The 144,179-nt window shown below is 36.4% G+C and overlaps 5 protein-coding genes across 9 annotated transcripts; 4 read left to right on the forward strand and 1 right to left on the reverse strand.

Moving 5' to 3' along the window:
* Positions 1 to 47,074: 47,074 nt before the first annotated feature.
* On the forward strand, positions 47,075 to 50,254 carry LOC111025006 (transcription factor VIP1). Its single transcript, XM_022302850.2, has 4 exons — positions 47,075 to 47,894; positions 48,072 to 48,204; positions 49,353 to 49,437; positions 49,697 to 50,254. The coding sequence occupies exons 1-4, from the start codon at positions 47,323 to 47,325 to the stop codon at positions 49,960 to 49,962; spliced, it is 1,056 nt and encodes a 351-aa protein (XP_022158542.1). The 5' UTR covers positions 47,075 to 47,322; the 3' UTR covers positions 49,963 to 50,254.
* A 3,046-nt stretch (positions 50,255 to 53,300) lies between these two features.
* LOC111025002 (abscisic acid 8'-hydroxylase 3) lies at positions 53,301 to 66,292 on the forward strand. 2 transcript variants are annotated; one of them, XM_022302845.2, is made up of 11 exons: positions 53,301 to 53,321; positions 53,414 to 53,700; positions 59,577 to 59,730; positions 60,598 to 60,916; positions 61,012 to 61,164; positions 61,782 to 62,051; positions 63,305 to 63,388; positions 63,595 to 63,673; positions 64,046 to 64,152; positions 64,242 to 64,360; positions 66,043 to 66,292. In XM_022302845.2, the coding sequence occupies exons 2-11, from the start codon at positions 53,643 to 53,645 to the stop codon at positions 66,134 to 66,136; spliced, it is 1,437 nt and encodes a 478-aa protein (XP_022158537.1). In that variant the 5' UTR covers positions 53,301 to 53,321; positions 53,414 to 53,642; the 3' UTR covers positions 66,137 to 66,292. The 2 variants fall into 2 exon arrangements, with proteins under 2 accessions (XP_022158537.1, XP_087975505.1); XM_088119379.1 differs by lacking the exons at positions 53,301 to 53,321; positions 53,414 to 53,700 and having other exon boundaries at positions 59,591 to 59,730; positions 60,564 to 60,916.
* Positions 66,293 to 88,793: 22,501 nt separating this feature from the next.
* On the forward strand, positions 88,794 to 97,103 carry LOC111024999 (factor of DNA methylation 1). Its single transcript, XM_022302842.2, has 8 exons — positions 88,794 to 88,952; positions 89,477 to 90,374; positions 91,462 to 91,643; positions 91,895 to 91,984; positions 92,121 to 92,408; positions 93,356 to 93,577; positions 95,287 to 95,521; positions 96,727 to 97,103. The coding sequence occupies exons 2-7, from the start codon at positions 89,477 to 89,479 to the stop codon at positions 95,512 to 95,514; spliced, it is 1,908 nt and encodes a 635-aa protein (XP_022158534.1). The 5' UTR covers positions 88,794 to 88,952; the 3' UTR covers positions 95,515 to 95,521; positions 96,727 to 97,103.
* Positions 97,104 to 101,220: 4,117 nt separating this feature from the next.
* LOC111025000 (F-box family protein) lies at positions 101,221 to 108,491 on the forward strand. 4 transcript variants are annotated; one of them, XR_015788922.1, is made up of 3 exons: positions 101,221 to 102,508; positions 105,699 to 105,852; positions 105,969 to 106,299. XR_015788922.1 is itself a non-coding variant. In XM_088119909.1 (2 exons), exon 1 carries the CDS (start codon positions 101,344 to 101,346, stop codon positions 102,463 to 102,465), a length of 1,122 nt encoding a protein of 373 aa, XP_087976035.1. In that variant the 5' UTR covers positions 101,221 to 101,343; the 3' UTR covers positions 102,466 to 102,508; positions 105,699 to 106,299. The 4 variants fall into 4 exon arrangements, 3 of the variants coding, with proteins under 3 accessions (XP_087976035.1, XP_022158536.1, XP_022158535.1); XM_088119909.1 differs by having other exon boundaries at positions 105,699 to 106,299; XM_022302844.2 differs by lacking the exons at positions 105,699 to 105,852; positions 105,969 to 106,299 and adding an exon at positions 108,068 to 108,491 and having other exon boundaries at positions 101,222 to 102,508.
* A 20,144-nt stretch (positions 108,492 to 128,635) lies between these two features.
* Positions 128,636 to 129,624, reverse strand: LOC111021718 (uncharacterized). The gene is made up of 2 exons (XM_022298754.1): positions 129,136 to 129,624; positions 128,636 to 129,046 (listed from the first exon to the last, which is right to left on the reverse strand). Exons 1-2 carry the CDS (start codon positions 129,622 to 129,624, stop codon positions 128,636 to 128,638), a joined length of 900 nt encoding a protein of 299 aa, XP_022154446.1.
* Positions 129,625 to 144,179: the final 14,555 nt, after the last annotated feature.

Below are 144,179 nucleotides of genomic sequence, written 5' to 3' on the forward strand. Positions count from 1 at the left end.
CTACCGACCAGCTACTTCTTGGTTGGTTGTACAACTCTATGACTCCAGAAGTTGCAACACAGGTGATGGGGTACGAAAATGCTTGTGATTTATGGGCTGCCATACAAGAACTCTTTGGAGTACAGTCTCAGGCGGAATAAGATTATCTCCGTCAGGTATTTCAACAAACTCGAAAAGGTTCTCTTAAAATGACTGATTTTTTGCGTGTTATGAAGTCTCATGCAGACAATTTGGGTCAAGCTGGAAGCCCCGTACCCACTCGATCTTTGATTTCTCAAGTTTTGCTGGGATTAGATGAAGAGTATAATCCTGTGGTAGCAACGATCCAAGGAAAACGAGGCATTTCGTGGCCTGAAATGCAAGCCGAATTGTTGGTATTTGAGAAGAGGTTAGAACTTCAGAATTCTCATAAAAATACAGTATCTTTTAACAACTCTGTTTCTGTGAATATGGCTAATAGTAGCAGAAGTGTAAGTGGTGGAAACCAACGTCAAAATCAAAACTCTCAGCCACCATTCAACAACAATCGGGGGGGGGGGGGTGGTCGAAATCGAGGTAGAGGACGGTGGAACAACAACAATAGTCGGCAAATTTGTCAGGTGTGTGGTAAACCTGGACATTCAGCACTAACGTGCTACCATCGATTTGATAAGGAGTACAGGAACAATACACAAAGCCAGGGTAAAAACTTCAATGGCGACTCTAACCAGGGGGTTAACAACAACTCTGGACAAGGTACATCTTATGCCTTCACAGCAACCCAAAATAACAATTCTTTTTTGGCCAATCCAGAAACAGTGATAGACCCGAATTGGTATGTGGATAGTGGTGCTTCAAATCATGTCACCGCCGACTACAATAGTATGGTTCATCCTACTGAATATGGAGGTATGGAAAGAGTTACAATAGGTAATGGCGATAAATTAAAAATATCTCATGTTGGCAAATCCTGTTTAGTTTCTGACGGTGGGTTGGTCATGCTTGAAAATGTGTTGTGCGTACCTAACATAGCTAAAAATCTAGTTAGCGTGTCTAAACTCGCTAAAGACAATAACGTATACCTTGAATTTCATGCTGATTCTTATCTTGTAAAGGATATACGTTCGGGCAAGGTGGTGCTGAAAGGGGCTCTTAAGGATGGACTTTACCGACTCAATACTGTTGGAGTAGTCATTGGGAGTACTTCGACTCCAGTTGACTGTGGCTTGGAGTTGGCTGCTAATAAAACTATTTGTTCTGTGTCTCTTCCCAAATCATTCAGTAGTATAAATGTTGTGGTATCCAAGGACGTTTGGCATCGTCGACTTGGACATCCGTCTTCTCAAGTTTTTAGAAGTTTAATTAAACGTTGTAATCTGCCCTTGAAAGTTCATGATAATGTCAACTTTTGTGAAGCATGCAAATATGGTAAATCTCATGGTCTGCCTTTCCCTCTATCTAGTTCACAAGCTACTGCTCCATTCATGTTAGTGCATACTGATCTATGGGGACCTGCACCTGTTATGTCATCTGATGGGTATAGATACTATGTTCATTTTCTTGATGACTATAGCCGATTTGTATGGTCCTTTGAAGTTAAAGAGTGACACACTTTCAGCATTTAATCATTTTACTACTATGATCAAGACTCAATTTGGCAGCCATATTAAAATGTTACAGTCTAACAATGGAGGAGAATATAAACGAGTCCATCAGTTATGCCATCATTGGGGATACAATCCAGATTTTCGTGCCCGTACACTTCTGCGCAAAATGGTCGAGCTGAGCGTAAACATCGCCATATTGTTGAGACCGGTCTCACTTTACTCGCTCAAGCTTCCATGCCTCTAAGTTTTTGGTTGGAGGCCTTCCTGACATCAACCTTATTAATCAATGGTCTTCCTTCCCCTCTGCTTAATGGTAAGTCTCCAATGGAGTTATTGATACAACGAAGTCTTAACGTCTCCGAGTTGAGAATATTTGGATGTGCATGCTATCCCTTTTTACGCCCTTACCATACTCATAAGTTTCAATTTCGAACTAACAAGTGTGTTTATCTTGGTCCAAGTCCAGCTCATAAGGGTCATAAATGTCTCAGCTTATCAGGAAGAGTCTTCATCTCACGACATGTTCAATTCAATGAAGGTGATTATCCATTTGCTTCCGGATTTGGCCTTTAACAATCCACTGTGTCTGACAATTCTTTATCTCATTCCACCGCTGCTCCAAACCTACACACGTGGTTCGGTAGCCTGCCTACTCTTGAACCTGCTACTCACCCACCATCCAACACCCCTCACCCATGCCCACCAAATTTGCCTATCACCCATAACTCTCAGCCTCCTAGATCCCAGGCCCCAACAACCTCTCCAACCTTACCTCCCCAATCACGACCTAATAATCTAGAATTCCCCATAAACAGTCCTCTAAGCCATGAACCTTTACCAATTGACACATTTCCTATTTCTAGCCCATCCCACCAGCTCCCTAGTACGATTTCAGCTTACCAACATGCGTTCTCCACCCCGTCCAATCCACCATCTTTCCCTCTATCTCCACTACCCACACCTGAAGCATCTGACCTAAATATACCAACCTCGTCCCCTTTACCTTCTCTCTATATTCCTGTACCGGAAACTACCTCAGCGGTTGAAAGCTCTATCGCACCTCAGCCTCCCCCACCATTTCAGTCTATCCACCCTATGATTACAAGAGGGAAAGCTGGAATATTCAAGCCCAAGGTGCTCCTATCCTCCACTCCCACTGATTGGTTGGTAACAGAACCCACAACTGTTAAGGTTGCTCTTGCTACTCCCAGCTGGAAATCAGCGATGGATTTGGAGTATAATGCTTTTATGCAAAATCAGACTTGGACCCTCGTCCCTCCTACTGGTTCAGTCAATGTAGTTGGGTGTAAATGGGTTTTTCACATCAAACGCAATTTTGATGGCTCGATTCAACGCCACAAGGCACAGTTGGTGGCAAAAGGCTTTCATCAAAGTCCCGGTATTGACTTTTCTGAAACCTTCAGTCCTGTGGTCAAAGCCTCCACTATCCGAGTTGTTCTGTCATTAGCTGTATCTCGAGGCTGGAAACTACGACAACTTGACTTCAACAATGCCTTTCTCAACGGCAAGTTAGATGAAGATGTCTATATGTCTCAACCTCCAGGATATGCCGATCCCAGATATCCGAATTATATCTGCAAACTACATAAAGCACTTTATGGCCTCAAACAAGCTCCTCGAGCTTGGAATGTCACTCTCAAATCTGCCTTGCTTTCTTGGGGCTTCACCAACAGTAGATCAGACACATCCTTGTTCATATATCACCGCGGTCCATCCATCATCTTTCTTCTGGTCTATGTCGATGATGTCATTGTCATTGGAAATAATGTTACTCTCATAGACAGTCTTGTTGCCACACTAGATAAAACTTTTGCGTTGAAAGATCTTGGCTTGCTCAGTTATTTTCTTGGCCTCCAGGTCACTCATTTCCCTTCCGGAGTCCTTTTAACTCAGGCAAAATACATAGATGACGTGTTGCGTCGCCTGGATATGGAGGGCTTAAAGCCAGCCCCCTCCCCCACTATCTTAGGCAAACACTTGTCAATTTCTGATGGAGAGCCCATGAGTGATCCCTTTCTATACAGAAGCACTCTTGGTGCCCTTCAATATCTTACCAACACTCGGCCAGACATCGCGTATATTGTTAATCACCTGAGTCAATTTCTCAAACAGCCCACCGACATACATTGGCAAGCTGTGAAGCGGGTGTTACGCTACTTAAGTGGTACAAAACACATGGGCCTCCACATCCAACCAAGTGACACGGTCTCTCTCACAACTTATTCTGATGCAGACTGGGCATCAAACATTGATGATCGCAAATCAATTGCTACTTATTGTGTTTTCTTTGGAAACACTCTTGTCTCGTGGTCGTCAAAGAAACAAACGGCTGTTGCTCGCTCCAGTACTGAGTCCGAATATCGTGCTCTTGCTCATGCTTCCGCTGAAATTATTTGGCTGCAACAACTCCTTGGTGAACTTGGTGTCAACGTTAGTTCTCCGCCCATTATTTGGTGTGACAATATCAGTGCTGGTGCTCTAGCAACTAATCCAGTCTTCCACGCTCGGACCAAGCACATTGAAATAGATGTCCACTTTGTTCGGGATCACATGTTACGCGGTGCTCTTGAAGTTCGTTATGTACCATATGCTGATCAACTAGCCGATTGCCTGACTAAACCACTCACTCACTCTCAGTTCCACCTACTACGATCCAAACTCGGAGTGCTTGACCTACCCGCTCGTTTGCGGGGGGATGTTAACGTAACTTCAGCAAGGAAGTTGAAGCTACACACCACGTCATAGTCAAAACAAGAATATCTATTATTGTGCATTTTTGTTACAATATTTTTGTTAAAGTTTAGATTCTTTTTCTTCTAAACTTAGGATATACTTTTGTATAAATAGAGCCTTTGAGTGCCATCATAATACAGTGAAATATAAACATCATACCTTCTGTGTGAAACTTCCTCTTGTGAAATTCTAACTCTCTTCTTCTGTGGTTTCGTTTGTTTTCTTCAAAGAATACACTCTACCCCATCGAAAATCTCCACCCATATCCCTGTGAAATTTTCCACAAAATTTTGCAGAAATAAGAGTATGAAATTGGGGTAGAGAAGGTGGCGCGAAAGTCGTCCCCACCGCGCTCCAATAACAATCCTATCCTAAACTATGTACAAAGGTACAAATTAAACTCATTATCCAACTCTCCAAACTTCAATTACCTACTAAGTTTGAAAAATATCAAAATGGAAAAGGGGAAAGCTTCAATAAGTTATAATAGTTTTGGATTCAATGACTTGACCAACCATTCAATTTGAAGAAAAGATATCCAATAAAAAAAATAAGGAGATACTTAAAATTCATCAATCCCTAACTTGAATTCACACTACTAGTCAAAAAATAAGCTCTAAACCTTTACATTTCATTTAGACACCATAGATCTTGACTAAGTGTTGAAATCCATTGTCAAATTAACCTAAACTATTTTTATTACTTGAACAACTTCAACTTTTGGATTAAATTGGACAACTTAGAAGAATAATAAACAAATAGTAAACCCACTAAAAAAGCTTTTCCAAAATACTATAGATAGGGTATGTCCCACACATACTTTAAAAATCTTATCTCATAAAACACAATGTTAAAATTTATGTTAAAAACAAACTATTTACACTAACTAAAATTTTTACAATAACCCAGAAAAGATTGCATCAGAAAGCCAAGCTATATGATATTCTATTTAGGAAAATTACCATTGTTAAGAATTACTATGGTTAAGAAAACAAAAGAAATAATAATGAGTGAGTACAGAAAGTAAATTACTATTTTAGGAAAATTACCATCCTTAAGAATTACTATGGCTGTCCTTCAGAGGTGGGGTAGTACTTAACGTATATTCTAGAAAAGAAAAATGAAAAATATTCGACGAGAACATGAGGTCTTGTGGTATCGCCTATTCCATGATGTAATGATTTGAGCCTGGTACTGATTCTAGTATTGGTCAGTCCATACAACAAATCCTGATTATAGGAATATTCCACTGTAGCGTAAGTCATATGACATTGATTCCATAAAATTATTATAACTTTAGATCTGATGTATGTAGATGTGTCTCAATATTTAAAGAACACCAAAAGTTAATTAAGATGGATATGGATCCATTTTAAAATGTCGAAACTTATGCGAAGTATGTAATATGACTCGGGTATGATGATCTTCGTCAATCGAAACACAATAGTGGAAAATCTCTTTTATATCAAGTGAAATATTGGGAAACAAATGACCTGTTTGGTAACATTTTTTTTCTTGATTTATGTGTCCAGTTTTATTGAGAGACTTAAACCTTTGACAACTATTTATTTTTATTGTTTCTTTTAAACATTAAAAAATTGTATGTTTTTTTATTGTTCTCCTTTCTAATCCAAAACATAAATAAAAATATTCTTTTATATTCATTCTTGATTTATAAAATACATAATAAATATTAAAAGTAATAATAACATAAAAAATTTAGATATTTTGATCTACAAATTAATTTTTATATAACATTTTTATTTTTTAAATTTAAAATTTAATGGTTACTTTTTGTTTTCAATAAAAAATATAAAGAACAAAAAAAATATAGTTATCAAATCCAATTATGTTATTTCTTTCATTAAGAAACAAAAAACAGAAAAATCAAACCTTTACCAAACGAGTCTAAAGATGTTATATAAAGCTTTTGACATATTGGGAATCACAACACTAAAGAATCCCTATCATGCTTCCATTTGTCTCGTTATGATTTTATGGGCATCCACTTCGTTTCAAAGGAATGGGAATGAAAAATATAGATATTTTAGAATGGTTCGATGACTATTTCGTTTTTTTTATTTTTTATTTTTGAAAAATAAGTTTGTTTGATAATCGGTTCAAATTTTTATTTTCTATTTTTAAAAATTCTTTTGAAATTAATTAAAAAGAAAAAGTAACTTTTAAAGGAACACTTGCATTAATATGATAAAAATATTTAGTAAAATAAATAAAATAGCAAATGGATTTAGTTTTTTTTTTTCAAATATAGTATTTTTTCGAACAAAAAACGGAGGTTCAATTTTAAAATCACAATTTTATCTGATATACATTTGTAATATATATGCAATATATCTGACCAGTGATATATGCTTCTGATATATCACTGGTATAATAATGATATACCATTGACGATTTACTTCTAATATAATTATGATATCTACTGAAATTCTAACACAACTTACCACTGATATACGTATGATAACCATTGATTTACCACGTCGATACAACATTTATATATCTGTGATATATACTTGATATGTCTCTAATTTACCATTGATGTACAAATGATATACCACTGAAATAACTGTGATATCTAGTGATATAACTTCTTATATATGATTTACCACTAATATAACATTGAGATATATATATATATATATATATATATATATATATATATATAATAGGATTCTAATTTATCATTGATATATCTCTTATATAACCATGATATCTACTAATATAACTATGATACATGTGTGTTGATATAATACTATTATATCCACTATTTTTTCATACGAAAACAATGGTGGAAGAAAATTTTTGAAATATGAAGTTATTGTATAAAAGGTTTATGTGGATCATGTACGTAAAAAAAAAAGAGTTAAAAATCTGATATACTTTATAAATTTAAACAGTTTATATTCCTTATATTTAGTATCTAATTAATATTAATATAGAATAAATAGTAGTGATATAGTAATCAATAATATTAATATATCAACTAACAAATTGTGATAAACTAGAATTTAAACAACTTATATACCTTATATTTACTATATCAGTTGCAAATATATTTTGTATATCATAAATTTGAGGTACATCAGATAGATAGATAGGTATATATATATATATATATATATATAAAAGAGGTATAATACATACATCTAATAATGCATGGTAACATCAATGTTTTTATCTCTATTTTTATTCTATTTTTATCCTGATGCTATGTGCCAAGTGATTCAAATATTCTAATTACATGTACCTTTTTTAAGCATCACAAGTCCCAATTTCTACATGATTTTTTTTTCCTTGAGATGTGATCAAAGTTTAACAAGAATATTCAGCGTTTCATGAAGCTTTTTAAGAGTCTGTTTGATAATATTCACGTTTTTTGTTTGATGTTTCTAATTTTTTTTAGAACTAGAAACAAGAATACATTTGGTAATTATTTATCTTTCTTGTTTCTTGAAAAAAAAAAGAAAAAGAAAAAGAAATAGAAATATGTTTGATAACCATTTCTTGTTTCTATTTTTAGTTTTTTTTAGTATAATAACTCGTGGGGTGAGGAATCAAATTCATGATCATCTTAATTTGAACGGGGATATGTCTTTAACTTAAGTTGACTTATTTTTATTTTTAGTTAAAATTTTTTTTTTGTAGATATCACATATACTCGAAGAATATAATTTATTAAATAAAATATAATTGACAATATAATTTTTTTATATAAAATTATAAATTATTAACTTTAAATAAATAGCAAAGTTTTAAAATATTTTTAATTTGGAAAAAAAATTGTTTAAGAAAATATAACAGCTTTGGATAAAGAATACATTTTCAAATATTTTAAATTTAAAAGATAGAAAATATATATTAAAATTTCGCGTTTTGAGTATCATGAAGATTGAACTTGGAGAGTAGAAGGATTAATAAAATACAGGTCTACACATACGCTACTGAACTAAAGTTTAAATGCATTCATCTAAGCACAAAATATTGTATATAACCTAAAGTCGTTGCTTGACACAGGAAAAAGAAAAGAAAGAACAGAAAAAAAAAAAACCGAAACTACTTTTTATAGTTTTTAAAAGTTAGCATTATACAATTATCGAATCTTGTTCCACCTTGTCAAAACTTTGGTTTAAAATATATTTTGTCAACTTATTAAGCTTGTCTCATCATCTTTTAGGGTGGGATTTGAATTCATGACCTTTCTATTAGATTAGGTGTCAATTACCAAGCTCATGTTGATATCGTTGAATTAATATTTAGGTCAACATTTAAATAATAATTATGTTAACAACAAAGACTTAAAATTTAAATCAAAAGTTTTGGCACATAATTAAATATTTTTTTTAAGTTTAAAACTAATACAACTACCAAAATTTGAGCTAAATTTATAATTTAACCCGAAAATTTCTATACAAATTGTCATTTAATGTCTTAAATTACCCCAGTTAAAAATTAGCCTATCTTAGTTCATTATTTTTTTAGATTTTTTTCTTCTGCCTCCGGGAGGAAATTTGAACTTCTCATTTATTAATATTCAATGTTATGGGTAATAAATCTCTGAATTTAAAAAATATATTTAATAAATTTCTAAACTTTCAATTGTATATTCAGAAGTGTTTAATAGGAGTCTCGATCTAAACTTTTAATTTTTAATAGGTCCTCACCTATTCAACATTCTTTAAAAGTTACAGACTTATTAGACAAAAAATTGAAAAACTAGGGTAAAATGGTGTCTTATAGGTCCATAAATTTTTTAAAATGGGGACATATTAGACATTTTATTTGACAATTTTAAAATTCAAGGATCTATTAGACACAAAATTGAAAATATAGGGACCTGTTAAATACTTTGTTTCTTTCCAATATTTGTGATTGTATGGACTAGCTGCGCATACCTCGACTAATCTCACGAAATCACAACCGTCTGACCATACAACATTTGATTTCCAAGGAAACTCACGATAATAAATCTTAGGTAGGCAACCACTATAGTTTGAACTCATTCCCTCTAAATTCGTGTGAACGTATATTAGATACTTTTTGAAGTTCATATACTCATACATACGCAATCTTAAAAATTCAAGAATGACTAAACTTATAATTTAATGTAATACTAATCAGTTGAGTTATGCACAAATTCCGTTCGTGTTATGTGTACGTGGAATCCAAAAATTAATAAAAATGGACCGATTTTTCCATCATGTATGGTTTCTTTTGGTTGGCTTTTCCATCTAAAGATCTTTGCCATTTGAGTTTTCTGCTGTTGGATTGAACTTCGGTGGGATACATACAAAATCATGATTGGGCCCAATTTCTTTTATGTGCCCATTAATTCAATATTATAATGGAAGATATTTAATCTTATAAAAATTGCTGCTGAAATATAAAAAAACAAAAACAGATATGAAAGTGGAAAGAGTTATATTTTGTTTCAATGGCCACATCCATTGATTAGACACAAACTTTAGATTTTCTGTGCTACAATAATGTTTAGTTGAAAAAATAGGTTGGATTTTAATAAGGGGAAGATTCAAACTTATTATAACTTAAAAAGAACACGGGCTATGTGATACGGTCTCTCCATTCATTTGAGGTGTAAAATTATGCATAATTCACTTAGGAAGATGATACATCCAACGAAACTCAACTTATCAATGTAGATGTAAGAATTTGTTGATGTATGGCTACCTATATATGTGTGTATATTTTTTTGTTGAGTTTTCAACTACTAAAACGATTCCAAAGGTCCTGAGTTCAACATAGTTCGAGTATCAAAAGTGCATATTAAGTGTATCCTAGAATGATCTCTACGTATTTATAGGAATGCGAGCAAAATGTAGTGTGAATCTTGTATATAGAAGGATCAAAGATCAAACCCTAGTCACGTAGAGAGGTAGAGGCGTACCTACTTGTTACACACAATGCATATTATACAAAAGAGGCTGAATATATATTTTACTTCGATCCCTAACATTTTCTATGTTTTTCCCATTTAGTCTCTATTGGTTCAAAAAGTGTAGTTTTCTATGTTTTAACATTTTTCAATTTAGTCCATTACCGTTAGTAAATGTTAAAATTGGATGACGATAAACTTGTGGTTAAGAATCCCGCATTGAAAAGATAAAGGGACCTAAACAAGGTTTACAATATACGTGAGCTACTCATCTTATTGTCAATTGATTTTGAAATAGAATCCTATGAATACTGATATGATTTCATAGCCCAATAAGCTGAGGTGAAATTATATGAATATTAATTCTTATATGACATGATACCGAAGAAAAATGTCAATTATTTCAAATACCTCCTCCAAATCTCAAAGAGTTTGATAAAAATTTCAAGTTTTCTTCTCTTCATCACCTTTTTTCTCCTCTCAATTTATGTCACTCCACCAAGTATCATATCAATACTTTTATCATAAACCAATTTTAACATTTATCGATAATGAGATACTAAATTGAAAAATATTAAAACCGAAAGAAATAAAACACTCAAACATTATGATCCGACACACTGTACTCATCGGCCGCATGTCCTAGGTCCCACTTGGTACACACAGCATGTTTTATTCTTAAAAAAAGAACATGATTATGCATAGACATATGCAATGTCGTAGGCCCCACTTAAAGGTATTCCTCAACAACTTGATCCAAACCAAACCACAACACAAAAAAAAAAAAATTCATAAGAGAATCTTAGAATAATGGGAGCATGTGTCAACCAATAACCTCCAAACAACATCATCACCACCAACTGTATCTATAACCATGATGAATGAGAATAATTACGTACATGCTCCGATAATATGATATTATTAAAAGTTAATTTATTTTGGCTTCGCTCCTAAAATCTGAGGTCTTGTCATCTATCTATATACACGAATCTTTTATCTTTTCCTAGTCGATGCGAGACTTATGTTGGAATTCTTAATAGTCTTCCCCTCAAACAAAATACGACCAATAATTATACATCTGTTCACTTTCGAGCGCATCGAAAATTTACTTTTACCAATCTAATATTAATAACCAACAATATATGACCATGTTTTTTCGAAATCTACTACTTCTTTCGATTCTACTAATATGGCTAAACTTGAGACTTTAATTTGATACTAATTGTGAGGAGAATAGAACCTCCATATTTCCACAATGGCACAATAGTTTGTTGATTACTTTTGGCATAATAAAATGTTGACATCCCAATCATTCAATGAGGGAGGGTAACAAAATTTGGAAACATAGATAATTAAGCTTGGGATGAATAAAGGACTAATAACTCAACCGAGGTAGGGAGGTTCAATTACCATAGATATACCCCTAAAATATGTTTTTAAGTATTTTATCTTTGGCACCGGTGACAAAATACATCGATTGTCAATCCGAGATTCATAAAAAAATCATTTTTCTTAAGTAAGCAAACCTTGACAACTGACTAATCGGTCTTTGAGAGACTGACTTTAAAGTCCGTTCCGTAACATATTTGTTTCTCATTTCCTTTTTTTAATTAAAAAATATAATTACATTTAGTAGCTATTTTTTTGTTCCTCGTTTGTTTCTTTTAATTATTTTTTTAGAAAAGAAACATAAACATGTTTGTCAACCATTTCTTAACTAAAAAAGGTAAGAGTTTTTATATGAAATTAAAATTTTCAAATTAAAGTATTCATATTTTTTATATTATATTTACTTTTTGATTTTTATTATGTATTTTAAAAATAAAATAATATAAAAGAGGTGGAAACTTGATTTTATTGTTTTTAAAATTTCTACATAATTTTCGAAAAGTTTCTTAAAAATAAAAAAAATAGAAATAAGAACGGCTATCAAACGCTTATATTTCTAAAAAATTAAAACGATAAATAAGAAAAAAAAATGAAAACGTTACCAAACTACCATCGATTTTTGGATGGCAACAAATTAATTGTAGAGAGGGGTATAATATGAATTAATGAGTGTGTATACATTGTAAGAGAGAGAACATAGGGTTTGCATTTGAATATTTTATAAAGAGAGAAGAGGAGAGAGTGGGAGAATGAGAATGGAGAATATATGGGTCTTCTTACATGCAAGGGAGAAGAGAAGTGGTGTATTATTATTTGAAGTTTGAAGTTTTGGTGGTTTGATTGATGAGAGGTAGATAATGAAAATAAATATATGAAACTAGGGAGAGGAATTAAAGAGTTGGTACAGTTAACGAACTCTTTTCTCTAACTAAGAGGTTACGAGCTTGAATCTTCCGCCTCACTTATATTAAAAGAAAAAAAAAATTAAAGAGTGAGTAGAAAGGTGATTAGGTATCAAGGTATATCCTCCGAACAACCATCTAACAAACCAACTTTCAACAGTCTCATTTGATAATTATTTGGTTAATCATTTTTTTTAAATTGTTTACAACCACTACTTTCATTTAGTGGCGGATCTAGAAGTTTTGTTTAGGGAGACTTAAGTTGAGAAAGAATTTAAGTTAGACAATTAATCTTCGAAATGTCGACTTCCTTACATTTTGTAAAATTCAAATTAAAAATGATGTAAAATAAAAATAATTGAATATTAAAAATTTGATGATTCATAGGGAAGAAAATGATGATATTGGTACACTATAGGATAGAAAAAGTATTACTGTATGTAATGACAAGGCATAAATTTTCTTTAAAAAAAAGACAAGGTATAAATTGAAAAAAAAAGTTATGGAATTTCGAACAACTATGTGATAAAAAAACTAAAAAAATATATATTTATAAATTGAAAATAGTTTCTTTTAGGTTCTAAATATTAGAGGGGTAGCTATACCATTTTAAAATGTTGGTAAGAATCTTGCTATTAGAAAATTAGAATTTGAAATCCACCAACTTATATTTTCTTCTTCTTTTTTTTTTCTTTAAAGAAAATTGACATATTGATATAAGAAAAAATGTATGGAGAGTTTTTTAAAGGAATATATATATATATATATATATATATATATATATATATATATATTTAGAATTGTATTTATTATTTATATATATTAAGTTTTTCTTTTTTGAAAAATTAACATATTTTTATAAAGAAAATTATATATATACTTTCAAATATTTTGTAAATAGTGATTCTATAATAGTGTCATATTTTTCCATTACTGAAGGATAAAGAATAGAAAAAGAATAAATATAAAATAAAAGAAGTCGACGAAATCTCATAAAAAATAATTTATTTTATAATAATATATATATGTAATATTATAAGTAGAAAGTTTGGCAAAAAAAAAAAAATTTTGTAAAAAAATGCATCCATAGAAAATCGAACACGAGTCACAAGAGTGGATGGTTAAGCCACATTTTTTACTGAGACAACAGAAAAATTTAGAAAACTTAATCTATTTTTAATATACAATACAAAAACAATCAAAGTTGAGGATCGATCCTACTCCCCTCTATGTATTTCTTTATCTTATTATATCAAAATGTAAACGAGGATAAAAATTAAAAACAAAATTGTTATCTTCGAACATAAATCCCCACGCTAAGGATGGCCATGACACTCGACATTATTGATGAAAATCTCGAGCTTCATCATCCCCAAATAAAAATAAAAAAGAATGACATTCCCTTTATGAATCATTCTCTCCCAAAACTTGTGGGCCCCCAAGAGGTGGTCGGCCCATTTTCACCTTTTGTTTGTGCATTGACACGTCCCCTAATGAAAAATATGTGTACTTCTTTCAATCCAGAGGATAAAAAAGAAGTGGTAAAAAATTTGTTCAAATCTTGTACTTTTTGACTATGTCTCAATCTCACTCAAGAATCATTTTATATCCCTTGTTTGTTGTTACTTTTGTGGCTTTGTTTGTTTGTGTGTTGACACGTCCTAAAAAGGGTCCTAATGCAAATGCATAATCTAGACACATCACACTTTAATACCTAATCTTGAATGTTTTTTAGGCACACTCAACGCAACTCTATTCAACTTCTCATTTGTTTGAAATACTTATATTATTTATCACCTTTTACATGTAGTTCAATTAAAATCGTATACTCTAATTGAACTTGATGAGATACAGAATGAATGAGCTGAATTTGTTGCACACTACACTTAATTCAAAAGAGGTAGTAAATATAGTTTTAATTATTTAGCTTTTAATATGTAAAATTTTGAACCATTTATACATTTCAATATGTGTTGTTTTTTTTTTTAACTTCTCAATGAAGTAAATTATTGTTATTTAATGAAAAGATATATTAGTTTATGAAAGTTGTGTGTAAATGTTATGAATATTGTTGAATTCTGTTAGGAAAATGGATTGGAGGTGTATTAAGTGTTGTATGTGTGAAACTTGTTGGTATTAGATTTTGAATTACTGTTGTGATGGTTAGATGGTGTGTCGGAGCTTAGAAAAATATGGATGACTCAATTGTGCAGTGGATGGCTGAAATTACTGATTATTGCATTATTTATTAATTTTTATTTTTTTGCTGGAAAAAGTTTGATACTAGTTTTATAGATATTTTGATATGGTATATACAAGATTTTATTAGTATTATTATTGCTGATTTTTTTTTAAAAAACAATGTCAATTTATAAATGATATCTAATGGTTATCATACATCTGCATTAATATTCAATGTAAAAAATGTCAATTACTAAGTAAACAATGACGGTTATTTTAATGACAGTTAACAACTGAGATTGTTCGAACAAATAATGTTACTAGAAAACCACGATTGTAAAAACCAATATCGTAGACCTACACAATATTGGTTAATTTGATGTTAACTCAGAATCGACATCATTCAGTAATTGACATCATAGGCTACGATGACACGTGAATCAATGTCGGTTGCTGAATCGACATTGTATATATATGGTGATGCCAATTCTGTTGTAGTAGTGTTTTCTCTCTTTCCTTACTTATTTTTATGTCTGATGGCTTTGTGGATTTCAAGAATCTATGGTCCCGACCGTTTATTCGAGGCAGCCTGCTCTTGCTTAAGTGTGTTGAGTGCTGCAGGTGGTGTTCGTGATGCTCTAGCACTTCCTTTGTAGGTGGAGGAGCTGAAGGTGTAAATTCTGATGCTGTCGTTTCAACTTACGACTCTTGAACGCAGGTATGAGTGAGCTGGTTGAGTTTGAAGAAATGGTACTTGATGCTTTTCACTAATTTTGTGAAAAGTTGTTTGCCTTGATTAAAATAGAGATCTAATAACAGATTATATACACATCAGACTAAAGTAACATAATGTAAACAAAGCTAACAAAATCCCAATAAATTGTAACTAATTACAAAAGAACCAGAGTATAACTAATACTGATAACATCCCCCCTCAAACAATAGCCAGTAGAGGCATAAGTTTGGCCTTCAAAGAGAAAGACGAGCAACAGTAAGAGGCTTTGTAAACATGTCAGCAAGTTGAGAACTAGAAGGAACAAAGCGAAGATCAATAGAACCGTCGGGGTGTCGTTTAATACAATAGACCCACTTTTCCCAAAAGGGAGAGGAGTGAGGTCCCAAGTGCCTTGACGAATAAGAGCATTAAACTGCACAATCATAGCTTGCTGCCATATAGGAAATTTAGAAGCAGCTGTGAAAGAGGAAGGCTCTTCAGTTGAAGAAGATGGTGGTGAAGAAGTAATTGCACGAAAGGCCTTTCGTTTAGAAATACCGAATTTGCCACAGGTTTGCATAGGGTGATTATTGCGGACCAAAGGTACTGACGTAGAGGCAATCAGATGTGCAACCGGGGCAGCAGGGCAAGAGGGAGGAGAGCCCAAAATAGAATCAGAAGATTCAACACCATCAGACAATGTGGGCGATAAGGCAATGGGTGTAGTGGACAATATTGGAGAAGAGGAAGATGAGGAGGAAGGTAAAGAGAAGGGCCACCAGAAGATGAAGAGAAGGTAGAGGAAAATACAGAAAGAAGAAAAGGTAAAGATGAATTATAAGGGGAAGGTGAAGGAGAAGGAGAAGTAGAAATTGAGGGAATAGAGAAAGGAAATACGGTTTCATCAAATATGATATGTCGAGAAGTGTAGATTTTATCGTTGCTCAAGTTGTAGTACAATACCCCTTATACCCTAAAGGATAACCAAGAAAGATACACTGAGAAGTTCTTGGTTGGAGTTTATGAGAATTGTAAGACTTGAGTAAAGGATAACAAGCACAGCCGAATATTTTAAGAGAAGAGTAATCTGGAGACTGCTGAAAAAGACATTCAAAAGGTGAAAGATGACTTAAAGATGGAGATGGTAAACTATTTATAAGATATATGGCTGCTGCAAATGCATAAGACCAAAATCGAATAAGAACAGAGGCACAAACATAAGTGATAATGCAACTTGAACTATATGACGGTGTTTACGTTCGGTTGTACCATTTTGTTCCAGGGAATGAGGACATGATTTCTGATGAACAATGCCACAAGAATGAAGATAGGAAGTAAGAGTAGTGTTGACAAACTCACCCCCACCACTAGTACGAAGGATTTTAATTCTAGTAGAGAATTGATTTTGAACCAAAGGTTTAAATCTTTGAAAAACAGTAGTAATATCAGATTTATGAGCAATAGGATAAAGCCATGTAAATTTCATGAAATCATCAACAAAACAGACATAGTATTTGAAGCCATTAATAGAAATTTCAGGGGCAGGACCCCATATATCACTATGCATATATTAGTTCAAGGGGACAAGTAGAAACAGAGGAAGAGCGGGAAAAAGGAAGCTTTGAAATTTTACCACTAAGACAGTGTGCACAAACACAAAAAGGTGCAGTACAAGTAGGTAAATGAAGAGAACGTAAAATAGTATTTAAAGTAACAAGATTAGGGTGACCTAACCGATTATGCCAAAGAGTAGAAGTAGTATTCGAACAACATGAGCAACAAAACAAGAAGGGACTGTGGGTGAAGAATTTTGAGCTGTTGAAGATATCGACTGGAGGCCATTGACACTAGGTCAGTGGAACAAAATTTGGCCCGAAGTTTTGTCCTGAACAAAGAATTGACTAGAATAAAAAACAGTTAGGCAGTTGTTATCAACACAGAGTTGATGAACTAATAGCAAATTTGTAGCAATATTAAGGACTCGAAAAAGATTATTAAGAGAAAAAGAGGAAGAATCTGTATGAAGAAGATCTGATCCAGAATGAGTGACAGAGAATTGTCCAAAATCAGATGTAACGTGTGCATTGCACCCGTAGTTAGCTAGCCAAGTAGTGGAAGAAGAACCGATAGAACCAGGCAGACCAAAATTTGGTGATGAATTAGGGTAAAATGCAACATTCTGAGTAGCAACCATCGCAGCCAATTGGGAAGGAGGGTGACGTCCCTAATAATTGTAGTTCATTCAATTAAAACAGTCTAGGGCAGAGTGACCAAGGCGAAAACAAATTTGACAGGCGTGAGGATCAACAACAGTTTGTGAATGAAGAGGAAATTGTCCAAATGAATTTGATGCACCACGACCTTGATTTTGACTGGGAGAAGCAAAATTCATACGACCTCGACCTTGATTTCGTCCTCTACCAAAACTGGAAGATTTGCCTTCATTAAAATTCAGATTGAAATTTTGTCGCTGTTGCGAAGAGATATGAGACTAAGCAGCGACCATAGCAGTAGGTTGTGTAAGAGAATCATCTCTTTTAGATTGCTTCTCAATAGCAGATTCTTCAGATTTGAGAAGAACGTGAAGTTCTTCAAAATCAACAAGCTGTGAACGAGTCCGCATAGATGTGCGGAATACATTGTGTAGACACCGTATTTGGTCCCGCTCGCTTTTGTTTTTTTTTTTAAATTTATTACTAATTTATTTATTATATTTTTTTTTTTATTTTTTTTATGTTTATTGATTTAGTTTAAAATAACATAATTTACTTTATTATAAAATTTAATGTAAAGTGTTAATTGAATCAAATTAAGTTTTAAAATTAGATTTTATTTGAAAATAATTGGTTTTTTTTAAATTGATTTTAAGATAAAAAAAAAACAGTTCTCCCCTTTGATTTTTTCTTTCATACGTATCCCCTCCCCTTCTTCTCCTCCCTCTTTTTCTCTCTTCTCTTCCCCTTTTTCTTTTTTATCCTTAGTTTTAGGTGTATTTAAGGCAGTGAGGAGGAAAGACAGACTACACAAGTCCTTCTCTTCCTCTTCACCCAGAGAAGAGGAAATACAGAGAAGAATTCACTTCCTTCTTTCTCTCTACCATCACCTTCTCTTCCTCTTCACCCAGGCCGACAACCCCGACGATACACAGACTACACAAGTCCCCGATGATCACAAGTTCAAACAACCTGCACCACAGTAGTCTGGCGCAAAGTTCAACAATCGACGCACGGATCACCGACCACCTGAATCCGACCTCGAGTGCTCCTTCACGGTTTCAGACCCGTGGGCACACCCAGAATTTCCTCAGTGCAGGGTATAGAAAAAGGTTGTTTTAGAAATGATTTGATTTTTTTTATATTTGTTTTAAATAAGCTTGTTTTAAATTTGATATATATATATATTAAAATAAATTTGTCTAAATATGATTTGATAATTTTTAAAATAAGAAATATGATTGGATTATTTTTAAAATAAATTTGTTTTAAATATGATTTGATTATTTAAATTTTAAAAACAAGTAAGAAATATGATTGGATTATTTTTGAAATAAGAAATATGATTTGATTATTTTTGAAATAAATTTGTTTTAAATATGATTTGATTATTTAAATTTTAAAAACAAGTTTGTTTTAAATGTTTTTTTTGTTTTAAGGAAGTTTGTTAGAGGAATTTCAAATCTAAAATAAAATAAATTTATTTTATTATTATTATTATTATTATTATTTTTCATTTTAGTATTATTATTATTTTTTTTTAAACATTTTTTTAAATAAAGATTTGTATAATAAGAATTAATACTAAGTTGTATCATATGGTGTTGGCATAGTGGTAGGTTACTTAGGAGTAATTCACATGTGTTTGATTCGAGTCTTTGCTTGCTTAAATTAATGTTTTTTTATATCATTATTTTACCAAACAACTATTTTAGATAAAATGTTTTTTTAATATAAAAAAAAACTTTCGTTTTTATAAGATTTCAAATCTTAAAACATTTATATAAAATATTAAGTGATATCTTAGGATGTTGGCACATTGGTAAGAAATTTATATATGATTTTCACATCACAAGTTCAAGTCTTGATGGCGAGAAATTGGATCTTTCCAATATTCTCGAGGTGATAATTTGTTTACTCCAAAACCTAATCTCGATAGAGACCCTTCAGATGATGTCGGCCGCTCCGCATAGTAATGACGTTGCGAAGGCAAACCATTGAGTGTATATATTAGGATTTATCAACCACAACAGAGACATTTGGAAGTTTATCTTTAAGTCTTGATTCTTTTGATATAGTCATCAATAGACTCACCAGATTTATTCGAAATAGTTTGAAGATCAGATTTCAGATTCACCACGTTTGTGCGAGAACTTGATGAATAGTGTTTTTCAAGTGTCTCCCACATACTTGCTTCAAGGTGTAGCAACCAACAACATACAACCAGAGGGTTCTTATCAAGACAGATCGTGGTGCCATTGATGAATCCGAATAATTTGTGAGCCTTCAAAATTGCTGTTAGTTGAAATTTCTAGAGAACAAAGTTTGTTGAATCAAGGCGAAGAGAAATTAAATTGCAAATGTTTGAGAGCAAAAAGATCGGGGAAAGCAAATCTTTTTCCGATGAAGCCATGGCGAAGAACAGATGAAGAGCATGCACAGTGACGCATGGAAAAGAGATCACGATTTAATTGCACCGCTCTGATACCATGATGCTTTCCCCTAATTTTGTGAAAAGTTATTTGCCTTGATTAAAATAAACATCTAATAATAGATTATATACACATGAGACTAAAGTAACAGAATATAAATAGAAGCTAACAAAATCCCAATAAATTGTAACTAATTACAAGAGAACCAGAATATAACGAATAATGATAACATCCCCCCAAAACTAGGGGTGCACATCGGTCGGTCGGGTCGATTTTCAGGCCAAAATTCCCACCGGCCGACATAGTGTCGGTTTTCAAAAATCGAAACCGACTGACCGAATAGACGATGCCATCACCGACCGAGTTTCTATCGGTTCGGTCGGTCGGTTTTCGACAAACAGATATTTTTTCTTTTTTTTTTTTCCAATAAATGACGAGAGCTGTGGAGGTGGGGCACTGGGTTGCGATGACATGGGGAGTGGCTGGTCGGCGTTGAGTAGTGGATGACTGGATCGCGACGAAAATCAAGCGGTGGGGGTTGGGTGCAGCGAAAATTGATGATGGAGGGTGGGTGTTGTGATTGATGGTGCTCGACGGCGAGTGGCTGGCGGTAAGATTGGGCTCGACGGCAATATGACTGGCGGTGGAAAGACAGAGGAGAGAAGGAGTGGGAGGGTAGGGGAGATGAGAGTGGGAAGATGAAGGGAAATGAAACCCTAATCTAAAAGTTGAAGGGAGGGAGAAAATCACGTGAATCAATGAGGCATTAAAGAAAAAAATGAAAAAAAGAGAGAAAGACAGGTAAACCAAGGTGTAACTATAGAAAGAAATGAAAGGGTAGGAAGTGAAGAGAGAGACATGATGAGTAATTAATAACAAAAATTCAAAAAAAGAAGGAACATGCTGTAAAAGTTTTTTTTTCATATATCCGTCGGTTAGTCGGTTTGGATAGATTTACAGTAATCGACCGACCGAAAGCTAAACATGAGTAAAACCGACCGAACCATGTCGGTTCGGTCAGTTTCGGTCGGCCGGATCGGTTTGAGGACTATATTTGTGCACCCCTACCTCAAACGATAGCCGACAAAGGCATGAGTTTGGCCTTCAAAAGAGAAAGACAAGAAGCAGTAAGAGGCTTTGTAAACATGTCAGCAAGCTGAGAACTAGAAGGAACAAAGCGAAGATCAATATCTTCTCGAATAACCCGTTCACGAACATAATGAAAATCAATTTCAATATGCTTCGTTCTCCCATGAAAAACAGGGTTTCTAGCAAGCTGAATGACAGATTGGTTGTCACAATATAAAACAGGAGGGGCATAACCAAAAATGCCAAGATCTCGAAGAAGTTGACGAAGCCGAAAAAGTTAGTTGTAGTAGATGTAAGAGCACGATATTCGGCCTCAGTAGAACTACGAGAGACGGTAGACTGCTTCTTAGCACCCCAAGATATCGTATTAGGACCAAGAAAAACAACATAACCGATAGTAGAACGCCTATTAGAAGGATCTTCTGTCCAAGTTGAGTCAGAATAGGAAAATAAAGACAAAGAAGAGTGCCCTCTACAAAAGAATAAGCCAGCAGATATAGTGCCAGATATATACCGAAGAACCCGTTTAGTAGCAACAAGATGAGAATGTCGAGGGGATTGCGTAAACTGTGACAAACAACTAACAGCATATGAGATATTCAGACTTGACGAACACAAAAAAATAATAATGAAATATAGTCTAAGTTGAAAATAATTATTTTGATAGAACAAATAATTATTCTAATAGAACCAAACCTCGAACTCATAACCTCTTGGTTGGAAGTATATGCCAATTACCGCTGAGCTATACTCACTTCGGCAATTAAATCGTATATGTAATTAAATACACCAGTTCAAAGACATAATATTTAGAGACAATCACAATGTATATGCAAATAAATACGCCAGTTGCATAATATAAATACTAAAAAAAAAACTATTCAAATTCTTAATAGTCAAATTTCATACATTAAATTCGTAATAATTACTCAATTCTTTCTCAATCTCTTCAAATTCTACTTTCTTTCACACTTGAGTGGTACAAAAGTCTCTTTACCTCTTCAAATTCTACTTTCTTTCACACTTGAGTGGTACAAAAGTCTCTTTACGAAAACAAGAGGGCAATAGATTTATCCATGCTCCCTTAAATTGGTACTATTCAACATATGCAAACCTAAAAGCTCCCTTTTGGAAAGAAGCTGGAATTTTTGCAGTGGTGAGAGATTTGCATAAATAAGTCTCCAAGTTCATATGGTTTCATTATCATAACGAAATTCTATAAAGAAAATCATGGAACATACTCCTCCAATATGATATTATAGGAGTGTTCCCATGATTTTTTTTTTTAAGAATGCTATAATCAATAAACGTATTGATTATCCATGCTCCATTATATTTGTTTCATCTCGAAGAAGTTAGATGCTAGGATGGAGGGAGACAATAAACGTATTAGCCTCACTTCTTGTATGTAGAAGACCATTGCGAGATATATAGTTCTTTCTGATAGATTGAAATGAGCAATTAACTTTTTGTGGAGGGGTGTCAAATTCGGGATGCATCTCTCATTGTTTTAGAAGGACGAAAAAATGGATGGTAATTGTTTGGGGAAGGGAATACCCTGGACACGTGGAGGACCCCTATTGGTGCTCCAAGATGGCTCATGAGTCATGCCCAGCTCGGATAGCCGAGATGGTCGCCACCAACGCCGACAAATGCCAAGTATGAGGGCTGAGGTGGACCTGGCCCAGGTCTGACCTACCGGGGAGCTCGGTATGGGCCGAGATGAGCAACTGTCTGCGGCGTGATTATCGGGCGTAACCGTCGGTCCCGAGATTACCGGGAGTAACCGACGGTCCCGAGATTACCGAATGTAACAGTCGCTAGATTAGCGGGACCACCACCCATAAGTAGAGGACCTCACTCCCCGATCAGGTACGATGATTTCTGGCTTCGAACTAAACTTGGAATCCGACCTATACTGACTTGATCGTCGGAGTGTTCACCTTTTTGTGCAGGTCCGCCCAAGTGTTCAGGTCGGTCCGGAGGCCGAGTTCGAGCTACAATCAGGAACACACTGTTGTGCACATCCTTGCATAAACATTTGGCGCCGTCTGTGGGGAACGACTGACAATCTAAGTCATCACAATTCCCTTAAACCAACACGCGAGCGAAGATGGTTCAACCAGCGAATTCGACCAATACGACAGATCGAAGGACTCTAGCTGCCAACGATGCCCACCAGAGGGAGGTCGGAGCAGCGGCGGTAGAGGGGCAAGGTCACGACGGCCTAGAAACGGAACCCCTCCGTAGGTCGGCACGGATCACCGCGCCTGCCCTACCGCCTGCGCACCCGAGGACGTCCAAGGCCACCCGTGGCCGAGGTGGGACCTCTAAGAAGGGCGCCCGGGGTCCAGCCCCGGCTCCAACAAGCGAGAACTTTGATGCGCTCCAGAGAGAGATGGAGGCAATGCGAGCACAAATGCGCTCCATGGAGGCAATGTATAACGAAATGGTGCTGGCTGCAGGCGCAGGGTCCCGATCTGAAAATCGAGTGACGCGCATGGACGTACGCGAGCAAGGGGGTTCCCACTTCGGCCCAGCCGACGAACAACGTCCCGAAGACAACGAGAGTGAGGGGTACACTCGCCAGAGGGGAGACCTCCGTGAGCATCTCAACAGAAAGAGAGGCTCGTCTCTCCGAAAAGGGCAGTCACCATCCCGCTCCCACAGGAGCTCCAACCAGCAGGCTGAATCCTCTCACAATCCCGCATGGATAATCACAAGGGAGGAGTTCGACCAGCTGAGGGGGGAGCTCGATGTTCAGGTGGAGGCCTTAAAGGCCAAATGTGAGCAGAAAGACGATTCTCTGAACGATGGCGACTTGGGAGAATCGCCTTTCACCTCGGACGTTTTGGAAGCACCAATCCCTCCGAAGTTCAAAGCTCCTACCGTGAAGCCTTATGACGGGACGAAGGACCCCAAGGACTATGTTGAAGTCTTTGAAGGCCTCATGGACTTCCAAGCGGCATCAGACGCAATCAAATGTCGCGCCTTTCAGATCGCGCTTACTGGCAGCGCGCGATTGTGGTACCGGAGACTGCCAGCCAGGTCGATCTCGACCTACTCTCAGCTGAGAAGGGAGTTGCTCGCCCAGTTCTCTTCTCGGAACTATGACAAAAAGACAGCGACCCATCTCGCCACCATCAGGCAGAAGGAGGGTGAGACGCTGCGGGAGTATGTCACCAGATTCCAGGAGGAGCAGTTGAAGGTTGCACACTGCTCCGATGACTCGGCCATGTGCTATTTCCTCACCGGTCTAGCCGACGAAGCCCTCACGGTGAAACTTGGAGAGGAGGCCCCAGCCACCTTCGCCGAGGTGCTCCAGAAGGCGAAGAAAGTCATCGATGGACAGGAGCTCCTTCGAACCAAAACCGGCCGACCTGAACGAAAGATCGGCCGGGGCAGAAGTGGAAAAGATGAAAGGGCAGATCCCAAGTCCAAGGACAACGGATCCTTCTCCAGCGGCCGACCTGAGTATCGAAGGGCGGAGAACAGACCTACCAGGAGCCGACCTTACGAGCGCTTCACCCCAACCACGATTCCAATTTCCGAGATCCTAACGAACATCGAGGATTCTGGAATGGAAAAACTACTCAAGCGTCCGGAGAAACTTCGGGGAGCCCCGGAGAGGCGCAGCAAGGACAAGTATTGCCGCTTCCATCGGGAGCACGGCCACAACACGTCGGACTGCTGGGAATTGAAGCGCCAAATTGAGGATTTAATTCAAGACGGCTACTTCAAGAAGTTTGTGGGAAAGCCCAGGACCAGCTCAGCAGAGAAAAAGGAAGAGCGAAAGCGTTCAAGGACGCCACCCCAGCGCACCGACCGACCTGCGATCATCAATACCATTTTTGGAGGGCCAAGCGGGGGTCAATCCGAACATAAAAGAAATAAGTTAGCCCGTGCAGCCAGGCGCGAGGTGTGCATCATCAGGGAGCAGGGGCCGACCTGCCCAATCACCTTCGACGGTGCAGACTTGGAGGAGGTCCACCTGCCCCACAATGATACCCTTGTGATTGCTCCCTTGATTGATCATGTGGTGGTCAGGAGAGTGCTGGTAGACGGGGGCGCATCCGCTAACATCCTGTCCTTACCGACCTACCTCGCCTTGGGCTGGACGAGATCGCAATTGAAGAGAAGCCCGACGCCGCTGGTTGGGTTCTCTGGAGAATCGGTCATCCCAGAGGGTTGCATCGACTTGCCGGTCACGCTGGGGCAGGACCAAACTCGGGTCACTCAAATGGCCGAGTTCGTGGTAGTTGACGGTAGATCGGCCTATAACGCCATCTTTGGGAGACCCATCATCCACTCACTTCGGGCCATTCCCTCAACACTTCATCAAGTTTTGAAGTATCCCACCCCCAATGGCGTGGGCACGGTCCGAGGAGAACAGACCGCTTCGAGGGAGTGCTATGCCGCCGCACTCAAAGGCTCATCGGTCTGCGCCCTCGAAACTCTCAGGGATGGGACGCTCGAGTTCGAGGCCAACCTGCCGAGGAGGGAGTCTGCCGCACCCACTGAGGAGCTCGAGCTTGTTCCTCTGCTTAGTCCCGAGAAGCAGGTAAGCATAGGAACCAAGCTGGGGGCCACCGACAGAGAGGAGCTAATCCACTTCCTCAGATCCAACTCGGACGTCTTTGCGTGGTCCCATGAGGACATGCCTGGCATCGACCCGCGAATTATGACGCATCGCCTCAGCATAGATCCATCATTCCGACCTGTGAAACAAAAGAGAAGACCTATAAACAAGGAGAGGGGTGATGTAATTGTTGAGGAAGTTAACAAACTTTTGAAAGCTGAATACATAAGAGAAATTTCGTATCCCGAGTGGCTCTCCAATGTTGTATTAGTTAAAAAATCTAACGGCAAGTGGAGAATGTGCGTAGATTTTACGAACTTAAATAAGGCATGTCCGAAAGATTGCTTCCCACTGCCGATGATTGATCAGCTCGTGGACGCCACAGCCGGGCACGAACTGCTCACCTTCATGGACGCCTACTCTGGGTACAACCAAATCAAGATGCATGTCCCAGATGAAGGTCATACCGCTTTCATAACAGACCAACGTCTGTACTGCTACAAGGTCATGCCCTTCGGGTTAAAGAACGCAGGAGCGACCTACCAGAGAATGGTGAACAAAATGTTCGCAAGGCAGATCGGCCGGAATATGGAAGTGTATGTGGACGACATGCTTGTCAAGAGCAAGCAGTCTAAGTCGCATCTCTCCGACCTGGCCGAAGCCTTCGAGGTTCTGAGGGCATATCAAATGAAGCTCAACCCTGCTAAGTGTGCCTTTGGAGTCTCATCGGGAAAATTCCTTGGCTTCATGGTAAACAACCGGGGAATCGAGGCCAACCCCGAAAAGATTAAAGCCATGATCGAGATGGAGGCACCTAAAACGCTGAAGCAGCATCAGTGCCTCAATGGCAGGATTGCGGCCCTGAACCGGTTTGTTTCGAGGTCGACAGATAAGTGCCTCCCTTTCTTCAAGGTCTTACGAAAGAAAGGGTCGTTTGAATGGACAGCGGAGTGCGAGCAAGCGTTTCAGCAATTGAAGAGCTACCTCTGTTCGGCACCCTTGCTTGCCAAGCCCATGCCGGGGGACAAGCTCCAATTGTACCTAGCAGTGTCTGACAGTGCCGTCAGCTCGGCCCTAATCAGGCAAGAGAAAGCGCGGCAAAACCCGGTCTACTACACAAGCAAGGCTATGACCGAAGCTGAGACTAGATACCCTCAAATGGAGAAGTTAGCTCTCGCTTTGGTCACCTCGGCCCGACGACTTAGACCATACTTCCAAGCCCATACGGTAGTGGTGCTCACTAACTTGCCCCTTAAAAGTATCTTCCACAAGCCAGAAGCTTCCGGACGCCTAATGAAGTGGGCAATAGAGCTAAGTGAGTACGACATCCAGTTCGAACCCAGAACTGCGTTGAAAGGGCAAGCAGCGGCAGATTTCATAGCCGAGCTCACACCACCTTCCGAGCTGAGTGAGTCCGACCTACCTTGGACAGTCTATGTCGACGGATCCTCTAATGAGAAGGGGTGCGGAGCCGGGGTCCTCTTGCTCGGACCAGGGGGTGAACGATTTGAGTATGCCTTGCGGTTCAGCTTCCGGACTTCTAACAACGAGGCTAAGTATGAAGCATTTATCGCCGGCCTGCGAATCGCTCGAGCATTGGGGGCCTCTTGGGTTAAGGTCTTCAGTGACTCCCAGCTGGTTGTGAGCCAGATCAAGGACGAATACCAAGCCAAAGACACCCGAATGGAGAAGTATTTGGGCAAGGTCAGATCATACCTCGCCCAGTTTCGAACTTACGAGGTAAGCCGGATTCCGCGAGCAGAAAATTCTAATGCTGACGCCTTGGCCAAGTTAGCATCGGCGTACGAGACCGACCTCGCCAGGTCGGTCCCCGTCGAGATCCTAGATAATCCCTCGATCTTAGAGCCAGATCTGATGGAGATCGGCGCTCCAGAATCGTCATGGATGGACCCGATCACGGACTTCATTAGGGGCAACTCACCACAGGACCCCAAGGAGCGCAGAAAGTTGGCAAGGCGGGCAGCTCGGTTCGTGGTCCGAGATGGGGCATTGTACCGACGTGGCTTTTCCCTGCCTCTATTGAAATGCCTAACTCCTGAAGAGGGCCTGTACGTCCTCAGAGAGATCCACGAAGAAGTGTGCGACAATCACTTAGGCGCCCGGTCGCTGTCAGCCAAAGTGATCCGGCAAGGATACTATTGGCCGACCCTCAGCCAGGACGCCAAGAAGTTCGTTAGAACTTGCGACAATTGCCAACGCTACGGAACCATAATCCACCAACCTCCCGAGCTGCTCACCCCCATCTCGGCCCCATGGCCATTCGCGCAGTGGGCGGTAGATATCATTGGTCCTTTCCCTTTGGGCAAGGGCCAGACCAAGTTCGTTGTGGTTGCTGTGGATTACTTCACCAAGTGGGCCGAGGCCGAGGCGCTCTCCCACATAACGGAATCCAGGGTCACGTCCTTCGTATGGACGAATATCATATGTCGCTTTGGTATACCGCAGGCCATAGTGACAGACAATGGGAAGCAGTTTGACAACGTCAAGTTCAAAGACTTTTGGAGCAAACTTGGCATAAGTCATCTCAGCTCGTCCCCCGCACATCCGCAAGCAAATGGGCAGGTGGAGGCGGTCAACAAGATCATCAAGCGAGGCATCAAACTTAGACTGGACTCCAAGAAAGGCAGGTGGGCCGAGGAGCTGCCAGAGGTTCTATGGTCGTACCGGACCACCCAACGAGAGTCGACGGGTGAGACCCCGTTCTCCCTGGCCTTCGGCTCCGAAGCTGTAGTCCCGGTTGAGATCGGCATGCCATCTGACAGAGTAGAGCATTATGAGCCTACGACGAATGAGGATGGGCTGCTCCTCAACCTCGACTTGTTGGAAGAAAGAAGAGCAATGGCCCAGCTACGCCAGGCGGAATATCAGGGCAGAATGGCCAGACATTACAATGCCCGCGTTCGAGCTCGGGCCTTTGAGGTCGGACATCTGGTCTTAAGGAGGGTCCAAACGCATGTGGGTGCCCTTGACCCGGCCTGGGAGGGCCCGTTTGAGATCAAGGGCATAGTCCGACCTGGGACGTACATATTGGCCGATCTGAAAGGAGACGTCCTCGCGCACCCGTGGAACGCGGAGCACCTGAAGCGTTATTATCCTTGAAATGACAAAAGAATTTTCAATGCATCTGTAAAGACTGTTCCAAAAGAATTATGATCGGAATAAATGTGATGATTTAATTTCATGCTTCCGAGTTCGACAAGAAATTAAATGGGGGCCACGGACTCCCACGCGATCGCATTCCAGCAGTTGGTTCAAATTCAATCCTTCGAAGTCTAAGGGTACGAGGTGCGATGCCAAAACCACTGACGAACTTAAAATTCAAACCTTCAAGGTAAAGGGGGCGATGTGGAAAGTTCAAAATGATCAAGCCTCCGAACTTGGGGTACGAGGAACGATATGAAGAATAGCTACGGACTTAGGATTTTAGCCTCTTTACCTTTTTAAGTTAAGGGTGAAATGTTAAAAATTCAGAGTTGGTGCAATGTACTGAACATTAAGAGATTCAAACTCAAACTTTCAAATTATGATAATTAAAGGCGCGACCTCAAAAGTAAGAGGTGCGAGGTGACATTAGCTGCAGTTCAAAGGAAAGGCAAAGAAAAGAGGTTGCTAACAACAAAGTAGAAGCAAATGAGAGTCTCTTTATTGAATGAAGAGCAGAGCCAAGGCTTATAGACCTTGCAGCTCTGCCCTGACACTTACAAACAAAAAGAAAAGGGAGGGAGAACAGCGAAAAGCCTCGTGAAGGGTGGTCGCCTAAGAGCCTGCTGGGGGAGCGCCCTCCTGAGTGGAGCCGACCTGGTCCTCTTCGGGATCGGAGTAGTCAGAGTCCAGATCCCTGACATACTGATCCACCAACGCTTGGGGGCCAGGGGTGCCGCCAGGCCCAGACGCCCACTTCTCGGCATGCCTCCTTTTCAGACCGCTGAGATCGATCTGAAGGTCGGGCATGTCGGAAGCAATGCCCTTCATGAGGAACTTGAAGCCCGCGTCAGAAAAGTCTTTGGCAAATCCATCGAAGTCAGGATGTTGCCTAAACGATTCCTCCAGTAGGACTCCATTGCTGAGGCGCTCCTTCGCCGTCTCCAGCTCGGCAGTCGCATGCTCCAGCTCCTTATCCTTCGCTTCAAGCGCCTGGAGCATGTCGTCCTTCTCCTTCAGGAGCTGGAACTTCTCCCTCTCCAAGCCCCTGGTGATAGCGTGGGCAGCTCGGAGTTGGGCCTTGCGCCTGTCCTCCTCCTTCTTCAGCAGCTCGGCCTGAGACTTCACCTCGGCCTTCAAAGTCTCCACCTCAAAGTGAGCCTTCAGCAGCTCATCCTTCATGGTGGAAGAAGCAGCCTCCAAGGCAGCGGAGAACTCCTCTTTCTCCCTCGCTGCCAGAACTTCCCTCCCATCCAGCTCGGCCTTGACAGCCAGAGCCGATTGAAAGGAAGCAACGAACGCGCTGCGAAATGGTACAAGGAAAAAGTTAGATCGAACTACCTGTTGGGCGAAATCAAGCAAAAATGGGGCACTAGTCTTACCTCGGCGGCGTAGTCGATGGTCCTTTGCAGAACAGACCCAGGGTCGCTCACAAATTTGGACGCCCTCCTTAGGCAGCGGTCCAAACTTGCAGTTGAGATGCGGGACACCTAGTCCCTCACCCCGGAACTTGACGGCTCAATTCTGAACCGTGCCGTCACGTCAGACGTCCCGCCCATCCTGGCCGCAGGATCGTCCACCCGATCTGCGAAACTTGCAGGCAAGACCCTGCAAGCTCCGACCTCCGAGGGGGAGATCGCCTTCTTTTTCTTCCTTCTTCGCTTCAGAGGGGCTTCCTCCCTCGCCTCCTCGCCCAAAGGCGGGGCGTCCACCGCCTCGGTCTGGGCGTCCACCGCCTCGGTCTGATCCCTGGGCGCTTCTCCCTCGAGGGACCCCCAGAAGACTCCAGCTCGATCACCGGGGCTGGATCTTCCGAGGCAGGCCCTGCCACGGCAGGGGTGGCAGGTTTCGAACTCTGGGCGGCCTCAAGAGCATGGGCTCGGCCCCTAGACTTGCGCTTCACGCCACTTGCAAATCCGCAAACCATAGCTGCGAAATAAAAACAGGGGTCAACACAAGGTCAGAGGAAAAAGGGGGGAGGCAAGCTCGGCATACCAAGTTCAGAGTTCGGCCTTGAGGATTCAATGGGACGAACTGCAGGGTTGTAATCTAGCAGCCCGGACTCAAGCAGCAGTTCGTCAGTCACCAGGGTTCCGACCTTCCTACCCCTCGAAAAGCGCTCCTTGTAGTATTTCAGCGTATCGAAGGAGGCTTGCGTAAGCTCGGGGACTGGACGGATTGAAACTGCACGAAGACAAAATCCGAGTTAGACCTAAATGACAGAAGAAAATTACGAAAAGTAAGAACTACTCCGTACCTAGGTTCCCAAACCTAGTGGGGACGTCAAAGAAGGAACGACCTGACTCGTCCTTTGCGAGCCATTCCCCGGAAGCGTAGAACCACTTCCTCACCCATCCCTTGATGGAGGTCGGCGCCTTAACTATACCGCCTGCGCCTTTCCTTGCGCACATATAGAACCGACCAGGCTTCTTAGCTATCCTTTTCGCCTTGAAGCACGCGAGGAGCTGGTCTACGTCCAACAGCTCGACCTCCTCACTATCCCGAGCTCGTAGCCAAAAGAGGATGGCTAAAGCGAAAATGACACCCCACCCATTGGGGGCCACTTGAGCCGGAGCCAACCCAGTCCGGAAGAGAAATTCTTGGACAAAAGGGTGAAGGGGAAGTCTGAGGCCGTACTCAAACATTTTGAAGTAGAGAGTGACCCATCCCTCTGGAGGATTGTCAGCTCTCTCCCCCTCCTCCGGAAGCCTGAGGAGGATGTTCTCAGGGATAGCGAACCCCCTACGAAGGGATCCGAGGTAGTGCTCAGGTATCCTAGAAGGGTATTCCAAATCCTGACCTGAAGTGGAGGCGTCACTATCCTCCCCGTCATCGGAGATTCTAAAGTTTTCTATCTCCTCGAGCTCGGACTCTAACCTATGAGCTAAATCGGATCCTAGGTTGCTGCTAATAGAGGACGACATGGCAATTACGTTCGAAAGAGAGGGAAGAGACCGACCTACCAAGGGTTCGAGCTGCCTTCAGATCGAACTCCAAGAATTCAAGGAACGTAAGGTATGATCTGAACGATTGGGGGCATTTATAGCCCGTCAGAAGAATTTCCCCACCGTACACGTGTAATCAACGAGCGGCTAGGATCCTCTCTGAGATCCGAAACGTCGGAATATTTGAATATTCCGACGATAAATCTTCCGCGACGGTTGTATTTTCACACGAATAGGAAGTCGCCACGTGTCCAAAGCAAGTCGAATGAACTTCTCTGCCAGGTCGAGATCGGACCAGACAGAGAGGGGGCCAATGTTTGGGGAAGCGAATACCCTGGACACGTGGAGGACCCCTATTGGTGCTCCAAGATGGCTCATGAGTCATGCCCAGCTCGGATAGCCGAGATGGCCGCCACCAACGCCGACAAATGCCAAGTATGAGGGCCGAGGTGGACCTGGCCCAGGTCTGACCTACCGGGGAGCTCGGTATGGGCCGAGATGAGCAACTGTCTGCGGCGTGATTATCGGGCGTAACCGTCGGTCCCGAGATTACCGGGAGTAACCGACGGTCCCGAGATTACCGAATGTAACCGTCGCTAGATTAGCGGGACCAGCACCCATAAGTAGAGGACCTCACTCCCCGATCAGGTACGATGATTTCTGGCTTCGAACTAAACTTGGAATCCGACCTATACTGACTTGATCGTCGGAGTGTTCACCTTTTTGTGCAGGTCCGCCCAAGTGTTCAGGTCGGTCCGGAGGCCGAATTCGAGCTACAATCAGGAACACACTGTTGTGCACATCCTTGCATAAACAGTAATCATCAAGGGATTGAGACTTCCTTAATTAAATAATGAAAGTCAACGACTTTTATACTATTCAGAAAAGATGGATTTATACTAAAACCCCCGAATCAAGTTGATTTCAACTCCAGGAAGAAGTTAGAACGATTTTACCTTGATGATCAAGATAAAGAGTAGAGAAAATTTGTTTCTAAACTCAAGATTCAAATCACTCCACCAGTTAGATTGATTAGACTACTTGAACGATTCTAGCATGCAATTCTAAAACACAAGAAGTGCGGCTCAATAACTCAAATTTCATTTATCTCATAACTCAAACCTATTTATCTTGCAAGGGAATAAGTTTGACATATAACCTCCAAAACAATCCCTAAGTAACCTAAAGGTAACAAGCCCTAAGTAACCTAAAGATAATTGGAAAGGTTGTACCTCCCTAGTACATCAAAACCATGACATTCGCTAACTCAAAAATAACCTAAATGTGACAAAAGAAAGGTATACAATTGAAAATACAATGAACGTGCTTTAAATCCGAGAATTAAACTCCTCTATCATAAAATCAAGAGTTTGTAATCCTCTGAGAGTAAAGGAAGTAGAGGTTGAACTAGTTTGAAGAACTTTGAAATTTTGTTCATTAAATGAAGTGCTAGTTGCTTGACTTGTCTTGGATGAAGCTAAATGATAAAGAACCCTAGTGCAACTAATTATAAGAACCCTTACAAAATAGAACACTAAAACCCAAAATTCAAGTCGTATCAATTGAAGGAATGACTAGAACGAAGTACCTTGATGATCGATATCAAGAGTAGAGAAAACTTGTTCTTAAAGTAAAGATTTGAACCACTCCACAAGATAGCTTAATCAAGACTACTTGAATGATTCTAGCACGTAAATCTAAAACTCAAGAATTGCTAATGAGATAAGCTATAGGCTTTTGAAGCAAAATGCAATTTTCATTCAATCACCATTCCAATCATGGATCCGGGGTTGATTTATATAAATCATCCAACTTTTCGATTATTATCCATAATAGACCTAGAAGAAAGATTTTAGCTTCACAAAGCCTTAGGCAATGTGACCCGGCCTTCTCCATTCCTCTTTATATTAGTAGTGGATGGTCTTAGTCCCTCCAATCTTTACAAATCAATCATCTACACAATTTACAAATAATACAATCTTGTTCTCATTTTGACCTCAAACCGAGCTCAAAGGCTAAAACATCCCCTAAAAGTTCTTGGAAATTTATTTTACACCAAGGAGATCTTATTTACACAAACATTAATTCATTGTAAAGTAGGAGCTGGAAAATCCACAAGTTTTTGGCAAAATGTTTGGATTTTGGACAACACCACCAATACAAATCTCCTTCCCTTGGTTATTTGCTTTGAGTAACCTAAAAGAAGAATCCATCCATGGGCTTTGGATTCTTCAAATAACTTATGGATTTTAGGCTCTGGCAGGAACTTGGAGGGCTTAAAGAGACAAGTTGCAAAACCTTTTTTTTTTTTTTTGACATACCAAAACATTTTTTTAATGTGTATCATTCTTTAAACAAATATTTATCAATTTTTATTTAATTATAAATATAGCATATTTTAAAAATAATGAAATATAGTATCTTTTAAAAATTTATAAATCATTGATTAGTTTAGATAATAGTAATAAGTGGTAGTTATTGTACTTTAATTTATGATAATTATTGATTAATCTAAATGGATAATTAAACTAAATATTGCATAACAATCATTATAAGAATCACTAACATGTATACTGATTAATATAATCATTTGTTTCCGTGTTTTTGAGCCATGTAGTCAAGGTAAATGTCGGTGTCAATGGAAATGTGGAAGTTTCGATTTTACAAAAATATTGATATCAATAGATATTTATAGAAAATTATAAATAAAAAAAATTATAAAAAATATTTATACCAACAAACACACATTTCACCATTTTTTAATAAATTAAAAATTATTATTATTAATATTTTTGTCTACATTGCAGATATTCTTTCGATTTTGTAGCTATACTATCAAAATGTTTATTCACCCCTTGATGTTAAAGTACAGGCTTAAAATGTCAGACAAAAATTTAATTCATTGATTGTAGCCTGTTATTTTAAAAATATTTTATTCCAATTATACTAGATTTTAGCTCCTCTAATCCAAAAATATTATAGAAATAAAAGAATTGCTACAGGTACAAGTTTGATTGGATTTGGAAAATGACATTTTTTTTTAAATGAAAACAATGAAATTGCTTTATTGTGAAAATGGGGTGGGCCATTTTTTTGCAAACTATAGGCCTCATAGGTCAAATGGGCTAAAACCGAAGAATTGAAAAAGGTTGAGAATAGAAATGCCAAGTGAATAATACTGATTCCTGTATTCTCTAAACTAAACTTTTAGCAAAATGGTTTATGAGAAAATCAGTAAGATTGATCTTAGTGAAGGAAAAAAGAATAGTATGAGGTAGATTAAAGTATTGATGGACGCAGGATGAGGATATAACATGTTCGGTGTCTCGCTCTTGTCTCCTTCGCCTATGAGAAGACCAATCTCTGTCTAACTAGAGGAAACCTTTACACGCATTCGTTATCTTTTGGGTGGCCTACGTCTCATAGAAACAGTCTACCTAAGACTGTCCCTTGGCTTGTAGGTCCTGACACAAGGTTATAATTTTAGCTAGGGTCTTTTTCGTACTCCACCTAAGTTGTATACGGTATGCATAAGACATGTCGAGTTCTATGTGCTAATTTGAAAAATGGTAAGACGCTATTTATATTGAATCCAAATAAGACGATAATCTAATATGTATCGTTAAATTAAAGTTTATGTTTTAAATTATGTTTTATTGGATTGCTGAGGTGAGAGAGGGCTTGACTAGATTAATCTTAATGTGTGAATTATTTTTCACCCTCCACATTAATGATTCGGTGAATAATGATGGTAAATAGTGTTATTTGACTTGGTTCAGATTGGAAACCAAAATAGTGACTTTTCTTTCTAGAATATTACATCGGGAGGGGAGATTCAAATATATATAAATTTTTAAAGAAAGATGAGATGTTTTCTTATCTATTGAAATATGCTAAGTTGGCAAAAACTAGAATGATAAATTAGCATCTTGGTGAAGTTTGTTGAGAAGATGAAAAAGAAAAAATAATTCTTCATTTATCATGTGAATGAAAGAGGAAGAACCAAATATAATGCTATAATCAATCAATCTATGACAAACAATTATTGATAGCCGTCAATGCTAACTATTTTACTCAAATTTCTTGTTTCTGTACTTCTATCGGTGATAATATATGTTGGTAATGCGTCTCTTTGGATAATTTGGGTGGCTTGAAGTTTTAAGGAACATCTTTAAAGATCTTGGATTCAAGTCACATGTAAGATAAGAATTTATATTTATATAAATAATTATAATATTTTCTTTTGGGACGAGGCTATAGAAAAGAAATCCAAAAACAAAGTCATGCAAATTTAAGAAGATGCTTTAAAAAGAAAACTCTAGTAGACACGTAGGGAAATCATGGAAATATATACTGATTTGTTATTTGGTTATTCTTCATATTGTATTATATAAGAAGTTGTATTATCAAATGAAGGTGGATCAATCAAATATTTTATCTACAGATTTTTCCTCCCATATTAGTTCAATATGGTATCAGAGCAGTATTAGATTTTTTTTTTTCAAGTTCTCATTTTTTTCTCTTGCTCATTCTTCCACCATGACTGATCTCTGTATCTCCAACAGTTTCCTTGGAACCTGTTTTGTCGAGTTCATCTTTGGATCTTTCTCAACAAGTGGTTCCTTACTCTATTTCTCTAGTTGCATGGTTTTGGTTACAGAACTTACAGAAGATGATTACGTTTCATGGAGCAGAGCTATGGTGATTGGCCTTTCTATGAACACTAAGCTTGGTTTCATTGACGGCACTCTTCCATGGCCTACTGGTGACTTGCTCCCTACTTGGATTAGGAATAACCTCGTTGTAATTTCATGTATCTTAAATTCTGTTTCCAAGGCAATATCAACAAGTATAATTTTTTTTTTTATTCTGCTAGGGAAATATGGCTTGACCCTTAAGAACGCTTTCAGCATAAGAATGCCCCTCGAATCTTTCAGATTAAGGGTGATTTAGCTACACTTAATCAAAATCAAGATTCTATCAGCATGTATTTCACTAAGATCAAGGCTCTCTGGGAAGAATTGAACTCTTACCGGCTTGCTTGCACTTGTGGTTCTTGCCATCGTGGGGGACTTTGATCCATGGCTGATTTTCTCCAAATTGAATATTTGATAAGTTTTCTCATCGGACTGAACGATTTTTTTTCCCGTGCTCATGCCCAATTGCTGCTTATGGATCCACCTCTCTCAATCGTACATTTTCTCTTATTCTTCAAGAAGAACAATGGTAGACTATAAATGTGCTTCCCTCAACTGGAGGTATTGCACTTGATGTATCCACTTCTCCTGCATTCGTGCGTTCATCCAATAACAATCGAAATTCTCGTAGAGTTCAGGGTCGTGAGCGTTGATGAACCAAAGTGTCTTAGTGCTCAAGGATTTAAAGGAAGATGTTGAGAATCCAATGTCTAAGTTGACAACAAATCGAAGTTGCATTAAATGCACTCTAGTTTCATTTATAGCCAACTCAAGTTGCATTCATGGAAATCAAAGTTGAACTCAAGATGCATTCATGGAAGTCAAAGTTGAACTCAAGTTGCATTCAATGAACTTAAGTACATCTCAAGCTTCATTTATTGCAAGTCATATATCAATTAATGGAACTACACTTCAAACTACTTCAAGTGAAGCTTCATTTACAATTGGGAGGTTACAAAGACTTTGAAGGGTGACCAAGACTTCAATTCTTGGATTTAAACCTATTTTTATTATATTTTCAGTTTTAAACATTTCATTTATGTGTTTTAAGTTACATTTTAGCTAGCGGATGTTATGACCATCATGTAATTGGGAGTTAGAACCTTTCAAATGACTTTAGGTTACTTTTAGGGTTGTTTTGGAGGCTATAAATAGTCTAGCTTGTTTCCTTTGAAATAGAGATTTTGATGATTGAATGAAAGTTGCTATTTTTCTTTAAAAAGCCTAGAGCTTGTTTTTCTTTGCAATTATTGAGTGTTAGATTTGCATGCTAGAATCATTCAAGTAGCCTTGATCAAGCTATTTTGTGGAGTGGTTCGAATCTTGAGTTTAGAAACAAGTTTTCTCTGCTCTTGATATTGATTATCAAGGTAAATCCGTTCTAACTTCTTCCTTGGGTTGACATCATCTCGATTTGGGGGTTTTAGCATTTGTGATCTAGGGGTTTGCATAACCATAAGAGTTCTTAGATCCAATTGGCTATTGTTTTCTTATCAAGCGTTCTCTATGTACTCATTGTGGCATTTAGGGACACACCTTGGATCGTTGTTATAAGCTCCATGGTTACCCACCGGGTTATCGTTATCGCAATGGTCGTACTTCATCTCACCAGAATTCTTCCACGGCCTCCTCCACCGTCAACTCTGTGATGGCCCAACCGTGCAATCATCTCTCAACCGTGCGGATACTCTTATGCAGTGTCATAGTCTCCTAAATATGCTCTACTCTCAGCTTTCTCTCCCTAAGAATGACTCCGGAGCCTCTTCTCATGTTGCATGTACATGCTCCTTATTGCCTAATGGTTCGTCAAATTTTTGGATTGTTGATTTCGGTGCTTCTACACATATATGTTTCTCTCGCGACTACTTTGTCTCTTTACATCCCGTTTGTGCTTCAGTCACTTTACCGGATAAAAAACATATTACTGTTCGCCATATGGGTAGAGTTATCTTGACTCCTTCCTTGTTGATTCATGGCGTTATATATATACCGGGTTTTCAATACAACCTCCTTTTAGTTAGCACGTCTTTAATGGATGATTTTGTAGTTATACAATTTTCTAACAATTGTTGCCTCATTCAGGACAAGTCCACTTTGAAGACGATTCGCAAGGCTAGACTTTTTGATGGACTGTACATGGTTGACACCTCGACAACTCCAATTGACACCTCTTTTTATCGTGTTGTTTACGCAAATTTGACCTCCCGATCTTCTACTGTTTTGTCGCACCATAGCTTGGTCACCCATCTTTTAGTTGTTTAAATTCTTTACGAACTGTTTTGCATTTACCCTTGTTGCAACATGATCATTATGCATATTGTGACATTTGTCCTTTAGCTAAGCAACGACGTTTATCGTTTGTTTCAAATAACAGTTTCTCTCATCATGCTTTTGATCTTATTCATGCGGATGTTTGGGGAACTTTTCTACACCAACTTATGCTGGACATTACTATTGTTTTTTATTGTTGTTGATGATGCTACAAACTATACATGGGTTTTTATGCTTAAAAATAAATAAGATGTTCTGCACGTTGTTCCTCATTGTTTTAAGCTTGTTGAGACTCAATTTGGTAAATGCATCAAGCTATTTCATTCTGATAATGCATCTGAGCTTCAGTTTGATGAGTTTTTTGCTTCTAAAGGTGTTATTCATCAATTTTCATGTGTTAGTCGCCCTCAACAAAACTCTGTTGTTGAACAGAAATATCAACATATATTGAATGTTGTACGGGCTCTTTATTCTCAATCACGAATTCCGCTCCATTTTTGGGTGATTGTATTCTTACTGCAGTGTTTCTTATTAATCGCACTTCGTCACATGTGTTATCTTGGCACACTCCTTTTGAACTACTTCATAAGGCTCTGCCTGATTTTGGACATCTTCATGTTTTTTGTTGTCTCTGTTTTGCTTCTACACTTACTGTCAATCGGTCTAAATTTCAACCCGAGCTATTCCAGTTATTTTTCTTGGGTATCCACCTGGAATGAAAGCATACGGGCTATATGATATTACAAATCAGAAATTTATTATTTCCCGTGATGTTGTATTTCATGAGGATGTTTTCCCCTTTCACAAAGTTACTGAGAAATATGTCATTTCTTATTCGTTTCATGGTTTTTTTTTTACCCAAGGTTCTTCATTGTGGCAGTGATTTGTCCCATATTCCCACTAACTCTAGTGTTGAACAGTTTGATGGACATTTGATGAACATATGGCTTCACCCCTTGTGTATAAAGAACCTGCTCCTGTTACTATTCCGACGCCATCGCTGACCACAGCAATATCCGACCCTCTGGTAGCCGCAACTCCAAATCCGCCAGCAAATGCTATTCCATTGGCCATTGCGGATCAGAACTCGCCGGCACCTACAACTCTAAATCCACCGAAACTGTCGGCCAATGCCGGTCCAGCTCCACCAGCCATAGCAGTACCAGACCCACCAGTCGTCGTAGCGGTACGCAACCCGCCAGCCGCTGCAGCTCCAAATTCACCGGCCCTTCTTGTTCTAGGCCCGCTGGCCATTGTCGCTCCAGATCTCCCGGTCCCCACTATTCCAGATCCGCCAGATGCTGTACAGCGACATGCTATGGCTGATTTATAGCCTATTATTAGAGTTCTACCACCACATAATGAGACTTTGGTACACATTGATACAACTAGCTATACATTCTGATGTTTATTAGGCTATGCTACCTCATGAGTTGTCCACTTCAGCCATCATTATTGCTTCTGACACATCAGATAAAAACTTACTTCTTGCACCCGAACAAGGTCTTTGATTTTCTACACGACCCAAAAGGTCTCCCTCTTATTTGAAGGACTATCATTATAGTCTTCTTTATTCTGCATTTGTGCCTGATACTTCTACTAAATATCATTTACAATAGTTTGTCTTACTCTCGACTTTCTCCTGGTCATCGTGCTATGATTCTTAATGTTTCTGCTAATTTTGAGCCTCAATTTTATCATCAAGCGGTGGGTTTTGAGCATTGGTGTGCTGCTATGGATGCTGAGCTTGCTGCCATATATAGGACAATCGTACTTGAAGTGTGTTTCTCTCCCTTTCGGTAAGCATACTATTGGGTGTAAATGAATTTTTAAAATTAAACATCGTATTGATTGCTCTATTGAGCGCTACAAAGCTCGTTTAGTAGCCAAGGGATACACACAATAGGAAGGTTTTGATTTTTTGGAAACTTTTTCTCAGGTGGCTAAATTGGTTACTGTTAAAACTCTTCTTACTGTCCCAATGTCTAGGGATAGCCTTTACTTCAATTGGACGTGAATAATGCTTTTTTGCATGGAGACTTATTTGAAGAAGTATATATGGACTTGCCTCTCGGATATAAACCTCCTATTTCTGTCATTGGTGATCGGTTGTTATGCAAATTACATAAATCGCTTTATGGCCTCAAGCAAGCTTCTTGCCAATGGTTTTCAAAATTTTCAAAATTTTTACTGACTCTTGATTTTCGACAATCAAAGGCTGATTATTCATTGTTTGTGAAGGGTGATGGGGCTTCGTTTCTTGTTTTACTTGTTTGTGTTTACGATATAATTGTTACTAGGGTGTTTATTTCTGTCATTAATAACCTGAAAGCTCTTCTTCATGCTCGGTTCAAGCTCAAGGATTTTGGTTCTCTGAAATATTTTCTTGTTATTGAACTTGATCAGTCCTCTTCATGCACTTTTCTTTCTCAGCGTCATTACACATTACAGATACTCGAGGACACTGGATTTATTAGTTGCAAGCCTAGTTCTATTCCTATGGATCCTCGCTTGAAGTTGTGTTCCTCTGAAGTTGATTTACTTACTGATCCTTCGATATTTAGTCATCTCATTGGTCGACTTTTGTACCTGACCATTTCTCACCCTGATATCACATTTGTTGTACATCAGCTTAGTCAGTTCATGTCTCGCCCTTGTAAGTCTCATCTTGCAGCTGCTCATAATGTGTTACCTTCTATGAAGACCTTTCCTGGTCAAGGTATATTTCTTTCAGTGGTTTCTTGTTTCTCGTTTTCAAATATGAGCTTTTGCCGAGCTTTTGCTGTGTACATCAACTAAGTCAGTTCATGTCTCACCCTTTTCATCGGGTTTTGTGTTTTTCTTGGCGATTCTTTGGTTTCCTGGAAATTCAAGAAACATAATATTTTTTCTCGCTCGTCTACTGGGGCTAAATATCGAGCTCTTTCAGTTACTGCTTACAAAATTGTTTGGCTAACTAGTCTTCTGCGTGATTTTCATATTTCTTTTGAGCTTCCTACGGTGCTTTCTTGTGATAATCAATCTGCTATTCATCTTGCCTCCAAGTTTTTCACGAGCGTACCAAACATATCGAGTTGGATTGTCATTTTATTCAGTAAAAGATTGTTGTTGGCACCATTAAGCTTCTTCCAGTTCGCTCTAGTCTTCAGCTTGTCGATCCGTTTACGAAGTCGTTGTCTGCCGCTTTTCTTTTTTCCATTAATGTCCAAGATGGGCATTCTGGATATCCATCGTCCATCTTGAGGGGGCGTATTACGAATAGATACTTTTGTTAACAACTTACTTTTCTGTTCCTATATTTTGTTATTCTGTTACTCTAGATTGTTGTGCAGTTATATTAGTTTGTTATTTGGTTATTCTTGATTTTGTATACATAGGAAGTTGTATTGTCAAATGAAGGTGGATCAATCAAATATTTTCTCTACAGATTTTTCCTTTCATATTAGTTCAATAATATATATATTATAATTTGTTGATTTGGGATTATGAGGCAAAAAAGTGTAAATGGATCCATTCTTATATTTATTCTTATCGAAGGACTAATTTACAGAGAAATGCCTTGAGTATGAAGGAAGGAATTATTGGTATGAGGCAAGAACTAATAGTCCCTCCAGATTGGTTTCAAATTAACTCCGACGTGGCGTGTTCACCCGACGTCTGCCTTGGTTGGGTTAGGGATAACTATTTGATCCAGCTCTAATTCCCTCATTTTTTCCTTGGCCAAGTACATTGAGATGGGGTATTCACACCTTCATGTAGAACTTTGTGTCATCCGAAAGGTGCCAGGCTCATTGTGCATTTAGAGATATGAAATCATGTGTTGTTTTCCTATTGTCTTGAGGTGATTCAGCTAGTGCAAGGAGATTTCACTACTCGAAGCGAAGCTTCTCCTTGAATTTCTCATATTATTGAGTTGAAGAAGCATTTTAGTGGATTGAAATTTATCCATATCAACCGTAGCATGATCTGTCAGTAGATACTTCAGCAAAAAAAAAAAAAAAGAAAAAAAAATTATTCATGTTCTATCTCTGAATTGTGGATAGTTGTTTCTCATATCGATTTATAAATAATGTTATTCAAAATCATTCTTCAGATGTAATCTATTATGGTATTATTCATTAATAAAGTCATCTCTATATATATATATTACAATACAAATAAAATCGATCAACCTTACAAAAATCGTTTTTTCCGAAGATAACATTTATAAAATATTAATGTTCAATATTAAATATATTCAGGTCAAATAATATATAGTATTAAGGGTGAGTTCACCAAGCAAGCACGAGCCCAAGTAAGACCCATTTCAAGCTTAGGCTGGAGAAGCTGCAACGACTGCACATTGTTCGGCTAGCGGGCGTGGCCATTGTGCGGCCAACGCTGGGGGCATTGTGTGGCAAGGGCGCCCTTGCGTGGCATTGCGCTTGTGCAACTGCGACATTGAGCAGATGTGTGTGTGCATGCGTTGCGCAGTTTTGGGCTCACACCACGATGCACAATCATTCTTAGAACTACGAGACTGATTATTCATCTTCATGGTCAAATCCTATAAATAGAAAGGATTGTTGATCTTTCAAGATACGTCATTTCCTCTCAAACCACTCTTTACTTCTCTCCTCTTAAGCATATATACTGACTTAAGCATCAGAGTGTGGTAGGCCAGCACTACGCCGGTAACCACTCACCTTCTCTTTTTACAGGTCGCCTTCACCTCAACTTCCAGAGCCAAGATCTCGTGTAGACTATCAACTCTCTCGATCTTCCAAATAACAAGATCTCGTCTTTCCCCTGTTCACAACCCATCAGGTCACAACTTTTTCGAGCCAAGACCCAAAATCTATTTGATCACTCGACAGTCGATCCACTGGTTGTTCGATTCAGTTGACCCAAACTTTCGATCCGACCAAGATCCCCAGAAATTGCATCAACAGTTGGTGCCGTCTGTGAGGACTACAGTCAAAGCATGGTTTTATCATAGGCTCATAGCTATAATATTTCTAGTCATAGACCCACATGACAGTCTTACCATTCAGGAGGACTGCTCAAATCCAAAACGAAGTCAACGTCCTAGCCCTTCTAAAAAACTAGAGGGGAGCTGATCCATCATTCCTCATCAAACCTGTGATGTTAGAGGAGAGCGTGAAAATCTCACTACAACCACAAAACATACCCATGCCTCGTATGAGAAATTAATTATGGGAGGGAATGATCAAATATAGAGTCATCCTAAGGTTGCTCCACCATACGAGATCCCACCTCCACGATACCACACTAAGAGCAAGAGACATGACGGCCAAACCCATCTACAGGCAAACGTGCGTGAGTCAAGTAGTAATGATATGTAAGACTTTCTCAACTATAAGAAGAACGTCAATGCGAATTTAGGCATAACAAATCTATGTGATCTCTTAAATGACCAATGTCAAGCGTAAAACTTAGCATTTGATGTCAAAACGGCAACATCACCGACACTACCCAATAATCCCTTGGTGTGCCTCGAAGGAAACGAGAGAGTACCCACTATATAAGAATCCCTTAGCAAGTCAAGTCCTCTCTTTGTCAATAATATTATGAATGTGGAGATACCTGCCAAACTCAAACGACATACCATGTAACAATATGACAACATTAAAGATCTCTAAGATCATGTTGATACATTCATAGATGGATCCATAGGGGGCCCTAGATGAAATCAAGTGTCAAACGTTCTGCTTAACACTCACATGACTTGTCAATGCCTGGTGCCGACAACTTAAGAGACATTCAACCACCTCATTTGAGGAATTGACTCGAGCTTCTCCTAACCAATTCATCGTTTGCAAGAATAATAGATGACTGTCACTCACTTATTGACACTCCATCAGGGAATAGATGAAAGTCTTCACGACTACATAAAACGCTTCATTAACGAAGCTTTAAAGTAGACAGAAGCTCAAATGGTACAACCTTTACAACTATATATCATGGTAAGGTTCCAGGACGATGAATTATTTGTGGTCACTCGAGAAGAAAACTCTAGTCAACTTTGATGAGTTCATCTCTCAAGCACAGATAACAACTCTTCTTGAGGTCTTCCCTTGAGGATGCATTGAAATGTACGGTCTTCCTTCGAGGATGTGCTGAAATCTTCTTGAGGTATTCTCTTGAGGATGCGTTGAAATCTTTTTGAGTTCTTAATTAGAATATGCACTGAACTTTTCTTAACGTCGACTGGGCGGCCACGATCGAGGAGTTATCTCTACCTTAAAAACTACCTCGGCCGTGAGAACTATCTCAGTCTCAAGAAATCGCCTAAGCCTTGAGTGTCACCTCAGCCTCGAGCACTATATCGGCCTTGAGAAATCACCTCGGCCTCGAGTGTTACCTTGACCTCAAGCAATATTTCGACCTTGAGAACTATCTTGGCCTCAAGAAATAACTATCTCGGCTTTGAGAACTATCTCGGCCTCAAGTATCACTTGGGCTTTGAGCATTACCTCAACCTCGGGAACTACCTCGACTTTGCAAATCATACGTAACGCAGGGAACATAAACTCTGTTCTTAAAGGACAAAGATTAACGGTAGTTAGATACTAATCGGTCTAGACAAAAATGCTATTTTCGAAGTTGGGCTACTCTTCGCCTCATGTAAATGATGTGGTGATTCACCCAACTCGAAAGGGGGGGCCATTGTTTAAGGTGAATTTACCAAGCAAGCACGAGCCCGAGTAAGACTCATTTCGGGCTGGGGCCAAAGAAAAAGTGCAAAGACTGCACGATTGCTCGTTTCTTGATTTTGTACTCGCACCACAATGCACAATCATCCCTAAAACTACAAGATGCTTAATCATCTTCATGGTCAAATCCTATAAATAAAAAGGACTCTTGACTTTTTAAGGTACGTCATTTTCTCTCAAACCACTATTTACTTCTCTCCTCTTAAGCTCATATATTGACTTAAGTATCAGATTATAGTAGACTGGCACCAAAACCAACATCCACTCACCTTCTTTTTTTGCAAGTCGCCTTTGCCTCAACTTCATGGTCATATAAAGTTGACTTCAGGTCGCCTTCGCCTTTGCTTAATCATCTTCATGGTCAAATCCTATAAATAAAAAGGACTCTTGACTTTTTAAGGTACGCCATTTTCTCTCAAACCACTATTTACTTCTCTCCTCTTAAGCTCATATATTGACTTAAGTATCAGATTATGGTAGACTGGCACCACGCCAACAGAGCCAAGACCTCGTGTAGACTATCAACTCTCTCTGTCTTAAAAACAATAAGATTCTCGCCCTTCTCCTATTCACAACTCATCGGGTCACAATCTTTACTAGCCAAGACCCAAACTTTGTTTAATCACTCGACGGTCGATCCACTTGGTCATTTGGTTCAGTTGACCCAAATTTCCAGTTGGATCAGGATCACAAAAATTGCACCAACACAGAGAATAGTTTTGAGAAAAAATGCCATCTCAATCCATAAATTTCAAGATCATATACTTTTACCAAAATGGAAATAACTTTTTTTTAGGTTTTTTGTGATGACATGACAAAATTTTATAATTAAAAACAACATATTTTCTTTCTCTCCTCTCTCTCACCTTCGTGACGTGACGCTGCTTGCTAAATTATGATAATGTCAACCTTGTTAACAACTAGAATCCAAATTATTGAAATTTAAGGTTAAAAGTTCGTGCTTTTGAGTCTTTCTTCTTTTCATTTTTTTTATTTCAACAAACTTAAAGAGTCGAGATAAATTTGAATTTAAAAGGAATGAGTTTAAACTAGGCTAACCACATAGTTGATTTAATATGAGTTTTTTGGCAATCAAATGTTGTAGAATCAAGTAGTAGCTAGTCTCGTGAAATTAGTCGAATGGTGTGTAGGCTAGTTCGGACACTCATGGATATAAAAAAAAAGTAAAAAACAAACATAATTGTGAGAGATAAAAATTTAATTCATAAAAGATAATAAATGCCTTGTCTGGTGACCTATACTATAAAAAATTAATAACAATGAAACAGATGAATTTGTATAAAATTGTCAATTTGAATATAGTTCGGAAATAAAAAAGAAGTTGAATTCTCACTCGAGTTGTTGAAGTAAAAACACATATATTTGGCCAAAATTGAGAAACTATAATGTGAAATGCAAGCAAGGACTAGGTACACTTGACGCACAAAAAAATCGATTTTCTCAACCAAAAGAAAATCGCCACTTACCAATTTCAATTTCCCACACATTTTTTGTTTGTTTGTTGATTTTATTGCAACATCGATCTTCACAAATTTACGATCAGTTCAATTTTCTCTTCAAGAACACAACCAATCAAAAACAGGAACATAATTAATTTAATTTCTAATTTCTCTTAATTTCTCTAGATTATAAAATTGAAGTGTAGAAGTAAAATGAAGAAAGAGATCAGATTTCGCTGTTGATAAACTGTTGATCGTTGCAACTCCCACCGCCACCACCGCCGCGGCTATCACAAATTCACAGCAAACGTAGAAACCAGATGCTGATGGAGATACCCAAATTCTCGGCGAGGAAGCCACCGCAAGCGGCGGCGATGGATATCGACCAGATGCCGGAAAATCCCCACCGCGGTTCCCACCACCGCCGCTCCCACTCCGACAGTTCCTTCCGCTTCCCAAACCTCGACGACCTTCTCTTCTTCGACCCCTCGGAGCTTGACCTTTCGATTCTCTCCTCCCCTTCTCCTCCCCGAGCCGGCGGCGCTCCCATGGCCGTCGATTCCTCCAATCCCAAGGCCTCCGATGACGCCGTTCGCCCCAAGCCGGAGCCGGTTGTCTCCGGACCCTTTGGCGGTCACTTGCGGAGCTTGTCCATGGACTCCGATTTCTTCAAGAATCTGGACCTCGGCGGCGATTGCGGGGAGATCGATTCCTTGGGGAGGAAAACTCCGGTGAGTGAACAGCGGCCAGTTCGTCATCGACATAGCCTTTCCATGGATGGGTCTTCGTCGTCGTTTGAAGCCGATTCAACCCTAATTGACGGAGTGAAGAAGGCGATGGACCCGGAGAGACTTGCAGAGCTAGCCCTAATTGACCCCAAAAGAGCTAAAAGGTCATCATCACTCACTTTCTTTTTCTATCTTCAATTGAATTGGATCTTACACATTGTTGTTGAATTCGAGGTCGTTTTAGATGATAGAAGAAACTTCTGCACTGGAATTTTGAGTCTAATGAACTGAATTTGAAACTGATGAACTGAATCTTGGGTGGGATGGATTTGGATTTCTAGGATTCTTGCGAATAGACAATCGGCGGCTCGTTCTAAAGAGAGGAAGATACGGTACACGAACGAGCTGGAGAGGAAGGTTCAGACTCTGCAGTCTGAAGCAACCACTCTGTCGGCGCAGGTGACGATTCTACAGGTATGAATTGAATTCTGTTTCGCTCTTCAGTGGATTGGAAGTGTTGTAGGCCAAAAATGTAAGTTGCTTGTGTTCTTCTGAAACCCATTTGGCTTACAGATGTTCAGAAACCATATCAGTATTGCTGCTGAAGTTGAATAGAATCTAGATTTCTTGAAGAAAAATCTCAGGTTAGAAGCAGAAATTGAACAATAGCTCATTCTATAAGCAGAGTATTTCCCTCTGATCTGGTGTATGTTGAATCTCTAGTAAAGTAGAAGAAAAGGGACTACAAAATACTATAAAGTTGAGACGTCGTCTTGAATTCCCAGAGAGTCATGAGGTTGGATCATGTAAAATCATCTCTAGACTTGAAGGCCTAAGTTGATGCTTGATAGAGTATTGTATTCTAGTCTTCTATATATCTATAGCACTCCCTTCGCTTGTAGGTTTTCAAAATTAGATAGGTTTTTTTTTTTTGAGAAGTAGGTTCAAATCGACAACTTATTAGGGGATGGAACTCCTACCTTATACATGTTGAACTTCTTCCAAATCTGACAAGTTAGGTTAAAGTATATTTAATTTCTTATGTATATTCGTAACACTTTTGGAAAAGAAATGACATTCGTAGGATTGAAACACAATCTCTTGATTTGATGTTATAAGAATCCACATAAAGCTCACAGAAACAGAAAATAATTCTGGTTTCTTCACTTAATTATCAATCTCAGTTCTACGTGTTGGATCAATGGCGTCCATCATGTGGAATTCTCGTCTTAATATGGCTGCATTCTACATTTTTAGAACTTGAAATCATGATATCTTCTCTTCTTAATTGGAGATTTGGGTTTTACCTTATATGCTATATTGTTGTCTGAAAAACCTGTCCATTCTTACATGTTCTGTTTCCCTTTGCTGTTCAATTTATCTGAGTTTAGAATGTGATGGTTCCACTATAAACTCCAATTGTTCAATCTTTTAAACCGCCCACTTTCCGATGATTCATTGATACCGTCAACCAAGATGACTCTGTTTTTGCCTTGTACTGTGGTATCCTGGCCATTTTAAACTCTTTAAACCCTGGATTTTCATTTATGTAAGAGGTTTGACGTTAAATTTTGATCCAAGTGTATGTACCAATTCTTATATGAGAATTTCATGTCATGCAGAGAGATACAACTGGATTAACCGTCGAAAATAAGGAACTAAAACTTCGTTTACAGGCTATGGAGCAGCAAGCACAGCTTCGGGACGGTATGCATGTTGCAAGTTCCTTTCGATTCAACTTTCACTTCTCTAAATCCACTTCATGGCATAAAACAAGTATATAAATTAACGAAAACACACAAAACAAGCAAAAGAAAGAAGGAAAATGTTTATGTTTTAGAGTTTACCCTTCTCTCTGGGATGTGTTGTTTGTTAGATCTTTCTTTGTTCTCTCTTTTCCTTTAGTTAAAGGGAAGGTTCATTCACATACACAAGGATTCATATGAGTATTTTCTGTGATCCACAGCTCTGAGCGAAGCTCTGAAGGAAGAAGTTCAACGGCTTAGAATAGCAGCAGGACAGGTCCCATCGATAAATGGAAATCCGTTCAATCGACCTCCTCAGTATTCATCATCCCGACCTCCTTTACACCATTTTAGTAGTGCCCATGCACAGCAGGGACAACAGCAGCCACAGCCCATCTTGGCCACAAACCAGCAGCAATCAGATCCCAAATGGACGTCCTCGTCCCAGCTTCTCGGTCGTAATCCCGATGGCCAACCAAAACCTTAGAAGATGTATGTACACATAATATTATCTATCAAAAGAGGATAATGATTTCACAATCATTTTCTTGTACATTATTCATATATATCTTATATATGCATGAGAAGCCTTGTTCGTCATCTGTCGCCGTTACGAATGTTGCTGTTGTATCATTAGAATCGCTTGGAGGTATAATTGGATGATCACTGTAATTGTCCTTGAATAGATGATCGTAGCATCTTCATATGATTGTACACAGCTAGATCTGTGCCCCTTTCTTCTTGGCAGTGTATTTGAATGTAATATTGATGTTCCTGCTGTTGCTTGTTTTCTGTGTGAAGAATGGAATTCTTTTTATTTTGTTTATAGCTTTACTACTTGAAAATAGGGGTCTTGATTAGCAAGTATTTCGTTGGAATACAGTAACAAGGTTTTGATTTTGTAAATATATTAATTTTTAAAAAAAATTGTGTTATTTAGACACTTCTATGTAATTGTCTTTTTGCCTTTCTATATCACTCATTTACGCTTCATCCGTAATCTAGATTGATAAATGTTTCAAGGTCATTTTAGTCTTTTTCTCTGGGTGAGTTTTGGTTTAGCTTTTTTTCTCCTTTCTTTTTAACAAGATCATATTATCAAGGATAAAGCTATTTATTTTTGCAAGTCAACAAAATTTGTTTAAACAAAATCTAAAATTTGTTTATTTGTTTATTTTTCTGATTTTTCCTTAAATATCCATGCACATTCATATTTTTTCAATGACATCAGCCTTGCTTACAACCCTTCTACCTTCTATAAAGATGTTTTTGAAAAGGAATGTTTTATATTACGGTAATATTAGGGAATAGAAGTGTTTTGCCCTTGATGTACGTTTAGGAATTCGAACCTATGATCTTTTATTCGGAGGAGTTTAGAGAACAAAAATTAGAAGTAGTTATCATTATAGGGTAAAGTCGAGATGCCACATATCACAAGTCCCGTCTACCTAGGCAGACTGGGTCAAAGAGGAATTACAAAAGATTGAGCGCACCAACTTAGGAGTCGAACGGACTTGAGCATCCTGTACAAAGGACAGCCAACGGTAGGGTATTGATATATTGTACTCAAACTACGATATGCCTTAGAGGATCACCCAGGACACCACTACGTCTCCACTCGCAGTAAGAGGAGGGAAAAGACCTAGATGTGGCATGTCACCCTCTTTTCTTCGTCCCTCACTTTGAAGCTCACCTGCTTTTTCTCTCTATAGAAGGAAGAGAGCAGCCTTACTCAAGGTAAGTCATTTTTCCTACACAGACTCTTTAAGAGAATTCTACACAGTTAATATTAGTGTCATTCTATTCTATTTACTTCATACTCATCTGCACCCAACTTGAGTTTATTACAGTGCATTCAGTAGAGCACCACATTAGTGCTAGATTTCTGTGAACGGGTAACCAAGAGCTCAAAGATGAAGGCGTTCTTGGCACTGGCTTAACACCTACGTGGGGCTTGTCCAGAAATCTGTTGGGTTTTTGCAAAATATTACAATTGAAGTTTATTCCACACCTAAAAGATACAAGAAGGGCGTGTGCTCCAAATGCTAGAAGTTGTCCCACATCGGAAAAGTACAAGGAGGGAGTATGCTTCAAGTGTTATCAAATGAGCCCATAGGCTTGAGTTTTAATCATCCGAATTGAAATACTTTAAGTCGGTATTTGCTTTGAGAGAGTGTTTGTGTAATTGGGGTTGGGGAGAGAAATTTGTGTAATTGTAATAATTTTTCACATAGTAGATTTCCTTTTGTGGACCATGATTTTTTCTCTAGTTTGGAGTTTTCCACGTTTACTCTTGTGTTTTCTTTATTTTTGTTATTTCTTTTTATTTCTTAGTTATTTTATACGTATTTCGTAGAAATAAAGGTTTTTTTCCCATAAAGTGCTATCAGAGCTTTAGGTTTAGTTTCTAGAATTTCTAAGTATGCTCTGTGGTTTCAGCATTGTCTGAACTTTCACATCAGAAAATATTTCTTAAAACAAGCTACAGTTCAGATTTCTTAAAACGAGCTACGGTTCTGTGAATAGTGTTGGTTCTTCACTATTTACAGATTCACTATGAGTATGAATATGTCATTCTTTATGAGTCCAGTGAAAATTGACGTGGAGAATTTTGAAGGAATGATCAATTTTGGCTTGTGGCAAGTGCAAGTCAAAGATATGCTGATAAATTTGAGTTACACAAGGCATTGAAAGGAATACCAAGCAAATGTGGTTTTGAAAAGTTAAACCATGATGGTGGTCAAGTGGAGTCCAACAATGGATCCGGCTGAGGTTCTAAGAAATCTAGCATTAGTAATGAAGATTGGGAGAAATGGATTTGAGGGCTGCAAGCACGATACGAAAAAGTTTTGCTAAGAATATTCTTGCAAATGTGCGTGGAATTTCGATAGCCAAAGAGTTTTCGGAGAAGCTTGAAGCGAGGGAATCCGAAATCGACTGTACCTAAAGGAGCAGTTTCACATGCTGCAAATGGAGGAAGGTACCAAAACTTCAAATTATCTGAGTAATCTCTTTGAATTTTGCTGAGGCTTCTAGTAAACTGTTTTCAGAGGAAAGAAAGCTAAAGAGTGAAGGACGTACTTAACATGAAGATTCAACATTGGTAGCTAGCAATTGGAAGAATAAGAAAGATTCATGCAAAAGAAAGCTTGTTGCTGAAGATACAGACAACCTGGTATATGAAGAAAAATTGTCCTAACAGAGTAGATTCGTCAAATGGCTCTAGGCTGGATGCTGACAGTGTTTCTCTTGTTAGAGAAGATGATGATCTCTTCCTTTGAAAAGAGATAGAAATCATCCTCATGGTATGTTCGCTTTACTATGATAGAAGATGTGATGTTAGCGTTGCCACAGGTTTACACATGGTCATTGGCTTGGGCGGTTATGCAAGGTGTGTGTGATGGAAGTCATGTCAATGGCTGAAGAACTTCTAAGTGAGCCAAGTAGGTGGAAGTTGCACGATAAGTTGCAAGAAGATTATCGACATGAGAAAAAAATAAAGTAAAGGCAAAGGCACACAAACGATGCTACTGCTTCTCATTAGGGAACAAGATAAATATATAGTACATTAAGTAAAGAGAAATAAAGAAGAGAAAAACCCTAGGGTACAGCCAACGATAGAGGCCCAAAAACCATATGCCCAAAGAGGGAAAAGGGCTCAGAAGCCTATTGAAGAGGAATAAGACAATACACATAAAAAGAGACTTTTACACGGGACTTTTCTTTTATTTTCCAACTCCTCCCCTCAAACTACAGGAGACTGGCAGTACCCCAAGTTTGCTGCGCATGGTGTTGAAACTTGCTTCAGAAAGGTTCTTCGTCAGGCCATCAGCTACCTGTTCGTCGGTAGGAACATATCTAATTTCAAGTTACTTGTCAATTACCTTGTCTCTGATAAAATGTAGATCAATTTCTACATGTTTACTTCTTGAATGAAGATCAGGGTTTGCTGCCAAGGAAAGGGCACTTGTGTTATCGCACCAAATTATTGGAGTTTTTTCAATAGGGACATTGATTTCCTTCAATAAGGACTGAATCCAACTCAATTCTGTTGCTGCATGTGCCAAGGCCCTATATTTGGCTTCTGTGCTAGAACGGGCAATAACTCTCTGTTTTCTAGAGGCCCACGACACTAAAGAGCTTCCAAGGAACACAAGATAAGCAGAAATGAGGCGTCTATCATCCAGATTACACGCTCAATCGACATCAGAAAAGGCTGTAATTTGTAAGTTGTTTGATGCCTTTAGGTGTAATCCATAGTTTTTTGTTACTTGTAAGTATCTTATAACTCTCTTTACTGCCTTCCAGTGTGTATATGTTGGATTCTGCATGAATTGACTTAATTTGTTTGTTATGAAGGCAATTTCTAGTCTGGTATAAGCTAGGTATAGAAGTCCTCCAACGGAACTTCTATAAATGGTGGGATTTTCCAATGGTTGTCCTTCATACATAGATAGAGGTCTACCAGTTACTCCTGGTGTTCCACAAGGTTTAATGTGGTTTAGGTTCAATTGATCAAGTAGATCAGTTATGTATTTGGCTTGGGTTAGGTACATACCATCTCCATTTCTATAAGTCTCAATACCAAGGAAGTAGTCAAGTTCTCCAAGATCTTTCAAGGCATATATGGCGTTTAGCTCACGAATAAATCTCTGAATCAAGTGTTTGCAATTCCCAATAATCAAAATATCATCAACATAAATTAAGGTAAATAGAACTTGGTTACCTTGATGATAGTAAAAAAGAGAGCTGTCTGATTTAGAATTTTTGAATCCCCATCTAGCCAACGTTTGCTTCAAACTTTCATACCACGCACGTGGGGCTTGCTTCAAGTCATACAAGGCTTTATTGAGTTTACATATGTGGTTTGGCCACCTTTGATATATAAAACCCTCAAGTTGTAGCATGTAAACATCTTCTTCTAACTTTCCATTTTGGAACGCGTTAAATACCCAGTTGCCTTACTCCCCAACCTCTTGCCAATGCTATGGTCAAGACTATTCTAATTGTAGGTGTTTTAACAACCGGACTGAAAGTTTCATTGAAGTCAAGTCTAGGATGTTGATGAAACCCCTTTGCCACTAACCTTGCTTTAAATCTTTGAATGGTTCCATCCTGCTTGTACTTAGTCTTGAAGATCCACTTGTTTCCAACTAAGTTGTAGCTTTTGGAGAAGGGAACAAGAGTCCATGTATTATTTCTCATTAGAGCTCCTATTTCTTTGCTCATGGCATTTTTCCAACTTTGAGATTGAAGTGCCTCTACTATTGACCTTGGTTCCAACCCTACCATTTCAACCATATCTCTCTGTTTGGCAGCTACAAAAGTACGCAACTTGAGTTTAAAAATCCCACTTTTCGATCTAGTCTGCATAGGGTGTGAAGGGCCTTCCACTATTCCCGTGTTTTCTTCAATTTCAGCTGGATTGTCTCTGGTCATATCAGATGTTGGGACATTTTCTGCCAAGGTCCATGTTTCAGACTCATTTTGATCATTAGTAGCTTCAGGGAATAGTTCTGCCTCAGGGGAAACTAGAGTAGTTGAAGGTGAGGTTAATGGAGAGAGAATTGGAGGATCATTTGTGATTGTAGAAGTGTGTTGGTGTGAGGAGTTATTATTTGTGGCAGAAAGATCATTAGGTGTATTCAACCAAGTCACAATGGTCTCATAGGATTGTTGGATAGAGGGTGAAGTGGTTAGGAATCCAAGTTTAAAAGGAAACTCATCTGCATTAAAAAAGACACTCCTCGAAATGTAAATGCGACCACTTGAGTTTAGACATTTGTACCATTTGTGAGCTTCACTATAGCCTAGGAACACACATTTGGTGGAATGAAATTGGAACTTGTGCTTTTGTTATGGTCTGAGACACAGGAAGCATGAACAACCAAAGACTTTTAGGAATTTGTAGTTAGGATTTTTGCAAAAAGCTACTTCCCAGGGTGAGGCATAGTTTAGGACAGAAGTTGGAAGGCGGTTAATAATATAAGTGGTTGTGACAAAAGCATCCCACCAATATTTCAAGGGCATTAAGGCTTGAGCTAGGAGGGATAAGCCCATTTCTACTATGTGTCGATGTTTTCTCTCCACTATTCCGTTTTGTTCACTCGTGTGCAGGCAAGGATGACAGAACTCTATACCTTTTGCTTTTAGAAGAGGGACAAACGGTCTAAACTCTCCTCCCCAATCACTTTGAATGATTTTAATTCTTTTGTCAAATCGGTTTTCCACAAGACTTTGATATTGAATGAAGGTGGTAAAAGCCTCAGATTCTCTTTTGAGAGGAAAAATGTGGGTGAGTCTTGTGAAGTTATCAACAAAGCTAATGTAGTAGTTGTAACCTAAGGTAGAGGAAATTGGTGAAGGACCCCAAAGGTCATAGTGAACAAGCTCAAATGGTGCATTAGTTCGAGAATTGGAAGGTTTAAAGGGCTGAGAATGAGACTTTCCAAATTGGCAAGCATCACAAAACATAGGATTTTCATTGACTGTGGGTTTTTCATTACAAACTTTGAGAACTTGGCTCAACACCCTATCCGACGAGTGACCTAAACGTTAATGCCAAATTCTTTGGACTCTAGACTCTTTTTTAATGTTAAAGACAGATGAAGTAGACAAATGACTAGACTCTAGGTAGACTTGGGGGACAGAATTTGAAAAAGAGGCTTCGAAGACACGAGCTCTTGACTCTTGGCTTGCCTTAGGTAGATCTAGTTGAAGTTGGTAAAGACCATCTCTAAGTTTCCCTTGAAGCACCACCATCCCTGTTGCCTTGTCCTTCACAAAACAATAGTTTGAGTCAAAAACTACCACAAAACTATTATCAATAGTCAACCTTCATATGCTCAACAAATTTCTTTTAATACTAGAGACATGCAGAATATTTTTTAGGTTCACAGAGGTGCCCTTAGTATCATAAGTGTTGTGACCCACATTAGTAATTAAGAGTTTGGAACCATTACCAAGAGTAATTGACTCATCACCCTGATAGTCAGATTGCACCTTCAAGTTGCTCAGGTCAGGTGTTACATGGTTTGATGCTCCACTATCAGCTAGCCAACTAGGATCTGCAACAACTTCTGAGGTGGCAATATATGCAGTGTTATGTCCACTGCTTACTTGGTTTGGGGAGACAACTCCTTTTCGAACCTGTGATAGCAAACCGTAGCTGAATGACCATATTTACCGCACACTTGATAAGTGGGCTTAGAACCATTGTTTTTGTAGTAGTTAGTTCTTCCTTCATTTCCTCTTGCTCTTCCATTCCCTCTGTTTCCACCTTGACCTCTTCCTTGGTTGTTGGTTTTGTTATTACCTTGAGAGGAGGAATACCCTTGTCAATTGAAGGTGAGGTTGGCAACAAGGTTAGAGGTACCTTCAGTGATTTGGTTGATAGTATTCAAATGAATCAAGGTGCTTTCGAAAGTAATAAGAGTGGCATGAAGCTCCTGCCAATTCATTTCTTCCTTGTTGATTTGGCAGATTATAGGTAAATACTCAACATCTAGACCAGATAAGACATATGAGACGAGATCATCGATCCCAACGATCCCAACAGGAGCTCCAGCGATAGCAAGGTTATCTGCAGTTTGTTTCATCAATGTGAGATATTCACTCATCTTTAAGGATCTTTTTCTAGTGTTTTGTAGAGATGCCTTCAACTGCTGTTTTCTAGCTCGGTTTGTAGAGCCATAACGATCTTCCAAAGCTTTCCAAACTTTTCTAGATATAGAGAGATCAATGATTTCAGAGGCTATGGTTGGAGTCATAGATCCATACAGCCAACCTAGGAGTGCTTGGTCCATTATTGTCCATACTTCGTAGGCAGGATTCACAGCAAGTTCAGATGATCCTGCTTCTTGTGTTTGAAGTGCTAGGTGTTCAGCTGGTTGTGCCTTGGTTCCAAGGACATATCCGTCAAGCTTTTTTCCTCTCAATATTGCTAGGACCATCTTTTTTCATAGCAAGTAATTTTTCTCATCCAGTTTCACCGTGAGAACCGTGGAGAGAGGATTCCCAAAAGGATGGATTGATGTGGGGTTGACTGCACTCGTCACGATTGCATTTTCTCCCCCTGTTACAATGGTGTTAACATTCATACCCACCTAAATAAGGATGAGTTGGTACGCAAGTTGGGATAAGTCTCTGCTCTGATAACAAGAAAAAAATAGGGTAAAGGCAAAGGCACACAAACGATGCTACTGCTTCTCATTAGGGAACAAGATAAATATACAGTACATTGAGTGAAGAGAAATAAATAAGAGAAAAACCCTAGGGTGCAGCCAATGATAGAGGCCCAAAAACCATAGGCCCAAAGAGGGAAAATGGCTCAGAAGCCTATTGAAGAGGAATGAGACAATACACATTAAAAGAGACTTTTACACAGGGGACTTTTGTTTTATTTTCCAACTACATGTAACGAGGAAGAAAAATCTTGGAATGCGACATTCCAAGTGGTCTGCCTTTATGGTTGAATAGGTTATAGTTCTCTGAATTGAGAATTATGATTGCTGGTGAAGACAACGAGTGCAATAGAAGCTGTGAATTCTTCAATATCTTGCCATTATGAAATTTGTTGAGTTTTGGCAAAATATTAGAATTGAAGTTTGTCCCACATCGAAAGATATAAAGGAGAGACTGTGCTCCAAGTGCTAGAAATTGTCCCACATCGGAAAAAGTACAAGGAGTGAGTGTGTTCCAAGTGCTATAAAAGGAGTTCTATTTACATTGAGAGAGTGTTTTGTGTAATTACGGCCGAGGAGATAAATTTGTGTGATTGTAATGAACAAAATGTTACAAAATACAGTTCTACACTTCTAAATTAAAAAATAAAAACAAAAAACAAAAAACAAGAAAGAAAAATGTTACCAAAGAGACCATAACTAACTAAATCATCTTATAATTAGCAAGTCAATGAGTCACATGAACACATAATGTTTTCCCCAACACTAAATTGACCTTATATATTTCTTTTTCTGATCTTGTTCCCTAGGGATATGCAGTATTACCTAAACAAAATCGAAAATAAACAATATATATATATATATATATATAGGAGTTGGTGAGGATCTATCTTACGCGGATCACGATTCAAATTTAAGAGAAATAAAAAGAGAGAGGGAAAAAAAATTAATAAAAATAATGAGTTGTAGTCAACATAAAAATAAAAATAAGTGTAGTTACAAAATACATCCAAATTCTCGACTAAATCCAAACCCCAACCACTTTGGCATCTACTTCAATAATGGGTTAAGATTCTTCAACCGGCAGCCCCCCAATAAAATCAAAACAATTGAATACAAAAAATTCCTCAAAAAAATAAAATAAACCAACAAAGTTTTTTTCAAACTTATTCTTCCATCTTTTAAAATTCTCAAATTTATCTCTAATGTATTAACAATTCTCAACAAAGTGCTTCGCCTCTAAAAAACAATTTGTTAATAAATTATTATTTTATTAACATAATTAGACTTATCAAAAAAAACATTCCACTAATATATTTCTTTAATACAACATGTAGGGTAGGGAATCGGATTCATAACCTCTCGGTTAGAAGTATATACCAATTACCGTTGAACTGCTCGTTTTGACAACTAATATGTTCAGTTACTTAAATATGTTAATAAAATAATAATATAAAGTCTTATCTAACCACTCATTATTAACAAATTTTAATATGTTAACCTTCACTAGCGGTTTAATTGGTCCAAAGGAACTAAGGTAGAGTGAGAGGGAATGAGATCAAAATTTCATGGCCACCTACACTACGAACTAATTTCTATGTATTTGTCAGATTAGTAGAAGTACTCATAAGCACCGATATAGAAAAAACAAATTTTAATATATTGTTTGTGAGAGGAGCTGTGAGATAAGTACAAGTTAATTGGCGTCAGTTGCAAAGTTTATAGTACCAATGAGGTGTATTTTACAAAGCCACCATCTCTTCAGCTTTAAAATGGTAACAAAACAAAACTATATCCATTATGTTATGAACCCACAAACTCAAAAATTAGTAGAGAGAGATTCAGCTGCATTATTAATTAATGGATCTAAGTTTTGTAGTGATATTATTGGTTATTGTGTTGCTGTTTTTGCTATCAGCTTTGTTGGTTTTGCGTTCATGGGGTTCGCCAAAGGGCATGGAGGAGATTCCTGGGAATTTGGGGTGGCCTCTTGTGGGGGAAAGTTTCTCTTTTTTATCTGATTTTAGTAGCACTGCTGGTATTTGTAGCTTCATGATCAACAGGCAGAAGAGGTACTACTCAAACTTAATTTTCCTTTATAAAAGCGTCGAGAATATTTAGCGGACAATTTTGACATGTTTCAATTTATCGAGCAATAATTCAGATGTTTTTGATTAAACGTCGGAAGGAATGCAATATATATATACCGATGTTTTCTACAAAACGTCGACAATCATGACTGCTCCCAATGTTTTTACAAGAACGTGGAGAAAAGTGATCATTTTCCAACTTTTTAATATAAACGTTGGGAAAAGAATACTTTTCCCGACATTTTTGGCTTATCTTTAGAGCTTTAGAAAAAAAGTTCTCCTTTTGATACTTATATTACTTTTTTGGGATCTGCTACTCAACGTGTTGTTTTGTTACAGCTTTGCCTAGCACTTTCATCGAAAGCTTATACCTATAGACTTTGAAGTCAATTGTCGATGTTTTTGTAAAAAAGTCAGGAATATTTAGCGGGTAATTTTGGCATGGTTAAATTTATCGATATAAAAACGTCGGAAGAAATTGAATATTTACCAATATTTTCTACGAAACGTCGTCAAAGATAGACTTTTTGGCGACGTATTTGTAAAAACGTTGGCATTGCTTATAATTTTCCCAATGGTTTTTTTTTTGTCGAAGAAAATTCCGACGACTTTTAAACTTCGGAAAAACAATAAATTCTTATAATGGCAACTAGTGTATGCTGCCACACATCTATTGAACTAGATGCGTATCCAATAAGGTTTGGAATGTCGAAAAAGTGTTTGTAGTTCTTAGCCAAACATCAGACTGATTTGTTATCATAGTTTCTCTACAATTTACTGAAGTGCTTGTAATTGAAGTACTTTTATATATTAAGTACTTATTCTGGAAGCACTTCCCGACTCGGGTAGATTTGGAAAGGTTTTCAAGACTAGCGTGTTGGGGAGACTAACTGTGTTCATGACGGGGAGCGATGCCGCGAAGGTTTTACTGACGGGGAAGGACGGCATGGTGAGCTTGAACCTGTTCTACACCGGGAAGCAGGTCCTCGGCCAGAGCAGCTTGCTTCAGACCAACGGCGAAGCCCACAAGCGGCTGCGTAGGCTGATCGGAGAACCGCTCTCGATCGACGGGTTGAGGAAATACTTTCAGTTCATCAACAATTTGGCCATTGAAACTCTAGATGAATGGTCAGGGAGAAGTGTTTTTGTTCTTGAAGAAGCTTCCACAGTTGAGTTCCCTCACCTTCAAAATGATCACATCAGAATTTGGATATGATATGTGACATGATATTTGACAATAATTAGTTGTTTTGGTTTTTGTAGTTCACTCTCAAAGTAATTGGCAACATGATTATGAGCTTGGAGCCTAAAGGAGAAGAGCAAGAGAAGTTTAGAGACAATTTCAAGATAATCTCTTCTTGTTTTGCATCTTTGCCTCTTAATATCCCCGGGACCGCTTTCTACCGCGGTATGAAGGTAATAATAACATCGAGTTTTCAGTAAAAAATTAATACTAAACTCAAAAGCTTAAAGTCGATAGGATTACGATCAAGTATAGTTAGTCTCTTACTGCTCAAGCAAATATAGAATGCCTATCCCAAGCTTCCGCTATTTCTATACGTATTTTTTCCTCTCTGTTGTGCTTTTCTCTCGCGTTTGCCTCTTTTTTTGTGATTTTCTTTTGTCTTTTCTTGTGTATTATTCGAAATAGTCAATTCTGTGTTTTTCCATATCCCATTTCATCCGTCTAGAGGTATCAAAAGGAAATAACATTTCATCTCACTAACCTAGGTTTGAAACAAGTAACTTAATAAGTGACTATCAATATTAATAGAAGAGAAAATGACATTACAAACTCGAAAATTTACCTTCTCATTCAGAAGCTTAAAGTTGATAGGCTATGGTATATATATTTAAATTTTTATAGGTGCACTCGGTTTGAATATTCTTTGACATAAGCATTTTTTCTAGTGAATACTAACTACTAATATTAAAATATATATTATCTGAGTTTTGAATTTAGAACCTTCAACTCTGATATATCATATTAAATTCGTCAATAAATCTAGCGTATACACTTGAACTATGTTCAGGCACGGGAACGGATGTTCGAGATGTTAGATTCGATCATTGCGAAGCGACGAAGCGGAGAAATTTGCAGACAGGACTTCTTGGATTCACTAATAATAAAACACAAGAAAGCAGGAGCAGACAGTATCAGTGATGAAGAAAAACTGACAGATGCACAATTGAAGGACAATATTCTAACTCTGCTGATTGCTGGCCATGATACTACAACTGCAGCTCTCACTTGGCTCCTCAAATTTCTTGGGGAAAATCCTCATGTTTTGGAACAACTCAGGGTAAAAACCTTCTCCTCTTCGCTTTTGTCGCACGCTTTGGATCAAGCCATTGCTACTTGGCCTCATTTGATAACGATTTCTTATATTTCTAAACGTTATGTTTCACTTTGTTCAGAAACACATTTGAATGTTTGGTCAGACTTTAAAAACAAAAGCAAGGTTTTTTGGAAACGAAGAATTAGTTTCCAAAAACTTGGAATAATACACCTTAATTTTCAAAAACAGAAACCAAAATCAAAATGATTATCAAATGGAATTTGCTTTTTTTTCTTTTTTTTTTAAGTTAAGCTATTGAAAGGGTGTCTACTTCCGTTTTCTTTGTTCATATTTTGTTCTTCAGAATACTTTTTTAAATTTTAACCTATTTTTAAAAACAAAAAACACATTTGAAAATTACCTCTTTTACTTCTTAGAATTTGTCATAATTTTCAAATAAATTTAGAAGTAGATTTGAAAATAAGGAAAATTTTAAAGAGATTTTGTATTTAATAGGTCCTTGAAGTTCAAAAAGTATTTAATAAGATCATTAAACTTTTAATTTTGTGTCTCATTAATATGCTCATATTTGAAGTTTTAAAAAATTCATGAACTTTTTTAGACATAAAATTGAACAATCACGATCTCATAGGACACAAATTGTGTTTAATAAGTCCATGTATTTTACAAAATACCAAATATAATAGAAATCTATCAAACACAAAATTGAAAGTTCGAAACCTAGTACAAACTTTTACCCTCTGTTTGGCGTCAAGAAATTGATGAAATGATTTTAAATTCCGTGATTTGAAATCCGAGAAATGATTTTAAATTTTTTTATCTTGTTTGCGGAACAAGAATAATTTGAAACAAATTAAATTAGATTTCTTTGTTTGGAGGTTAACCGGGAATGAAAAGAAAATAATTTTTTTTACTAATACTTAGAAAGTCTATCAAATCCTGGAAAATCCGACCATTTTGATCTCGAAATTTTTTTAAGAAAAAATAGGATTTGAAATCGGATTCAAAATCATGTACTACAAAACAGTGGAATTCATTTTAAATCCGTCATGATTTTAAATTCCTTCAAAATTCGAGGTACCAAACAGAGCATTATGCTTTATAGATTTAAATGTTGAAAGACTAAACTTAATAATTTAACAAAATTTTAAAAATAGAAAAAAAAAATTGAACAAATAATCAAATAATCAAATGGGTCCTTTTCCATTCTTATTCTCAGCTTAGGGGAAAAAGTGATTGATTTTGTGAACTTGTAGATTGAACACCAAGAAATTCAAGCAAGGAGAAGGGGAGAAAATCTCACATGGGGTGATGTAAACAATTTGCCTTACACTGCCAAAGTATGTATCAAATTAATTGGATGGTGAATATATATGAATTTCTTTTTCTTATTATTTTCTGGGATTGGGATTCGTTGACTAGACTAAGCAACACTATGTCATCCTGGAAAAAAAAAAATAACATATATCTTTCAACAATAAAAATAGCTGATAATTAATATAAATTAAATGAGATGTTTGGGGGTTTGTAAATGAATTAAGTTTAGGTGATCAGTGAAACTCTGAGGAGAGCAACAATTCTACCATGGAATTCAAGAAGAGCTGCTCAAGATTTTGAAATTGGAGGTACATATGTCTCTCCCCATTCAAAACCAACATAGTTTTTAGACTTTCATCTATTTAAATTCTTGTATTTTAAAAAAATTTCAATTACGATATTGATCATTGAATTGTGGTTTTACAAGATCCATATAAATACCCTAACTAAATTATGATGTATTACGTCAATTAGATAAACATTAGTTGATTTCGCATGATATGATAGACAAAATGACACAGAGGAAAAAAGTAGAGACAATCTATTTAAAACAAGCGTGTGTTTAGCACCGTCAAAATTCAAACCTATAGACCTAATTGAAACTTTTCAAAGTCCAGATACTAAATTTCTTGTTTCCTCTATGCAATATTCTAATAATTAGGGTTTATGATGTGTTGAAGGGTACAAGATCAAGAAAGGGTGGTCAGTGAACTTGGATGTTGTTTCAATTCACCATGATGCTGCAGTTTTTCCTGAACCCAACAAATTTGATCCATCAAGATTTGAGGCATGTTATCAAAATGGAAGAACTGTTGAGAGTTATATGCTGAATTCATAAACTTGAATTAGTTTCATTATTGTTATTGAACTCTTCAGGCACCCTTGAAGCCCTTCAGCTTTCTTGGGTTTGGCAGTGGTCCAAGAATGTGTCCTGGAATCAACTTGGCAAAGCTCGAGATTTCGGTGTTCATCCATCACCTCGTTTGCAAATACAGGTGAGGTTTGCATGTATAGTTCAGTAAATTACAAGTTTAATCCCTCAACTTTCAGAGTAGGATCTAACGTTCTTCAAGTATAATATAGGTGTCTGAACATTCAATTTTGTGTCTAATAAGTTTATTTTAAAGTGTCTAATAGGTCTGTGAACTTTCGATTTTGTGTCGAATAGTAGGGGTGTTCACGAGTTGGGTTGGGTCGGGTTCAAGGGGTTTTTTGGACCAACCCGAAAATTCGGGTTGGACAGGTAGGAGAACCGATGAAACCGATTATACTAGCCAACCTAACCCAACCCAACCCTATATTTTTCGGGTTGGGTCTTCGAGTTACTTTACTTTCTATTTTCCTTTTCAAACAAGGGTTGGGATGGGATGAGTAACGGACGGTTGTAGACATAAGGGAATGACGGCATCGGCAGCAAGAGGCGAACGGTGACGAGAGACGAACGGCGGCGAATAAAGGTGAACGAAAGCGAACGGCGATGAACATAAGCGAACTACGACAAACAAAGACAAATAGAGGCGAACATATGCCAATGGCGGCGAAAAAATGCGAACGGTGAGAACGGTGGGGAACGATGGCGAACGATGGCTTAAGATGGTGAGATTGAGAAATATAGGATGAGATTGAGAGAGATGAGATGAGATCGAGAGGGAGATTGAGAGAGGTGTGATGTGATTGAGAGGGTTAGAGAAATGAGAGGCGGCTACAACCCCTAATCCTAAAAGCATAAGATATATATATATATATATATATATATATATATATATATATATATCGGTTCAGGTTAAATCAATTTTTTCCCTCTTAACCCGAGAACTGAACCGAACCGGTTGGTTCTTTAAAATTAGAACACAATCCGAACCGAGCATATACTTAACCCAACCCAACCCTCACGGTTCGGGTTGGGTTCTTTGGGTTACCGGGTTTTTTGAACACGCCTATCGAATAAATCTCTGATCTATTTCCCATTTTTGGGACCTATTTGGCATTTCTTAAAATATACGGTCTTTTTTTACTCAAAATTGAAATGTCGGGGTCTAATTGAACACAAAATTCAATTGTGTCTTATCGGTTATTCGTGAATTTTATGGAATGTCGAATAGATTATAAAATTAAAAGTTTACATATTTATTGAATATTTTAAAATCTAAGGACCTAACCATAAAATTTTTTTGACCTATTAAACACTTTTAAAGTTTAACAACTTGTTATATATAACTAAAGAAAGTTCAATGACCAAACTTGTAATTTAATCATAATTATTATTCTTAATAACGCAATTTGACATTTTTCTTCTAGAAAAGGATATGTTGTACGTATCAGTCTACTTTTATCTGATCCGATTGGTTACATCAAATCACGATAAATTAGCTAACATTTATCTAATAAAACAGGACATGTGTCATTTTTGTTAAGAAAATGGTCATGTCAATCATTTGGTTAACAATATCAACGATAAAGACAAAATGTCAACTAGAGCGTAGCTCAGCGGGTAATCATGAGGTTGAGAGTTCTAACAACCTCATGGTTGGAGGTATATATCAATTACCGCTGAATTATGCTAGCTTTGGCAGTTTAATTTAGGTTATTGAAACTTAGTTTAGGGACTAAATTCACACAACCAAAATTTAAGATAAAATTCATAATTTAACGTATGATATTTAATGATGATGAACAGGTGGACATCTTTGGAGGATGGTGATGATTCAGTGCAGCCAACTCTAGTGAGGATGCCTAGAAACAAGTATCCAATTAGAGTGGAGCCACTGTGATAGCTTCTTCTACAATTTGAAGAATAAGCATGAGAGAAGAGGCTTGAAGAAAATGGAATGTCTATATAAAATAAGAATTCACTATTACCCCATCTTTATTTTGTAAATTTCATATGGAGTTGAATGCTTTTAGCTTGTAAAAAAGAGTTTTTGTTTTCTTTTTGTGTTATTATCATATTTTAAAGTTTAAACCAACTAAACTAATATGAGATATAAAATAATTATAGTTCAAAAAAATAAGTAGGGAGTAAGAATTTTTTAACCTACAACTGGTAAAGAGATTACGTCAAAATTGGTTTAATTATGTTCAAGTAGATAGTAATTTGTGTAGAATAAATTAGCACAAAAGGAAATAGACAATCTCCACAAAATAAACTTTTATTGGAAAGAATGAGGATAGACACTATTTGAGAGAAGACTCTATCTCACGCTCCATAACTCACTTTTCTCACTTACTTCACCTTCTCACATTACTCAATCGCCTTCATAGCTGAGGACATCTATCATATTTATAAGAGAAGGATCCCTTCGAACCCAAGCAGATAGATTTTTCTAAATCCTTCTTGAATGTCACATATTCTAGATACTTCTAATTAATCTATCCTTATTCAAAGAAATTCTCTAGAATTCTCCTTTGAGCCTACGGAAAAACTAAAATATTTCTACATCATTTTCTCATTTTCTTTTGATACTTATTTATAATTTTCAAAATAAATCTAGAGAGAGAACTATTCTGTGTAGATACCTTAAGAAACTTCTAGAAATAGTTAGTATTGTATTTTATTTTAACAATTTGAGCTGCATCAAGTTAATATGAGACCTATCTAGCACTTAACTTCGTCTAAGGAGGCAAGTCAAACCATGAGCCATCTTGGTTGAGAAAATGGTAAGTACAGAGCAATAAAGAATATTTAGATGTATTTAGAGAATTTTGAACAACTTTAATTAGTGGTTGAGAGTTTTCAACGGCAGAGGTGGTGGTTGGGGACCTTAAACTACTTAGAGCTATGGTTTCTTCCCCACTTCAAACTATCATTTGAGTTACGAGAAGCACTCACTTCATTTACAATATAAAATTATATTTTGGGATAAACTACCACTTCATTTATGACAAAAACGCGCCTCCATAATTTATGAGAGTTTTTTTTACTCCAAACTTTTTACTGTTCACAACTATCATGGAATGTCATTTTTCTAGTAGTGTAAACTTTCACTCACTCATAAATTTGATAGCTACTCCACATTTTTTTTCTTGGCGATATGATTTGATATAATTTAGGATTTTGATATGATTAGGTTTCCTATCCGGGATTGAAGTTTATTTGATTTAGATATTATTTGTTTAGATGTCTAATTCCTATTATGATTAGATTATCCTAAGATGATAAGTCTGTATGCAAATTAAGGAATTAATATGAAATCATATTTTGTAATTCTCTTGGTTTTCTTTCCTCCCAATAGCCTCCTAAATTTAGTACTGGCTATTATAAAAAATACCGTCAACTTTACTCTTTGCTATAAAAATATCACTATCCTTCTAAACGTTTCAATTGCTTTCATAAATACTCTTTAAGCAAATATTCATTAATATTTTGAATAGAAAGTTGAAGTGGTAGAATTTAGAACGAAACAATTAACGTTGAAGTTTGTCCAGATTAAGTCTGAAAAGAGATGAAATGTGAAATAAGCTTATTGTTTTTAAAATGGAGATTATGGCAAAATTTGGAAGACAATGGAGAGGAGTAGACTTTATTGATAATGGAGGAAGAAGACTTTTAGAACAAAATTAGAACGTCAATTGCCACGTTAATTGTCATGTTGGTCCAGATTCTATCACACCATGTTTTTATTGATCAAAATATTAACGAATATTTGGTCAAATGATATTTTTGAAGTATTTATCAAAGGTCAAGCATTGTATTGAAACTTAAAAAAAAAATAGGAATTTTCTTAAAACAAAAGTCAAATTTTAGCGGTATTTTTTATTTTTTTTAGTATTTTTTCTTTTCTTTTAGGATTCCTTCTGATTGGTCAATTTCATCACGCACATGTGCTTCTTACGCGTTAGGCAATGTGGAAAGGTTGCAAGTATTTTAAAAGAAAAATGGTGGAGAGCAACAAGACATTATAACCCTACGTTCACACGAGATTTACTAATAAATTATATTTTGTGGAATTGAGTTTTGATTTCGTTGGATGTGTTGTATAGTGGATTCAATCTCTAGTCTTTATCTTCTTATTCTCTTCCGAGGAAGAAGTTGATGTGAAGATTTTGAGATGTTTATTCTTGGACTTAAATCGAAGTTTCATGTTTTTTGAAAGTCTTCAAGTTGGTTTTCAAATCTTTTAATGCTGGCTTTCTCTCTGATAGAAAATCAACCATAGGCAAATTGATTCCCTGGAAAAGCAAAAAGAAAGGGGACTTCTTCTTCCCCGCCAGAAGCAAGCATAGCTTAGGCATAGGATTCCACATCCGTATCAGAAGTGCAAAAAAAAATTATTCGCACACCCCCCTGAATTAAAAAAAAAAAAGATGAGGTTTTTGCTATGCCACCATAATTGTGTAGTTAGAGTTATCCCCTTACACTGGGAGTGCTGCTCAAGCGCATAGGTCTGGATCTTGAATCGGATGATGAATTCTCTTCTGGAAAAGGAACTACAACCTATGCCCACTAAAACCCACCGCCCTTATACCGTGCCGAAGTCTTCATAGGGTTTTCAGTTTGATGTATGAATTTTCTCAATTTTGAAATTCTGAATACTTGAAAATGAGGGAAACTTCTCTATTTATAGAGGTTTCCATGTGTTTAGTGGGTTTTGGGCTTGGGTTATTTTAGACCAAACCCAGGAATTTGAGTATGGGCTCAATTTAACTTCAAAAAGCTTGGGATTGGGTGATTTTGGACCCAGCCTAATTTGTGAATGGATTTAGACTTGTTTAAATTTAAATATTAATCAACCATAATGGTCTTATGATAATTTGAGTTTCGGGCCTAAATACCATTCAATGGATTTGTAAACTAAATTGATTCCAAACCCAATTTTGGATAACTCAATTGACCAATTAAATTCAATCCAAATGGCCTAATCAAGGACACTTGACATTATTTGAAAATTGCCATTTTTTTCTTTAATTTAAATTTAGGGATAAATTATAATTGCCCGTGTCGCAAAGTCATCGCGACGTAGAGCGGCCGATGTCATCCCCTGAAGGGTATCTTTCGAGATAAAGGTTTGGAGTTGTCACCAATCATCTACGACGTGTGATTGGTCACCTATTTTAAAAACTTGGTCTACGAAAACAGATTTTTGATTCGGGAGTCGACTGAGCGTAGGGAGGGTGTTAGTACCATACGACATTCGTTCGAAAACGATACCACATTTTGTCAAAAATTATCCTATTATTTTATTTTGTTAAAAAAAATTAGTACTTTTATTTAAAATATCCCACATTCTATTAATTCATACTTTGTAATAAAATATGAATTAAAGATGTGAGTGGCACGAAGGTCATTAGAAAAAAATTTAACACCTCGAGAATATTGAAAGGTTCAAATATCCGTCATTGGAGTTTTGAAATAATTAATTATTAAAAAAACAATGATAAATAAAAAATAAAAGAAATAAAAAGAAATCATGTCACACATAAAGGTTAGCTGTCGCAACGTCATCGCGACGCGGAGCGGCCAACGTCATCCCCATCTCCTAAAGGGTCTCTTTCGAGATAAGGGTTTGAAATCGTCACCTCTACGAGGATTGGAATCGTCACCTATTTTAAAAACTTGGTCTGCGAAAATAGATTTTTTGTTCAGGAGTCAACTAAGCGTAGGGAAGGTGTTAGCACCCTACGACACCCGTTTGAAAACGGTACCACATTTTGTCAAAAATTATCATATTATTTTATTTGATAAAAACAAAATTAGTACTTTATTTAAAATGTCTCACATTATATTAATTCATACTTTGTAATAAAATATGAATTGATAGGTATGAGTCGCACGAAGCCCATTATAAAAAAATTTAACACCTCGATAATATTGAAAGGTTCCAATATCCATCATTGGAGTTTTGAAATAATTATTTAGTAAAAAATAATGATAAATAAAAAAATAAAAGATATAAAAAGAAATCATGTCACACATAAAGGTTCAAACTTTTATTGTGGTTATTAATATGTTCTTACCACTATGTCAAGACCTTAGAATACAACTTAATTTCTTTTTTAAAATATAAAAATGACCCGAATTTAGGACATGCAAATTTACACCCAAGAATCCTACCACTATGTCAACATCACAAGACTGCAATATAATTTCCTTTTTAAAATACAAATCTTTTATTTTTAAACTTTGTTTGAAAAAAAATGAAAAAAATATAAACGAAAAGGGAAAAGAAAAAAATATTTTATTTTATTTTGGATCTGAAATTCATTTAAAACTACCTTATTTTTTAAAAAAAAAATAATCTTAGGTATGTAATCAAACTTATTTAAAAGATCTTATTCAAAATTTTAAAACTTAAATGACAAATCTTTCAAAAATAATTTTTACTTAGTTTGAGATTTTATTAATTTAAAACAAATATTTCTTTGAATCTTTTATTTATTTCTCTAAAACTTTAACACTTGATTTAAAAAAAAAATTCCTTTTACAAAGGTAGTTTATTTTTATTTATTTAAAAAAATTAAACTTGAAAAAAAAAATAATAATATTTTCCTTCAAAAAACAAACTTTTCTTTGAATCTTTTATTTATTTTTCTAAAACTTTAACATTTTTATTTATTTAAAAAAGTTTTAAACTTAAAAAAATTATAATAAAATTTTCCTTGGTTTATTTTTATTTATTAAAAAATGACTCTTAAACCAAATTTTCAAACATAATTAAACTCTCATTAAATGATTTCTCTTCTTTTAAAAAAACCAAGAAAAAGATTTGTTTCTCTTCCTTCCAAAAAAAAATTTAACTTCATCTCATGTAACAAAATCTAATTAACCACATTTATGACTTTCCAATTTTAAAAAGTAAGGGAAATCTAAGTTTTGATTATGGAAAATAAATTTTCTTTTCCCTTTTTAATTTAAAAACAAAAAACCCACTAGAATCTTAATAACGTCAGGAGACGTGAGTATGTCGTGCGCTCAGTCAAAAAAAGTCTGCTGCTGGATCTACCGTGGTCTACTTTGCTCGTCGTGCACCACTGCGAGGGAACGCCGGGATTTGCGGTTGTCGCGGGTTGTATGCCGCCGGAGATGGTGAGACTTAAAATGAGAAGAGGGGAAGAGGTGGAAGATGGAGGAAGAGGAGAAAGATGAAGGTGAGGGTAGAGAGAGAAGGAGTTTTAAATCTACCACTTCTTTTCGTTTTTTTTTTTCTCTCTGTTCCCTACTCCCCTGGCACTGCGTCTGTTAAATAAGCAAGTAGGTAACGGTAAAAAAGAAAAGTCAAATAAAACTAAGGAGGGGATGAGGGAGGAAGAATAGGAATGTTGACGAAAAAACAATTTTGCTTTGAGAACAAAATCTTTTTTTTATTTAAAAAAGAAAAATCTTTTATTTAAATCTTAGAAATAAGATAACAAAATCCAAACCATTAAAAACAAAAACTAAAATTTAATTTATTTAAAACCTTACATTAAGACTTATGTTACCTTTTTTTTTTAACCAAAACAAATTACATTAAAACTGTTGGTGTGTTGCCCTAAACTCGTAGTTTGTATTTATGTAAAAACAAATTTATATTCAATAAAGTTTTATTCAATCAATTTATTGTTGAATTCATAGCACTACATTGTCTAAATCCAATAAACTAAACATCCAAAGTTATTATAATGTAACCGGGACAGTATAGTGAGAAGAGTTCAGTTGCGGGTTTAGAGTGGAGTAACCCGTACTTAACGTATGTTGATTAAGGTAGTTAATGAGTTTAACCGATTAATCTCGTAACGTTGGAGCTTCTGATCTATAGGTCCATTAGGTCCCCTTGGTAGCTCGTAAAGGGTAATTAAGAACATTAAATCTTGAAAAAAATTTGAATTGTTCAACTTTAATTAAAGGGAATTTGAGTTAATTGTGTATGACACAATTTAATATAATGTATGATGATGCATTATAAAACTATACTATGAGAGAAACTATAGTTTAAAGTTTAATGTGAATTAGATTCAAATGTGAATTGGATTAATATTAAATATTATAGGTTATGGAGATAGGTATATTTGAATATGATTCAAATATTAATTAATTTAATTAAATTATGTTTAATTAATTAATTAATTAATTAAGATTTAATTAATTATTAATTAAATTAAATATATATATATATATATATATATATATATATATACCATAATTAACAAACTCACCACTCCCCAGCAATTTTGCTCGGAAAGTGGTGAGGTGGAGAGTGGGAAGTTTATTCCTTTCTCCCTCTTCCCTCATCCTTTATAAAACACATGGAATAGTACGGTTACTAAGTGACAAAATATCCCTGTGTTTTGTTAATCATACCACCGAGAACAAAACCTCTCTTTCTTAGGATCTCAAATTTAATTCCTAAATTTTTCTCTCCAATAACCTAGATCCCACAATCTGATTCTTAATCTTTGAGGATAGCAAGGTTACTAAGTGGTGATGTTCAATCACGCATACGGGAACGTTAGTTCGCACTATCATAGGATTTGTGCTCGGGGAAGAACTTTTGTCAACGGTCTTCAAATGTAAGTCATTTTCTTCCCCAAGAGGCTTAACCTCTACACTTAAATAGAATGGTTCTGTTTTTTCAAAAAACCAGTAACGTTTAATTTCTAATTGGAGTTGAATCACAAGTGATAAATCGCTTCCGCTGGGGATTCTATCCCTTCAATTGGTATCAAAGCCAAATTGTGATTTTATTTCGTTTGATACAAAATGGTACTGGTTTTTTGTGGGTTTTGTTTCATGCATTTGATGTATGTTGGTTTCCTAGTAGGCGGTTTCGCTTCTTTGCATTTAAATTTACAATTTATGTTTATTCGATCAATGTAAGAGCTTGTTGTTTTGGGCATTTTGGTGTAAATCGAGTCTGTATAGTCCGGATCGTTCATGGAAAAGAGTTGCTGCAAAGAAAGAACGGGTTTCGAGTTTTTTGGAGCATTTTGGCTGTTGGAACAGAGAGTGGAGAAGCATGTCCATGACAGCAGCGCCATGGCACTGCTGCATTTTTTCCAGCAAGCGTCGCGGCGCTGCACTGTAGCATTGCGGCGCTGTGCTGCAGAGCCGTGACGCTGCCTTATGTAGTTGCTCGTGTGTTCGAGGCTCCGCAGCCGTTTTTTTTAATTAATGTAAAATTAGTTTATATTAATTTAATTATAACATAGGATGCCAAAAACTGGTCTACTTAGCTATTTATTTTATTGCACCATGAATATAATTATTTGATTAATTATATGTTGCATAAAGTATGCCATATAGTTGAAAATCCCACCATAGGTTAAGCATATGAGTATGCATCATATGTATATAATACTTATAATGTATGATAGCATGTTTATTTTCATAATTGATTAATATAAATGTTATATTAATTAGATGAAAATAAAGTTGCATTGAGCATGACATTACTTTAGTTAATATAATTATTATATTAATGTATGCTTGCAATGCTTGTTTATAGTTTTAATTTCTTAAATTTCATAAGAGTTATAAAATTTGGTAGATAGAGATTAAAATCTATAATAAAGAATTGCATGAAAGCATAGGGTCCAAGTTAATTAATTTTAAAGGGGTTTAAAATTAATTAGACTTTAGGTTATATCTTCTAATATGATTAGAATGTAGTCTTTTATTTTGTTTTAACTAGGTTTAAAATGAAATAATAAAGATTAAATATTAAATATTGCCTATAAGGGAACCCTGTCTAAGGAAGGTTCTGTCCAGATTGAGGTATTTAAACTGACGTAAGGGAATACCTCTACCTGAGAACCGACCTGGGGTTGAATTAGGCAATATTTTATATACATACATAATGTAATTAGTTTATTAAAACGTTTGATAAACTAAAACATTAGTGTAAAACTTCCAATATAAATAGTTATATTGGGTCGACTAAAAATTTCACTTAGTTAGTTTCACTTAGCCAGTATTTAACTAAGTAATATATCCTAGTATTAGAATACTGAGTGGGAGCAAAAAAGAATGTGTTATATGTCACGTATATTTTTGATATACAAGGTATATATGACATGTTTTTTTCTGTTATGTTTCTCCTTAATATTCACACTATGAGTTCCATGCTCAGCCTCGTGTCGCGCGGCCTCCCTACGGAAGGTGTTTGTATGGTTCAATATCGAGGTGAACGGAGATAGTATTCATAATAAGTGGGAGAAGGACTTGTGACAACACATCCTACAGTCTCCACCATTGGTTTGCACCGTGAGAATTCATACATGACCTGCGTGTCGTCCTGGTGTGACCATCCCTATGGAGGGTCCATTTTATGGAATTGAAACCAAGGCAAACTCCAGAAATAGATAAGGGTTTCTTAGGTTTTACTCCAATATTTTCTTTCCCTACGACGCGAATTATTGGAGCGGACCTCTGAGATCTGAAAATGGTGGGTCACACTTACGGGAAGTTGTTAAGCTAGTTAGCAATCCCCTGACCGAATAAATGATGACTAAAGGTTATAGGAATAAGAGTTATTCTAGTGTAAAATTTAGTTGAGAACGTCTCAATTCAGTGAAGTGGTAGTTGTCTGCTTTATGGTAGCTGTTGCTCTAAATCACTGAAGCATCGTTGCAAAACAATTTTGTTAGGTGATTAATTACTTTTGCTAAAATTTGATTGGGTTTCAAGGATAATGCATGAAACTAATATAAGTTTATTTTTATTTTCAGCATGCTACTTCTTTTATTTCCTTGTTAGTCGCAGAAAAACTCAATGGCGAAAACTACAAACATGGAAATCGAACTTAAACACTATACTAGTGATAGATGATCTTAGGTTCGTCTTGCAAGAGGATTGTCCTCAAGCTCCTGCACCTGGTGCCACTGTGGCGGAGCGCAACGTCTATGACCGCTAGATCAAGACCAATGACAAGGCCTAGGTCTACATCTTAGCGAGCATATCTGATGTACTTGCCAAGAAGCACGAGTATACGGTCACCCCTAAGGAGATCGTGGACTCGCTGTAGAGCCTGTTTGGACAACCGTCCTCACATGCTCGACATGAAGCCCTTAAGTTCATTTACAACTCCCGCATGAAGGAGGAATCCTCAGTGTGAGAACACGTTCTCAACCTAATGGTTCACTTCAATGTGGCAGAGTCGAACGGGGTTGTCATAGACGAGTAGAGTAAGGTCAGCTTCATTATAGAATCTCTTCCGAAGAGTTTTCTGGCATTCCGCAGTAATGCGGTTATGAATAAACTGGAGTACACTCTTACCACACTCTTAAACGAGCTGCGGACCTACCAGTCTCTTATGAAAAGTAAGGGACAAGATGGGGAGGCAAATGTTGCTAACTCAAAGAGGTTTCACCGAGGTTTGTCCTCTGGAACCAAGTCTGCGTCCTCTTCTTCTAGAAGTAAGACTTTCAAGAAGAAGAAGGCTGCTGGTAAGGGGTCTAAACCTGACTCCGCTGCTACCGCTGTCACTACCAAGAAAGACAAGGCCAAGGTTGCAGACAAAGGAAAGTGTTCCCACTGCAACGTGGATGGGCATTGGAAGCGCAACTGCCCGAAATACTTGGCCGAGAAGAAGAAAGCCTACGAAGGTAAATATGATTTACTTGTTTTGAAAACATGTTTAGTGGAGAATGATGACTCCGCTTTGATATTAGATTCAGGAGCTACTAATCACGTTTGTTCTTCGTTTCAGGAAATTAATTCCTAGAGGCAGCTTGAAGCCAGAGAGATGACTCTCAAAGTCGGAACATGAGAGGTTGTCTCAGCTGTGGCAGTGGGGGAGCTCAAGTTTTTTTCGAACAAGAATTTGTATATATTATTAGATAAATGTGTACGAAGTTCCAAAAATCAAAAGGAACTTAATTTCAATTTCTTGTTGTTAGAACATTTGTATTCCATTTCCTTTAAATTAAATGAAGCGTTCATTTCTAGAAATGGTGTAAATATTTGTTCTTCTAAGCTTGAAAAAAACTTGTATGTGCTAAGACCAACCATAACTAAACCAGTTTTAATATACCGAGTTGTTTAAAAATGCTAAAACTCAAAATAAAAGACAAAAAGTTTCACCTAAAGAAAATACCTATCTTTACCACCTTGCGAGTCTTGTCTTGAAGGCAAAATGACTAAAAGACCTTTTACTATAAAATGTTATAGAGCCAAAAAGCACTTAGAACTTATACATTCAGACCTTTGTGGTCCAATGAATGTTAAAGCTCGATGAGAGTACAAATACTTCATCTCTTTTATGGATGATTATTCAAGGTATGGTTATCTATACCTGCAACACAAGTCTGAAGCCCTTGAAAAGTTCAAGAAGTACAAGACCGAAGTTGAAAATCAATTAGGTAAAACCATTAAAACATTTCGATCCGATCGGGGTTAGAGTATATGGACTTGAGATTCCAAGACTATATGATAGAACATGGAATCACGTCCCAACTCTCAGCCTCTTGTACACCACAACAGAACGGTGTATCAGAAAGGAGAAACCGAACCCTGTTAGACATGGTTCGCTCAATGATGAGCTATACTCAGTTGCCTAACTCGTTTTGGGGTTACGCAATGGAGACTGCAGTTTATATTTTGAACGTAGTTTCATCGAATAGTGTTTCTGAAACACCCTTTGAACTATGGAAAGGTCGTAAAGCTAGTTTACGTCACTTTCATATTTGGGTATGTCTGGCACACATTCTCATGACTAACCCAAAGAAATTGAAACCTCGTTCAAAAGTATGTCTATTCGTAGGTTATCCTAAAGAGACGAGAGGTGGTCTCTTCTTCGATCCTCAAGATAACAGAGTCTTTATATCGACAAACGTCACTTTCTTGGAAGAAAACCACATTCGAGATCACATAAACCACGAAGTAAGGTAGTGATAAACGAGATTTCTAAAGAGGCCACAAATATGTCAACAAAAGTTGTTGATCAAGCTAGCACTTTGACAAGAGTTGTTGATGAAGCCAGGATGCCACGTCAGTCACATCCACCTCAAGAATTGAGGATGCCTCGACGTAGTGGGAGGATTGTGTCACAACCTGACCGCTATATGGGTTTAACTGAAACCCAAGTTGTCATACCTGATAACGACGTCGATGATCCATTGACTTACAAACAGGCAATGGAAGATGTGGACAATGACAAATAGGTCAAAGCCATGGACCTGGAAATGGAGTCTATGTACTTCAATTCCGTTTGTGAACTTGTAGACCAACTTGACGGGGTAAGACCTATAGAGTGCAAATGGATCTACAAGAGAAAACGAGATGCCGAAGGAAAGGTACAGACCTACAAGACGAGGCTTGTGGCGAAAGGCTACACACAAAGGGAATGGGTGGACTATGAAGAAACCTTCTCCCCTGTAGCTATGCTCAAGTCCATAAGAATACTTTTGTCTATTGCTACATATTATGACTATGAGATTTGACAATTGGATGTCAAGACTGCCTTTCTGAATGGCAATCTTGAAGAAAGTATTTATATGTCTCAACCTGAGGGGTTCATAGCTCAAGGTCAAGAGCAAAAGGTTTGCAAGCTTAAATGGTCTATATATGGATTGAAACAAACATCTCGATCTTGGAACATAAGGTTTGATACTGCGATTAAATCTTATGGTTTTGACTAAAATGTTGATGAGCCTTGTGTATATAAGAAGATCGTCGACAACACCGTAGCTTTCTTAGTGTTGTGTGTGGATGATATCTTACTAATTGGGAATGATGTAGGATACCTCACTGACATAAAGAAGTGGCTAGCTACTGAGTTCCAAATGAAGGATTTGGGAGAAGCTCAGTATGTTCTTCGCATCCAAATTCTAAGGGATCGCAAGAACAAAAAGCTAGACCTATCTCAAGCAACTTATATCGACAAGATGCGTGTTTGATATTCGATGCAGAATTCCAAGAAGGGCTTATTGCCTTTCAGCATGGAATTCATCTGTCTAAGGAACAATATCCTAAGACAGCTCAAGAAGTTGGGGATATGAGACGCATACTCTATGCTTCAGTAGTGGACAGCCTGATGTATGCTATGCTGTGCACTAGGCCTGACATTTGCTAAGCAATGGGGATGGTCAGTAGGTATCAATCCAACTCAGGATATGATCACTGGACTGCTGTTAAGAGAATCCTCAAGTATCTTCGGAGAACGAGGGACTACAAGCTCGTGTATGGCTCTAAGGATTTGATCCTTACAGGATACACTGACTCTGACATCCAAATAGACAAGGATTCAAGGAAATCCACGTCGGGATCAGTAGTCACTCTTAACGGAGGAGCGGTAGTTTGTCGAAATATCAAACTAGGATGCATCGCAGACTCCACGATGGAGGCTAAGTACGTTGCAGCTTGTGAAGCAGCAAAAGAAGTGGTTTGGCTTAGGAAGTTCTTGACCGATTTGGAAGTCGTTCCAAATATAAACTTGTCCATCACACTTTACTGTGATAATAGTGGTGCTGTGATAAATTCTAAAGAACCTCAAAGCTACAAAAGAGGCAAACATATAGAAAGGAAGTACCACCTAATACGGGAGATAGTGCATCGAGGGGATGTGACTCTCACAAAGATAGCTTCGGAGCACAACATTGCTGATCCTTTTACGAAAGCACTCACGGCTAAAGTGTTTGAGGGCTATCTAGAAAGTCTAGGTCTACGAGCATTGTACGATTAGTCTAGGGCAAATGGGAGAAATGTAGTGGGTATAGTGTATGCCCTAGTTTATTGTATTTTCCCTTTGCTTTATTGTAATGAACACCCCACTCGAGTTTAGTTCAAGTGGGAGTTTGTTGGGTGTGTTGTCCTAAACTCGTAGTTTGTATTTATGTAAAAACAAATTTATATTCAATAAATTTTTATTCAATCAATTTATTGTTGAATTCATAGCACTGCATTGTCTAAATCCAATAAACTAAACATCCAAGTTTATTATAATGTAACCGGGACAATATATATACCTGGTATATATTTGATATATCCTCGATATACAAGTGGATAATGTCCCGAGAATAACCTAAAGGATTTATAGTATATGGATAAGGCTGGGTCATTATCCTGGCAACATTATGGATACGGCCCACTTTGTAAATGTTACAGACGACTTAATCTAGGTCGTTCGTGCGGAGATAAGCGAGTGGGGTATCTGATACAATGAGTTTGTATAAGATCGGACCACGAAACAACCAGTCTTTAGATGTAACACCATTAACTAACAGCTTGTTATTTCATAGGATGACTAGGTAACTCATTCTCAATCCTGAGTGAGTTATGGACTCCTGCTCGAAATGGCTCGTCCTTTGATCTGTATGGGTGATAGTGGACCGAGTCACCTACTCAACATTCCTACCATTTTGGGGACGAGACCGAGTGTGGAGCTGAGAACATAACTTTACAAGATGGAATTCACTCCTCTAGAATTTTAGGGGAGTAGATGAGTGTTTCTTTTAGTGCTGACTCCAGACTTGAACAAGGGGCCCCACCGTCTCACTGGCCCGAGAGGGACTTCCGGCTATTGGTCGGACCTTAATTGGGTTGTTCATTAGAGGATTAACGGTACTTAAGGTACAAGATGTAACACAGTGGTAAAATGGTAATTTGACCCACCTGTGGTTACGAATACTCGTGAAGGATTGACTTACTGTCAATGGTTGATATCCATGGACACAAAAATACTCTATAGTGAGAAGAGTTCAGCTGTGAGTTTATAGTGGAGTAACCTGTACTTAACGTATGTTGATTAAGGTAGTTAATGAGTTTAATCGATTAATCTCGTAACGTTGGAGCTTCTGATCTATAGGTCCATTAGGTCCCCTTGCTAGCTCGTAAAGGAAAATTAAGAACATTAAGTCTTGGAAAAAATTTGAATTGTTCAAATTTAATAAAATGGAATTTGAGTTAATTGTGTATGACACAATTTAATATAATGTATGATGATGCATTATAAAACTATATACTATGAGAGAATAATATAAATTGGATTCATATTAAAAGTATAGGTTAAAGTTTAATATGAATTAGATTCATATTAGAACTATAGGTTAAAGTTTAATGTGAATTTGATTCATATTAAATACTATAGGTTATGAGGGATAGGTATATTTGAATATAATTCAAATATTAATTAATTAAATGTGATTTAATTAAATTATGTTTAATTAATTAATTAATTAAGATTTAATTAATTATTAATTAAATTAAAATAGGTTTTAATTTAATTAATTATTTAATTTATTTATTAATTTAAATATAATTAAATATATATATATATATATATTTGTTAATTATGGTAATTACCATAATTAAAAAACTCACCACTTCCCACCGATTTTGCTGGGAAAGTTGTGAGGTGGAGAGTGAGAAGTTTCTTCCTCTCCCCCTCTTCCCTCGTCCTTTATAAAACACAGGGAATAGTTAATCATCCCACCAAGAACAAGACCTCTCTCTTTTACGATCTCAAATTTAATACCCTAAATTTTTCTCTCCAAGAACCTAGATCCCACAATCTGGTTTTTAATCCTTGAAGGATAGCAAAGTTACTAAGTGGTGGTGTTCAATCACGCATACGGGAACGTTAGTTCGTGCTATCACAAGATCTGTGTTCGGGGAAGAACTTTTGCCAACAGTCTTTAAATGTAAGTCTTTTTCTTCCCCAAAAGGCTTAACCTCTACACTTAAATAGAACGGTTCTATTTTTCAAAAAACCGGTAACGTTTAATTTCTAATTCGGGTCGAATCACAAGCTATAAATCGATTCCACTGGGATTCGATCCGTTCAAAACCCTTATCTTATTTTTAACCAAACAATTAAATAAAACTTAATAAAATAATTTTTTTAATAAAAGAGAGCCGAACCAAATACGTTGTTAACAGCTTGCCTCCCTTTGTGTATTTTCAAGATTAATACAATATCTTTTCAGATTATCATTATCTAATGACTTTAAAATATTCATATCAAATAAGAAATTAAAGATATTTTCATATACTTGAAATTGTTCAAATGTATTTTTAAGGGAAAAAATTGCTTGATCTATAATATAGTAAAAGTAATCAATTCTAAAAAAATCTTCAGGTGATCGTGTTTTTTCAATATCAGTATTCTCATTGAATTGTTTTTTTCTTCGAATCATTCTTTTTTCACGAAATATAGGTTGTATTTCCATATCATTTGTAATTTTCTTAGCTGAAATCATAGCAGCTGTGAATCCATTTTTTCTATATTTTTCTAAAAATGACATTAAACCTTTCAAGTGATCTAAAGCAACGTTAATATGCATATCTTTATGTTGTAAGGCTTTGCTCACAGATTTTATAGCAAATAAGATATCATACCATATAGTCATGCCAACAAGAATTCGAAATTTTCAAATTCATAAGTAGCTAAACAATTAGCTTCACTTTTTTACTCTACGATCTTCACCAGTTTCTCCTAATTTCAATAAAGCATCCCTTATTTGAGGGGTTTGAAATCTTATTGCTTTAACACTTTCAATTCGACTTTCTCATCGTGTTTGTGACAATGGTTTGATAGTCAAATTGGTTATGTGATCTAGCAAGAGTTTCCATCGTTTTGTAGATGAAGAAAATAAAGAATAAATATGTTGCAGTACTTCAAGAAAATGTCATAGCTCTATGACATGAGCTAGCCACATCACGAAGTACTGAGATTATGACAATCACAAGGTGTATAAAATGCCCTAGGATTTATTTCTAATAATCTTTTTTGTACAGCTTGTTGTTTTCCTTTCATATTAGATCCATTATCATATCATTGTCCTCTTATATTAGATGTATCAAGTTTAAGATCCTTAATTGCATTTACAAGCACATCAAATAAACCTTTTCCAGAAGTATCTTCAACTTTTAAAAATTTAAAACTTATTCTTGTATAGTTATTGGACTTGTAGCAATATCAACACACCTCAATACAAGAGACATTTGTTCTTGATGACTTATATCATGTGTGCAATCTAATATAACCGAAAAATATTTTGATTCTTTAATTTTTTTCAATAATTGTATTTTTTATTTCACGTACTAATAGTTGTATTAGTTCTGGTATGTTATGTCCAAAATAATGATAATGAATTTTGTTATTTTGAATACGACAAACATGTTCTTGTATTATTGGATCAAATTCTGCCATCATTTCAATTAAGCTTAAAAACTTTTCATTATTTTCTTGATAAAGTTTTTCATTACTTCCTCGAAACGCTAAATTATTTTTAGCAAGATTTTTAACAACAGCAATAATTCGTGTTAATACTTTGTTCCAATGATTTTTTTCTTTATTAATTAATATCTGAATATCTTTGTCAATTGTTTTATTTTTTAACATTCTAATTTTTAGATCAACCGAAGCATTCATATTAAATATGTGTTCATTACTAGATTCATGACTTTTAAGCCGAGAACTAAGATTTTTCCAATCTTTAACTCCTTCATTCCCTAATTGAACTGTATTCGATTTAGTACCAAATAACTTACAACAAAAACAATAAACTTTATCAAAATCCTTTGAGTAAACTAGCCAATTTCTATCATGTTTTTCACCATTAGATAATTTTTTAGTATAATGAATATGAAACACTAGAATCATAAATAATGCAAACTTTTAACTTTCGTTTAATGGGTAAGAGAGTCATGTCTAGGGTTTTGTTTTAGTTATTATTTCTAAGTAACTTTCCATTTTACCTTGACGACTCCAACTTTTGGATGAATTAATTATATCAATGAAGATAAGCAATAGGAGCGAAATCATCGTGCTTACTGATAAATGTAATTTAAAAAGATATGAAACTAGATGGGTTGAAAGGATAATTTACCTACTCATGGTGTTGATTGATAAATTTCGGCAAATCACAAATTGCCACGTAATAATGACAAAAATTATATGTCATTAAATTGAGGCCAATTAAAATTTGAAAGTGTCTTTAAATATAAATATATTAAAAAAAGTGGTCAATTAAATCATGCCACATGTTATTTTTGGGCATTTGAATTCGACCAATCAAATTATGTTATGACCATATGATGACATAAGTTGGTCTAATAATATTGCGCCACGTATGCCGTAAATTGGTCCAATCAAAATTTGCCACGCCTGTTTGATGACATAAGCTTACCCAATTGGATTGTGCCACGTGGCAATGGACTTGGAATCAAATGGGTCCAAGTCTACCTAAGGCCCATGAAAGATCATACAAATAGAGGGTTCATTCACCATCTAATTCATCGTGCAAATGATCAAAATCCTTCATCCTGCATAGGATCAAGATCTGTCATTCTGCAAGAATCAGACGATAAATATTAGAGATTGTACGAACCCCAAATATAATTTATCTAGAAATCTCGTGTGAACACATGGAAAAAAACAAAATCATAAGAGCAAATTATAAAAGAATTCATTTTCATTAAACTTGGAAAATGAGTACAAAATTAGAACCAATCAAATTGCATTAAAAGAAACAATGAACAATTACAAAAAAAATGAACTAAACAAAGTTTCAATGCTGGAAACGAAAACTAAAATTGACAAAAACTTAGAAAGAAATAACAAAAGCTGGAAGTGTGTTGAGATGTCTCTTGGAAGCTTATATTTATAAGCTTGAAGGTTTCAATTTGTTGAAGAGATCTTTGGGATCTTAGACAAAATCTTGGACCAAATGCTCGGCCAAAATGAGTTGAAACACACGTTTTGTCCGACAAAATGTGGCCGACGCATTTTTACTAATAACCTGGAACTTTGGGAGGATAGTGCAGCGGACGCATTTTGATCAACCGACTTGATTTTCCATTCAAAGTAACTATAATGGCATCATTTAACATGTATTTTCCTAAGTCTAAATGCTCAAGTCTTTAACACAAAATATGTGTCATTTTCACTAATTTATATGCATGAACCTATGATTCTTGACTTCAATAGACCTCAAATAAGCATGACATCACAACATAATACTTTTTAGCCTTTAATCAAGGCTCATCAAATAGAGAGGAAAGTGAAGATTTTGTAAAAAGTTTCAAGTAAAAATGATAGAATGTGAAAAAGTGAAAAAAAAATGATAGATAAAACGTCTCACCTTAAAAGTCTAAATTTTTTAACAAAATAGGAGAGAGAATGTAATTAATGAATAGTAATAAAAATTTTGATAGTTCGTAATCCTACTTGGATCGAGGGGAAAGAGAGATTTTTCACTTTCAATGGAAATTTTTTATAGGAAAGGAAAATTTTCCGCCGTCAAACATTGATCTTGAGCCACACGTAGATTGAGGGGAATTGTCATTTTTGACCCTCCAAGTTTTCCGGATTGGATTTTGACCCATTTTAAAATTTTAAGTTTTTTCTAATCCTTTTTAACTTTTGGTGAAAGTGTATTTACGAAAATATCCTTAGAATTTAAGAAATAATTTGGGCGAAAGTTATGGGAAAATTTGGAAAAAGAAGCCTTTTCCACGTGCATTTTTAGTTTTTTAATCACCATTTTCAAAACATAAGTTTCTAGGCATTTAACTTCCATCTTCTTCTCAATTTTACAAAAAAAGAACAACTTTTTCGAATCTTCCATCTTTTTTTTTCAGTTGGGTTTTATGTAACTGCTGATGTTTTCCTTTTTCCTTTTGAAGATTGTGCGAAGATGTTTTCTAGAGTTTTATTAATGTAGGAGACTAAAGAAGAGATTTTAAGGAATAAAAAATTTCAAATTTGAATACGAATACACTAAAAATTAAGGAGGTTGAGATTCTATTTTCCTTAATTCTAATTTTCAAATTTTTAATTAAAAAATCTTTAATCTCTTAAATTATTTGTTAATCATTAGGTAAATTAACCAAATTTTATTAATAATTATTTAGATTAATAACTAATTCAATATTTTATGAAATTTATTTAATAATTATTCATTCTATAAATAGATTTTTAAGTAATTAAATTAAATTAGAAATTCAATTCTCTCCCTTCTCCCTCTCCCGTCTCTCGGAGGCACGTGGAAGAAAGATAGAAAGAAAAGTTGACTAATAATGGAAAAGAAAGAAAAGTGAAAAAGGAAAGAGGAAAAGTGGAGAAAGGTAAATACATAGTTTTACCAAAAGTTGACATCATCAACACGTGGGAAACGCTTCTTTTTTCAAATTTTCCAAAGTTCAAAGTTGTGTGTAAAATCTTGATCCTAAATTGCCCAACAATTAAAAAAACTTTGCAGAAGATGAATCGATCAACAAACTCTCAAAATGAAGTCAAAAAGAAAAAAAATTCCAAAGCTCTTAGAATGAACTCAAAAAGAAGAAATCGCAAATGAAAATCATAACCACCCTGCCACTTTTTTCTCCACAAATTTCAGCCGAGATTTATTGTTCAGGCGAGGGGAGGAAAAAATCAAGAAACACTTTTGAAGGCCTAATCCATGGAGTCAGCGAGAATAAAAGGAGAGCGAAAGTACCTCAGCAAAGAAAATGAATGCAAATTTTGCGGTGAGAAAGGAGGATTTAACAAAAATTTGTTCAAAATACATTATCAAAAAATTTTGTTACAATACTTTTTTAATGTGTCAATCCAAAAGGTCCTGCCTACAATCCGTTGAGTTTGGACTTTTTACGAGATTTATGAATTCACAGGATTTCTACGCAATTTCAAATCCAATTGAGAGTGCATAATCTCAATTTCAATCGAGATGGCATAATCTTGCCCGAGACTGATTACATAATCTGAAGACAGGATTATGCCCAAGATTATACAATTTCAAACAAGATGGCAAATTGCATAAATCTCGGTCTTTTATGCAATTGCATGCATAAAAAATCGACAGTTTCTTAATCTTGATTGGAATCTCGGCCAGAATATAGGCTTCGATCCCAAACCTTTTTTTTTTTTTTTTTTAATTTTTGATTGAATCCCAACCAGAATCATGCTAGAATTTTAGCCTGAGTTTTTTGAAATTAGATCTCATAGGGCACAAAGAGGGAGACAGACGAAATTTGTGGCGTGATTTTTTTCAAGGGCAAAGAGTAGGGAGGGGGACTACCATGACCATGACATTTTTTTTTAATTGAAATAAAGAAATATGCATTGCGGCAAAACAAAATGTGGGATGTAAGTTTAATCATCAACATATTTAGTAGTAAAATTTTCACAGTATTTTTTGCGATTTCGATTATGATTATGATGGTTGGTTGAGATTGAGGGGGACATCAAGTCTAAAAGGTTATATAAATGTATACTCTTTCAAAAGGTTATATAATATATATTTTTCATTGTTATATATTAATCAGTAGGTTATAATAATATATAGTTTTTTTTTTTTATCAAACTTATAGTATGATAATAATATACCCCAACATGTTACATATACTAACATATACTCCATAAGATACCCAACCTATGCTATATATACATGATTTAATTAAAAGAAACATATACCAACATATACTATATATACCTAAAAACATACCTAACATATAGTTTCTCGGTTCTCTTAGAAAAAAAAACTAGGGTTGCAAGCACAAGTGCTCCTTGACTAGGGTCATGGGTCTAGCTCGCAGGAGGTATGGTGTCTCGAGTCTGGCCTCGTCGAAGAAGCACTTGTGCAACCGCTCGTGGTGTCCCACCGCCCAGAAGAGGAGCTTGTCATTCACTCTCGAATCCAGGCGTCGTAGGTGTTAGTCGATCGTCGTTGGGCAGTAGGTCGTTGTTCGTGGGTTGTGATAAGTCCCCAAAAGAGAGTTATTTGGGCGAGAAATTCACACAGATTAGCCTAAAATAGCCTCATTTGCACCCAATCTACACTAAGTGTTGTCTAAAATGCTAGAATGCCTCATTTCTTCTTAGCCTTGCGAATTTTGTTAAAAGTTCTAATTTTGGACACTTTGTTGCAGCATCAACTATGCTACAACATTGGAATCAAAAAAAAAAAAAAACAAAAAGCAGCAGGCTGACAGTGACAGTAGTAACAGAGCTTTAATTTGGGAGTTACCACAGTAAATGAAGAAATGACCTGGAAGTGAGAGATAGGGACCCACGAATGTTGTTTGTTGCCCTAAAAAGAAATGGGTATAAAAGTCAACATTAAAGGAAGCCTCCACACACTTTTTCAAATCAATCAACCCTCACTTCAAGAAAACATACCAAATTCAGTTCGAAAAAGGCAAGAAGAAAGGTGGAATCCTGAAGCAGTTGCTGAAGCAGAAAAGAGAGAGAGAGGCCCGCAAGGAGCTGAACCTTTAGCTCATTCTTTTCACTCTTGTATCTATTTCCCATTGTAGTTCTCCTCGTTGTTTTTTTGTTTCTCACTATGACTATGCGTAGCTAGGTCTGCTTGTAAGGGGAAAGTTGTAAACTTTTCTCTTGGGCTGTATACTGTGCTTTTAGCATTAATGATGAATGAGTATTTAGTTGAAGTTGTGTTTAAAGTTATTTTCAGCATGCTTGATCACCATTGTTGGAATATCTCCTTGTTAACTCTTGGAAAAGTGTAATAGGGAGTGATAAACTTCAATTTATGCTAGAATCTGCTTGCGTTAGAGGGTGAATACTTAGGAATAGGGCTCACCTAGCATAACTATAAATTGTTTCTAAATGCTGTGTAATAGGAAGGCTCCATGTGTGTTTGACCAGTATTCACATTGTCAATGCTATAGCATTGTTAGAGCAGTCCAGAAAAAGTCGCATCCTACTTTTCCCTTCATTGTTCACTATTTCTGTTAAAAATCTACTTAAATCCAATTTAGGTGCTGGTTTATAGTATTCACTGTGCATTGCGACTTATATTTTCTTTGTTACCCGTGTGTCTTTGCTACCCTACATCTTGCATTTATGTTTTAGCTTTCTTGAGCCACAAAGTGTTTAGTGAGCATTCCTTGTGGATTCGAACTTTTTATTACTTGTTACAACAAATGTGTACACTTACACAATAGGGGCACAATATCGTTCAACAGGTTGTCACCTTTGTGTCCTTACAGCTACAGATCGTCGCAAATCTAATCATGGAGTTCGTGGCCGCTGCTGGATCTCGTGGACACTAGAGTTCGTGATGGACTGATCACTTGGGTGGGTATCGTGCTGCTGCTGCTCACTGCCCTCAAGTCATCGATTTGGATCTCGTTGGTGAGTTTGAGAGGGAGAGATTTAGAGTGAGAAGAAGAAGGTAGTGAAAATGTTGATGATAATAGCTATGAGGAGAGAAAGAGATTAAGAGAATGTGGTTCCTAGGGTTTCAAAAAGAGATAATGTAATAGGAAAAATGGTTTCCTATAATTAAGAGATTTAAAATATTCTAGATATTTGATTTAAACCTGTCAAGATGTCCATGGGTCAAATTTAATTTTTTGACTTTTTGTGTTGAGGACAAGTTTGTAAAGTTCTAAAGGTTTCATAGGCTAATTTTAAGATAAAAGTGTAAAATTTTAAACATGAGTCCATTTATGTAATTTGAATCTCGATATAGTCTAATATATTTATCCAACAATAAATAAATAAATATACATAGGAATAAAAGAAAGACGAAATTAAATTATATATTTAGTTTATTTTCTAAAATCATTATTATTCCGCTCGTCAAACTAGAGTGAGCTAAGCTCGTGACATTTCGCTCGTCTTCCCCCCCATTCTCTCTCTGGTACCACTCCCAAGAAGAAACAACACTAGCAAAGTCTCTCGTGAAATTGTAATCAACACCAAAGTAAGTACTCCTTCGGAATCCATTCAGTATTTTTTCCTTATTTAACATTGTTTACTTCACACCCAGTTTAGGGATTGTTCATGCATTATGAGAATTTGCTTAATTTTTGAACTTATTTTCGAGGCGATCTGAGGTATTTAGCTGTTTCAGCTTAGTCCAGATGTTTATTGAGTCTTTTCCCCTCCCTTAATTGACATTGTACTGTAAAACCATAAATCAACCTGCCGAAGAGTCCTGCTATTTCAGTCTCTAAACAAGCTGCGAGGGTTTTGACTTCAAAATTTTGCTGGTTAAACAAGTGATGGGTCTGTGATTATTTGGTCTCTCTTGCTTGCTACAAGTTGTAAGTTTGAATTCTGGCCGTTTTCCTTGTTTTGCCATGCTTTAATAAGTTTTTGTTGTATATGTGAGTGACATTTATATGGGTGTTTCATGACATCTTGCTTCTTCATATGCTCAGAGTTGACGATGTATCGATTTGCGGTTCTTGTTTAACTGTTTTTGAAATAATTTTACTTGTTTAGATGGACCAGAGCAGTGAAGAAGAGTCGGATTTTAGTGACTCAGAGATCAATGACCATGCGGAGAAACCATATGAACAGTTAAGGACTGGAAAGCTTGTTGTAAGGACTTCAAATGGCATCCTTAGATGCCCATTCTGTATGGGGAAAAAGAAACAGGACTATAAGTATAAAGACTTGCTCCAACATGCATCTGGAGTGAGTAAAGGTTCGGCCAACAGGAATGCTAAACAGAAGGCGAATCACCTTGCTTTAGCCAGATATTTAGAGAATGATTTAGTTAGTGCAGCAGATCCAGTGCAACGTCCAGCTACTCCATCACCATCTCCTGTCAGTAAAGATCCAGAGAAAGAGCTTTATGTGTGGCCTTGGATGGGAGTCATTGTAAACATATTGGTGGACGAGGACAGAAAGTTGGTCTGTGACTCGGCATATTGGCTGAAAAAGTTTTCTAAGTATAGACCCTTAGATGTTTACATTTTTTGGAATGATAAGGATCCTACAGCTCAGGCTATTGTTGAGTTCAATAGCGATTGGAATGGCTTTGTGACAGCAACAGACTTTGAGAAATTGTTTGAGACCAACCATCATAGTAAAAAGGATTGGGAAACTAAAACACATCCTGACCCGGATATTTATGGTTGGTGTGCACGGGCTAATGATTATTCTTCAAATGAGCCAATAGGAGAGTTTCTTCGACAAAGAGGGAAATTGAGAACAGTTTCAGACATTGTGAATGAATCAACTCAAAGTAGGAATACTGTCGTGGAGAATCTGACACATGAAATTGATTTGACAAATGAAAATCTGGATGAACTACGATACAAGTACAATGAAAAGACAATGTCTTTAAGTAGGATGCTTGAAGAGAAAGACCAGCTTCACCATGCTTTTCTTGAAGGTTGTTCTTTTTTGTTTTTGTGTGATAGAATATATGCCCGGATGTTTGGTTTGCTTATTTTCTAGGCTATATTTTGCTTTTGGATGTACTACTATGTATCAAATATTAATAGTCAAAATACGTAAGTGAAAATATGAAGAAATATTCTGTTTTCATAACTTCTAGTTCATATTTTGCTTTACAGTTGTGTGATATATTGTATACTTGCAGTGTTGAATTTTACATCTAAAACTATGGATACTTCAAATTTGTTTGAGCATGTTTCAGAATACTTTTTGAGAACTGTCTTTAAACATAGGTTTTTGTCCTTTTTTTGTGTTCTTTTCTTTTTTGTTCTATTTTTTTTTAATTATTTTAGACATATAACAAATGCAAGTAAATTTATGTTGAAAAAGTATCAATCATAATGCATGTTCTTTATTTTAGAAAACAAAAATGCAAACACTTGAAAACAGTAAGATTTTGTTTCTTCAGATTGATTTTTTTCTTTCTTTTTTTAATTAAAAAATGGTGTTTAGTATTGCTTTCAGATAGTTCCTTAATCACACTTTGTCGGTCTATCCAAATTGCTTGATTGGTCTGTGACTCTCTTATAGGAAGTTTATATATTTGATTGTCCCATTGCTTCCCATCAGTAGTCTGTTCTTGTGTACCTAGTGTGGCTGTGATCTTCATGTAACAAAAGAAATTTGATAAATCATTTCTGTATAATCCTTGCCTATTGAACCAAACACCATCACTGTCGTTGAAAACAGGAACATGAACCTGTTATACCACATTCGACAATACAAGTCATTATTGATTTTTCTAATAACATTTCTGCTCTCCTTTTTTGTTGGAAATAATGCTATATTTGACAAATATGTTTCCCAAAAAGGAGCGGGATTAGAAAAGATAAACTCCCCACTAGTAGTTAATTGAAACTGGAAAAGGGTCTCCTAATGGCTTGGAAATATATAAAGAGGTCGCTGAGTGTATACTTTTGTTGCATAATTATAGATAATGTGCTATTCAATGTTTATGAATTCTATAAAAGGTTTCTTATCCCTAAAAAAAAAAGGTTTATGAATTGTCTTATTCTTCTCAGAAACCAGAAAGGCCCAGAGACTTTCACGAGATAATGTTCGAAGAATATTGGAAGAACAAGAAAAATTGCACCAAGAATTGGAGACTAAGAAAAAAAAACTTGATTCCTGGAGTATGCAATTGAACAAACGTGAAGCATTGACTGAACTTGAGAGACAGAAACTTGATGAAGAGAAGAAAAAGGTGTGATATGAGGCATCCTTGGTTTGTAAGTTAAAAAAAATTAAGAAATAATTTATTTGCCTGCTGTTTCTATGTCTTTGTTGTCCTGGTTGCTGCCTTTACTCTATCTCTTTATTATATATTTCATACATGTTCTGTCACATTTAAGATGTGGGATCTAGTTATCATAAGGCTGAGAGCTTAAACTTATGTATGTTTTACGATTAAAGATATTGTGCCTTACAATTATTTTTCATTATTTCTTGTCCTAGAATGATGTGAGGAACAATTCGCTCCATTTAGCTTCTTTGGAACAGAGAAGGGCTGATGAAAATGTTTTACGCCTTGTTGAAGAACAGAAGGTTTGCTCCTCACAATTTGTTTGTTAGTGATTTGAATGCTTTTGTAGTTTGTTGTATACTAACAATATATGTTATTATTAATTTGTGCTTTATTTCGCATTAAGAAGCAATAATTCAATACCTTTTCTTCATCTAGATAGAGAAAGAAGACGCTTTGAGCAAGATTCTGCAGCTGGAAAAGCAACTGGATGCCAAGCAGAAACTGGAAATGGAAATTCAAGAATTGAAAGGGAAACTACAGGTTATGAAGCATCTCGAGGATCAAGATGATGTTGGAGTGCAAAACAAGATGAAAGAAATGCAGGATGATTTAAATGAAAAGGAGGACGATTTGAGTGGTTTGCACGAGTTGTATCGAACTCTTGTTGCCAAGGAGCGCGAGAGCAATGATGAGTTGCAAGAGGCCCGTAAAGAATTAATAAATGTAATGTTCTTTTCTCTTCTTTAATTTGTGCATCCTAAACCATATAAAGTCTTCATGAACAAGTTATTTAAAGATGAATGAGCTAGCTTTGGGAGAAAGACACTGCAAATATTTCATCACTAATTCCAAAGATTTAATATTTTTTTTTTAACTTTATTGCCGTTCAAAATAGAAGAGATTTTTGTTTTTGATATTGTGCATTCAATGCATTTTTTATGCTATTAGCTATTCAATGTCTCAAATATTTTTCTCTATTTGGGATGTATATGTATCTCTCTTCTCTAGTGTGATCAGAAGCAGCAGATATGCTTAATACTTACGATTGTTAACTCAACTTTCTAAGACCTTTTGGTTATAATGTATATTTTAAGATGGCTGTTGACAGCTCCCTTTTTGATATTTGTGAGAGAGTGGCTCGATAGGCATAGAAGTTTTTCCAGATATAATGAAATAGTAGGAAGAGTCTTAGGATACCATTGTTTTCAAATTTTGTGCTTGGTTCTATTTTTTCAAGGATTTCTGTAATTATTGTACTTCCCTCATTTTGGTAAATTAGAGTGTTGTTTTTAACTTCCTTTGGTCCTTGGGTATTTTCTATGATTATATCCAGCTTTTTTCTTTTTCTTTTTTTTTTCCCTTTCCTGTATTCCTTCATTTAGAATGAGAGAGAGATGGTAATTGATGTTGGAAAACTTTGGAAAACTTTTTGATGTTTCTTGAGTACTGAACATGTTCAATGCTTTGTATTTGGTTCACTTTGCTAGGAAATTTCTTTACGCTTTTAACCTTTGTTGGTATAAAATTAAAGAAATACCACATGGATGGTGTTGACTGCAAATGATGAGTCTCTCTTGGTGCATCAACTTATTCCTAGTAGAAGGATACTGGGCATGCAATTATTGATGGCGTGCACTCTCTGCTCATCAACCAATGATTTTTCCGTGCAGGGATTATTAGATCAATCGTCAAAAAGTGTTAATCAGCCTAATATCGGAATAAAGAGAATGGGAGATATTGATACAAAACCGTTCCAGATTACCTGCAAACAGAGATTTTCTCCTGATGAAGCAATGATACAAGCCTCCACTTTATGCTCCTTATGGCAGGATAATTTGACGGATCCTAATTGGCATCCATTTAAAGTTGTTACCATTGATGGGGATTCCCAGGTAACTAAGCATGTCTTTTAATTTTTTTAAAATAATTATAATAATAATAGAAAAATAATACACTAACCCTTCCATTAACTGTTGAAGAATACTAAAATAAAATTAAGAAGGTAAGAAAATAACATAATTTTGTAGCTACTTTGTGGGGCATTTGACTTGATAGAAATAACAGAATATTTAGGGATGGGGAGATTTAGGGAGTGTGTTTCGGATTTTATTAGATTTAATACTGCCTTGTGGGAGTCAGTTTCTAAGGCTTTTTGTAATTATTAATTAGGTGTTATTTTTTTGGATTTGAGCCCCTTTCTCTAGGAGCCTCCTCTCTTCGAGCGGTCTTTTTATTTGCCCTTTTGTATGACCGTGTATATTTTTTCCATTTCTCTCAAGCTCAGTTTTTTATATAAAAAAATGTAAGAAAATAATGCTAAAGAGTTTAGATGAGAATCCATCTAAGTGAAGACCAAAAGAGACCGAATTAATGTTCTCCCATCGGTTAAACTAAGGCTTCTTTTGGTAACCATTTTGTTTTTAATTTTATGTTCTAAAATTGTGTTTTCGCTCCAAATTTCTTTTGTATGTTTTAACCTTTCTTATAAGAAACACATTTGAACTCTTAGCCAAATTTCAAAAACAAAAACAAGTTTTTGGAAACTATTTTTTTAGTTTTCAAAGTTTAGAGATTTTGAAAATGTTTTAAAAAATGAGATGCATAACAAAGAAATACATAGGTCACATACATAGGTGAAAGCAGTGTTTACAAGCTTAATTTTCGCTCCTTCTGATCAAACTCTCTTTTTGAGTCGTCTAATGTTTAAAGTTTGGGACACTTGGATGCCGTATGGACCTTTTATCCAAAAACTAAAGGTTATCCCCTCGGCACGTTGAGTTTTTGGTTCCTCGAATATGCACATTGGGTTCTTCCTATGGTGGCAATTCATAGGGGTCTACTAGTAACATTGGATACTGGATTATGGGCACTGCTCTCATCAAAGGCTTCTGGATCTGCTTTTCTCCTATTCAATATATTGGTGTAGCTTTTGCAAATTGAAGGAAGTGGTTTTTGGTTGTTTCAGCTCGTCGTTTTGTTAAGATATGAGGCGTTTTGTTCTTTAATGTTGTATTTTCTTGTAATTTTTTGGAAATTTGTTCTTTATTTGGCTGTTTAGTCTTCTTTTTTTTTTTTTCGCTCTCTTTTGGGGTTTGTATCCTTGAACATTTTTCTTTATTTTCATCTATCAATGAAAAGTTTGCTTCTTGAAAAACAAATGAGCTTAATTTTCAAACCCAGAAAGCCAGAAACAAAATGGTTATCAAACGGAACCTGTGGAAGACTAAATAATTACAGAAGTCCTTGGGCAACTCTAATTAGAATTTCAAAAAGGAAGTTCCTAGAAGCGTCCAAGGCCTCTCAAAGTCTTCTACTTCTTTCCTAGAACAAAAGGTTCTTTGAAGCAAAGCAAGGAATCTCTTATTAATCTTGTCTTATTTGATTATGAAAATAAGTTATTTCTGTATTGCTTCTTCATTGTATGAAATGTCTTCTGCTGTTTGGTTGGTCTTGGTAGAAACTATATGCTGGTAACTGTTTCAAACTTTCAATAATGGTTGTGCTTATGCATATGGCTGTTTAGTTAAAGTAGTATTTTCATCTAATATGCGGGATTGACTGGTCGAAAGTTATATTATGAACTATATGTTGCATGATGCAGGAAAACATTGATGAAGACGATGAGAAACTGAAAGGTCTCAAGCAGGAATGGGGTGATGAGATATACAATGCAGTAATTACTGCTCTTAAAGAATTGAATGAATATAATCCGAGTGGCCGTTATTCCGTACCTGAATTATGGAACTATAAGGAAAAAAGGAAAGCTACTTTGAAGGAGGTCATCAGCTATATTGTTAAGAGTATCAAGTCACTGAAGCGAAAGAGATGATAGGAAGGTGTTATCTCATCTTTCTTCTGTTACAGTTCAACTTTAAATATCCTCACGTTATCAACCAGAGGCTTTATTTTTTTTCTCGCTTAATCTTTTTCTTTTGTTTTCCTAGTGTCTAGGTCAATCAATTTGCATGTAACTTGGCTAATCTCGTGAAATAATCACATGAAAATTTGTAGGCTAAAATATAGATGGCTACCATGATTGAGTTTACAACTTGTCTTTTTTACTATTGAGCTAACGTTTGGAGATTATGCTTTGGTCAATTCTTTTGCTGATTTTCACCATTCTCCTTTAATGAAATAAGTATCCTGGAAACACCTGAACTTTAATCAGCTGAAATGATGCCTTGGTTTATAATTGTTTTTAGTTTTTCCCACTATATCATGCATTTTAGGTTTTGTACCCATAAAAACTAAGACTAAGGCTCCGTTTCATAATGGTTCTATTTTTTTATTTTTGTTTTTATAACTTAAACTTGTAAACACTACTTTCACTATTGTATTTCTTTGTTTTGCATTTGCTTTCTGTAATGGTATTCAAAATCTAAGCCAAAAGTAGTTTTCAAAAACTTGTGTTTTAAAAAAAGTTTGGCTGAGAGAACAAATGTGGTTTTAAGATGTGGTTTTAAGAAAGGTGAAAATATACCAAATAAATTATGAACCAACCAGCATAATTTTCAAAAATGATCGAAAAGGTTGAGACATTCTCTAGAACAAGAAGGAAATGGATATTGGTTAAGGTTCTATCAGTATGTCCATACATGTAGTGCCTTGGGTTTGGTGATGTGCTTATTGCCATTGAATTTATAAATTTTAGGGGTTCAATTTCTACAGGACTAGTCTTTACACTGATTGTTCAAGAATCTCGTTCTCAATTACTCTAATCTTTAGTGATAAAAGGGGCATTTCTGTGACAGTTTTTTTTTCTCACAATTTTGTAGAACATTTAACTTGAGAGAAATAAGAGTGTTTAGCGATAAGTAAAAGGTCTTGAGTGGAGCTGTGGAGGTTTGTGACTTGCCTAAAATTCAATACCTCCCTTTGGGCTTCCTTAAGTGATTATCCATTAGAGTCCAGTTTTGTAATTTGCTCTTCCTTTTGTTTTGGGTGTTTTTTGGCCTGGGCTTTCCTCTTGTATTCTTTAATTTGTTCTCAATGAAAAGTTAAAAAACTCTAGTCCTTCACTGATGAATTTTGATATTATCAGGAGAAGGATCTGATGAGAATTGCAAGGCCTTCTTGTTTGCAACTTGTCCAATGGGGAACCTTTTTCTGAGGTAAATGAAGCAAACAACTTGAATCAGGTAAGCAAATTCATGATGTTGGCTTTTACTTGTAGTATTTGGTCCAGAGGTAAGAAGAAAAGAACTACCTGCCAGGTCATCCAGTGAAAAATGAAAATAAAGAGAATTGTTACCACATCTTCTGATCCTGTGGAATGTAGACCTCTGCTCTTTGACATATTATTATCTAAATGCTATTGTGTATTCCTCTTATTTAATGTATGTTTAGCCATATGATGGATTTGAACATTTGGGTTTTGATTCTGAACTGAGTAATTATGAATTTCAGACTTATTCTCAATCTTCTTTGGAAGGATGGGACTGGATACCTCTTGAAGAAGATGTTGAGTGAATCACTTGTTACATTTGGAACCAAAAGCACTTTTAAATGTTTTCTTTTTCTTTTTTTATCGGTTCCGTAGAAATTCTCAGACCCTTTTAATTATTTTGAAATTTTCATCAAATAGTATTAAATTTTAGGTCTAAATACTATTTTGGTTGTTATGCTTTCGACTTTGGTTAGTCTTATTGCTTTCAAAATGTTTATTTTGGTACTTTTTGTGCTTCATTTCAGTCCTGGTACTTTTCAAACATCTATTTTGGTCTTTCTACTTTTAAGAAGTAACCATTTCGGTCCTATCATTTTCATTTTTGTCTCATGTTTTAGATCATAATTTAGTATAATACTTCACATACTAGATTTTTTGAAATGTAATCATAATGTTTGTTTTGTACAAAATGTGTTAAAATTTTGTAAAACGAGATCAGATTGGTCACTTTTTAAAAGTATAGGATGGAAACAATAAGTTTCGAAAGTACAAAGACATACGTCTCGAAAGTACAAAGACAAATGATTAATACATGGATTAAAATTAATCGAAGGACAGGACCAAAAATAGCATTTAAACATGCTTTTAATCATTCAAGGGCATGTCAATATCAATGTGTATCCAACGTTGATCTAGAATCTCATTGGAATTTTTTTTTTCTTTTTTTTTTTTTAAATCTTTGGTAAGGTTACAGACTTGGTGGGATTTGATTGGTAGAAATTGATATATTTAGGGCTTTGTCAAATCCCACCATAAATGCATGAATCCCAACAGAATTTTGGCCCCAATTTGGCTAAACAGATATCCAACAGATTGAAAGAAACACCATCATCTTATCCTTGGCGTTTGCCTATCTAGGTGACACCATTTCCAGTCGTTTGATTTTAGAATTGGGACTCCACACGAAACACTTTGTATGTGGTTTTGGAACTAAAAAGGGCTCTATGTTTACCTTTCCAACAAATTCACAATTAGTCCGCCTTGCGGTTAGTGTGTTCGGGTCGATTTGGTGGTTTCTATAACTTCCTCATTCGTTACTTTTGTCGAATTTGATGATACTTTGATTGTGTCCAACTTGGTGAACAATTATTAGTAAAAGTACAATTAGGATTTTTTACAATGACTTAGGACGTAGAGAAAGGTCTGAGATATTTTCTTTAGCCTTCTAATGTCTTGGTAAGGGTTTGAAGATCCTAGTCTAGAGAGTAGTGGGAGAATTAATAAATTAAACTCATTTTATTGATGTAAAAATGAACATATATTTTACAATAATGTTTAGATAACAAACCTGAGTTAAAGTATCTGTTGTTTTCATTGAAGTTGGAGGTTTAAATCTCCACCCCATATTTATCATACTAAAATAAAAGAAATAAATCCTTAAGCAGTACTCCGTAAAAAAAAAAAAATCTTGAGCAGTTCATACCTACCTTTTTCATTAACTTTTGGACATATGTTGAACACTAGGCATGTGTCAAATACTCATAAACATATAACATTTTCTAATATTAGAAATAAGTAACTAGTTTCTCCAACATCTTGAAGTATTACATATTCTTATTACTTCTTTTACAGTTCATTAGAATAATTTTGCATGTCAATAGTTGAGATGTATAAAAATAGTTTTCGTCATTAAAAAAAAAATGTATATTCTAATAAATGTATTCTTGTAATGTGTGTCCTAGATTTTGAGTGGATGTGTCACTAGCGCTCGTTCTTTTCTTTTCTCTAGGTTGTTGTTGCACGAGGCTTCTTGCATAACCTTGCCATTCTACCCTTTGGAGAGGTTGGATGAAATTTACATGCTTATCTTGGTCAACGTGACGATCTTTGCACCAAATGCGTGAGAGTAAATAAGATGTTGGCATACCAAGATTCTTATCAGGATCACGTTTAGTGTTCCAATTGAACAAAATTTAGTCAAGTGGAGCAAAGAGACCTGCCAAGAAGGTAATATGAACACCAACGATAAGAAAGTTAACAACGCAACTAAAGCATATAGAACACTACGTACCTCATAAACGAGACACAACATAACAACTCATCTATGAAAATAAACGCCAAGCAGACCTATCAATGGTAAGGAGCTAGAACGAACACTATCCCATTAAATAGCCTCGTAAAATATGAACACGGTAAACAAAGTTTGAAGAAAGACAATACATATCAACAAAGTTTATTGGTTTTGTTTATTCAAGGCACCAAATCTGTTGTAAAATACAAGTTCACTAAGGAAAATTTTAAAACTAAATTGAATATCGTAGGATTAGGTTGGAGGCTGATGAAAAATTTATGATAAAATTTGAATTTGTTTTTATAATAAAATTTAGGAACTATAAAAGTATTTTTTAGTACAACAAGACTTCTAAATCAGAGATAATTGTTTAATCGTTGAGATATGTTTTTCGTGGATCTATGACAGTATTAAAAAAATTTAAAGACCGAAAAAAAATCATTTATAACTTTAGGCAAATAAAAATGTAGGGGAAAAAAATCAAACTTTACCTCCGAACTTTTGAAAGCTATATTGCACTATAAATTTAGATGGTATTGTCAAATACATTTAAATTAGATTTTTATTTTAAGAATGGTTAAAATATTCTCATATGCATTTGATAAATTATAAAACATGTAGTTAGTACAAAATTTAATACATTCATAAAAAATTACATTAGAGCTGGTGATTGATTGAAATTTGTGAGCTTTACAAAAAAAAAAAAAAAGATATTTAATAGTCAATTTTGTGTATAAAAGTTTAATTTGTATTGAAATTAGTGAATTTGTGGAGATTTTATAATGCCTTTTGTTATTAATGGGTAGAAATCAATTGCAATACTTACCTAAGTTTAGAATACAATTTAAGGAAAATAAAATTTTAGGATGAAATTTGATACATGTGGGTAAAAAATTGAAAATTAAATGGAGTATTTAGTTGATGATCTTACCGAAACTCAAACCATGAAAAATCATATATTATATTTTGCATGTTTTATTATTTAAAAAAAAAGAATTTATAACATGAAAGAGTATATTTATTAAATTTCTTATCTATTTTTCGAGGTAATTCTCTATTTTAAAATTTCAAATTTAGAATTTGAAACACTCTAAACATAAGAGTGCTTTTGGTTGGAAGCGGAAAATAAATGATTCAATGAAAAGTAAAATTATATTCTGAAAATTGTTCGAGTAATATATTTATAAGTTAGTGGTGATGTAAAATATTATTAATTAATTTATTTGCACATATATTATAAATTTTGTATAATTATAAATTATTATTTTACAATACTATATAATTTATCATATATTACATTTTACCAGTTTTGAGATGTCCGAGTATCCTAGGATGTCCATTTGAAAGACATTTGGATGTCTTCAAAATATGCGTTTCCATGAATTTATCAAATTTCTTTGGTTTTATTTGTAATTTTATAGTTTAAATAAATTAATATAGTCATTGACTAAGTATATTTATGTATTACATGCACATATAAAATAAACTTCAATTAAATTATATAATATTTCCATTTACTTTTAATATTTGGAATGAATTATTATGAATAATATATATTATCTTAAATATATAATTTTAAATACATTTTTTAACGATCGGCTTACCTTTGATATTTTTCATCTTAATATAATATAATTTGATAATATAATAAATGAATTTTATCTCAAGTAACATTAATTATATAATTGTATTTTTTAAAATATATTAAAGTTGAAAATGAAATTTATATTCAATATTAATTATTTAAAAAAATATTATATTAATATCAATTCTACCCAATAACATACAAAAATTAATACCATTAATATAAACAAATCCAAAATATTAAATTAATTTAAAAAAATTTATTATATAAATATAAATTATATTAGATTAATGTATAAATTATATGAATGTTGGTGAGACGTTTTTGAAAAATTATATAAATTTAGAATATTTTCATAAATAAATATATACAGATCTGCATTCCCAAAACAATCGACCTTCACGTTTTCTAAATTTCTGATCACAAAGTTAAAAGATATTACAGAATCTATTTGATTGATTGATTTTTTTTTTAATTTTTATTTTCCAGAAACCTGATATATATGATATGATTTGACAGAGAAATTTCTGAGTGCACCCACGTCGCTGCTCCTCTTCACTCTCTAAGCTCTCTCTTTCAATCGCCGCCGTCATCTTCCACCGCCGCCGTCTCGGCAATGGAAGACGAAGAACCCTCTCCGATCTACCGGCTTCCCGACGACTCGTTCCATCAGATCTTCCTCTCCCTCCCTCTCCGCGATATCATGATCTGCCGCTGCGTCTGCAAGCTTTTCCACCAAATCATCTCTTCCCCCTCCTTCACCGACCTCGTCTCCGCCCGCCCCCCTCTCAATCTCATCGCTCTCCGGCCGCCGCACCACCACCACACCCACCAGCGCCTCGCTGCCGCCGCCGCTAATCCGTGTCTCCACGTCTATGACCCTGATCAGAATCAGTGGCTTCGATTCTCCCTTGATTTTCTTCCCTTCCGATTCCCCCACCCCGTCGCCTCCTCTCTCGGCCTCGTTTACCTTTGGGGCGACTTGCCCGACTCGCCCGAGTCAAACAAGTCGCTCGTCGTCTGCAACCCTTTGACTCGCCAGTTCCGCGTCCTGCCGCAGCTCGGCTCCGCTTGGTCCCGGCATGGGTCCGTTTTGGTTGACTCTGCTAACAGAGTCATGGTGTTGACCGAATTGGCTGCTCTTTACTTCTCTGGGTCGAATCAGTGGAGCAAATTTTCTTCCAATTTGCCTTCCAAACCTCGAAGCCCTGTGATGGTTTCTAACTCGGTTTACGCCCTATGCGATGTGGGTTCTCCGTGGAGGAGTCAATGGAAGTTGTTCGCGTGCACCATTGCCGACCTCAAGAGCTCCCAGAATTGGGGTCGGCTCGAGAGGCACGAATGGGGGGATGTTTTTGACATTTTGAAACGGCCCCGTTTGGTCCGAGGGACGGGTAACCAAATCTTGATGGTGGGTGGCCTCAAATCCTCGTTTTCGTTGACTGCTTTGTGCTCCACGATTCTGATTTTGAGGTTGGATTTGGATACATTGGAGTGGGATGAGGCGGGTCGTATGCCTGTCCAGATGTTTCAGTGCTTTCAAGGGTCTAGTAAGTTTAAGGTCTTTGGTGGCGGAGAACAGATTTGCTTTTCGGCGAAGAGGATGGGGATGATGGCGCTGTGGCATCGTTGTTCCGGGAAGATGGAGTGGCGGTGGGTATGTGGAGTGCCTGGATATAGCGATGGGCTTTACCGAGGGTTCGTCTTTGAGGCAAGGTTCACATCCCTGCTGCCTTAAGTTGCCTATGTGCAGTTTTGTCTGCTAAGTAAATTCAGTGTTGGTAAGTTTACAATCCAATTTACCTATCCTGCAATATTTATATTGAATTTGATGAGCAGGGTAGTAAATTGCTGCATTTTTGGGGCTTAGTTCATGCAAACGACAACTGCCACAAAAATTTATGGGACAATTTCTTTTTAAATAATCATATCTTGTCGAGTTGTTAGTTTGCCCAACATATTTGGTGAATCAGTTCTTTGGAGGTTGGGGTTTTGTGGGCTGGTATAGGAGTTGTAGGGCGGTGTTATTATTTCCGCCTTTTCGAGACAGAGAGATTCTATTATGGTAGGCTTGTTTTGTGGCCATTTTGTGGGGTATCTAGATTGAGAGGAATAGCAGAATTTTTAGGGTAGATAGGTCTTTGGAGGATATTTGGGAGCTGGTTAAGTTTAATACATCTCTTTTGGTGTTGATTTCTAAGGCTTGTTTCTTGTATGCCCTTTGTATATTGTTTTCCTTTCTTCTCAATCAAAGCATGGTTTCTTATTCTTATTAAAAAAAAAGCATGGTTTCTTATCAAGAAAAGAGAATGATCCATCCCATCCCATGTAGATAACCGTTATATTAGGCTGCCGAGAATAGTTATGAGACAGTGCTTAGCTTTGAAAGTTTGAATGGCAGACTTACCCCTTATCTGCAAAGGCAAATGAAGGCTAAGTAAATTACAAGAATCTGACATTAGTCTGATGGAGGACTGTCATGGTTTGGTTTCATATGAACTGGATTGGTAGTTTCTAGACATTATATTTTTAGTTTTTACATGTTTCATCTTTTTTATGTCACAAGATAACATGTTCCTGGAGGTTGTCTTCATAATGTTGGAAACAAGTATATGGTATATGTATCTCATGTTGGAGGTTCTAGTCAAGCTTCTGAGCATCAAGGGGATAGAGAATTTATGGGTATCAAAAAGAATCTTTTGTCAAGCTTGAGATGCAAGTTTAATGTTAACATATTCCTAATACATCTTCTTAATGCATTTCCTTGTAGTATATATAGTTGTAAACTTAGCAATGTTGTCCCATGGTGATTAATGAAGGAACAAAGTGAGCTCTGTAGGTAAGAAAGCAGGGAGAAAAATATTGGCAGGGAGAAAAATATTGACACAACACACGTACAAGAAGATAGATACGATGATGTAAATTTCTAAAATAGGAGTCAGGACACACACATTAGGACATGCTTTTTAAAAATAAAATATGTGTATTTGTTGACATGTGATTGAAGCACCCTTCTTCTAGCTCTGATCTGAATGGGCAGTGGAAGTCTCTTCATTCATAAGGATGGCTTTGATATGCTTCAGTGCTCAGGCATAAAGCTTTCGAGGATCTTTTTAAGGTTTGGAATAAGGAAGTGTTTAAACATGTCATCAATCAAAAAGCCTTGTTGACTCCAAAAATCAATGACATTGATATTGGGAATCACAAACGACCATTATGAAGTATGCAAGGTCCATTAGTTGGAACTTTTGAATATCACGCCCAAAAAGGATATCTTTTGGTCCCAAAGATTAGACACCAGTGGCTTAAGGTGGGAGATGAATATTTAGGGTTGTTTCATATACTATTGAATGGTGGGAAGAAAAATCCCTGGGTACTAAAATCCTTTCAAATATTTCCCAGAAATTTAATGCCAAAGAAGTTAAAGGTTAGGTTAGACACCATTCAAAAAATAAAAAAGAAACTGATAAAAATTAATTATAATAATGTATAACCAATTATTAATTAACATAATGGTTATATAGCTTGGTCTTATGCTCTTTTTCAGAGTGAGTTTGCATGAGAGTTTGTGAGAGAGCAGGGTAGAGAATTTCAGCGTGGAGGCAGGTATGCCTGCAGAGTGTTGGAAAGGTAGTGTGAGAGAGATCAAGTGTTGGTGGAGACTTGCCTTCGGAAAAAAGTGTTGGTGAAGACCGAGCGTAAAATCTTTGAGTTTTTTAGTGTGTTGTTGGGTAGTTTTGTTGGGGAGGTGAAGAGAAGTATGGGAAAGTCAGTCTCTTTGATTCTACTAGAAACCAGAGAACTGAAATGATACTTGAAATATTTTTGAAAAAGACACGATTTCATTAATGCAATAAAATGAGAAAAAAGTACAAAAAGGGAACAATCCAAACCAAAGGATAAAGAACTACAATAGCTCCCAAGTATTCAAGGTACGTAGAACCTCTCTCTATTGAGTATTCTTGCGTAACCTCAAACCCACTAAACTATTACCTGAATTCATCTCCTTCCACACCCAGACGCTCTATTTATAACCAACTTCTTGGGCTAATTACTAATATGCCCTTGCTATCCTAGTAATAATCCTGACTACCTAGTTTTTGTCTTTTGTGAAGAAGATTTGATAAATGTAGTTAAAAGTCTTTGAATTAGCTTTGGGTTTGAAATTTAGCCTTCCTTGAAACTATGATGATGTGCGTTGATTCTCGGGGAAACGTTAGGTCGCCAAAACTAGATGGTTTTTTTTCTGATAATTCTTTCAAAAAACACCCAGAACACCACGAAAGGTGATATTCTTGGGATATTCCATGAATTATTCCAGAATGGCATCCTCAAGAAATTATATATTTGACTTATGCTAAATAATCCAGTGCTAAAACAACGCCTGATTATCAACCCATAAATCTTGTTAATGGGGTCTATAGAATCAGTGCTAAAGTGCTTATGGAGAGACTTCGTGAGGTTCTTCACCAAACCATTTCAGAGTATCGACAAATGTTAGTGAAAAGGAGACAAATCCTAGATGCCATCTTTTTTGCAATTGAAATGTTGGGATTTTGAGAAGATTATGACGTAGTTAATTAGTTTTTTTCTGGATGAGGCCCTAGAAACAAAAGGTTTAGGGGTGAAATGAAGAAGTTGGAGCGAGGGTTGTATCTCCACTCCAATCCTCCTTTTCTTTTTTTTTTTCCTCGATGGGAGATCAAGAAGAATCAAAGCCTCTGGGGGATTGAGGCAAGGAGGCCTCTTATCTCCTTTCCTCTTTCTCGTAGTGGATGATGTACATTGTACTCAACATATGGCCGCTCAGAGCAAGCTCATTTGATTTGCTGAAGGGTTTCTGGTTGTGAAGTTTCAAAGTCACTATCAATTATCTCATGTTTGTGGATGATAACTTGATTTTCAGCAAAGATGAGAAAGAAAGGTTAGTTATTGTCTTTATACTTGTTAACTTGTTCAAAAGTGCTTCAGGGATAAATTTAACTGTGAGAAGACAACTATCAACAGCATTGGCATAGATCAAGAAGTGGTGAAAGCCGAAGCAGATTTTTACAATTTTGTGCTGGGGACAGGAATTTGCCCATAACTTAGGAAACCTGTTAACCCAGTGAGGTGTTCATTTTGGGTAAGATTCATGCAAGAATAGACAAATGGAAGAAAAGTTTCATTTTCAATGGAGCTAATATCTTATCAATTTGGTCCTTCATGGTCTGACTTCCTATTATTTTGTCCCTGTTCTAGTTCCTTTGAAGAGTAGCCATGGGCTTACAAAAGGCTCTTAGAAACTTCTAACGGGAAGGAGGGGCTGGTGATAACAAGAGCCAATCTTGTCAATTGGAAGGCTGTTACTCAAACCCATGGATATAGGATGCTTGAGATTTGGTGATTTAAAAGAGAAAAAATTACAGCTCTATTTTCTAGAGGTTCCCTTTGAAGGGAACAGTCTTTGGCATAAAGTTATTAGCAGCAAGTATGTAAAGGAAGGAGAGTGGTTCACTGTGGACAAAAAAAAAACAACAAATGGGAGATGCTTTTGGAATTTTATCTATAATCAGCAAAAAATTTCTATAAATTTGCCTCTGGGTAATGGGAAAACATCCGTTTTTAGGAAGATCGCAGAAGGCAGACATGTACTGCCATCAGAGGAAGACGTGGATCTTTTGACTCTAGAAGAAATTTAAATGATGCAGAAACTTGGAAGGAATTTTTCTCATGAAGTGGATTGAAAACTGGCCATCAGTAAGGTGAGATGCAAGAGGTGGTGGTCGTGAGAACTTGGAACTTAAAAGCTTTTGAGGGTATTTCTTTCCCAATTCGGTGTTATTCAAACAGTTGTTTCTCAAAGAACTGAATGTTACTGTCAGGTTTCTGCAAGCAGATCTGAAATTGGGAGTGTCCAAAACGAATCAACTTCTTTCTTGCTTAAATATTTGGTAAAAGTAATCAAACGTTTTCCTTGAAGGCGCTGGGAACTAAAATTTCAAAAGGCGAACATTCTTTTTTGAATTCTTCATTTGGATGGCCTTAATTCAATAGATAAGTTCTAAAGAAAATGCCCTACGACTGCTTTAAGTCTCTCATTCTGTGTGCTATGTTTAAGGGTTGGGGAAGATCGTGGTCATTTTTCTTTTCAATGCTCATATGGCCGGAAATATTAGGAGAAATGCTCCAAGGATAATATCCTTCAGCTACATGTGGTATAAAGCTCAAAAGTATTAAGCTAAGTTAACACAAGTTAATGCCATTAAGGCAATCATTTGGATTACCTTTTATTGCCCCTGGTGAGATTTGAAACTATAGGATGAATAACTGATGAATTCTTTAGAGAGAGAATCAAGAAGTGGCATAATGTTTAATCATCTTTTAAGGCTTTCTCTTCATAAAACTTGCTTTTCCATGGAAGGTTTGTGGATTCCCTTCTTGACCATATTGACTCATTATATTTTAGCCCTTTTTTCAAACCACCACTACAAAGCAACATAATGACATTGTTGTTTTTTGCTGCCAAATTGAAGTAATGAATTCCGCAGTTTTTTGCTACAAGAACAATGGAAAAAAACTGATTTCTTTAGACCATACCAAAACCTTCAAAGATATTGATTTATTCTCCCAAACTTCAAACTGCAAGATCTCTTTATTTTGTGAAGTCTCAAAGATTCCAGAGAAGCTGCCAATGGTTGATTCCCCGCCCAAGCATCTTTTCAAAACGAAGTCATCTTCATATTTCGAATCCTTATTGACTAGAATCTTTCTTCTTCTTCTTCCATTTTTTTCTCCCCTTGTGAAAAAGAAAAGATTTAACTAAATGTATGACATTATGCGCATAAAGAAACATTCAAGCACAATTTTGAAAAGAACTATTCCAAAACTGCAAAAAGTCGTGGATTTTCAGCCCCAGGATATGGAACGTTGAAGAAAAACACCCACTAACCGAAGTTTCACCGAGCAGAATTCAAGTAGTTTAGATGGAAATGAAAGGTTCAATCTATATGACTTTAACTTCTATATTTCTTTCTGGATAAGAGACAGTAAATTCATTCCAAAAGGAGAAAGACAGAAGAACAGGCAAGGAGATGAGACATCTCTGCACGTTTTCGCCTTTAAACCACGGGCACCCTGTTACAATTTCTGCAAACATAACATATAGAACCTAGGAAGCAGCAGACGATACCGAATTGTTTAACTGCTGTTTGTTTTATCTTATGTTATTCTTTGTGTAAGAGCTAGAACATAAAAGTTGAAACTGGCTTCTGAATTACTCTACGTATTGCCTTTATTGTTAGATTCCACAATAAGAATGGATTTAAGGTTTTGTGTTGCACATTTTTTGCCAGTAACAGTGACTGCCCAGCAGCTGGATTGTGAGGAGTTGCCCTTCAAATATAATACTCAATGACTTGAGAACAGATTCCAGCTTGGGGAAACTGATTCCAGGGCGTACATAGAACATGAATATGACTCGACTCGGATTATATGGTTCGTGAACGGAGTTTCTCGTCAAACCCCAGAGGCTTCTCTCAGGCACAGTAAATTTGTTTATTTTAAGTTTTAAGTTATCTTTTAATCTTAAAGATGTACCACCTACACTACATCCACCATGAGATAAAAAAAAAAACAAAGGAAAATAGCAACTATGAGATGAGAGCTTGAGAGTTCTTAAACAAATAGAATTCTTATTTATTTGCCACTGCCATTGCCATTGGTTTATGAATACATGTATTTACCAAATTATATGCAAAGGGAAGGTATTACTATTTTCATATACTTCTTATCATGCTCATCTTTGATTTGGAAGTTGCAATTAAAGCTTTAATAAGGTTTTATTTCAATATGCCATTTTGATAAATAAAGGGCAAAGTTCAATGTCGATAAAATATCAATGTTTAATTTTATGGAAATGTTGATGAAATTGTAAATATTCAGGTTGTGGAATTTGTTGATAAAGAAATTTATTATTGCTTAATTAGGTTACAATTATTGCTTAATTAGGTGCTAGACTCTTTCATTATAGAAACCAAAGAATGGGCTTAGAAAACATAAAATTATCATTTGATAATAATTGTCTGAGAGATAAAAATAAATATTACAAAACAAAATTTCACTTTCTTCAATTTTAAAATAGAAATCAAGAATATTATGATTTCTTGATCTTGAGAGCAAAAAAGATTAAAAGCAGTAATTATACGGCTTTCATTTCTAAAAAGTCAAAAAACCAAAATAACAAAAATAGAGATACAAAAAACAAAAACAGACCAACTTGACATAAAGTTTAGGTCTTTGAGAGAAGACAGAAAAAATTGGATGGATAGCTTCATTTCTAAAATATCTATAAATATATATAAAATTTTTTAAAAATAACTATTTTAAAAGATTACAACTATAATTTAGATTAATTTGAGTAAGTAATCCCATTTTGCGATAACCACTAGACTTATATATTAACAGAAATCATATCAATCATTGACAAATCTACATATTTGTGATTTACATGTTCCATTTTTGCTATATTAATAATAATTTTTAGCTATTATTTAAATTATCATAGATTTGCAACTATTCAAACCGACAACATGTCACATGGAATTCAGGCAACTTAGCTTAATAATTAAATAGAGAAGAAAAATGAATAAAAAAAATGAAATGATGCTAAATCAAGGGTGTAGATCAACCTACTACCAATAATCAAAACTATACATTGCAAAATTTATATTCAAGTAAAAAAAATTGTCTCTTTCTTTGTGATCACATGATGGGAACAAAGGAAGAGTTGATATGAACCAAGAAGCTACCTTTGTTATGCCTCATGGACCGATTACAAGATCGAGAGCTAGGAAACTTCAACAAGCTTTGCTACTTCGTGTCCAAGCGTTCTTGAACTCGACAAGAGAAAAAAAAGGAAGATGTACAAGAAATTGGAACTATGCACTTCAATTTGGTGCAAGTTATGCATTTTTAAGTGTTTTTAAGGCAAGTCAAAGTCCACTTGGTTAAAGTCAAAGTCAACTCCATCAAGACAAGTCAAAGTCAACTCATTCAATTCAAAAACCAAGTCAAACACTCACATCCATCATTATGGACGAGATTGCACTTATTTTGGTTGGCTTTCCATGTTCTTGACCTTTTCATTTCTTGTAAGTTATGTCTTTTCATTTACAAGTATTTTCATTTCTTGTAAGTTACAAGTCTTTTCATTTGCTTAAGACTTTTCATATGGCTTGCTAGGATGGTTATATATAGCCTTGAGATGTCTTGTTGTAAACACAATTTGAAGTTGAATGAAAAGTGAGTTTTCTCATTAGCTTGGTTGAGAGCTTTATCTCCCATTTCTTGTGCAATTTTTTGTGTCTTTAGAATTTGCATGTTAGGATCACTCAAGCAGTGTTGATGATACCTCTTGTGGAGTGATTCGAATCACGAGTTTAGAAACAAGTTTTCTCTACTCTTGATATTGATCATCAAGGTAATCCGTTCTAAAACTTTTCCTTGGGTTGATTCCATACTTGTTTTCGGGGTTTTTGGGATTGAGTTCTATGGGACTTGTTCGTTAGCAAGGTTCTTAGATCCAACTCTCAAGGGTTTCTTAACATTTTGGTATCAGAGCTTTAGGCTCAGGATCGGATATATGTTTCCTTTGCGTTTCTGTACAATCTATCTTTGAATTTTTTTTGTTTTGTTTTGTTCTTTCCATTCCATCAGTCACAAAAAAAAAAAAAGAAAAAAGAATCATATTTGCGTACATCTTTTGATCTTTTAGTCTTCTACGTTTTTCTAGATCTCGCTCTTGTCTAAAACTCTGTCTTCTTTGATATCTTCTAAATCAGTTTTTTTCAAGGTGAAATCATTCAATTTCGTAAATCTGTCAAGAAAAAATTAAAAAAAACTGAGATTATGATTTCTTTTGTTCTTATTTTGTTATTTACACCTTCATGTTCGATTTTACTTCAGCATGTTTAATCCCTACTTTGGTTTTTAAAACTAGCCATTAGCTATTTAATATTATGGTTACACTTTCTATTCATTTACTAGTCTTGCATTGAATTCTCATTCTTAATTTTGCCACTTCATTGTTGTTTAATTCCAAACCATCTATATGTTTAACTTTGCTTTCATTTCTTTCTAGCTTCCATTCTAATTGTGTCCATTATTCTTTTTTTTATTCACTTGTTTCTTTGTTGTTATTCGGGTTACTCCTAAAATCACGCTCTTGTATGAGTTCTTATGTGCTATCTAAACCACTTGAAATGCACATTGCTCTTTGACTTTGCTACTCACTTACCAATTTGTTTGATGTGTGTAAGAGTGAACTAAGTCGTGAGGGAGAGATTGAAAGGGAGTGATACATTATTTTGAGTGTTGAGTGTTGAGTGTTAAACACGAGTAAACTTCATTAACGAGTGGAATAGTAAGGGAGTGCTTGTGAGGTCCATTTTTCTTTGTTACTTTAACTTTGTTTTGCAGCCATGTTTCACACTGGACGTTCACAGAAATCGAAGTTCCACCATAGTCGAAGACAATATGATAACCACCATGGCGACGATCCATATACGAAGGAACTGGCCGGGATTCGCAAAAACATAAATGACCTCAATTAATTGTGCCAAGAGTTCAAAATGCTATACGAAGACATGAGGAGGCATGCTACAAAATCGGATAAAAAAGAGAATGATTGTCCTATGCCTCAAGAGGAAAATCATCAACACATTCTAAATGAGGGAGAGAATCAAGATGCCGTTGACGATACGAATGTTGAGACTGTTATGCATGCCCAACAAGAAGATTTTAATATTGATGTTGTTATTTATGATGCTGAAGAAGATGTGCATGTTGAGGTTTTGACGCGTGATGAGTACACAACCACAGAGGAGGTACTTATTGAGAAAGCGCACGAGATTACAAATACTGTACAACTTGGGGAGAGTAAGAAAAGCACGCAACTGCAAAATGCAGACCTCGGCAACACTCAGAAGCAACATTCACTCATTGCTTCATTGCCCTTGGAAAATCAAATACCATGGACTCATGGTCCAGTGTATTGGGGATTTAAACCAGGAATTTGGAAAAAGACTGCAAGGTTTTTCTTTACTACAAGCAATTACAAGTTTATCATACAAATTTATTATATTATCAACCTGTTTGAACGAGCTCAAGATGCTGAGTACAAGGTTGCATTGCAAGGAGATCCTATAGATTCGAGGACGAATCCTTCTGAAGATGGGGAGGATGATACGAACCAAGAAGCTACCTTTGTTATGCCTCATGGACCGATTACAAGATCGAGAGCTAGGAAACTTCAACAAGCTTTGCTACTTCGTGTCCAAGCGTTCTTGAACTCGACAAGAGAACAAAAGGAAGATGTGCAAGAAGTTGGAACTATGCACTTCAATTTGGTGCAAGTTATGCGTTTTTAAGTGTTTTTAAGGCAAGTCAAAGTCCACTTGGTCAAGGTCAAAGTCAACTCCATCAAGACAAGTCAAAGTCAACTCATTCAATTCAAAAACCAAGTCAAACACTCACATCCATCATTATGGACGAGATTGCACTTATTTTGGTTGGCTTTCCATGTTCTTGACCTTTTCATTTCTTGTAAGTTATGTCTTTTCATTTACAAGTATTTTCATTTCTTGTAAGTTACAAGTCTTTTCATTTGCTTAAGACTTTTCATATGGCTTGCTAGGATGGCTATATATAGCCTTGAGATGTCTTGTTGTAAACACAATTTGAAGTTGAATGAAAAGTGAGTTTTCTCATTAGCTTGGTTGAGAGCTTTATCTCCCATTTCTTGTGCAATTTCTTGTGTCTTTAGAATTTGCATGTTAGGATCATTCAAGCGGTGTTGATCATACCTCTTGTGGAGTGATTCGAATCACGAGTTTAGAAACAAGTTTTCTCTACTCTTGATATTGATCATCAAGGTAATCCGTTCTAAAACTTTTCCTTGGGTTGATTCCATACTTGTTTTCGGGGTTTTTGGGATTGAGTTCTATGAGTCTTGTTCGTTAGCAAGGTTCTTAGATCCAACTCTCAAGGGTTTCTTAACATTTTGGTATCAGAGCTTTAGGCTCAGGATCGGATATATGTTTCCTTTGCGTTTCTGTACAATCTATCTTTGAATTTTTTTTGTTTTGTTTGTTCTTTCCATTCCATCAGTCACAAAAAAAAAAAAGAAAAAAATCATATTTGCGTACATCTTTTGATCTTTTAGTCTTCTACGTTTTTCTAGATCTCGTTCTTGTCTAAAACTCTGTCTTCTTTGATATCTTCTAAATCAGTTTTTTTCAAGGTGAAATCATTCAATTTCGTAAATCTGCCAAGAAAAAATTAAAAAAAACTGAGATTATGATTTCTTTTGTTCTTATTTTGTTATTTACACCTTCATGTTCGATTTTACTTCAGCATGTTTAATCCCTACTTTGGTTTTTAAAACTAGCCATTAGCTATTTAATATTATGGTTACACTTTCTATTCATTTACTAGTCTTGCATTGAATTCTCATTCTTAATTTTGCCACTTCATTGTTGTTTAATTCCAAACCATCTATATGTTTAACTTTGCTTTCATTTCTTTCTAGCTTCCATTCTAATTGTGTCCATTATTCTTTTTTTTATTCACTTGTTTCTTTGTTGTTATTCGGGTTACTCCTAAAATCACGCTCTTGTATGAGTTCTTATGTGCTATCTAAACCACTTGAAATGCACATTGCTCTTTGACTTTGCTACTCACTTACCAATTTGTTTGATGTGTGTAAGAGTGAACTAAGTCGTGAGGGAGAGATTGAAAGGGAGTGATACATTATTTTGAGTGTTGAGTGTTGAGTGTTAAACACGAGTAAACTTCATTAACGAGTGGAATAGTAAGGGAGTGCTTGTGAGGTCCATTTTTCTTTGTTACTTTAACTTTGTTTTGCAGCCATGTTTCACACTGGACGTTCACAGAAATCGAAGTTCCACCATAGTCGAAGACAATATGATAACCACCATGGCGACGATCCATATACGAAGGAACTGGCCGGGATTCGCAAAAACATAAATGACCTCAATTAATTGTGCCAAGAGTTCAAAATGCTATACGAAGACATGAGGAGGCATGCTACAAAATCGGATAAAAAAGAGAATGATTGTCCTATGCCTCAAGAGGAAAATCATCAACACATTCTAAATGAGGGAGAGAATCAAGATGCCGTTGACGATACGAATGTTGAGACTGTTATGCATGCCCAACAAGAAGATTTTAATATTGATGTTGTTATTTATGATGCTGAAGAAGATGTGCATGTTGAGGTTTTGACGCGTGATGAGTACACAACCACAGAGGAGGTACTTATTGAGAAAGCGCACGAGATTACAAATACTGTACAACTTGGGGAGAGTAAGAAAAGCACGCAACTGCAAAATGCAGACCTCGGCAACACTCAGAAGCAACATTCACTCATTGCTTCATTGCCCTTGGAAAATCAAATACCATGGACTCATGGTCCAGTGTATTGGGGATTTAAACCAGGAATTTGGAAAAAGACTGCAAGGTTTTTCTTTACTACAAGCAATTACAAGTTTATCATACAAATTTATTATATTATCAACCTGTTTGAACGAGCTCAAGATGCTGAGTACAAGGTTGCATTGCAAGGAGATCCTATAGATTCGAGGACGAATCCTTCTGAAGATGGGGAGGATGATACGAACCAAGAAGCTACCTTTGTTATGCCTCATGGACCGATTACAAGATCGAGAGCTAGGAAACATCAACAAGCTTTGCTACTTCGTGTCCAAGCGTTCTTGAACTCGACAAGAGAACAAAAGGAAGATGTGCAAGAAGTTGGAACTATGCACTTCAATTTGGTGCAAGTTATGCGTTTTTAAGTGTTTTTAAGGCAAGTCAAAGTCCACTTGGTCAAGGTCAAAGTCAACTCCATCAAGACAAGTCAAAGTCAACTCATTCAATTCAAAAACCAAGTCAAACACTCACATCCATCATTATGGACGAGATTGCACTTATTTTGGTTGGCTTTCCATGTTCTTGACCTTTTCATTTCTTGTAAGTTATGTCTTTTCATTTACAAGTATTTTCATTTCTTGTAAGTTACAAGTCTTTTCATTTGCTTAAGACTTTTCATATGGCTTGCTAGGATGGCTATATATAGCCTTGAGATGTCTTGTTGTAAACACAATTTGAAGTTGAATGAAAAGTGAGTTTTCTCATTAGCTTGGTTGAGAGCTTTATCTCCCATTTCTTGTGCAATTTCTTGTGTCTTTAGAATTTGCATGTTAGGATCATTCAAGCGGTGTTGATCATACCTCTTGTGGAGTGATTCGAATCACGAGTTTAGAAACAAGTTTTCTCTACTCTTGATATTGATCATCAAGGTAATCCGTTCTAAAACTTTTCCTTGGGTTGATTCCATACTTGTTTTCGGGGTTTTTGGGATTGAGTTCTATGAGTCTTGTTCGTTAGCAAGGTTCTTAGATCCAACTCTCAAGGGTTTCTTAACATTTTGGTATCAGAGCTTTAGGCTCAGGATCGGATATATGTTTCCTTTGCGTTTCTGTACAATCTATCTTTGAATTTTTTTTGTTTTGTTTTGTTCTTTCCATTCCATCAGTCACAAAAAAAAAAAAGAAAAAAAATCATATTTGCGTACATCTTTTGATCTTTTAGTCTTCTACGTTTTTCTAGATCTCGTTCTTGTCTAAAACTCTGTCTTCTTTGATATCTTCTAAATCAGTTTTTTTCAAGGTGAAATCATTCAATTTCGTAAATCTGCCAAGAAAAAATTAAAAAAAACTGAGATTATGATTTCTTTTGTTCTTATTTTGTTATTTACACCTTCATGTTCGATTTTACTTCAGCATGTTTAATCCCTACTTTGGTTTTTAAAACTAGCCATTAGCTATTTAATATTATGGTTACACTTTCTATTCATTTACTAGTCTTGCATTGAATTCTCATTCTTAATTTTGCCACTTCATTGTTGTTTAATTCCAAACCATCTATATGTTTAACTTTGCTTTCATTTCTTTCTAGCTTCCATTCTAATTGTGTCCATTATTCTTTTTTTTATTCACTTGTTTCTTTGTTGTTATTCGGGTTACTCCTAAAATCACGCTCTTGTATGAGTTCTTATGTGCTATCTAAACCACTTGAAATGCACATTGCTCTTTGACTTTGCTACTCACTTACCAATTTGTTTGATGTGTGTAAGAGTGAACTAAGTCGTGAGGGAGAGATTGAAAGGGAGTGATACATTATTTTGAGTGTTGAGTGTTGAGTGTTAAACACGAGTAAACTTCATTAACGAGTGGAATAGTAAGGGAGTGCTTGTGAGGTCCATTTTTCTTTGTTACTTTAACTTTGTTTTGCAGCCATGTTTCACACTGGACGTTCACAGAAATCGAAGTTCCACCATAGTCGAAGACAATATGATAACCACCATGGCGACGATCAATATACGAAGGAACTGGCCGGGATTCGCAAAAACATAAATGACCTCAATTAATTGTGCCAAGAGTTCAAAATGCTATACGAAGACATGAGGAGGCATGCTACAAAATCGGATAAAAAAGAGAATGATTGTCCTATGCCTCAAGAGGAAAATCATCAACACATTCTAAATGAGGGAGAGAATCAAGATGTCGTTGACGATACGAATGTTGAGACTGTTATGCATGCCCAACAAGAAGATTTTAATATTGATGTTGTTATTTATGATGCTGAAGAAGATGTGCATGTTGAGGTTTTGACGCGTGATGAGTACACAACCACAGAGGAGGTACTTATTGAGAAAGCGCACGAGATTACAAATACTGTGCAACTTGGGGAGAGTAAGAAAAGCACGCAACTGCAAAATGCAGACCTCGGCAACACTCAGAAGCAACATTCACTCATTGCTTCATTGCCCTTGGAAAATCAAATACCATGGACTCATGGTCCAGTGTATTGGGGATTTAAACCAGGAATTTGGAAAAAGACTGCAAGGTTTTTCTTTACTACAAGCAATTACAAGTTTATCATACAAATTTATTATCTTATCAACCTGTTTGAACGAGCTCAAGATGCTGAGTACAAGGCTGCATTGCAAGGAGATCCTATAGATTCGAGGACGAATCCTTCTGAAGTTGGGGAGGATGATATGAACCAAGAAGCTACCTTTGTTATGCCTCATGGACCGATTACAAGATCGAGAGTTAGGAAACTTCAACAAGCTTTGCTACTTCGTGTCCAAGCGTTCTTGAACTCGACAAGAGAAAAAAAAGGAAGATGTGCAAGAAGTTGGAACTATGCACTTCAATTTGGTGCAAGTTATGCATTTTTAAGTGTTTTTAAGCCAAGTCAAAGTCCACTTGGTCAAGGTCAAAGTCAACTCCATCAAGATAAGTCAAAGTCAACTCATTCAATTCAAAAACCAAGTCAAACACTCACATCCATCATTATGGACGAGATTGCACTTATTTTGGTTGGCTTTCCATGTTCTTGACCTTTTCATTTCTTGTAAGTTATGTCTTTTCATTTACAAGTATTTTCATTTCTTGTAAGTTACAAGTCTTTTCATTTGCTTAAGACTTTTCATATGGCTTGCTAGGATGGCTATATATAGCCTTGAGATGTCTTGTTGTAAACACAATTTGAAGTTGAATGAAAAGTGAGTTTTCTCATTAGCTTGGTTGAGAGCTTTATCTCCCATTTCTTGTGCAATTTCTTGTGTCTTTAGAATTTGCATGTTAGGATCATTCAAGCGGTGTTGATCATACCTCTTGTGGAGTGATTCGAATCACGAGTTTAGAAACAAGTTTTCTCTACTCTTGATATTGATCATCAAGGTAATCCGTTCTAAAACTTTTCCTTGGGTTGATTCCATACTTGTTTTCGGGGTTTTTGGGATTGAGTTCTATGAGTCTTGTTCGTTAGCAAGGTTCTTAGATTCAACTCTCAAGGGTTTCTTAACATTTTGGTATCAGAGCTTTAGGCTCAGGATCGGATATATGTTTCCTTTGCGTTTCTGTACAATCTATCTTTGAATTTTTTTTGTTTTGTTTTGTTCTTTCCATTCCATCGGTCACAAAAAAAGAAAAAGAAAAAAAATCATATTTGCGTACATCTTTTGATCTTTTAGTCTTCTACGTTTTTCTAGATCTCGTTCTTGTCTAAAACTCTGTCTTCTTTGACATCTTCTAAATCAGTTTTTTTCAAGGTGAAATCATTCAATTTCGTAAATCTGTCAAGAAAAAATTAAAAAAAACTGAGATTATGATTTCTTTTGTTCTTATTTTGTTATTTACAACTTCATGTTCGATTTTACTTCAGCATGTTTAATCCCTACTTTGGTTTTTAAAACTAGCCATTAGCTATTTAATATTATGGTTACACTTTCTATTCATTTACTAGTCTTGCATTGAATTCTCATTCTTAATTTTGCCACTACATTGTTGTTTAATTCCAAACCATCTATATGTTTAACTTTGCTTTCATTTCTTTCTAGCTTCCATTCTAATTGTGTCCATTATTCTTTTTTTTATCCACTTGTTTCTTTGTTGTTATTCGGGTTACTCCTAAAATCACGCTCTTGTATGAGTTCTTATGTGCTATCTAAACCACTTGAAATGCACATTGCTCTTTGACTTTGCTACTCACTTACCAATTTGTTCGATGTGTGTAAGAGTGAACTAAGTCGTGAGGGAATAGTTCCATATCCTCAAATGGTCCCTAATTTAACCTTTTTTTTTTCTTTTTGTATTTATTATATGAACTTTTTCATTTCTCTTTGTGGCTGGAATGGAGTGAATTTTAAACCCCTTATACAACGGTACATAACATTCTTGCCTGAAACTCTAGCTCTTCCTATTCACTTGCTCCTTTCAAGTTGAAGGGAGTCGGCCCCTTTTACAATTGCCAACAGCCATGAAGGATAATGGGAGACCCACGTACACGTGGTTGAAGCTGAGATTCCCCATTTTTTGTGAGAACACGAGTTGCACATATGGGAGACATGAGATATGGAAATGGACTCAAAATCTAGAGCTATGCTTCTCATCTCCGAAATCCAGATCAATTCGTCTCCTAGAGTTTGAGAATCTCCCTGAATAAAGCGAATAGCCTTTTGGGAATCTGATTCAACAACAATACGAAGGCAATTTCTCGATCGAGCTAGCTTCATAGCCTCCAAAATACCTTTAATTCAGCCAGAAGAGGGGTAAGATGATGCGGAATATGAATGGCTTTCGCCGCTTTCAGCTCACCCCTATTGTCTCTCATGGTCAAATGGTTGTGTTTAGCTATTTAAACTAATAAAAATGTAGAAAATTTTCAGGAGTACGTAGCAGTTGATTTGGGGCCAGTTTAGACACTTGCCATTTGGTACCATACTGTCAAATAACTTAGTTAAGTGCACAGACTTGGTAGACACAAATTTAATGTTCATCAAAAAAAAAAAAAATTCAAATGTTTACGATTTGAATAACTTTTTTAAAATATAGGAACTAAATCGATACCCACTAATAGTTTTGAAAGTTCCAAGACCAACTTTAATTTAACTATTAATTAATTAAAACTATTTTTGTTTAATGATATTAATTATATGGTCGAGAATGATTTTGAAAATAAAAACACTTTGTAAAAATATTTATAAATCTTTTTTAGTACAATAAATTGAGGAGTATGGAAGATTGAACCTGCGACCTCAAGAGAAATTCATCCAGCTACCAACATATTGTGGCTAAGGTTAAAAATTTCTCTATTGATAATCGGGAAAATAACATACTTATTCAATAAAAATGTAATATGAAACAATAAATAATATTGTTTCAATGTTAATCTTATTTGGCAACTTGATAAATTTCGACAACTTTTGAAATATGCGCAAATGATTTTGATAGGGTTAGACAAATTTTCTCAAAGAATTAATTGATTATCCACGTGAAATTAGTTCAAATGGAAAGCATTTCCAGTCATTCTCGAAATTTCATTGTCTTATAATTTACCAGTAAATTGAATTTCTTAATTATAAAAAAATTTAAATACTATTTTGGTATTTATATTTTTATTTTCGATTTATTTTAGTCAGGTTCATTTCCCACTCAAATAACAATGCAACGGTCTGAACTAAGAACCAATTTAGTAAGGGATTCGAGGGCGCGTGTGTCCTTGGATTTTAATTAAGTATTATATATATATAGTACATTTTTTTTCTAATAACCCAGAATCAATGCTGTGTGGCTTCGCCAGTTGGATCCCTATAATCAGAAAGTATCGACGACACCGAACATTGTAATCGACATTGCGGGACTCGTCCCCAAACAAAAGGGGGAGTGAGAAAGTTCTAATTACGAATCCCGAGGGAATTGAACCGTGTTTGAGCTTGAAATCACCAAGCTCGGACTAGGCGTAGGTCGGGGTGGACTGGATGATCTTCTCTAAACTGCCAAACACCCTCCCAGGCAGTTGAGGGACCTGCAAAACAAAGTTAGCACTCCGACGACCAAGTTAGTTCCAATCCGATCTAATTTGCCGATTCTATCTAGGATTGCGTACCTTGCACTTAAGACAGGAGTTTCTATTTATAGAAACTGGGCCCGACAGGAACTCTAACGCACCCTAAAAATGTGGCGTGTTGTCGGGTTCAGAAGAGACATTGTTACAGACAATATTGGAGGTCGGCTCGGCTTCTTAGGTCGTACCCCAGTTGTCGACCTTAGTGTTTTTAGGTTAATTTCCATGTTTTGCATAGATGCCAATTCTTCCAACCATTTCGATCTTAACACGTGGCAGGTCAAAATTCACATCCAACATTGGCCCCCACTTTGGCGGGGCAGAGGTTGGCTCGACGAAGTACTCCGAGCTAAATAAAGATGAGTTGAACCCACTTGTCCATGCGTGACATCTCAAATTTCGTCAGCGCTAGTTTATGCCTCAAGAACTCAAACGTCGCCACGAGGGTTGTTATCGTGGACAAATCTTTTTCGTTGATTCTCTTTCGATCAGACGGTCCTCGTGCCTCTGGGCTGCTCTATAAAAAGCGAAGTTTTTTCTTTTTTCACTTTTCACTTTTCACTTTTTCATTTCGAAGCTTTTGAGTACCTAGGCCGTTGCCCAAGTCAGGTATTTTCTTCTTTCTCCGTTGGGTAGTTTTTTAGGCATCTCTCTTAGCTCTTACCATGAGTAGTTGGTCTAGTGACTCATCGTCTGGGTCGATCAGCTCTTCAAGCTCGGTTAGTGTCTTAAGGGACCAGATTTAGCCTCTACTTCGGGTAACCCTCGTATAGATTGTACTTTGGCCATAATGTAGCTTCCACCTCGGGGAACCCTAACCTAGCTTCCACCTCAGGACACCCCACTGCTAATCCAGCAATCGAGCTTCCTCCCTCGACTTGCTCGGTAGGTAGACTGGCCGAGCTTCGTAAGACTTACCTCATCCTTGATTCCGTAGAGCTCAGGGCACCCAACATCGGCGAATACCTCGAGGACCTCCTTCTGGGCTTCGTTAGTTTCTACCCTAAGATGTTTAGTAGGGGGGTTAGGCTTCTACTTCATCCCTTCATTTAGAGGTTCCTTAGTGCGGTCAATCTCACCCCAGCCCAACTCTCTCCCAACGGTTGGTCCACCGTGCTTGGGGCTTATGTTCTATGGTGGACCATCCGGGACGAGGATGAGGATAGGCTCACGGTAAATCAGCTCTTAGCGACCCACACCGTCAAAGCCTCCAACGAGGGAGAGGGTCGGTATTACCTCTCTGCTCGGCGGAATGTAGGCCAGCTCATTAGGAATCCTTCTTTTAACAAAAATTGGAAGAGTGTTGGTTCCTCGTTTCCGGTGATTGTCCGTGAGGAACGAAGGGGGTGAGCCGATCTGTCACGTCCTAGTAGAGTTCGGAGACGTAGGTGAGTGTCTTAGGCAAGAGCTAGGTTCTTTTAGGTCTTCTTTCTTTCATTTTTTTCGTGACAATGTCTTGTGGTGCAGCTTTGCCATCTCCCATTCCGAGGATCAGCAACAAATCGTGGGAGATTGTCAAGCGCGCTTAGAGGCGAAGTCTGAAGTACACACTGTGGGGTGAGGCTTTCGTTTCGAACTCCCACATCTTCTCCTACAGTTCAAGAAGCTACCAAAACCTCGACAATGCAGATCAGAGAAGCGCAAAGCTCCGGAAGGTAACCTCTCATCGACATTTTAGCTCGTTATCTGTAACCTCTTGACTAACCTCGTCTTCTTTTCAGAAATGGCTTCCAAGTTCCTCGCACTCAACAGCACAAAGCAGCAGCGTGCCTCCACCTCAGCTGCCTCACCTGCGCCCCTTCAAGCTCGTCGTCGCACGAGTAATGCTGACGTCTCGGCTCTCGGACTGGCTTACTTGGCCAAGCTCCAGGCCCTCCAAGCTCAGCCCTTGCAGACTATCGCAGGGGGCGAAGGGTCAGCTACCCCTTTGAAGCGGAAGAAGCGAGCAAGGGACACGCACCAATGCGAGGAGGTTACCTCCAAGTCTCCGCCTCCCCCCATCATGGTCGACTCGGAGGAGGGGTCCTTGTAAGGTCGACAACCGTGCAACGAGGTCCCATTTCCCTTTAGGCTCGCCTTCTCCCGCCCGAGCATTCACGCCCTCATAACGAAAGTGCGACCCTCAAGCTTTCATTGGGTGGATTGATCTGTCTAGGCACCTGAGAACCCTATAGAGGTAGTGAGAAGGACCCTGGCTCTTGCTGCAGAGGTAGCCTCGAGCACATTCTTCCTTTCCCTATTTCTTCCTTTCTCATGCTTTAACATCGTACTTTCGCAGTTGCACTATCACACCAGCCTGTCGGCGTCTATGATGGGTCCGAGCTCGAGAGTCGGGACTTGATGGAGGAAGAGACCCATGCCTCATACGAGCGGCGAATCTCTGAGCTTGAAGCGGAGGTCGACTAAGCTCGAGCCAAAAAGGAGGTGAAGGTCGACAGATCCAAGGCTCTAATCGCTCAAGCCCGTGCCGACCTGCAAAACGCCGGGGGATGAGCCAAGACTGTGGAGAAAGGCTGGAAGGAAGTCCAACAGAGCCTGGCAAGCTGGGCCTACTTGGAGAAGAGGGTGAAAGAATTCCCCGAGTTTGACGGCCTGGCGCACGAGCTGGCGGACAAGGGCTTCTATTATGCCATCAACAGGCTCGATACTGCTTGCTCGAGGGAAGCTATCGCTGCTGCTGAGCAGGAGTATGAGGCCATCTGGGCCGACCGTCCTGCCGATGCTGGCGAGGGAGTCGAGATAGCGGATGCCGACGCTGGGGCCGCCAAGCCTGATGGAGACGATGCTCCTGAGAAGTAGCCCTTCCCTCATGTTGCTTTCCTCTCGTCATCATCATCATTACTACTTTTTTTTTTTAATTTAATCAATGTACTTAGTGCAGGGATGTAAATCCCGGAGCGAAAGCGGACCATCGTTCTTGATTTTTGAGAAACAAAACCAAAACTTACAAAAATGAAAACACAGGGGAAAAACTTGTTTTTCCTTACCTTTGAAGAACACTTCTTCAATTTGATTTCCTACGAATACCACCAGATAATCTTCCTTGCTATCCTCTTGGGTCTCGGGATCGTGCTTGTGGGAGCACCGTTTGGAACGAGAGGGAGTATTGAGAAAGCGCTTGAGAGAGATTGGGAGTTTTTTTTTTTTTTTTGTTCTGTGTTCTCTGTTTTTTGTAGAATTGCAAAAAGAAGAACCAACAAAAGCCGTGGGGAGTTCTGCCCACTCCCTTGTTATTAATTAATTAATTAATCATATTAATTAATTATTAATCTAATTAATAATTAATTAATTAATATATATATATATATATATATCAAATAATTAACCCTTAATTATTTATCACATAAATAGAATCATATTCTATAGCATTTTTCTCTTATAACCTATAGTTCTAATGTACATCTTATGCACATTATTTTTAACCTATAGTTTTAATATGAATCTTATTCATATTAATTTTATTTGAATCTCATTCAAATAATTTCTCTCATAATATATAGTTTTAATTTAGAATTAACTATATATTATAATGTATAAATATACATATAATCCCTTAAGTAATTTGAACAGTTCAAATTCTTCCAAAAACTTGATCCTCGTTTTACCTATTATGAGCTAGCAAGGGGACCTAATGGACCTACAGATCAGAAGCTCCAAGGATACAAGATTAATCGGTCAAACTCATTTACCGAGTTAATCAACATTCGTTAACTATAGGTCACTCCACTAAAGACCCGCTGTTGCACTCTTCTCACTGCAGAATGTTTTCGTGTCCACGGATATACGACCATAAATGACAAGTCAATCCTTCACAAGTGCTCGTAACTCAACTTGGGTCAAATTACCGTTTTACCCCTGAGTTACATCTTACTCCTTAAATACCACTACTCCTCTAATGAACAACCCGGTTATGGTCTGACCAATAGGTCCCTCTCGGGCCTATGAGAGGGTGGGGCCCTTTGTTCAAGTTCGGAGTTAGCATTTAAGAGAACACTCATATACTCCCCTAAAGTCGGGGAGGAATGAATTACATCTTGTGAAGTTATGTTCCCAGCTTCCCACTCGGTCTCGTCTCTAAAATGGTAGGAATGTTGAGTCGGCTACTCGGGACACTCTCACCCATATAGATCAAAGGACGAGCCCTCACGGGCAGAAGTCCATAACTCACTCAGGATCGATAATGAGTTGTCTGGTCATCCTAAGAAACAGCAATCTATTAGTTAACGGTGTTACATCTAAAGATTGGCTATTTCGTGGTCCGGTTTTATACAAACTCATTGTATAGGATACCCCCACTAGCATGTCTCCACACAAACGACCTGGATCGAGTTGTCTGTAACCTTTACAGAGTGGGCCGTATCCATAGTGTTGTCAGGATAAGGTACCCAACCTTATCCATATACTATAGACGCTTTAAGTTATTCACGGGACATTATCCACTTGTATATCAGAGGTATATCAAACATATACCTCGTATATCAAGGGTATATTAATTATATACCCAATATATCAAATAGATACCCAGTACATATATTGTCCCAGTTACACTAAAATAACCTCGGATGTTTAGTTTATTGGATTTTGGCAATCCAATGCTATGTATTCAACAACAAATTTATTAAATAAAACTTTATTGAATATACATTTGTTTTTACACAAAATACAAACTACGAGTTTAGGGCAACACACCCAACAAACTCCCACTTGAACTAAACTTGAGTGGGGTGTACATTATCATAAAGCAAAAGGAAAATACAATAAACTAGGACATACACTATACCTAGGGCATACACTATACCCATTACATTTCTCCCACTTGCCCTAAACTAACTGTACAATGCTCATAGACCTAGACTTTCTAGATGGCCCTCAAACACTTTAGCCGTGAGTGCCTTCGTAAAAGGATCAGCAATGTTGTGCTCCGAAGCTATCTTTGTGACGATCACATCTCCTCGTTTCACTATCTCCAGTATAAGGTGGTACTTCCTTTCGATGTGTTTGCCTCTCTTGTGGCTTCGAGATTCTTTAGAATTTGCCACAGCACCACTGTTATCACAATAAAGTGTGATGGGCAAGTTCATGTTTGGAACGACTTTCAAATCTGTTAAGACTTTTCTAAGCCAAACCGCCTCTTTTGCTGCTTCACAAGCTGCAACGTACTCAGCCTCCATGGTGGAGTCAACGATGCATCCTTGTTTGATGCTTCGCCAAACTACCGCTCCTCCGTTAAGAGTGAATACTGACCCCGACGTGGATTTTCTTGAATCCTTGTCTGTTTGAAAGTCAGAATCAGTGTATCTTGTAAGGATCAAACCCTTAGAGCCATACACGAGCTTGTAGTCCCTCGTTCTCCTAAGATACTTGAGGATTCCCTTAACAGCAGTCCAATGATCATATCCTAGGTTGGATTGGTACCTACTGACCATCCCTACTGCATAGCAAATGTTAGGCCTCGTGCAGAGCATAGCGTACATCAGACTGCCCACTGCTGAAGCATAGGGTATATGTCCATATCCTTAACTTCTTGAGGTGTCTTAGGACATTGTTCCTTAGACAGATGAATTCCATGCCTGAAGGGTAATAAACCTTTCTTGGAATTCTTCATCGAATATTGAACAAGCATCTTGTCGATATAATTTGCTTGAGACAAGGTTAACATTCTGTTCTTACGATCCCTTAGAATTTGGATGCTAAGAACATACTAAGCTTCTCCCAAATCCTTCATTTGAAACTCAGTCGCTAGCCACTTCTTTATGTCAGTGAGGTATCCTACATAATTCCCAATGAGTAGGATATCATCCACGTACAACACTTAGAAGGCTACAGTATTGTTGACGACCTTTTTGTATACACAAGGCTCATCAACATTTTGGTCAAAACCATAAGATTTGATCGCAGTATCGAACCTTATGTTCCAAGATCGAGATGCTTATTTCAGTCCATATATGGACCGTTTAAGCTTGCAAACCTTTTGCTCTTGACCTTGAGCTATGAACCCTTCGGGTTGAAACATATAAATACTTCTCCATCCATGAATCATTTGCATGATACTCTTCTTTAATCTGACTCACTACGAGTTGTGAATCACTAAAGATTTGAAGGTGGGTGGCCCCCAGACCTTTTGCCATGCGTAGTCTGGCCAACAGGGCTTCATACTTGGCCTCATTATTCGAGGTGCGAAAGTTGAAGTGTAGAGCGTACTCAAAACGCATGCCATCCGGGGCGAGGAGGAGCACACCTGTACCACACCCTTTTTCATTTGAAGAACCGACCACATACACCATCCACAGCTGGTCGGACGCGGAGGTTGAGTTGGTGGAGGAGTGAGCTCGGCCAAGAAATCGGCAACGACCTGCTCCTTTATAGCCCTTCGGGGCTCGAACTGGATATCATACTCACTCAACTCCACAGCACATTTCATCAAACGTCCAGACATCTCCGACTTATGGAAAACCTGCTTCAAGGGCGTGTTTGTGAGCACGGTCACAGTATGGGCTTGGAAATACGGTCCCAGTCTTCTTGCCGAAGTGACTAAAGCGAGGGCCAGTTTTTCCATTTGGGGATATCTGGTCACGGCCTCGGTCATGACTTTACTTGTGTAGTAGACAGGACTTTGTCGTACCTCATCCTACTTAACTAGGGCCGAGCTAACTGCGTTAGCTGATACAGCCAAGTACAAATGTAGCTTGTCTCCTGGCATGGGCTTCGCGAGCAACAGTTCCGAGCAGAGGTAGTTTTTGAGTTCCTTAAGAGCTGCCTCACACTCATCTATCCACTCGAATGTCCCCTTCGTTCTTAACACCTTGAAGAAGGGGATGCACTTGTCGGTAGACCTGGAGACGAACCGGTTGAGAGCGACAATTCTCCCATTAAGGCATTGTAGCTGCTTAATGGTCCTCGATGCTTGCATCTCAAGAACGCCTTTTATCTTTTCCGGGTTAGCCTCAATGCCACGATTATTAACCATGAACCTTAGAAACTTGCTAGACGAGACCGTAAAGGCACACTTCGCAGGATTTAACTTCATTTTGTACTTTCGGAGTACCTCGAATGTCTCAGTCAAGTCGACTAGGTGCGACCTGGACTGCTTGCTTTTGACAAGCATGTCATCCACGTAGACTTCCATATTGCGTCCGATCTGGCTAGCGAACATTTTGCTCACCATCCTTTGATAGGTCACCCATACATTATTTAGACTGGAGTGCATGGCCTTGTAGTAGTACATGTCTTGATCGGTTATGAAAGAGGTGTAGACTTGATCTGGCTCATGCATTTTTATCTAGTTGTATCCATAGTAGGCATCCATGATGGTGAGCAGCTCGTGCCCGGCAGTAACGTCCACTAGCTGGTCGATCCTTGGTAGTGGGAAACAATCTTTTGGACAAGCTTTGTTGAGATTGGTGAAATCTACGCATATTATCCACTTCCCGTTAGATTTTTTAACTAAGACCACGTTAGAGAGCCACTCAAGATACAAAATTTCTTTGATGTATTCAGCTTTTAAAAGTTTGTTCACTTCCTCAACAATTACATCACTCCTCTCCTTATTTACAAGTCTTCTTTTTTGCTTGACAGGTCGGAATGATGAGTCGATGTTGAGGTGGTGAACCATTATTTTCGGATCAATGCCCGACATGTCTTCGTGCGACCATGCGAACACGTCTGAATTCGCCCTGAGGAAGAAGATGAGCTCTTCCCTGTCCGCTGACCCTCAGCTTGGTTTCTATGCTCACCTGTTTTTCTGGGCTGAGTAAAGGGCAAGCTCCAACTCTTCAGTGGGCGCAACCACCTCGGTTGGTTGGTCTTGGGCTGCTCGTCCTCGGAAGCTCGAGCTGCCAGACTTGGAAGATTTTCCATTTCTTCCTAGGCGCAGACTGCCGACCCCTTGAGAGTTGATGTATAACACTCACGTGATGTTTTCTGCTCACCTCGGATCACGCCAACCCCATTAACTGTGGAGTACTTCATGACTTGGTGCAGAGTCGATGGGATGGCGCGAAGTGAGTGGACAATAGGTCGTCCGAAAATGGCATTGCAGGCCGACCTACCATCTATCACCATGAATTCGGCCATTTGAGTAACTTGAGTGTCACCTTGGCCAACAGTGATGGGAAGATCAATGCAACCGTCCAGGGTGACAGACTCACCTGCGAATCCTACTAAGGGAATTGGACTCTTCTTCAGCTGTGCCCTAGTTCATCCTAGTGCTAAGTAAGTATTGAGGGACAGAATGTTGGCAGAAGCGCCCCCATCCACCAGTACTCTTCTGACCTGGACATGGTCTATGAGTAGTGAGATTACTAGGGCATCGTTGTGGGGTAAGTGTACCCCTTCCAAATCGAAGTCAGAAAAAGAGATAGGGCAGGTCGGCTTTTACTCTTGGATGGTGCAAACTTCTCGACGAGCCTCCATAGCAAGCTCCTTCCTCTTGTTCACAGACTAGCCCCCACTAGGGCCACCAAAATTGGTATTGATGACCGCAGGTCGGTCATCCCTTCGAGGTGGCATCCTTGAACGTTTCCTCTCTTCTTTTTCCCTGCCGAGCCCGGCTTATCAACATACTTTTTGAAGTAGCCATCTTGAATAAGGTCCACAATCTGGTGCTTCAACTCCCAGCAACTCAAGGTATCATGACCATGATCACGATGGAAACGACAGTACCTGTCTTTGTTGCGCTTCTCTGGGTCTCCCCTAAGCTTATCAGGTCGCTTGAGGAGTTTTTCCAAACCGTTCTCCTCGATATTGGTTAGAATTTCGGAGATTGGAATGGTGGTCGGGGTGTACCTGTCATAAGGCCCCCGACAGTTGGAGTCCGAGTCGGATCTCTTGTAATCAGATCGACCCTAGGAAGATGATCCTTTGTCCTTAGGCTTAGTTCAGATTTCCCCTTTCCCTGGCCACCTGACTTCTTCTAGTTGGTACTCTTGTCTGCCCGGCCTAGCTTGGTTCTGAGCAGCTTCTGCCCGTCTATAACTTTCTTGGCCTTCTGTAGAACTTCAACGAAGGTCGACGTCACTTCCTCGCCTAACTTGACTGTCAAAGTCTCGTCGGCCAGGCCGGTAAGGAAGTAGCACATGGACGAATCGTCGGAGCAATGTGCAACCTTAAGCTGCTCCTTTTGGAAGCGAGTCACATACTCTCTCAAGGTCTCGCCTTCTTTCTGTCGGACGGTAGCTAGGTGAGTGGCAGTCTTTCTGTTATAATGCCGAGAAGAGAATTGGCTAATGAATTCTTTCCTCAGCTGGTTGTAGGTCGAGATCGACCTTGCCGGCAACCTTCTGTACCAAAGTCGAGCGCTCCCTATGAGAGCGATCTGAAAAGCTCGGCACTTGATGGCGTTTGATGCCACTTGGAAGTCCATGAGGCTTTCAAAGACCTCCACATAGTCCTTGGGGTCCTTAGACCTGTCATAAGGCTTCATGGAGGCGTTTTAAACTTTGGAGGAATAAGGGCATTCAGGACATCCGAGGTGAATGGCGACTCTCCTACGTTGCCATCATCGAACAGGCTTTCCTTTTTCTCGCACTTGGCCTTCAATGCCTTGACTTGTTCATCGAACCTATGTTTCATCAGGTCGAACTCTTCCCTCGTAATCACGGCCTCCGGTGTTAAGGGCGTGTACTTTGACTAGGCCTTGAGGTCGAAGTTTGGTACTTTTGGGAGCAGGGATGGAGAGACCCCCGGACCCCTTGAGGCCTTCCTCTTCTTGTCGACGAGGTGCTTCCTGAGATTGTGATCTCTCAGGCTATAGTCAACCCCCTCGTTATTAGCGATGGGTTCATGATTATCGTGGTGGAGGGGTGGATCTTGATCTTCCCCATCATCAGGCATGTCGTCTCCACCTGACACTTTGGAGGGAGATCCTATCTGGTTGGCTCGCGTCATCTCGGTATACATTTCCTCCATGGTGCGCACTCGAGTGCACATGTCATCCAACTATCGTTGAAGGGTAGCCAGAACTTCAGGATCCGCAACTGGAGCAGCCCTTCAGAGGGTCTTTCTTGAGGTCTCACCTCGACCTCGGTTGGTCTTAGCGAGTCTTGGATGAGAAGGAGGTAGTTCCTTATTTGTGTGGAAAGTAGATCTCCGAGGTAGATCTACCTCTTGCCCTGCTCGGACCTCGTCCTCAACTATTTTGGCATCGAGTTCACGTTGAGTGTCATTGTTATCGTTTAGACCTCTCATTTCTATCGTATTGGTAGAGTTTGCTGGCTGCACCATCTCGGATCACTTTTAATTGCTGGGACGGCTTAAATTGTCTTCCCACAGATGGCGTGAAATGTTCATGCAAGAATTTGCACAACGTTTGCTTAGCTCGAATCTGGTCATTGCTCCGACCCAAAACTCAAAGGGAAGACCTGCACAAAAGGGCAAAATCTCTGACGCTCAAGTCGATAAGCAGCTTGGACTCAATATTAAGTTCGAGGAGAAAATCTCATACCTAATGGTGAACTGAAGGCCTCTTATTTATAGGTTTAGGTTCTGACAAGAGTCACGACAGGCGGTTACTTTGGTTGGATTTGAGGTCGGATGTGTCGGGTTCGAGAAAATCGAACTTGGACACTTTCTAAGTTATAAATTGTTTGGGAGTGACAAACCTTTCGCCTCGGAAGGTTCCGAGAAGGAGCTCCGTAGGCCGGCTCTTTCGGATAACCCTTTTTGATAACTAGTCCATGTCTTCAATGTGGCGGCTTGATATTTTATCTCCGAACAGTAGTCATTGTTGGCTTACCTACCCCTCTGTCTACCAACGATACACGAAGGCCTACCTCAAACCTACTTCATTTTCTTTCCCAATTGGGCTTAATGTCACGCCACATCAGAGAGTGAAACGAAGTAAAAACGAATCTCCTTTATGATAAATAGATTCATTTTGCAAGTTTATTATTACGTATTATTTGGGGGTGAAAATAATCACGCCCTGTGGAGGACAGACATCGCCAACGTCAGCGTGTACAAACCATGTCCACCTCAAACCTGTCTGAGGTGGAACACTTGTTAGTCAATTTCCACCTTGATAATCATGCAGGCGGCACAATCTGCTTCAAAGGTCGACATGCTGAGTCCGACATGTCCGACCTAACATGTGACACTGTCAACCGTCAGTCGAAAGGTTTGTAGGATCCCTAACCTATAAATAGAGGGTACCATTTCCACACCACGTATAGAATTTCTCCTATAACTTTATTTTGAATCCGAGCTGCTTACTAACTTGAGTGTGAGAAAGTTTGCCCCTCTTGTGCAGGTCCTCCCTCGACGCATCCATTCAGCCCTGCCACATGTCGGCTTTGACCAGGTCTGACCTCGTCCCATTTTTTGCATAAACACGTATAGTTCCTACAAATGATCCTACTAATAAAATATACAATATTGAAATTCTTGATGTAGATGCTATATAGTGGGTTCTCATCCTTCAAGGAAGATTCATGTACATCTCCAATTAAAATTCATTCAAATTTAGTCTACATTGAAAAAAAAAAAAAAACATATCATTCAGACGTCCTATATACATATATTCTAATTCTCATATATAGACTCAACACAATTCTCTACCAATTAACCTTCACAACTTTCTTCTTATTCATCAAGCTAGCTTCAACAAACACTTCATTAGTGCAAGCCAAGCTCTCTCTAGTCCTAGCTATTTTTTTTAACTTAATAATCTGAGTAGCTTCAACAAATATAATGCCACGTCACTATAAGTCAAAGACTTTGTAGGTTACTTCAGAAAATAATAGTTGTTTTAGTGAGGTGGAAGATTCGAATACATAACCTTTTGGTTAGATATAGGTGCCAATTGTTGTTGAAAAGAGTAGTTTTTTTAGTACAACGAATGGTTTCGAAATGTTTCTGTTTCTTGTTTCTCGTTTTCATTTTTCTTAAGAAATTTAAGAAACTTGTCTGTAAGAAAATTAAGCATTTTACAACTAATTATGTTTCTTGTTTCTCTTTTTTAGGGAACATTCTCAAAATTGTATAGAAATTTCGGAAACAACCAAAACAAGTTTCTTTCTTTCTTGTTCTCATTTCCAATTTGTTCCAAAATATAAATCAAAAGATTATTTTACCATACTGAAATTTAAGGATGTTGGGACCATACAATTCATTTTTCTTTATTAAAAATGAAGAAACAAAAACAATAAACATGAACGAAAATTTCTATACAATTTTAAAAATATTTTTAAAAACCGAAAAACAACAAACATAACTAATTATAGAATACTTAGATTTCTCATTAAAATTTAAAAACAAGAATCAAGAACCGAAAAACGTGGGTCCTAATATTTCTCAAGGAAATACAAAGAAAACAGAAACCAGAAAGGATTGAGCCAAAATGTCAAGCATATAACTGCATGTTGCCCATTCAAAGTTCGTATGTCAGTAAAATAATTGGAAGTCCTTTTTTTTTTCTTCAGACATGACATGTTTACATCAACTTGTCTGTCGGCAAACATCTTCGATCTTCAACCTAGAAAAAGTTTTTTATCTTTTTATTTTTAATCTCATCGTGCTTACCACTAGCTTGTCCTTTACCCAAAAGTATATATTGTAATAAAATATATGTAATTAGTAAATCTCAAATGAACATTATTTCACTTGTTTAACTTTGTAAATGTCCAAATTTGTATTAATCTTTTCACACTTCTCTGTTACTAGCATAATCTTAAAAATAAAGCACTTATTACCGCAAAGATTCATGCTTTCATCCTCCACTTTAAGATTGTTGAAATTAAAAAAAAGACACACATCAATCAATGGATAAAATTAATATATATGTTTATCTTTGAGCTTTATTAATAAAAGTATGTTTTTGCCAAATTCTGCAAGTTGAGATTAGAGCGAGTCGATTGAACGAGCAGCGCAAAACGAGCTAAATAGGGAAATCTACCCGTAAAGAAAGAGCATTTTGACACTCATATGAATCACTAGGTTGGCTTCAAATAGAATTGTATACCTGACTAGTAGAGTGATGATGTATTTATAGGGATTAGGTAGAATCTTTCGACTCGTTGTAGGAATTACGGCATGGATCACATAGACAAAATCATGACAAGCATTCCTTCCTTTGTTCAAAGTTTTAAAGTTATAGGTGGCGAGCTCGCAGGTCGGTATCCTAAAGTTGGTGGCTGACCTCTGCTCTTGCGCATGCTATGATTTTTTCCCTCCAAATAAAGTATTTGGTTTATAAGTTTTTATTTGTTTTATTTTTAATATCTATATCCATGTACATAAATCAATATACTTATTGTTAACTAAATTGTTGACTAAAAATTTGTAGTATCATTTGAAAGCTATAGCATGTATAAACATATATTGGTTGCATGTATGGAAAAAGTAGTCAATTTTTTCTCTAGTGTAAAGGGCGATCACTATTAAAGTTCAAATATTAGTTGGTTAGTTATACCATACCAGTTTTCAATATGATATTATATTGTTGCTTTGAATTACAAATTTAATTAGAGAAGTAAATTGTCTACGTGGTATCATGTTAACTTTGAATTATAATTTAGTTAAGTAAATTGAGATTAATAACAAGAGTATAAAATTGAAAATGAAGTAAATCATAATATATAACTCAAGACATCATGACAATGTTTTAGAATAGACTTTTTAGTTTTAGTTTTAGTTTTTCATTATTTTAATTTGAAATGTTTAAATTTAGATCGAGTACAGTGCATTGATCTATGACTTGTGGATAATCCAAGTTACGTCTGAGTATCCATAGTCTATACTTGGTTAGATAATACAGATTTTCTGTGTGTAAGTATTTGAAACAAACTCAAATTAAGATCCATTGAGTTCCCTTCAAACTTAAAAAGAAAATTTTTCCACTAAAATTTTCCGAAAAATTTTCCTCTCCCTCTTTTGTCGGATACCAAATAAGAAAAAAAAATCATTATGAGTGACTTATTAGTCTAGAAGGACTAAAATAAATTGAGAGAGAATCCATTCAAATCTCATGATAGCCATCTGTCATAGAAATTAATTCCTATATGTTTTCTAACATCAAATGTTGTAGGGTCAAGCAACTGGTTCCGTGAGATTAGTCAAGTTATGCACAAAGTTGTTACCCCCTTTTAAAGGTTGGTTCGACTATAAAATTGTCATATACGTAGCAAGCTACACTAGATCGAAACTAGTTAACATAGGATGAAATTTTATACATAAAACTAATAATGATTCATTGTGAATAATCAATCATGTAGTGGTGGGAATCTTAATCTGTTCTACTAGAACTTAAATTCAATCACGTAGTGGCTATAGAACTACTGAACACACAATAGGATCTATTCGATAAAAAAGTTCCCTTGAACTGTCCTGGATCCGTCCATCTCGTCGACTTGTACATGTAGAAGAAGTTAATTTTCTTTATGTAAAAGTATAAATTTAGTCTCCAAATTTTAATAATTAATGTCATTTATTCCTTGGATTTTTAATAGTTTCGCCGTTCTTAAATCCTATCAAGAAAAGTTGACGGATGAAGTCATTTTAGGTGAATAAAACAAGTGTCATGAATGCAATAGAAATGTGTCCATCCCAATTGATATGTTATAATGTGGTGTGTATGCTAAGGTTTTAAACATCGATCTTGATAGAAATGTATCGAAGTCTCAATGTCATAAAATGATATAAATTTCAATGTCGATATGGACATTTCTTGAAAAATCAAGAAATTCATAAAATATATTTAAAGTAACAAATAAACATTATTTCACCATTTGAAAATAAAGTTAAAAATTCTTATTATTAAGATTATGTCTATATTAGTGATATTTTATCGATAAATTTTCTTTCATTTTAACGATTATTTTAGTAATATAACCGTTGAGGGAGAAATTCTAGAAAAAGACGTGTGAGGATCTAGGAGTGACAATTGAAAGTGAGACCACCAAGGGAGAGAAGCATATGAGCGGGGAGGACAGAGGCTGCCATATGCCTACTAGGTGGTACAAGCGACGCACCGTGGGATGCAGATAGCAGTCTACATAAAGGACAGACTGACAGGTGCATGGCAGAATGCCTACTGCGCACCAAGAAATATTCCTGACCGTCTACACCCCGTATCACAAGTGGCACCGTTGTACCGCGTACGAAATGTCCTTTCTGGTTGGCCAGGAACGCTTATAAAAATGGAAAACCACCACCACTACGAGGTAAATGAAAAATCTGTCAAGGTGCTCTAAGTTATCTTTACTCTGATTACTGACTTGAACGTTAGAGTCTTTTAGGTGGGACACTGCACAGGTGTCGAAGATCCGTTGTTACAGATCCATTTGTTCAATGGTACTCGTTCTACAGAATATGTGTACCTCTTCGAAATTCGTCATCAACAATAACAAAAATAATTGAATCTACACCCATATAAAAAATGTCGATGAAAATGTGAATGGTATAAAAGTGAAACGTTGCATCCAAAGTAACACACACACTCCCTCCCTCAAACAAGTGTCGGTACAAATTGACAAGTTCTTAAATTTACTTGCCTATTCAATTTAGGATCAACTTTTTTGATTGGTTTATTTACTAAAGTACCCTCTAACTTTCGTATATTTACGAAAATGGCCTCTTCCAGAACCGACAAGCCCACAACTGGGGAGGGTGACAACATCCTGCTTCAAATCTGATGTCTATATTTCTTTGTTATGTACTCAACGTGGTCTTCCCTCCCACCACAGCCCCTAAAATTAATTTTTTATTTACTTACAATATTTGGAAACCAAAAATGTAAATAATGAAAAATAATAAAATAATTAAAGAAAAGAAAATTATATTTAATGAGTCAACCCAACAGATTTCTTCCACTAGGGAGTGGGGATATACATATAAATATAAATATAACTTATTTGGATCTTTTCCTTTTTGATCTAGCTAATTTTAGTCTTTCAACGGTGAAACACGATTTTAGTATTCAATCTATGGTCCTCTTTCTCTATAAAGGGAAAAGAGATGCTTCGAATCCATGTTGACCATCAAATACTACATTCTCAAAGATTTGATGCAATGGCTCACGAATATCGAGTGAGATCAAAGAAACTAGCGGACTAATCGTACAGTTCCCTGCTGAGACAAGAGAAAGTCTCAATGGATTCTATGCACGCTGGGCAACAAGTTGCTTAGTTTAACTACTCTTCGACTTTTGAGAATAGGGCACTTGTGCGTCTAAATCACCAATAGATCTCTTAACGAGAGCCTCTGGTCTTTACCAAGACCCGATGAAAAAAAAAGGGATAACTTCTTATGGATGTGTGAAAATCGTTTTTGATTAATATAATTGGTTCAGACTTTTAATATAGTTATAATTTTTTGTTGATTTGAAAATCCTAGACGTATTTGGTTGGTGATATGAAAATAAAGGATTTAATGAAAAACAGAATTTGTATTCCTTGTTTTCAATATTTTGAGATATTTGTTTGGTATCAAATTTAGAAATTAGAATTTGAATTAAACAACTTGTCTTACTGTATTTAGTAACATATTTGTAAACTAGTTGAAGTTACCAACTAAATATTTAGTGCACCATTTAAAATAATATTAATTAATTTATTAACATTTTTTTATAAATTTGGTAGAATTATTATTTTACAATATTATTAAAATTTATAATACTATATTATATTTTACATGTTTTAATCTAAAAATAAATAAATAAATTTATAACATGAAAGAGTATATTTATCAAAATTTTTATCTTTTTTAATCTCATTCTACATTTTAAGGATTTGAATTCAAAATCTGAAACATTCAAAACATAAAAGTGTTTGTTTTCAAAATTCGACTATCTTACTCATACAATACAAAAACAATTTTTAAAAACAAATCTGTCAAACAGATATTTTTTTAATCGAGTGAATCTAAAAATTCCTACCGAACATGCCTATGAAGTTCCAAGAAATAATAGAAATTTAGGTAGTAAGTTACTTGGGACCAGATCTTGAAAGAAGTTACAAAGATCCCACGGATATTATTACATCAAAACAAAAGATTATAAATTTATGAAGCTATAAACTAAAATACTACATTTATTAATTTTTGTTTTAAAAATCGGATATAAATTTATGTGTTTTAATTAATACTAACTATTAAGATGACTCCAATATTTTTAAAATAAATTATTACATCATGAAGCTCAATTGCATGTTGGATTTTCATTACTAACCGAATGAATGTTTTACAAGCTTTAAAAAAAAATAAAATATAAGAATTATAATGAAAAAAAAATTAAAACATAACTATCTAGTTGAAACTAAGATTAACTTAAAAAAAAAAATATTTTACATGAAAAGCAACCAAAAAAATTGAAACAAGAAAATTATGGACATAATTGTGAACACTTTTTCTTTTTAATTTTTCAAGAAAGTAATGAAAATTGAAATAGCGTTGCCAAAAAGGAAATTGAAATATTTTATTTCCATTGACTTGTTGAATTAATTGAAGCAATGCATGGGATACAAAAATGGACCAATAACAATAATTGATGGAGACGATAAATTATTATCCATAAATGCGATCAAAAGGACCCATTTTCACATGGCGTAATAAAAGAAGGAAAAAAAAAGGACCTGAAGCTATTATTTAAGAATTGGCTTCTTAAACCTACCAATAATAATTTTATTTTTTAATTTTTGCTTTTTAACCTAAGAAACTAATATATAAAAATAAATACTTACGAAAATTATTATTATTTTTTATTATAACAAATTAGGGTAAATGAACTGAACGTCGGATCTCAAGTAAAGAATATGTGTAATTATGCTCTTATTGGCACATAGGAAATTTTCTTTAATTTTTAATTATAATTTTATTTAATTAAAATGGTTAATTTTAAGTTGAATATGAAGTCATTTATCTGAACATGTTTTATTTCTTTTTTATATAATAATTAATTCAAAATGATTATATTCAGATAATAAATAGATAAATATTCCACTTACATTTTTACAAAATTTTACATATCTCATGGAAAAACTTTCCTCCTAAAGATTCAGTTCCTCTTAAATTCCTATGTGGTTCAATAGTATATAGACAAGTGGATCACATGGAAATTATATAAAATTAAAAAATTCATTTGTTTATATAATTCAGAATTCAGGAGGAAGACATAAATTTTGTCCTTATTTTATTCCCAGACTCCATATTAATTTTCAAAGTTTATATTATCAACTTAAAATACTATACCAACAAATTCAGCTTCACATATTATACAAACAAATCTCTTTGTTTGGTCTAACATATAGTAGTTTACGGTAGAAATGGAATCCAAAACATCTCAGACATCAGATAATATCAAATATTGATATAGTTTTCATCAATTTGATACAACTCAATTTAGATGAGTGACATTACATAAATTTACTCAATTTTTTTTTCGACTTACACATTCTGGTTGGTGGCACTCATCTTCCTTTCACTAGCTTACACAACAACTTAACTTACAAATTTACACTATCACATCGACCATCAAATCACAACCTTCTCTATCTCAATGATCTACTCAGAATCGCAATATGTAGTAATCATGATCTCTGATGTACATTATATGTCAATATTGAAAATTCTATTCAATTCTCTTCCTAACTTGAATCATCATGCAGTTACACTTAACTTAATCATCAGGTTCAAAATCACCTCGACAAATACACGAAGACATTAGTTGAATCATTATGACAATGTTGCCTATATTATAAAGTTGTTAGATGTTGAAAATCAATATTGGTGCATGTGTCTCCAAGAATCATTAAATTGGTCAAAACGTAACATGCTAATCCATCATTTTTCTTATACCATTATTATTATTAGATGTCTCTCGTGCAATGTTGCTTCTTGGTCTTTTCCCTATTCTTTTTCTATTTACTTTAATTATATTGTATGAACTCGATGAGCTAATTAATTACTTTTATAAGTTTTGGAAGGTGTGAAAGAAGAGTTTAATTATTTATGCACACTACTCCTACCTTAGTTATACCTTTTCTCTTTTATTTTTATTTTTCCCTTTTCCCCTTTTTGAGTATATATTAGCTATAGTTTTTAAGTTCATGATAGGGAAATTTTCCAAAAACTTTTATAAAATATGGGATCCCAAACTAGCTTAATTTCTTTCTAATTTAGATTTAGGTCAAAAACTTACTTTTGGTTAATAAGATGGTTAACTAAATGATAATATTAGACGTGTATTTGATAAGTGTTAGGTTGAATTGACACAATACAACAAATAGATGATAGAAGACGGTTGTAATTATATAAAATAAAGCAGTATGTTGTTCCACCAAGCTCTTAATCTCTTCTTTATAAATTTTTGGTGGAAAGGGCCATACTCTAGCATGCTTTTGTCAATTATGGATATGTACTTTCGAAACGTTCGTTTGGGTCCATGTAATTTCGTTACGTTCATTTTGATCCCTTGTATTTTTTAAAAGGAATCGGTTTAGTCTCTTTTTGTTTCCTTATATCTCTTTTGTTCTATCACAATTTCAACCCACAACAATATACTCAATATGTTTCTTAAAATATTGTCATATCTATGTTCTAAAAATTGCGAACTTCTTGCAAAATATGTATCGAAATAACCCATCTCTAAGAGTAAAAAGACAAAAAAAAAAGAAGACATTTTGAAAGTACAAGAATAAAAATAGACAAAATTTAAAAATACAAAGAATTACCAAATTTTTTAAAGTATATTGACTAAAATAGATAAAAGACGGTAGGGACAGAATCAAAATTTGATTCAGACCTATAGTTTCTATTAGAAAATTAACTTTAAAACGATAAAAGTTTTCTTTTTTTTTTAATTAAAAGAAAAATCTAAACACATGTCCCTAAGTTTAAGGAAATAAATAAACATAATTTAGGGTATAATATTGAGATATTATTAAAAAAAAGAAGCAAGAGATGTCGGCCATTTTCCAATTAGATCCCTTTTTTCCATTTTATTTTATTCGTCGTTTATTATCTTATTCCCTTTTTCCACGGGAAAGTATAGACAATCAAAGAGACCAATTTTGAATTTTGCATCACCTCACCGCATTTTAGGGTATAATCACTTCCGTTTTCTTTTTTTTTTTTCCTTCTTTTTTTTTTGTTTTTTGTGAATATTAGTTTACTTTTTAAACACTTAAAATAAAAAAAAATCAAGATACTTTTACTTTTTCTAGGTGGCGGTAGCATCTCTCTTGTTCTAAGGAAAATTTTTAAAATAGAATGTTTGAAAGTTTGAAAACCTAAATAGTTGCGTAATTAGGGAAGTTTTATGAAATAAAATAGGGTATGTTTCTTATATATTGCAGGTTTACTTATAATTTTTGTCTTCATAGTTTGTGTTTGGTTTCAATTGGGACGTTATACTTTTAATTTTTTTATTTAAATTTGTGTGTTGCTTATGATTTGGTTAAATCGTTTAGGGGTCGTTTGTTTTTCGGGAATGTAGATGTCCGACATCTATAGATGTTTAGAATTTTAAGTGGTCGGAATGTTAGATATCCGACATCTTCAGCCACGGTTTTTTTGGTAGAAGAATTTATAAGGATATCCAGAAATATTTGGATGGTTTTACAGGATTTATTATTGGGAATGTGTTAAATTTATAGAATATTCCAAAAATGCTTACGCATATTTATATAATTTATAAATTCATTTAATATAATAGATTTATTTGAATTAGTTTATTTTTTATTTTTTATATGTTATTTTGTAGAACAAATTAATTCATATTAACTCAATATATATTTCATTTTCAAATTTATGTGCAAATATACTTAATAGCATAAAGTTGTTTATTAGATTATGTGTACATTAATTTATTTTAATTATAAATTTTTTTAAAAATTTGATGAAAGAAAATATATGGAGAAAAAAATAAAAGACCAAAAATGTAAAAAGTGGATGCCCTCAACACGGAAATCTTGGGAACCTGTGTTTCAATAAGGCATCTAAAACTTGTAAGATGCCTCCTGTATGGGCATCCTATGAGACCCAAGCATCTCAAGATTTCTAGGTATCTTAGATTTTCCTATAAAACAAACGTGAAAATCCAGATGTCCGTCCAACAAGAATCTCGAATAGAAACAAACGGCCCCTGAGATGATATGAGTTAACATTTAGTATAAGGTATGTGCGAAGGTAAATTGGCTTATTAACAAATGTTAGGTTAATGTTAAGGACAACGGTATCTCTTGTATCGATCCGAATATCTCCACAATAGTATGATATTGTTTGCTTTGAGCATAGCCCTCACGACTTTGCTTTTGGTTTCACCTTAAAAACTTCATACCAATGGAGATAATTGTCTCTCTTATATACTATGATCAATCCCTCCCCTAGCCAACATGGAATTTTGTTTGCAGTTCCGTTACAAACTCATCCATTAATTTTAGTAGGGGTTTGGAATAGTAAAAAATAGAATGACACAAATGCACTATTTTTGATGATATATCAACCTATTCTACCTAATAATATATAGCAAAGTTAATTTAACAATCGCACAGTATTTATATTCAATTACAACTCATTATTGTTGTCATCTAGAAGTACATAGGTCAATTGTGTCCAAGTTTGCAGCTTAATTTTATTTATTTGTTAGTACAACAAATTAGAAATATAAGAGTTTAGATCTAGTTCTGACTTTAAAAAAAACGTCAATTACTATTGAGTCGTGCTCATTTAATCTTACCCCTCTCTTTTTCTTTAAATATTATAGTGACAACGCTGGTAACCTTAAATACATTCATTCCATTGATTCTGAGTTTTGGGGTTGAAAAAACCCGTCGATCCAAATGAATCATTCTTATAGTCTCTCTTTTTTTGGGACCTGAGACTCGATTGGGGGCTTCCGTGAGCGGGGTGAAGAGTCGGCTATCTATGGGTTGAAAAACTAACCATAAATCTTTTTACCTGTCAGATTATTATGCCAATGACTTCGAGCCACGTTTCCAAATTTTACCAGTGAAAAAATGCTCATTAATGAAAAAAAGGTTTTTATATTTTTACTTTGAAATTGACAAGTTGCATTAGTTTTTAACTTCCCTCTCAAGTCTCAATTTTATCAAATTGCATACTGAATTTAGAAAAACAGTGCAAGTCTTTATATATATATATATATATTTTGTAAGTCTTCATCCTAAACTAAACAAGTGTGTTAATTTTTATTTTTATTAGATTTTTAAAATAGCACGGTCTAATTAAAAAATTTTACTCAATTGAGTACGACTAGCATATTTTTTCACAGTAGTAGGATCACTATAGCTAACTCCATTAAGTTTATCACGATAAAACTCAACAGTTACACTAATGCGTTCAACACTATATTTCGATTCCACTCTTTGAAAAGGAACATCGACTCTGACAATTTCATCTCCATCTACCAAAACAATCAGAAATATTTCAAGAAAAAGTTGGCATATAGTGTACAAAAAGTTTACGCCCATCTTTATCTCTAAGAATAGGGTCTTCTAACCACCCAAGAGCTATTTCATCCTGTCGTCCATAAAACCCGTTCGGAATAATAATCTACCTTTTGCAGGGTTATTACCCATGTAATGATAAAAAACTAATTTTTCAAGAATTTTAGACCAAACTTCTTATAAACTTTGTTTTCGGCTAGTTCGACACCAACTCTTCGATATATTTCTTGTTGGAAGTATCCCTGATCCCATTGATAACGAGCAGGAAATTTTCATTTGAAAATTCATTAAATTAAAAAAAAGGGCATTCTTACATGCATTAATGGATTATAAAACCACTTTGACATGAAATTTTGATAGAAAAACAAAGTTTGAACTGGCTTTTTTTTTTTTTTTTGCTTATTTGTGAGTTTCCCGAAACCATTCAATGGTCGATTTTGTGAAATGATCAAATTTAATCTGTACAAAGCTTCATTTTCATTTAAATTTGTGAGTTCCTTCGAGATTTTGACATTACTTTTCATTAAAATGAGTAGGTGAATTAGCATTAAACTGTAGCACATTTATCTAAGTTGAAGATTCACTTTTATGAACGGTGAAAATTGGTCCACGTTTTCAAAGGCACAGGGTAAAAATTGATTATTTTTTTTTTTCGTTCATTATTTTAATGCCCAATAAATTGCTTGATTTTTATAAAATAAAGAAGAAGAAAAAAAAAAACCTCACTCGAAGTTATCAATACACACTTTCTTCTTAAATAAGTTTGATCCATCATTTTTTAAACTATAAAATTCCAAATAAGTTAAACTAATGCCCATGATATAGAGGAATATATATAGATGCCTAACCAGTGGCTAGCTATAATCGATTAATTATTTAGACAAAATTTGGTAAATTGTTTTGAGATTTCTACTTGTTTATCCATCTTTTTTAAGTGTTTATAAGGTTTTTATAATATATTCTTATTCTCAAACAAAATTTATATTAAATGTTTAAGAGTGAGCTTTTTTATCTCTTCTTTTTTTTTTTCCTTTTCTTTCTCCCTTCTTTCTTCTTTCTTCCTTCTTTTTCTTTCTTCCTTTCTTCCTTTTTCTTTTCCTGGAAAAATTAGTTGTTGTATTGCTAGCTCTCCATCTTTTAAGCTAATAAATAGTGTGTTAACAGTGAGGGGATATAAAATTGAACCTTGGATCTTAAGAAAGATAATAGATATCTTATCCGATTATATTTAGATTTATTCGAAACAGCTTAATTGATCTTCTTTTTTTCTCTTGAAGATATATGCTAATTACCGTTGAACTATGTTCACTTTGACAACTCGGTAAACTTAAACAATCATAAAAATGTCTTTTTTTTTCATATAATTAAATTTCTCTTATGTTTTACTCTTCAATTTATATGGCACATGAGTTTAAGTGTTATAATTTATTATATTTGTTGCATCTAAATTTTAGGTACCTGTAACTGTTATGAGATTTAATTTCTCTACATTTATTTTTAGACCATTAATTTGTTCAGGAAATGAACATAATTCTCATTTTTTCTTAGAAAATTTGTAATATATAATGTAAGGACAACATAT

This window comes from Momordica charantia, assembly GCF_013281855.1.
Source record: "Momordica charantia cultivar OHB3-1 chromosome 11 unlocalized genomic scaffold, Mcharantia_2.0 BLBB01000011.1, whole genome shotgun sequence".
Taxonomy (NCBI): Eukaryota; Viridiplantae; Streptophyta; class Magnoliopsida; order Cucurbitales; family Cucurbitaceae; genus Momordica; species Momordica charantia.

Coding starts and splice junctions, on each gene's coding strand:
- LOC111025002 (XM_022302845.2), top strand. CDS start 53,643: ATGAGGCGTCTATCATCCAGATTACACGCTCAATCGACATCAGAAAAG. Junction 61,165..61,781: donor CTTTCTACCGCGGTATGAAG/GTAATAATAACA, acceptor AACTATGTTCAG/GCACGGGAACGGATGTTCGA. Junction 64,361..66,042: donor CACCTCGTTTGCAAATACAG/GTGAGGTTTGCA, acceptor GATGATGAACAG/GTGGACATCTTTGGAGGATG.
- LOC111024999 (XM_022302842.2), top strand. CDS start 89,477: ATGGACCAGAGCAGTGAAGAAGAGTCGGATTTTAGTGACTCAGAGATC. Junction 91,644..91,894: donor TTGATGAAGAGAAGAAAAAG/GTGTGATATGAG, acceptor TTCTTGTCCTAG/AATGATGTGAGGAACAATTC. Junction 93,578..95,286: donor CCATTGATGGGGATTCCCAG/GTAACTAAGCAT, acceptor TGCATGATGCAG/GAAAACATTGATGAAGACGA.
- LOC111025000 (XM_088119909.1), top strand. CDS start 101,344: ATGGAAGACGAAGAACCCTCTCCGATCTACCGGCTTCCCGACGACTCG.
- LOC111025006 (XM_022302850.2), top strand. CDS start 47,323: ATGCTGATGGAGATACCCAAATTCTCGGCGAGGAAGCCACCGCAAGCG. Junction 48,205..49,352: donor CGCAGGTGACGATTCTACAG/GTATGAATTGAA, acceptor CATGTCATGCAG/AGAGATACAACTGGATTAAC. Junction 49,438..49,696: donor GCAAGCACAGCTTCGGGACG/GTATGCATGTTG, acceptor TGTGATCCACAG/CTCTGAGCGAAGCTCTGAAG.
- LOC111021718 (XM_022298754.1), bottom strand. CDS start 129,624: ATGAAGCCTTATGACAGGTCTAAGGACCCCAAGGACTATGTGGAGGTC. Junction 129,047..129,135: donor TCAGAACCAAGCTAGGCCGG/GCAGACAAGAGT, acceptor TCATCTTCCTAG/GGTCGATCTGATTACAAGAG.